The sequence below is a fragment of the Vicugna pacos genome, chromosome 13 (genome assembly GCF_048564905.1).
Source record: "Vicugna pacos chromosome 13, VicPac4, whole genome shotgun sequence".
Classification (NCBI taxonomy): Eukaryota; Metazoa; Chordata; class Mammalia; order Artiodactyla; family Camelidae; genus Vicugna; species Vicugna pacos.
Genome location: NC_132999.1, coordinates 1,242,451 through 1,386,629, shown reverse-complemented (window position 1 = coordinate 1,386,629; position 144,179 = coordinate 1,242,451). Strand labels below are relative to the sequence as shown.

Sequence of the window (144,179 nt, the reverse complement as noted above, 5' to 3'; positions counted from 1 at the left end):
CAATGCTGTCTTGGAAACCATTAGCATATGTGTGTGTCCACTCTGTGCATACACCACATTTTTTTTTCACCATTTATTTTACTTTATTTTAAAAATTGAGTTATAATTACCATCCAGTATTGTATTAGTTTTGGATATATACAACATAATGATTTCGTATTTTAATACATTGTGATTTGATCACCATAGTAACCATCTGTCTCCATTACAATGCACAATTTTTCAGTTATGCATGAATATACATATATTCATTTTCATACTTTTTCCCTGTGAGCTACTACAAGATCTTGAATATATTTCCCTGTGCTGTACAGTATTAACTTGTTCATCTGTTCTGTATATACCTACACATCCCATATTTTTATTTTTAATCACTCGGGTTATCGCCCGACTTATTCCTGGAGTGCCACCGCAGGTAGGAAAGAGGAAAGGCATGGAAGTTCAGTTCCTAGAGCTTCCTGCCTTTTATCCTCATTATGCATTATTCATTCAGGCTGGAAGATCCCATGACAGGTCATCTCATCCAGCCCCCGCCTCTGTGCAAGACCAAAGGAGGCCCTGGGGCTCCTTCTCACAACAGTTCCTAGTACAGCTAAGGCAGGGAGGAGATGCAGGTGAGAGGCTGGTGGGCGGTGCCCACCCTGCAGAAGATCGTTCTCTCGGCATCCCATGGTCAGGGGACAGGGCAGGAAGCCCTCTGGGCTGGTGAGACCCAGCCTAGAGCATTTACCCAGAGACACCATTTTACATGTTATGTGCCGCTTAAAATAAACGTTACCTTGTCTCCTTGCTTTGACCTCAATTTAACCTCATTCCTTTTACCCTCTTGGTAATAAAGCAGATTGAAGTGTGTGGTTGAAGAAGCTTGCTTTCCTTTTTTTTTTTTTTTTCATTTTTGCTTATATCCTGCTTAGGTTTAAAAAAAAAGAGGCCCTCAGAGAATATTACAAATCCTCACAAGGCTCCCCGTCTTACAGATGGAGAGATGCTCGAAACACTCTCTTGTTCATTTGGTTATTTGAAGCCCAGATCATGTTTTCTAGAAGTAGAGGCTTTATTAATGGTGGTTCCCAGAACAACATCGGGTGAGGTGATGCGGGGGTCGGAAAGTTTAACCTTGAGCTTGCCCTGGGGGTCATCAGAGGATGACCAGGAAAGCAAGGGAGTCACCACACTGGTAGACTCTTCACCAAGAAGTCTTGGACCTATACAACCAAGAAGGGGAAGCCAGCTAGGCCATCCTCAGGACACCTCTGCTAGATGGGGACACCTGCGTGCATCCCCCAGCTGACCTTTGCAGTACCTCAGCATGGCCAAGTCCTGGCCAAAGTGCAAAGGATAGGGAGGACCTGCTCTTGGTCACCAGGGAGGATGAAGCTGTCAGGTCTGCCTGGAGACCCTGGGTCCTCTTAGCCTCAGCCACACTTCATTCAGCCTGGTTCTCCATGTGACGTGAGTCATTGCATCTGTGTCTCCAGAATCTAGCTGCTCGCTCTTGCCTGAAATAGCCCGAGAGCCTCGTGGTTGGCTATTCCTAGGAACCAGAACGAGAGAGAAGTGTTCCTAAGATGGGTGTATCTCAGTGGACCCTCTTTTGCATGTTTCCAAACTGCCAACCCCCAGATTCCTCCTCCAGGAACCCGTCTTCTCCCCAGGTCAGAGTGGCCCCATGCAAACCCCCCAGAGGCTGAAACCGGGCTAGCTCCAGTCACTACTGTATTAGTCAGCATAGGCCAGATTTTGCTACACCAACGAAAAATTTCAAAATCTCAGTGGTGTAACACAGCACACATGCCTTAGGCCCATAATAGGGTTCTGCTGAGATTCGGCACTCAGGGACCCAGGCTGACGGAGGCTTCGTCTTGACATGTGCTTACCTGGCCACTGAGGACATCTGGCTCCTGAAGCCTTCCACCTGGGGAGGGCACAGCTCATGACTGCCCATATTTTATTGGCCAAAGTAAATCACACAGGACACACAGAAGCCCTCAAAGAAGGACAGAAGTGTGGTCCTATTATGTGCTCAGAAGGTGGACAGCGAGCTGGAAATACCTGGTGAACGACTGTAACCAGCAGCCCACGGAGCGGACAGCGCACCCTCCCAAGCACGATGAGCCTGTAGGCCCCTCCTGTACTGTGTGCCGGGAACTCCGCAGACCGTGCGGCGACGCCTCTACATACAAACCCAGCCTGTCCAGAGCCCGTGTGCTCGCCCATCCCTCTTAGGGGAGCTGTCATTATAGCAGACAGCCCTGCCGTCTCTGCCACAGGATCCCAGGACATCAGGGAGAATGGCAGGGATCTGCGTCACACAGAGCTCTCTGCGACCTCCTCGAAGTAGATACACACTTTTTGGGAAAATTCTAAAAAGAAGGAAAATTCCAGAGCCTCCTCCCCTCATCCATTCTAGTGCCAAACGTTACATCCTTCTCACTCCTCCTTTTCCAGCTGTAGAAAGCACTTGGAAATCAAAATAGTGAAAGGCAAAAACAAAAAACCAGTTCATAAATATTAAATATTGAAAGGAGACATCACAGTGCGTGTGTGGGGGAGAGTGAATAAAACAGATCTGCCCCCACCACGTGCTCACCTTCAGAAAGGCTGGAAGAGACGAACCCAGTTGGGGTGCAGGTAATTAGAACGGTATCGCCCAGTTGCAAAGCCATGTGCCTGTTTGCATGAAATGGGAGCATCTGCTGAAATTATTTGAGGTGTCCCATCACTAATTAAAACAGCTTTCACTTATACAGGATGCACCATAAGGATGCTGTTGATTCTTGGGTTGCTGGATGTGAATGAGTCCTGGGGGAGCTGTTGGGGCAGGTGGATGGCAAGGAATATCTGGGAAATTATGATTCAGCCTTCCAGAATGCCTCCTTACAAAGAGGTCTGGGGGGGGGAGGTGCTGCGGGAAGTTGTTTGAGTGAGGCACGGAAACGCGGTGCTCCACCCCGAATGGTACCCAGCTGGGCCTGTGACCACTGAGGCGCTTTGCCCCGGGGCCTTACTATACCCTTTTGACTTGTCAAATCACGACCTTGCCTTCAAGGGACTTTCCAGGTAAACAGGATCAGCTACAGAATTTGCACAGCTCTCTGCAAAATAAAAACGTGGGACCCCTGGATAAAAATTATTAAGACTTTCAAGACAGTGACAGCCGAGCGGTAAACCACATGCAGGCATTCTGAGTGTGGGGTCCTGTGCAACGGGACAGAGCACATACTGATGAAGCCAGCCCTGAAGGTAAGAAAAAAGCAAGAGCTGTTGGAGAAACGGGCTGAGAGGCGGCGAGGTCGGAGCAGAAAGCAAAGCTGGACAGTAGTCACCCCGGCATATTCTAGCCCGTATGGGACTTTCACGTCCACACCCCGCTCTGCGGGCCACACCGCCCATGCTCCTGGCAGGACAGACTCAGAGTGAAGAAAGGACTTGTTCCCACATCTTACTATGCAGAGTTGTGATAAAACCCAGGTGCTGACTTCTGGCCCCGTATGTTTTCTCTTTCTGCATATCTTACCCATTCGGCAGGTTCTGCCCCCTGTGGAGTCTACTTTGCATCACCCTCTCCCAGTTCATCCCTACTCTAGGCACCCGTTTGCAACTCCCTCAGCACAGGGAACTAGTCCCCAGAGAGGCACCCGGAAAAGCATAGTGGTCCCACGTGAGCTGGAAACATGTGCGTTCAGAAGCTGAGCCTTATCACTCTCCCCGCTTAGAAGAGAGCCGACAGATTAATCCAAGTGCTTTCCAACCAGCTTGGGCTCAGAAGTTCAATAACTAAAGGCTACTTGAAACAATTATAGAATTCTTTCTGTCACAAAAGCTTTTGGGGGAAGGAAATAATAGCCACTGACCTAAGGCTTCTAGTCTAGGTCTAGTGTTCTTTTTCAAGTTCAAGGCAGTGGTCCCATTCTGAAGTCACTTTAGAGCGCAGCAATATCCTTGTTTCAAAAGCCAGTTTTTAAGAAGTGTCTTAAGGAGACAGAAGACCCACAGCATCCAATGGATACAGTGATCTTTTTGGAAAAAAAAACAAACAACAAAAAATGGAAAAGCAGCACATAAAAATCTGTCCCACGTAGTAAAGCTGTATTTGGGGAGAAAGACTTAACATCGGTTCCCAAGAGTTTCAACTTAAGAAACTAGAAAAAGAGCAAAGTAAACTCAAAGTTAATAGAAGGAAGGGAATAAAGACTTGGAGTAGAAATTAATTAAATAAAATGCAGGAAGAAAGAAAATTGACATAGCAAAAAGCTGGTTCTTTTAAAAGTTCAGAAAAGTTCAAAAAACTCTAAATAGATCAAGCAAAAAAGAGAAAGAACTCATATTACCAATTTAGTAATGAAAAGAATTTATCACCATAGATCCTACGTACGTCAAAAGAATATCAAGAGAATATTAGGAACAAATTTAGGCCAGTAAATCTGACAATTCAGGTGAAACAGAATTTTTTGAAAAATAACAACTTGCCAAAATTGACAAAAGAAAAAACAGAAAAACTGAATAATGCTATAACTATTGAAGAAATTGAAAAAAAAAAGTTAAATCCATCTCACAAAGAAAACTCCAGGCTGAGATGGTGATGGCAGGAAGAACGGCTTTCCAGAGATGTCCACATCCTAATCTCTGGAATTATGAATATTTGAATATGTTGCAGCAAAAGGGATTAATACCAGATAGAATGAATGTTTCTAATCAGCCTACCTTAAGGTTGGCAGAGAGCGTAGCCTGGATTAGCCAGGTGGGCCCGATGTAACCACAGGGTCTCAATCAAAATTCCAGAAGACGTTTTTATAGAATACCTTTGGCAAGCTAAAAGCTGTATGTAAATGGTATATAAATTCATATGAACTCTAAAATTTGTATGGAAATGCAGAATGCCTAGAATAACAAATAATTTTTTAAAAGAACAACTTTGGAGGACTTAGTTGATTTCAGTAATCAAGCTTCAATAATCAAGACAGTTTGATATTGGTGAAAAGACAGACATAGATCAAAGGAACGGAATAGATAGTCAGAAAAATACTATACGTATTTGATCACTTGATTTAAGACAAAGATGCGAAGGCAATTCAACAGGGAAAGGGAAGTGTTCAGGGAATGTCCGGATAGCTATGTGGTAAACAGTAATAATAAACATTGATTCTTCCTTCACACCATACAAAATAATTAATTCTAAATGAATCACGGATCTAAACACAAAGTGCAAAAGCACAAAATTTCTAGAAGAAAATTATAGGATATCCGTGTGATCTTGGGATATGCAAAGAATTCCTAAAGGACAAAAATTCATAAAAGAAGAAACGATAAATTGGACTGCATCATTAAGAGAACAAAAGGGCAAGCCACATACTGGGACAAAATACTCACAACATGTAAGACAAAGAACTTGCATCTGGATTAGCTAAAGAACTCTTACAAACCAGTAAGAAAAAGGGCAAATTTGTGAAGTCACTTCACCAAAGATTTCCAGGTGGCCAGTAAGCACCTGAAAAGATACTCAACATCATTAGTCACTAGGGAAATGTGAATGCGATGAAAAACCACTTGATACCAACTAGAAGGGCTAAAATTGAGAGACTGACCATGCCAGTGTTGGACAGGATGTGGGGGGACTGAAACTCTCATGTGCTGAGTGGGAGTAAAATAGTTTGGCAGTTTCTTAAAAAGTTAAATGTACACCTACCATATGACGCAGCCATTCTACCCCTAGCTACTTACCCAAGAGAAATGAAAACATACATAAACTTATACACAGAAGTTCACAGCAGCTTTATTTGAAATAACCCAAAAACCTAGAAACAACACAAATGTCTATTCACAGATAAGTGGTTAAATAAATGTAGTACAGCCACACAATGGATACTATTCAGCAATAAAAACAAATAAATTGTTGACACACACAAACATGGATGAATCTCAAAAGAATTACGCTGAATGAAAAAGCTAGATTAAAGGAAGTATATAATGTATGATTCCATTTATATAAAATCCTAGAAAATGCAAAATTATCTACATATAGTGATATGAAACAGATTTGTGGTTGCCTGGGCATGAGAGTAGAGGGAGAAACAGATTACAAAGAGGGAGAAGGTAACTTTTTGGGGTGATGCAAAGTTTGTTATTTTAATTGTGGTGATGGATTAACAGGTGAAGGCAGTTGGAGCTCAGAGAAATGCAGCTGCCAGGAAAGGGTACCCAGGGCTCCAAAGCTGAGCTGTCTCCCAGCTCCCACTCTACACCCCTTTTTCTGTACCACACCTCTGAAAAGGGGCTTCTAAAGCCCATGTGCATGGGTATCCCTAAGACACATTAACACACTGAAGCATGCCTTTGTGAAGCTTGTTCAAAAAGATCTGAAGTGGTTTCACACGAGTAACAGGAAAACCAGTTTCTGCATGCTAGCAGATTGGCTCCCAGTTACCTTCTGCAAGGGGGACCTTCCGGCAATAATTTCTATCTTTTGGGTTCTCTGTGCACAGCACCATTTTTTGATTGCTTACTAGGAAGTGAAGGAATGTATAAAAACATTGCCAACTGCACTCTGAAAACCCATGGCAGATCAGGCTTCAAACACCTGCAGCCTGACCTCAGGGTCACCCTGCCTCCCTTCCTCTGCTTGGGACAGTCTCGTCCCTGGAGCCCCCAGCTATGTCTCCTTGGCACCTTCTACAGGTATCAGTGCTGGCCTTCCAAGGTGATAGATTTGTGGAGTCCCACCCTGTCATCCATTTATACAAAGACAGTAACAACATAATTACAACAAAGCAGATAGTCATTGTATTCGCTGGCCATGGTGGCTCAATATATAGAACCAGTCTCCTTGGATTGAGTTCCTTCAACAAGGACTATTTCCCACTAGTGTAAATGTCAGTGAATACATGACCGCATCTTTTGAGTTCCTTGATGGGATAGAGCTTCTGGGACCTCAAGAAGTTTGTAAGTGGGTTGGAGCAACACGATTAACATATAGGAAAAGTGAGAGCCAATACAGGAAGAGTAGCTGAAAATGCTTGCAGAGGCTCAGGTAGAATTCAGGTGATGGGAAACTGGGTTGGGGAGGTGTCAGAGGCCATGAGGAGAAAATGGCAGTCAGAAAACTTCAGGCTTGATAAACAAAAGGCCAACTTTGGATGCATCCACATCTTCTTCCTGGATCCTCTGCTCGTCTGGAAGATGGTTTCTGATCATTCTTTCAGTGGTTCTTCAAAGGATTTGCCAGAAAGGTCTACCTCGGACTTCTTCTAACTCTTTGGCCCTGAAATTCTAGACAGAAACAGAATAGCACCATTTGTGTGCCTTGAGTCTGAAAAAGAAGCAAGTCGAGCAGCTGGGAGATGCAGATTTTGCTCAATAACCACCTACAAAGAAGAGAACAAAAAAATCCTATAATCTTTTTAAATGCAAGATAGGAAAACGATTGTTTTAACCGATGTAACTTTGTATATTTCTGAATTGAAATAATTACGTTTCTAAAGTAATCAAAATTTCCAATATATTCGACCTCCTTGATAAAATTGCTTTTAAAAGAAAACATGGAGCACTTCCCTCTTTCAATTTAAAAGTATCAGGAATCAATTTCCAATCTGCCCTCAAGGAGGCTTTCCCAGCTGGCCCAAGCCACTCTCTAGTGTATCAGCACTTCCTTGGAGCCCTCTGTCTCATGAGCAGATACAAAAGCTTAGGACCAGCCAGCATCTGCCTTCCCTCCCTGTGAGCCCACTGTTCCCCCAGCACACATGCTCTCTCTGCCCACAGACGGAGGTTAGAAGCTAAGATCAAAGGGGCAGATGCTAAGAGGGTTTTCAGCCACAGGGGATGTGCTCACTGATCAAGAGTTGTGCAGAGCACCAGTCTGGGAGATGGGCAGCCCCGAGGATGGGGAGCGCACACACCCACACACACACACACACCAGAAATTGTTGCAAAAGAATCAGCAGGACCAACCATTTGTACAGAGAAAGTGAAAGGCAGAGACAGATTCAAAATGACAAGCAGTGTCCTTCCTAAAGGATGGGAGAGGTGATTGTTCAACCACCACAGTGGTGAATCCGGATCAGGAGGAGGACAGCTGAGCAGCCCTGCTGTCCTGTGTTGGCGTGGGGACCTCAGTGTGAGCATCAGTGGCATGGCCGCCAGGCCCAGCTAGCCCCCAGGGAAACCAGTGAGAAAGAGCAATGCCCGGTGCCGAGTCTGGGCTAGGCACATTCCCCTGCAGCAGGAGGCGTTGTCCTGCCGGGTCTTTGTACAACAAAGGGAATTTTTAAGGACAGCAGACTGCCAGAGGGCCTCTGTGGTCTGCAGCATAAAGCAGTTTCCCCAGGCTGGCTCTCGCGATCCTCTGTATGCTGACAACTGGGGTGATCTTCCACCGCCCAGTCAAAACTGGGCACTGCAAATGCTGGAGAGGCTGTGGAGAAAAGGGAACCCTCCTTCACTGCTGGTGGGAATGCAGTTTGGTGCAGCTACTGTGGAAAAACAGTGTGGAGATTCCTCAAAAGACTAGGAATAGACTTACCATATGACCCAGGAATCCTACTCCTGGGCATATATCCAGAAGGAACCCTACTTCAGGATGACATCTGCACCCCAGTGTTCACAGCAGCACTATTTACGATAGCCAAGACATGGAGACAGCCTAAATGTCCATCAACAGGTGACTGGATAAAGAAGACATGCTTTAGACATGCTCTTACCTGGAATGCCCTTGCGTCGGCCTGGATTGTTGCTTAGAGCAGAGGGTACATCCAGCCCCTGCATCCTCCTTGCCCAAGCTGCGCACTGCCGAGTGTCTGTCAGGTCAGGACACTCTGCATATAAAGGGTCTTCTTTCAGGCGGAGACTTCCCTGGAGGGGGAATGACGTCTGATACTCCTCTCTCTTCCTTCTGGGTCCTCTGCAGAACCTTGCACGCTGCTACCTGCTCAGCTGGCCATCAGTGAATGCTTTCTGCAAGGAACTGAACCAACAAAGGGGGACGTTATTAGAATGACGAGAGAGATCAGAGATGAAAAAGCGAGAATCCCCATCCCCGCCTCTCCCACCCCTACCCCCGTGGGGCTACCCTTGGGCCTACTGCATTTGCTCCATGTGTTAGCAGTAACATCTGCTGAGCATGTAGCATTTATTAGCTTCTCAGTGCATTCTAGGTACATATATTTAATCTTCACAACAAACCCGTGTATTACATATTATAATTACCCCCATTTCACAAATGAGGTATCTGAGGCAGAGTAAAGCAGGATGACTTGCCCACAGTGCCTCCAGCATACAATCACCTTGCTCTGTCTGCTCCCTCAGATGAGTGAGGCTCTCTCCAGCAGAACTTGTTTCTTAAGTTTCCTTTACAGCTATTTTGGGGTTGGTTCTTCTGTAACTCTTCCATCCCAAGGTGATGCTGGTTTCTTCCTGGCAACATTGTAATGGAAGACAAGCCAGCACTCACATAAGGTCAATTTCAGAGCCAACAGAATGTATCTAAATTTGCTGTGGATCCATCCACTCCTGTTCTGCAAGCCCATGAGGAAAACAGAATGCAGTTCAAACCCTCTTGCTGGACCAGACCATTATCCATACACTTTTTGGCTGTGCTGGTCACACCATACTGATTGTGCTGATGCCCTTGATGACCTGTTGGAAGAGGCTGCCTGTTGCAACTTAGCAATGCTCTGATACTCATATTAATGGGTAATTTTTAGACACTTACTATGGATCAAGCATTGCCCTAGGAGAGGTATGTACATTCTGCCATTTTAATCCTCCCAAGAAGCTGATTGTCTACCTCAGCTGATAACATGGTACATGGTACACAGTATAGGTATACCTCGGAGATACTGCAGTATAGGTATACCTCGGAGATACTGCAGGTTTGGTTCCAGACCACTGCAACAAAGTGACTAATGCAACAAAGTGTGTCACAAATTTTTCAGTTTCCCAAGGCATCTAAGAACTCTGTTTACACTATACTGTAGTCTGTTAGGTTTGCGATAGCATTACGTCTTAAAAAAAATGTATACACCTTAATTTGAAAAATGCTTTATTGCCAAAAGAAAATGTTAACCTTCACCCGATCCTGCAGTGAGTTGTAACCTTTTTGCTGATGGAGGGTCTTGTCTTGATGTTGATGTCTGCAGACCCCTGGTCGGTGGCTGTGGGAATTTCTTAAAATGAGACAGCAATGAAGTTTGCCACATTGATCAACATTTTCTTTCATGAACAATTTTTCTGTAGCATACAGTGCTGCTTGATCCATATTACCCACAGTAGAATTTCTTTCAATATTGGGGTCAATCCTTTCAACTTCGGCTGCTCCTTTATCAACTAAGTTTATGTCATAGTCTAAATCCTTTGTTGTCATTTCCACAGTCTTCACAGCATCTTCACCAGGAGTGGATTCCCTCTCATGAAACTCTCACACGGCGCCTCGCCGCCTCTCTCTCTCTCCGTTTGGAGCTGGCCTGCACTCTGTCTATGGAGTGTGTACCTACTTTTAATCTGAGCACCCAGCCTCCACACCTCGTGGCCTTTCTCTTGCCTTTCAATGTATCTGTCTGAATAAAGAAAAGAAAGAAAGAAAGAAAGAAACTACTCTCTTTGCTCATTCGTGAGAAGTAACTCCTCAACCATTGAAGATTTATCATGAGATTTCAGCAATTCACTCATATCTTCAGGCAGTTCTAATTCTAGTTGTCTTGCCATTTCTACCACGTCTGCAGTTACTTCCTTCACTGAAGTCTTAAGCCCCTCAAAGTCATCCATGATGGTTAGAATCAACTTCTTTCAAATTCCTGTTTATGTTGACATTCTTTTTTTTCCCCACTTTTTCCGTATTTTGTCATTCAGTAGAGATGCAAAGTAATAGCTCACAGGCTCTGTATAATAGCGTTCCTGAGATTGATGACATCCATCACCTCACCAAGCAACTTCTCCAGACTAGAGCAGCCTTTCAAGAGTTTTGTTCACTCTCTTTCCTTGGCCCTTCCCCTCCTCTCCATTGGTCCAATTCCTTTAATTTTTCATTCCCCTTGAAGTTATGGTCATTCAGTTTCATGGCCAAAGCTGGTCCCTGTATCACAGTCCATGATCTAGCCAGGCTCTAAGGATGCTCCGCTTCTGTTCTTGCTCATTCCTCAAGGAGCCCATTTGGCCAGAAGAGGGATGCGTTATACCACAGAACACATCCACCTTCTGGAACCTGCTCTGGAAGGCCAGATCCTCAGATGCCGCACAGTTGAAAATCTGGCCAAGTCTGGGGTTTTCTTCATACTTGGGGCTCAGAGCTCTGGGTTCAAGAAAAATGGCATAGTGGAAGGAGTCAGAGTCAGAGTCAGAGGCCCCCTTGGGGATCTTTGGAACCTTTGGTACATTTGTCACACCAGAGTATATTTCCTAGTGTTCAGACCTAGCTTCACTGAGGGGCAGTTCAGGGAATCAGGGCCTCAGGACAAGACTCTCAGCTGCCTTATTCCCCTCCTCTTTCCCTGGTGACCCCACTACTTCTTCCCAGGTTTCTATATGCGAAGCTGCTGGGCCTGTTGGCTGAGCTCCGGAGCATTAACAACGCATATGGGTACCAAATCCAGCACATCCAGGGACTGTCCACCATGATGCCACTGCTCCAGGAGATCTGCAGCTGAGGCCCAGTTCACCTCCTTTCGCAGCCCACCTGGACACGTTGGACTGGAAAGGGGAAAATGCTGGAACCATAGGTTGGGGCCACTGGAAAGGGAGCCTCCTGGTTGCAATGAAAGATTAAAGCAGTAACTGCCTTTTCATGCGGTAATGGGGAGAGTGAGGGGTTGCCACAGGGACAGAGTTGTTCTCTGGAAGCACAGAAGATAGGGAAAGAGGAAGCCCCAGGGCTAAGAGGTAAAGAAGCTCCTTCTGGGAATAGGTGGGCCCCACTTCTGAGGTCAAAGATTTGGCCCTTCAGCCCTTCCTTCCCAGCCTTGGGAGACTCGGGGATGGAAAAGAGGATGGGGAGCTAATCCCATGCAGATTTTTTCTGCTCTGAAGAGGAAGAGGCTAGGAGCTTTAGTCCACAGGGAAATGAAGGAAATGGGAGTGAGGGGAGGAAAACCAGCCAGACACACACCTTAATCCTTCTCCCTTAGTCCAGAGCCACAGGAGCATGGGAAGATGATTCTGGGGCTGATGGCAGAGTGGGGAGCCTCAAAAGTGCTGCCTCGGCAGCTGCCCCTGTGGCAGCTCCGGTTCTGAGGAGGGCATGGTCCTTTCCCCACTCTGGCTCCTGGGCCCAGGAGACCACCCAGCAAGGTGGGCTCTGGGGAAAGGCCTAGTCTCTGGCCCTTGAGCACCTGACTCAGAGGTTCCAGATGCTGTGGGAGCTGGCTCTGGGACAACCTCAGCCCACAGTGATGCTGAAGCCACAATGGAATCTGTTGCGCCAGTTATTAAGGAAGGCTCCAAGGGCTAGGGTGACAGGCAGGGGGGGCATCTTCCTCTCCAGCACAGCACCCACACACCAGTTACTATCCACCAAGCCTCTAAACACCATGTTGGCCTGGGGCAGAGTCAGGCGGTAACCAAAGGAGAAGGTTGTGTCTTGTAGCCTTGTGTTTGCCTCAAACTCCACTCCAACCTGAACCTGTTCATTTGCCCTGTGGTAATACCTTGCATGGGCCCCACCTGATCCCACATTGAATGTAGCCACGCAGTGTACAGCCGAGTACTTCCCAGCCAGTGTCAAGATGGCCTCTCTTCGCCTGGCCACCGGTGATAAACTAGCTGTCCTCCTAGCACCAGTCAATGAGTGAGGCTCTGCAGGAAGGGAGCGACCATGATCACCGGTTCCCCAGTCAGATCAGGATTTCCCAGGGTCAGAGTGGCTGCGTAGTCATCTCCCCGATTCTCGCCACCAAAATGCCATGTCAGAAACTTGGCTTGCTGTGTCTCAGTGGGGCTAAGTTGCCAATCCCCTGCATAGGCTGCATGGAGGTGGTAGCTGGGCAAGCCCAGAGCACTCATGTGCACAGTGTGAGCCCCCTTTGCATAGCCGGTGCAGCCCATCGAAGCTCCCAGGGTTGGGAAGGGGTTCCTCTCAATGGGGGCTCCAGCGGGGCAGAGCACCCATGGGTGCTAGGCCCAGTGTGTTCCCCGTTTCATTCCAGAGGACAAGGGAGGAGCCTTCTCAGACCATCATGCTGCCCCCTTCCCCCCAGCACACCCTGGTCATCTTGATCTATGTTGACATTCTGACCTCTCCCATGAGTCACCAATGTTCTTAACGGCATCTAGAATGCCAAATCCTTTCCAGGCGGTTTTTAATAGACTGCCCAGATCAGTCAGAGGAATCACTGTCTATGACAGCTATAGCCCAAAACATATTTCTTACATGAGACTTGAAAGTCAAAATGAGTCCTTGATCCATGATCTGCAGAATGGGTGTTGTGTTGGCAGGCACGAAAACAACATGAATCTTGTTGTCAGTATCTGTCAGAGCTCTTGGGTGACCATGTGCATTGTCAACAAATGACAATTTGAAAGAATTTTTTTTTTCTCAGCGGTTGATCTCAACAGTGAACTTAAAATACCATGTTTTAAACAGATGTGCTGTCATCCAGGCTTTGTCATTCCATTTCCAGAGCACAGACAGACAGATGTAGCACAATTCTAAAGGGCCCTAGGATTTGGGGAATGGTAAACAGGGCAGTGGCTTCAACTTAAAAAAGTCACCAGTTGCATTAGCCCCTAACAGGAGAGTCAGCTGTCCTTGGAAGCTCTGAGGCCAAGCATTGACTTTCCCTCTCTTGCTGTGAAAGTCTTAGACAGCATCTTCTTCCAATAGAAGGTTATTTGTATACATTACAAATCTGTTGTTCAGTGTAGCCACTTTCGTTAATGATCTTGGCTAGATCTTCTGGACAGCCTGCTGCAGCTTCTACATCCACACCTGCCGCTTCACCTTGCACTCTGATGTTATGGAGACAGCCTTTTTCCTTAAATGGCATAAACCAACCTCTGCTAGCTTCAAACTTTTCTTCTGCAGCTCCTCCTCACCTCTTTCAACCGTCACAGAGTTGAAGAGTTAGGGCCTTGCTCCGGATTAAGCTTTGGCTCAGGGAATTCTGTGGCTGGTTTTATTTTCTGTCCAGACCACTAAAACTTTCTCCATGTCAGCAATAAATGTGCTTCACGTTCTTAGCACTTGTGCGTCCCCTGGAGTAGCACTTTTAGTTTCCTTCAAGAACTTTTCCTTTGCATTCACAACTCTAGCTAACTATCCGGTACAAGAGGCCTACCTTGTGGTCTGTCTTGGCTTTCAACATGCTTTCCTCACCGAGCTTGATCATTTCTAACTTTTGATTTAAAGTGAGAGACATGACTCTTCTTATATCTTCAACACGTTGAGGCTACCATATGGTTACTGACTGGCCTAATTTCAATATTGTTATATCTCAGGGAAAAGGGAGGACTGAGAAGAGGGAGAGAGAGCAGTGAAAACACACACAATATTAGTGGATTAAACTTACCATCTTAAATGGGCATGGTTTGTGACGTCCCAGAACAATTACAATAGTAACATTAAAGACCACTGATCACAGATCACAGTAAAATTATAATAATAAGTAAAAAATTTGAAATATCACAAAAATTACCTAAATGTGACACAGAAACCCAAAGTGAGCAAATGCTGTTGGATAAATGGCGCTCATAGACTTGCTCCATGCAGGGTTGCCCCAAACCTTTTATTTGTTTAAAAAAAATTGCAATATCTGCAAAGTGCAGAAAACTGAGGTATGCTGGTACTTTCTTTTCCTCAATATGTTTCTGAGAATTATGTATTTGTTTGTACGTACTAGTAACTTAAAAACCTTGCCAAGTAGTATTCTTTTCGTGAGTATAGTACAATTTATTTATTTTCCTATTCTTGGTAATATTCTCAGCACACTCCAAAATGAAGGGAACGTCTTTTATCTGATAAAGCATACTTATAGAAAAGCTAGAACTAAAATATGCTTCCTCACCTGGCCTTTAGGTTATGTCTTGGTTTAGGCTGCTATCAAAATACCATGAACTGAGTACCTTCAACAACTCAGTTCTGAAGGCTCGGAATTCCCACAGTCTGGGTATTGTCCGGTTCAGTTCCTGGTGGGCAGATCGTCATCCTCTTGCTGTGTCCACACATGGTGGAGACAGAGAGAGCTAGCTCCCTGGTTTCGTCTTACAAGGGCACTAACCCCATCATGAGGACCCCACCCTCATGGCCTCATCTACACTGGATTACCCACCAAAGTCCTTGCCTCCTAACATCCTAACATTGGGGGTAGGGCTTCAACATATGAATTTGGGAGAGATATAAACATTCAATCTGTAACATTTTGCTCCTGGTCTTCCCAAATGCATGTCTTTCTTGAATGCAAAATACATTTCTTTCATCAAAAGTCTTAACTCATTCCAGCATCAATTCCAAAATCTAAAGTCCAAAGTTCCAACTAAGTATCATTAAAACCAGACACGGGTGTGACCTGGGGTACAGTTCATCCCGAGGCAAAATTCTTCTCCAGCAAAATCAGGTCAGTTATCTATTTCCAGATCACAAAGGTGAGACAGGCATAGGGCAGGCACTCTCATTCCAAGAGGGCAACATCGGGAAGAGAAAGGGAGCGATGTATTCCAGGCCAAGTCCTAAACTTAGCAAGGCAGATTCCATGAGCTCTCACGGCTCGGTGATAACCCTCTTTGGTCTGATGCTCGGCCCTCCGGGCTCACAGGGGTGACAGCATCACCTCCACAGCTTGGCAAGGCGGTCCTGTCCCTTCAGCTCTGTGGGCTGCTGGACACATGGCTCTCTGGGATGGCTCTGCCCCTGACGTACTGACCCTCCAAACCCGAGAGGTAGCCCCACTCTCTTAAACCAAGGAGGAACTACCCGCCAATCCCCCAGCAGGGGCAGGAGTGGCAGCTCTGTCTCCGAATCATGTCGGGTGTCATTCTTCCCTTTTCTTGAGAAAGCGCACACGTTTGCAGGCTTTATTCCTCCTGTCCTGTTGTCCCTGTTGCTTTTCGTCCCAGCTTGCAGTATTTCTGTGGGTATAATTCCATCTCTATTCCTGGCTTCCACTGAAATGGCTGATTAGGTCATTGGTTTACACCCACACTAATCTCATTGGTTAGCCACACACTTAGAGTTCTCTTCCAAACTGGATTTCTCATTTTTGTTTTGTTTTGAATATGGATAGGCTGAGAATTTTCCAAATTTACATCCTGGTTCCTTTTTGTTTAATCATCCCTTCTTCAATTCATTTCCCTCTTCTCGCGTTTTACTGAAGCACTCAGGAGGGGACAGGCCCCTCCTTCAACACTTCGTTTAGAAATCGCCTCAGCTTAATATTCGATTTCATTGCTCACAAGTTCTACCTTCTGCAAAACACGAGAATGCAAACACAGTTCAGCCAAGTTGTTTTTTTCCCACTTTATAATAAGGATTATCTTTCCCCCATTGTTCAGTAACATGTTCCTCATTTCCGTTTGAGACCTCATCACAGTGACCTTCGGGGTCTGTATTTTTATCAACATTCTGTACGTGATTGCTAATGTATTCTCTAAGAAGATGGAAACTCTCTCTACAGCTCTCCTCTTTTTTTTCTTCCTGAGATCTCGCCAGGATCACCTTTAAAATCCCTTCTAGAAAATACTGCATTTTTTTAGCATGCACCTTAACGCCCTTCCAGTTTCTACCCATTACCTACTTCCACAGTTGCTTCCACATTGCAGGGAATTTGCTACAGGAGCACCCCACTTCTCAATCCAAGTATTGTCTTAATCTGCGCGGGCTGCTAAAGCAAAATACCATAGACTGGGTGGCGCAGAAAGCACAAATGTTTATTTCTCACAGTGCGGAGTCTGGGAAGCCCAAGATGAAGGTGGCAGTGTATTTGGCTTCTGATGAGAGCTTGCTTCCTGGCTTGTAAAACAGCTACCTTCTCTGTGCTCACATAGGTTTTCCTTAGTGTGTGTGGATGGGTGTGTGTAGGGGGGAGAAAGGCTGAGAGAGGGAAATCCATTCCTCTTCTTCAGAGCGCACTAATGCCATCAAGATGGTCCCACTCACATGGCGTCATCTAAACCTATGACCTCCGAAAGGCCTCACTTCCAAACACCCTCACATTGGGAAGCAGAGGTTTAATTTTGAGGGGATACAAACATTGAGTTCCTATCAGTTTCCGTACGCCGGTTCCTTATGCCCTTGCCCTGTGCACCACAGATCGTGTCATTTGCAGGAGGCTATTATCAGTCATCTTTTGCTACAATGAGGTTGCGACACACAGAACCTTAAAATTTTAGAGGCTTATGTGGACTGAAACTGCATAACGTGAGAGCTGTGAGTAAAATTTCATTTGGGGCCAAATGAGGGCTATGGCCTGAGATAGTTTGGAGAAACTGCTCCGAATAGGTAGAGAGGGAGGTGAGTATACATGTGATCTTGGTGAAGGGGGAATACGTGCAATCAAGCATGCATTTTGGCAGAGAGTTGCTGCTCGTCTCCAGGAGCAGATGTCTCTGTTAATTATTTTAGTGCTTTTCTAGAAATGAGAAAGTGCAAGAAATTAGGCTCACAGAATCTCCTAAAAATATCTCACTACCTGGAGGCCTGTTCTGCCAGCTTTCCCAGGGTGCACTGGACTCCTTTCAGGGTGTGCTTAAGGTCCGAGACGGCAGAGGCTCGTGACTTCACCCTTGCAGAAGCAGACGGCGAGCAACAATTTTTAGCTGGCACTTACAACAATTTGTGTATTTCTTGAGCTGTATGTTACTGGCTGTGGTCACGTGTTGTGGCTGTGTCCCATGTCTTCTCATTCTAGGACCCAGACTGCAGGGCACGCCCATAATCAGAATATAATGTTCTTAAGGCAGAAAAAACAGCCTGGCAATCCCTCGAAAGGGCTTTGTTTAGAACTTGCGCAGTGAGACGTCTGTTCGTATTCTGTCCAAAGCTGGGCATCTGGGAAGGTCCGGCGTTAATGGGCTGGGGAAGTAACCTCCTCCCAAGGTGGGGTGTGGGGTGGGGGCTGGGGGCTGGGGAAGGAAATGTACACTGCGCGCTGCACAGTGACACGCTGCCGCTGGGGTGGAACTCACGAGCAGAAGCACCAGCCATCCAAGCCCCTGGCTGCACAGGGAGTTGTCTGCGAAGGCCAGTTTCTAGCACTCCACTACCCAAACGGAGGTTAGAGTCGGCGGAGGAGGAAGTGATGCCCGCAGCCCCGTGGGAAGCCTTCATCCCAGCCAGCTCATTGCCAGGAAACACGAGGCTCCATAGTGGCTCTCTCTTTTTTTTTTAAATTTAAAAGTTTATTTGATCACGTATCAATCTGAATCAGGCAGCATCCAATCTAGCAGATAAAAAGGAACTCCAAGGAGCTATATAAAATAGAAAATTTTATAGGCAGAAGGGAGAAGGCACAAGGACATACTAGGCAAAAAGCAGCTTGGTGATTGCAAAGTTACCTCCCTTGAGGGCATGGCAGGGGTCTTTCAAGCAGATTACCTAATGAGTGCTGATCAGGAGATGCCTTTTTTTTAAAACCATTTTAAAATTCACTTGTATGTACTGTTCACTGTTTCTAAGAACAGTGGCCCTCTTCAGCAGGACCCGCACCTGCTCCCTTCCTCAGACCAACCTCCAGCTGGGAGATTCTCACTCTCATCCCATCATCACTTGGCTGGCAGCTGACTCTGGAGCTCTCTCTCCACTGCCCTGTCCTTAGCTCTCAGCTGGCCCTTCTCTTCAGGCCCATCCAGTCCCAGGGTTTCCCCCACTCTTGGGGACACAGGACAGGCTCTCTGAGTGGCTCATCTAATGCTCCATCTCTGAGGTTAAAGGGAGAGAAAGACACTGTATCCTTTCACAGACAGGGGTGGGACATGCCACACACTCCAGCCACTCCTTGCAAAGAAAATTCTCCCTTCCGACCTCCCCAACATCACCTTATCCTAGAAGCTGGACGTGGGCAACCAGCTAATATCATCACCTTGCTTTAAAATATGAGGCTACTTGGCACTTATCTTATTGGTATTTGGGTCAAAACTGAGTCACAGAGATCTTCATTTGAATAAACTCCTACGTACATTAGGCTTTGATAAACCTGGCTGGTGGTATCAGTCTATTATTTCCTGTAAATTTTTTTGTTTTTAACATTTCCTAATGTAATGTTTTTTGGTGACCAATATTTCAAATAGTTTATTTTATATAGAATTTATCCAAGTATTTAACTATTATCCATTAATTAATCCAATGTAATTTTTTTTTTAATGAAGGGTATTTGGGTGGTCAAACAAGGCTTCTCTAAGGAGGCAGAGAATTGAATGAGAGAAAGGCGAGGTGGGAAGTTTGTCACAGGCCAAGGGGACAGCAAGTGCAAAGGCCCTGAGGTAGCTGTAACTCCAGCATGTTCTGGGGACAGAAAGACCTGTGGGGCTGGAGTGCAGTGAAAGGCAGAGCAATAGGAGGTGAGAGCAGACAGAGAGGCCATGCTGGGAGTCTACATTTGAAGGGTTTTGCATGGGAACATATGACATAGTTCACACTTTTAAAAGACCCCTCTGGCTACTGAGAGGAGACAGCCGATATGGGAGTAAGAGTAGGCTCAGGGGGGCATTTGCAGTGCTCTGATGGAGAAAGAGGGGGCAGCACAGGCTGCCTGGGCCTTCCCTTCCTCGCTTCACAAGGAGATTGCATTTCCCAGCCTCCTCTGCCGTTAAGCCTGCCATTGACTTTTTTTTGCCAGTGAAATATACATAGCAGTGGTGTGTTTTGTTTCAGGGCAAGGCAGGTAGGGAGCCGTGTGCTGTCTCCTTCTCCTTGCTTGTCTGCTGTAAGCCGCAAAGACTCAGGGGATGGTGGGGCCACAGGATGGAGGTCGTGTGGATCCCTGAAGCCTCCATGGGGGAAAGCCTCTTGCCAATCAGGATCGTCTGTGTCAAACTCTAATATGAGGAGGAAATAAGCTTTCATTGTATAAAGCGAAATCAACAGGTGTGTTTGTTGCAGCAGCTAATATTCACATACCTAGCAAGGACGGTGCCATGAGGTCATGAGAAGTGATCTGTTTTAGAACATACAGCACTGTGAAAGCAGATACTATCCAAAGAGCATCCAGAGGCCAGACCAGGCAATGCGAGCATCTTGGCTCTAATCCTCACAGGACTCCAGAAAGGGAGGTATTACTGCCCTAATTTTACCACTGATGAAACGCGGCTCAGCAAAGTTAAATAATTCACGTGGGGTCACACAGTGGCAGGCCCAGGATCAGAATTCCAGGACTGTCTGTCTCTCATTTTGCTCCACCGCCCAGTGCGTTATCATAAGGGTTGGGTATAGGGTGAGAACAAAATACGGGGACTAGAGGTCTCCAGACATGCCTGTTCTTATTATTATTGAAGAGAAGACAAGGCAGCTGGGGAAGTGAAACTTCTTGTCTGCACCAGCCTGGGCGATGCTCATGCATCTCTGCTGGGCCGCTGCTGGTGTGCAAGGCTGGGTTCATGCGTCTACCTCGTGCTGCAGAGTATGAGCTCTTCAGGTCAGGACCTGGGGCTTGTGCATCGCCACACCCTCAGACATGGGCCCAGCCCACAGGAAGCACTCAACATGTGTCCTTGGAATGGTAATAACGGGTAAGGGATAAAGGTTTGTTCATCCGCAACAGCCCAGTGACGATGGAGACCAGCGAAGAGATCACACAGCCACTGGAAGGGTGACGCTGGTTACAGAACACCGAGCCTCCGTGACGTCTCAGTGTGCTCTGGACCTGCGGGACTGTGTCCCTGAAACAGTGGGCAGGAGAACTCATGCTAACGACATTTTTCTTTCTTTCATGGAAATCCTTGCAAGTTTCTGGAATCCTGCAAGTTCCCTTAATTACACTGGTTTCTCTGTGAGGTACTGAATGCTGTTCCCCTTTCTTCTGTCTGTGGTCTCTCATCTTGCAGGGGCCCTCCTTGCAGGAGAGAGGCATGAGTGCATTTGCCCGGGCCACACAGATGGATAGGCGTGCCAGGCCCTCAAGGTGCCCCTGAGATTTCCAGCCTCCTCTCTGCATTTATAGCGCATGGTCCCTGGAGCGAGAGCCTTGCCTCTGAGACTTGAGCTCTGCTGGGGCAGAAAACAGAAGAGAAGGGTCTGCAAGAGACATAGAGACAGAGGAAGCCGCAAAAGTGCCAGAGTGGAACTGAGGCCACTCAGACTAAAAGACAGTCACCCGACCAGACAACGGAGAGCTTGATTCAACCGCTGGAGCTGAGGCTCCTGAGTTCTGTGACCGTGGGCAGCATGATAAGACCCCTCTGCTGAACTGTACTGTGTGTTGACAACCATTCACGCCTCCTCCACCCAGGCTGTGGTTCCCTGCCGGCGGAGTATGTAATTCCCCACTCCAATGATTTCACGGTTGGGCAGGAGATTTGTTAATTAAATGAGACTGTGGATGTGATGGAGGCCATGTCTGAGCAGAAGTTGTAAATATACTCTGGGGATTTAGCTCTGCCCTTTTCATTCTCACCCTTCCACCCTGAGAACAGCCTGTCCCAGAGAGTGGCTGCCCCTTTAATGTGTATGGGGAGCCCAGCTCGGTCCAACCCAGCAGAGGCCAGCTGAGCTACTCCAAACCCACAGCCCTTCATGTGAAGTCAGGAAGAGAAAAGTGGTTGATGGTTCTAAGGCCCTGACAGCCTGGGGCTGTTTGTTACCACCATGGAAACTAACCAACACAACCCACCATGTCCATGACGAGGGCTTTCCCACACAGTACCTTCTCAGCTAGTTCCATGTTTAGGGGGAAGGGCTAGTCCATGTTTCCTTTTCCTCATGATCAAGTGAAGAGACTGAGTCTGAGAGTGAGTAGAGGGTGAATGTAGCAGAAAAACAATGTGCTTCCCATCCCACCCACTTCTTAACCACACCGCGCCTGTCCCAGCCTCTGGATAACATACACCTGGGCCCCCTAGACCTGGGGTGTGTCAGAATCCCCTGGGGCTCCAGTTGACCAGCTAGATTCCCACCCCCCAGTCCTGACGCCACGTGCCCCTTCACCACAGGGTGGGTCAGTCCCAGACATCCATGTTCTTGAGAGATGATGAAAAGCTCCAGGGAGGGTCCTGGTCTGTCAATCAGAAGCAGCCACGTGCAGCCTCACCTCTGCTCCTCATTAGCTGTGACCAGAAGGCAAGTCACTTAACCTTTTATCAAAAATTGCAAGAAGAATATTTGAACTCTCTTCTCTTTAGAGCTCTTGGAAGAACCAAATGAAGTAGTTAAAAGGTGTGAATGTGCATCGCCTGTGGCAAAGTGATGGGAAAAAGTGGTGCGACTGTGTGCACCTTGTGCCTTTCAAGGGGATCGGCTCTTCCTTTAAGGGCCGTGCCCCAGGGAGACTCACTTCTCTGCTGTTTGCAGCAGGGGTGGCAGCAGCAGCATCTCCAAACAGCCTCCAGCGCCACCCCCGCAGGCCAGGCGGTGAAAACGGGGGACGGGCACCCTGCCAAGGGGAATTATTTGGATTCTTGGAAAAGACTGGCAAAAAGCCAACCTGAATAACAGGTCTGAAGGTGCCAGACCAGCTCAGCAGGTTACAAAACTGTTAACTGGGAAGGCTCAGCTGGGTTCATTTCTGTTCGCTCAGTAATCATTTCAGCATCTTCTTTGGATGCCGAGAAGCCCTCGGTGCAGGAGCAGTGGGAACACACCTTGAGGAAGAGCAGTTCTCCTCTGCCTGCGCTGGGACTGGGAGCCAACTCCAGCATCATGTGGTCCCCATCCCTAATTTTCCAGGTAGGGGAGTCGAGGCTCCGACGGGGTAAAGGGTCTGCCAAGATCACACAGCTGACCAAACCTTTCCATGGCTGGCCAAGAGTCCCCTCCACTCCATTCTACTTGAGAATCACACTTGGAGAAGGTTCGTGTGTGTGTGTGTGTGTGTGTGTGTGTGTGTGTATGAGTGAGTGTACCTCTGTGTACGTGATTGTGAGTGGGTGTGAGAAGGCTTTACGTATGTGAGAGGGGGTGTGTGTGATGGGGAAAGCACTGATGAAGGAGAGTCTGAAGGGAGACTAAGCACAGGGCAGTGGTGCCTCTCCCCTTCCACGGCTGCACATCTCCTTCCGTGCACAGCCCTGAAAAGGTACTGCCTCCCTGTCCTCTCAGTTTCCTTTATCTGCCACCATCCTTCTTTCATGGATGAGAAGTAACGTCCAATTTTAGTCCGTGGCTTCATGTTCTTCCCACATTCAGTTCTCTCTGACTCCAAGACTTTACTAAAATCGTGCAGACTGCCCTGAGCGTGTCCTGGGCCCCCTCCACCCTCCAGTGAATGGACAGAGGGCAGTAACCCAGGGAAGGAAAGAGAAGTAGCCCGGGAACCAGGGCGTCTACCCCGAGGTGATCCACACCCAAGGCCCAGATGGAAAGTGGAAAGTGTTGACATAGTTTCAAATTATCCTTTTTTAATCTCACAAGCCTAAAATGGAAATGTTGGCAGATCCCAGAAAATTAGTAACTTGGAGATACGAAAACTACTATATAGCTCGGTTTAACATGTGCTTGGGCATATTTAAGATACATTTAAAATTTTGGAAAGGCCAAAAGAGTTCGGCTTCTTTAAGGAAAGGGCTGGCAGAAGACTGTACCATCCTGCACGCTGCGGGCTCCGAGGCTGAGGCTTTACGTGTGTCGGAGGGGTCTGTTCATCAGAAAAGGCAGGGGAGGCGAGCGGAGAGAGCCAGGAGGGGGGCGGAGGGCACAGCCGGCCGGTGGCAGTGACCTCGTCATCAGGTAACCACAGCCTGATTAGAAGGAAACCAGACTGGGAGCCACGGGAGTTTTCACTTTCTTTGCACTCTGACCACAAAAGAGCAGAAACAAGAAATCAGTTGTCTCTTAAAGGGGCTCGGAGGGAATCGAGGAAGCGGAGACTATCCCGCCTAGCAAAGGCCAAGCCAGAAGGAATGTGGACCAGAGGTTCCCAGACAGGCAGGGGCTGGAAAGTGTTACAAAGATTCCCGGAGGAGAAGAGAACCTTAGGTCAAGCAGCAATTAACGACAGCTCCCGTCCAAAGGCACCAGCCTGCGCCTCACCGCTCTGCGTCTCTCTACACCCCAGCGAAACCTCAAACTTAGTCTCCTATGGAGTAGAGTAAATTAATGCATAGTATTTGTTTGTCTTTTTAATCCTTTCTTTTTATAAAAGAATCCTGACTGACCGGATCTTATGCGCTATCATTGAGATGTCAACTGTTTACACCTGGAGAAGCAGTGGCACCTTACCATCCAACCCCAACGGAGCCTTCCCTGTGTGATCCGTGACAGTTAGTGGCTCAGTGGCGATGGTCCTCATGGTAGGAGAGATGTGATAGAAATAAGATAGGTGGCAGGCCATGCAGAATTTCCTTCCAGAGCGGCACACCGATCCCCTTCTCTGCCACTGGGAGAAGACTCAAATATGAATAACAGTTGTACTGCTATAGAAACAGTTTTGAAACTATTATGGGGGCCATATGAGTCATATTTAGTTGTTACAGGTGTGGCCTCGCATCCTTATGCTGTGACATCAAGTTGAAAACCATGGTTATAGATGAATGAAAGAGAAAAGAGGTGCAGGTGGGAAAGCTTCCAGGGCTCCAGGCCGTGTTGAGGTCCCAGGCTTCTTGACCCAAAGACAGAGAACGCAGGGCTCTCTGGGCTCCCTTCCCTACCAGCCTCAGCGACACTCAGACAAGCTCCCAAGCATGAGGCACATCCCAGTTCTATGATTTTGCTTGCATTCTCTTCTTTGTACAGGCATTCTAACTCTCAAAATACTTCTGCTATTCACTTGGGATATTCTTCATCTCAAAACCACAGCAAAACACATCATATTCATACCAACATCAGGACAATTGTCTAAATGCTATGATCTTCTGAAACCTTCTTCAACTTTTGGGAATTTTAGAAAGCACATATGAGAAGGCACTTATCTTTCACCCAAAAAGGCACTGACTATTTTAGGACATTTGTGGGAAATGTTTTAGTTTGCCTGTATCCTGATTGAGAACAAAAAAAAAATGTATACAAAGCTAGTTACTTCTTCTGCTATGTCCCCTGGTTTTTTTGTTCAACTCACCATGATGGAATTTTCAAATAGCATTTTAATTATCTGTCTAACTTCTCTTGGTCTCCCTTGCCCAGATGATCATCTCTGGGAATGGGATCACATCTTATTCATGTCTTTGCACAGCCCTCATCAAAAGGTCTGTGTATAGAAACTGATTAACAAATGTTTGGTTTTGGATGTATGGATGGAAATAGAAGTACAATATGATCTGCTTCCTAAAATACACGAATGTGATCTGCTTCCCATAATGAGAAAGGACCTATAATTTAATAACCAAGTTTGTACACCCCTCCCTTTCCACTTAGAAAGTCTACAGCTATGGGGTTAGTAGTCAGCAGCCTAGAAATGGTCTTTATTAAGGCAAACTGTGGTCCCCTTGAGTTGTCCAAGGTCCTGATTTCTGCCAGGATCTCATTCAAACTAGTCCAGCCAGGGTGTTGAAAAGCCTTGAGGCAAGTCTCATGGTGCCCCCTGCTTGCCCACAAGGGCTGATGTGAGCTGATGCAACTCCACCTGCTGATCACACCTCTCCTGGTACGCCGAGCCAGTTGCCCCATGTTGGTTCCTGGGATTGACTTGTGATGACATTTTCTAGGCTTAGCCGTTTCCTCTCACTACATATGCCTTTTTAGTTCTCCTGGCCAAAAAGGATTCTCTGTAAACTAGTGAGAAACTCATTTATTCCAAACAGTAAATGATTTGCAAGGTTTGGTGTATTACTCTTCCTTAAAACCTCTGCACCTTAAAGGGAATGCAATCTTAAGTCAAAAAAGGAACTGTGGCATTTCAGGCATAAGCAGACACTCAATTCTTTGCTCCTGGGAACACAGTCCCTGTCCAGAGCTACTGGCTACCCAGCCTTCTTCCCCTGCTCAGTAATGCCATCTTCCTACCATTCTCACTCATAGATGACTTTGGCCCCTGCATCATGTGCTTCATGGTCCACATGGATGACCATCCAACATTGGGATGACCATCATGTCCTCTTTTTTTTAAATTTTATTTTATTGAGTTTTAGTCAGTTTACAATGTTGTGTCAATTTCCAGTGTAGAGCACAATTCCTCAGGCACACATGAACACACGCACATTCATTGTCGCACTCCCTTCCACCGTGAGCTACCACAAGATCCTGTATATATTTCCCTGTGCTACACAGCACAGTCTTGTCTATCCATTCCACATGTATCTGTCAGCATCTACAGATTTCGAACTCCCAGTCTGTCCCTTCCCACCCCCCTCCCCCCGGCAACCACAGGTTTGTATTCTGTCTATGAGTCTGTTTCTGTTTTGTATTTAGACCATCAAGTCCTCTTAATCATTTGATCTTCTCAATCCCAGCGACCATCTTCCCTATTTCACATTGGTCACTACTCCCCAAGCCACCTAAATCTTTTCATCATGTTTCATTTTATGCATAAGTCTTAACTTTCTCTCCAGCTAGCTTGGTCAACTTCTGCCCAAATGGTTTTTGAGCCTCCTGGGAACCTCCAGTCAATGAACCCTTCACTCTCTGCCAACCCATCACCTAGCTTCTTTCTTTATTGACCTCTTTATCCAACTTAGATCTCATGGCCCATCACTCCACAGCACTTTTTCCAGAATTCCAAACTCCTCTGTCGCTCTGTCCTTTTATCACACCCACCTGGCAAAAAGTCAGCTCCGAAAGGACCCACCGCCCCTCTTGCTCTGAAGCAGAGCACATGTTGAGTCCTACTGAGAAAGTAACACGCAACATCTCACCATGTACTCACGGTAACGATTCTCATGTGTCTCTCAACCCTGCCCAGTACGCATGCCACTTTTCTCTCGTCAACTCTGCAAAGCACTTCTGGTCTAATCTGCCCTCACAAACCTCTGACTCCCTCACTTCTTAAGTCTCGGCTTACAACCCTGCCTCTTTTTTCTCAGGGAACACTGAGTCTGTTACGAGGATCTCTCTCACCCACCCACCACCGAGTGCTCAAGCCCCTTCCGTCCCACGTGTTCCCTGGCCTTTTCTCCCTCCCACAAGCCAGGGATGGTTCGTCCAGATGGCTTAAGATCCAACTTCTGCCGCTGTCAGTAAATGTACATTGGCCACCAACCCTCCTTTCTCTCATTTCCTCTCTAATGGATTTCTCCCAAAGGCACTGAAATGCCCATAAGTCTTTTCCACTTAAAAACTGCCATCTCTCAACCTTGCATACCCTCTAGCTGTTGCCTTATCTTTCTTTACCATTTAAGCCAAACTCCCTAAGAAGGTTGTTTCATTTACAGTTCCTCACTCTTCTCACTCCTCAGCCTACTCCTGGCTGGCTTTAGTCCCCATCATTACCCCAAAACAGCTCCTGCTTGGGTCACCAGAGATCTCCATGCAGACAGGCAGCAGAGGCAGTGGCGGCTTGGGATGGGGGCTGCCCTGGGACAGCCTCTGCTGCCCCAGCTTCCTGTAAAGCACTTCTCTCAGCCTGCTCCTGAGAGGTGGGCAGGGTGTGGTCATGGGGGCGCGGTGGAGACTAAGGCAGGATTGGGGCTGCCCCAGGCTAGAGCTGGGATTTGCTCCCATTTCCCACTGTCGCTGTGGACACACACACACACACACACACCCCCGCACACTGACTGCATTGCGTCTACCTCTCAGGAGCAGGCTGATCTGACGACACGCCTCCAGTGAACCTGGGGCAGCAGAGGCCTCCCCAAGTCCAGGCAGCGGGGGAGATGGGCACAAATCCACCAGGCATCCCCCCTTCTCCTGCCCTGGCACCTGAGACACGGCACAAGGCATGGGCAGCAGGGCACCTGGGCGGGAACTGGAACGGCCTCCAGCCCAGCCCACTGCGCCCAGGAGCCTTGGACACAGTGCTGTGCAGACACAATATGCCAGATCCTCCTCTGGCGGCTGTCGCCATGGTGACCAGAGCCTAGACCGCCTCGCCCCCAGCAGGGTGGAGATGAGGGGGTCAGCTCCAGATAGGGGTGCACTCAGAGAGTCAGGGGATCCCGCGGTGATGGGGGACAGGCTGAAGGGTGAGGGGCCACTTGGATTGGAAGTGTCCCCACTGAAGGGTGAGGGGCACTCGGAGTTAAGGGGATCCAGCTGGGGGTGGGAGATAATCCTGGGGAGAGGGGTGAAGGGATGATCTTGGGATGCTGGGGGAACCCTGGGTAAGGCATGAGGGGTCAGCTTGGGGTGTGGAGGCCATAGGGTAGGACCAAGCTGGGCAGAGTGTGGGGGCTGGGACCTCGATGTGAGGTAAGGAGCCCTGTATTGGGGGTTTGGCTGGGGACAGGCCTGGCCGGCATGGGGGGAAGGCAGGCAGGGGTGGGAAGGCTAGCAGGGGGAGTGGGGCTGGGGGGTGTGGCCTGTCTCAATGCATGAAGTGGATCTAGTTGGCTGCCAGGACTGTTAGTGACAGGGTGGAGGCATTGCGGATGGGGTCCCTGCCCAGCCCAGGCCCAGCCCCTGGGTGGGCTGCCCCACCACCCAGACCCGCCTGGCCCCTCTCGGGCCCGTTCGCCAAGTCCCCGCACTGCATCAGAACCAGGCCGAGGTTCCCCGCTGCGGGCGGTAGGAGGAGGGGAGTGTGCGGACGCGGGAGCGCGCCCGGAGCGCGGGGAAGCTGGGCGGGAGCCGGGCGCTCCTGGACCAGCTCCCTGAGGAGGAACGCGGCCTGGGGTCTGAGCCGCCGCGTGCCGTCGCCTCCGCTGCTGTGGCTTGGCAGGTAACAGGGCGCTGGTGGGGGCGCGCAGGTCGGGGAGCCCCCCGGTGAGATCTGGGCTGCGTTGGGGAGGTGCACAGGGCGGGGTGCGGAGGTGAGGTCTGGGCCACACAGCCCGTTTGGACGCGGAGGCGGTTCCAGTCCGCCGCCCTGGTTTGCGGTACACCCCCCCCCCGCCCCGCACATCAGTAGTCAGTGAACCCCCTTGTTGCCGCCGCCGCCGCTCATAGGCGGGTTTGGGAAAGCGGGAGCAGGAGCAGCTCCAGGAGATGGGAGGGCGCCAGATGTGCCCGGAGCACCTCCGACCGGCCCTCAGGCCATGGCCTTCCTGCACAGGTGGACCTGCCTGGGGAGTGCTGGCTGCCCTGGACCCTCCGGGGCACAGGCGACCTGGGGCAGAATAACGGGTGAGGCCTGGGCCCTTGGGAGCTGGTCGCCCTGCCCCTGAGATCAAAAGCTTCAGGCAAGTCTAGTTTTAGTCTTTTGAGGAATCTGCCTACTGTTTTCCACAACGGCTGCACCAAACTACATTCCCACTGGCAGTGCAGGGGGGTTGCCTTTTCTCTACAGCCTCTCCAGCATTTTCTCCTTTGTGGACTTTTGAATGTTGGGCATTCTGATCCGTGTCAGGTGATGCCGCATTGGAGTTTTGATTTGCACTTCTCTGTTAATGAGCGACTTTGAGCCTTTTTTCATGTGCCTGCGGCCCATTTGTATGTCTTCATGGGATAAATGCTGATTTAGATATTCTGCCCAGTTTTGGATTGGCTTGCTTGTTTGTTTGTTGTTGTTAAGTTGTATGAGCTGCTTTTATATGCTGGAAATTAAACCTTTGTCAGTCTCATCTTTTGCAAATATTTCCTGCCATCCTGTAGGGTGTCATTTTGTTCTTCTTATGGTTTCCTTTGCTGTGCAAAAGCTTATGAGTTCAGTTTCATCCCGTTTGTCTGTTTATTTTTGCTTTTATTTGTATTGCTTGTGTAGACTGCCTTAGGAAAACATTGCTGAGATGTACGTCATATCGTGTTTTGCCTGTGTTTTCTTCTGAGAGGTTTATAGTGTCTTGTTTTATGTTAAGTCTTTAAGCCAGTTTGCGTTTATTTTTGTGTGTGGTGTGAGGGAGCATTCTGACTTCATTGATTTGCATGCGGCTGTCCAGTTTTGCCTACACCATTTGCTGAAGAGATGGTCTTGACTGCATTGTATGTTCTTGCCTCCCTTTGTCCAAGATGAATTGACCGAACGTTTGTGGGTTTATGTCTGGGCTCTCTATCCTGTTCCATTGATGTGTAGGTTTGTGTTTGTACCAATGTCATGCTGGTTTGATTGTGGCTCTAGTAGTGTGTGAAGTCTGGGAGGGTTATTCCTCCTGCTTTGTTCTTTTTCTTCAGTAATGCTTTGGAAATTCTGGGTCTTTAGTGATTCTGTATAAATTGTAGGATGATTTGTTCTAGTTCTGTGAAAAATGTCCTGGGTATTATGATAGGGATCGCATTATATCTGTAGATTGCTCTGGACAGTGTGGCCATTTTCACAATATTAATTTTTACAATGCTTGAACATGGGCTATGTTTCATTTCGTTTAAGTCCTCTTTAATTGCCTTGCTCAGTGTTTTGTAGGTCTCCGCATGTAAGTCTTTCACTTCCTGGGTCAGATTTATTCCTGAGTCTTTTTTTTTGGATTCAATATTGAAAAGGATTATTACTTTCGTGTAAAGAAATGCCACTGATTTCTGTATGTTGATGTTGTGTCCTGCTACCTTGCTGAATTCTTTTAATTAGCTCTAGTTGTTTTATGTGTGGAGCTTTTAGAGTTTTCCATATATAGTATTATGTCACCCAAATAGTGAGAAATTTACCTCGTGTATTCCGATTTGGATCTGTTTTATTTCTTTTTCTTGTTTATTGCTCTACTAGGATTTCCAACACTATACTGAATAGGAGTGGTAAGAGTGGGCATCCTTGTCTTCTTCCAGATGTTAGTAGACAGGCTTTCAGCTTTTCAGTGTAGAGTATGATGCTGGCTGTAGGTTTGTCATAAATAGCTTTTATTATGTTGAGATATGTTTCCTCTCCGTACATATCCACTTTAGTAAGACCCGGGGCTCAGTGTGCTCAGGGGGCTGGGAGGATGGCAGCAGCAGTAGTGGTGGCGGGAGGAGAGGTGCTACCCCTTGCCAGCCAGTCATTTGCTCCTGTCTCCCCCTGTGGCCTGGCCTTGTGTTGGCCTAGCTGCCCCAGGATCATTGGATCCAAGTCTATAGGTCATTCTGCTCCGAGGAGGCTGGCATAGTGTGGTCAGGGGGCAGGGGCGGCGAGGGCGGGAGCGAGGCTGCCCTGTGCAAGCTCTTGCATTTATCCCCATCTCCCCAGGGGCCTGGTCTTGTGGCAGCCTCTGCTGCCACAGGGTTGCAGGACTCACCTGTTTAGGTCAGCCTGTTTCCTGGAGGCCTGTACGATTTGATCAGGGAGAGGGGAAGACTGCAGTGGTGGCAGCTGTGAGGGTGGGAGAAGAGCGGCTGCCCTGTGCCAGCCTGTGGATTTGCTCCCATCTCCCCCATGGCCTGGACTGGGGGCGGCCTCTGCTGCCCCAGCTTCCCTGGAGGCACGTCCTCAGGTCAGCCTGCTCCTTAGAGGAGGGTGCAGTGCCCTCAGCGGGCACTGTTTTGGCACGAGCAAGGACTGGGTTCTAGCCTAGGGTAACTGGCTCTCCTTCCCTTTCTTGTCTTGCTCCCTAAGGCGGTGGCTGTAGTGGTGTTTCCGTTATAGAATATTACTAGATATTGAACTTAGGTAGGTCTCTGTGCTACACAGAAGAAAAAAATTCTTTAGTTTCTCTCTCTCTCTCTCTCTCTCTATTATATATATAGCGTCTACCATATGTAAATCTCAAATTCCTAAATGTATCCCTTCCCACCCCCTTTGCCTGGTAACCATGAGATTGTTTACTATGTGTACAAGACTGTTTCTGTATTGTAGATGAGTTCATAGCGTCCTTTTTCTTTCTTTTTCCTTTTTCTCCTTTTTTTTTGTTTAGTTTCCACATATGAGTGATATCATATGGTATTTTTCTCTTTTTGGCTTGCTTCATTTAGAATGATGTCCTCTAGGTTCATCCACATTGCTGCAAATAGCATTTTATTCTTTTTCATGGTAGCGTAGTATTCCACTGTATAAAAATACCCCAATTTCTTTATCCAGTCATCTGTTGCTATATTTAGGTTGGTTCCATGTCTTGGCTGTTGTATAGTGTGGTGCTGTGAACATCAGGGTGGAGGTGTGTTTTCACACTGGAGTTCCCTCCAGATATATACCCAGAAGTGGCATTGCTGGTTCATGTGGTAAGTCTGTTTTTAGTTTTTAGAGGAATTTGCATACTGTTTTCCATCATGGCTTCACCAAACTACATTTCCTAGCAACAGTGTTGGAGGCTTCCTTTTTCTCCACACTCTCTCTAGCGTTTATCATTTATGATGGCCATTCTGGCTGGCTTGAGGTGATACCTCATTAGAGGTTTGATTTGCATTTCTCTGATAATTAGAGATATTGAGCATTTTTCCATGTGCCTACTGACCATTTGTATGTCTTCATTGGAGCAATGCATGTTTAGATCTTCTGCCCATTTTTGAATTGGGTTCTTTGTGTTTTGTTATTATATCATGTGAGCTGTTTCTATATTCGGGAAAATCAGCCTTTGTCAAATATTTTCTCCCATCCTGTAGGTTGTCATTTAATTTTGCTTGTGGTTTCATTTGCTGTGGAGAAGCTTGTAAATTCAGTTAGGTCCCGTTAGTTTATTTTTACTTTTACTTCTATTGCTTGGGTAGAGTGCTGTAGGAAAATATTGCTGAGAAGTATGTGAAATAATGTTTTGCTTATATTTTCTTCTAAGAGACTTGTGTTGTCTTCTACTTTAGTCTTTAAACCATTTTGCATTTATTTTTGCGTATGATGTGCGGGAGTATTCTAACTTTATTGATATGCATGCAGCTGTCCAGTTTTGCCTACACCATTCGCTGAAGCTGAAGTCTTCACTCCATGGCATGTTCTTGCCTCCTTTGTCCAAGATGAATTGACCGAATGTTTGTGGGTTTATTTCTGGGCTCTCTATTCTGTTCCATTGATCTGTAGGTCTGTTTTTGTACCAATATCATGCTGGTTTGATCGTAGCTCTGTAGTAGTGTCTCAAGTCTGGGAGGTTATTCCTTCTGCTTCATTCTTTTTCTTTAGTAATGCTTTGGTCATTCTGGGTCTTTAGTGATCCTGTATAAATTTTAAGATGATATGTTCTAGTTTTGTGAAAAATGTCCTGGGTGATTTGATAAGAATCTGTAGTTCGGTCTGGGTAGTATGGCCATTTTCATAATATTAATTCTTCCAATGCAAGAACCTGGGCTATCTTTGCATTTCTTTAAGTCATCTTTTAATTTCCTTAGTCAGTGTTTTGTAGGTCTCCACATATAAGCCTTTCACCTCCTAGGTCAGATTTATTTCTGAGTCTTAATTTTTTGGATGCAATTTTAAAAGGGATTATTACTTTCATTTATCAAAAAGCCACAGATTTCTGAATGTTGATGTTGTATTCTGCTATGTTGCTGCATCCTTTTATTAGCTCTAGTCATTTTTGTGTGGCCCCTCTAGGATTTTCCATATATAGTATTATGTCATGCACATATAGTGACAGTTTTACCTCTTGTCTTCCAACTTAGATGTCTTTTATATCTTTTTCTTGTCTAATTGCTCTACTAGGACTTACAAAGTATATTGAATGCATAGAAGTGGTGAGAGTGGGCAGCCTTGTGTTGTTGCAGATGTTAGCAGACAGGCTTTCAGCTTTTCATTGTAGGTTATTTTGGTGGCTGTAGGGATGTATAAATAGTTTTTATTATGTTAAGATATTTTCCCTCAATTTGACTTTGGTAAGACCAAGGGCTCAGTGTGGTCAGGGTGGCAGCCGCAGTAGCGGTGGCGGGAGGAGGGGGGCTACCCCTTGCCAGCCAGTCATTTGCTCACATCTCACCTGCAGTTTGACCTGGGGGCGGCCTCTGCTGCCCCAGGTTCATCTTTAGGTCTGACTGCTCCCTGGAGCCCTGGCTGGTCCAGTGAGGGAGCTGGGGTGTAGGCAGTTGTGGCAGCTGTGGAAGCGGGATAAGGGAGATACCCTGTGTGAGCCTGTGAATTTGCTCCCAACTCCTTGTGCCCTGCCCTGGGGGTGGTGTCTGCTTCCCCAGGTTGAATGGAGGCACATCCCCAGGTCAGCGATCTCGGGATCCTTTTGCAGTTTGGCCAGGGAGTGGTGGCTGCCGAGGTGGAAGGGGGACTGCCAGGTGTGAGCCCCTGGATTTGTTCCCATGTCCCCTTAGCCCTGGCTGGACTGGGGCATCTTCTTCCCTTCCCATTAGAGGGACACACATTTAGTGGTTAGCTTGCTCCTGGGAGGCCTGCGGGGTGCAGTCAGCGGTCGAGTCATTGGTGGTGGCCCAGCAGTTGTGAGGAAAGAAGGCCTTGCCCCAGATGCTCTTGCTGGACTTACTCCCACCTCTCCTGCAGCCTGGCCTGGTGATGCCCTCTACTGCCCCAGGTTCCTGGGATGCAGGGTAGGGGTCAATCTGCTCCTGGGAGGCGGGCTTCTTGAAGTGTGAGTAGGGACAGCAGGAAATGGAAGCGAATCCCTGCTGTAGGGTGGGGCAGCCCCAGTCCAGCCGTCGGATCTGCCCCTATGGCCACCGCCGCTGCCTCTTCGCCTCCCTGACCGCACCGCCCCTGCCTCCCAGGAGCAGGCTGACAGGGAGGAATTCTTTCCAGGAGGCTGGGGTAGCAGAGGCTGCTCCATGCCAGGCAGCGGGGGAGATGGTAGCAGGTCGACTGGCTCTCCCAGGGCAGCCTCCTTTGCCCGCTGCCGTCATTGCTGCTTCCTGCTGTGCATCCCAGGGTTGGGCTGCACCCTCCCACCCGGCAGCACCATCAACCACCCAGAGCCCACTGGCGAGCGGTGTGCAGTCCAGGACCACCCTGACCCATGGGCTCCCGACGAGATACTGGACGTGGGGGTTAGAGGGGACGGGAGTGGGGCAGGGCGCCCAGGCAGGATTTGGAACGGCCTCCAGGCCCCACCCGCCCAGGCCCGGGAGCCTGGGACACGAGGCTGTGTGCCTACAAGCTGCCTGGGATCCCTGTCTGGCGGTTGACGCCCTGGGGATCAGAGACCGGACGGCCCCGCCCCCGTTAGGTGAAAGGTGAGGGGTGAGGGGGTCAGCTGGGTTAGGGGTGCACTACAGTTGTTGGGGATCCCGCGGTGAAGGGGGACAGGCTGAGGGGTGAGGGGGTCACTAGGAGTGGAAGTGACCCAGTTGAGGGCCGCTTGGAGCGGGGGGACCCGGCTGAGGGATGGGGGTAATCCTGGGGTGAAGGGTGAGGGGACTACCTTTGTAAGGTGGGGGACCTGGGGTGAGGCATGAGAGGCCAGCTTGATTTGTGGGGGCTGTAGCTTAGGACCTAGTGGGGCACAGTCTGGGGGCGGGGACTTCGGTGTGAGGAGAAGGAGCCTTGTCTTTGTGCAATCAATTGGGGACCAGGCCTGGCCGGGGGTGGGGAGCGGGGGGTGTGGGCCTTGGGGGGTGGGCCTTGGGGTGTGTGGCCTGGCCTGAACCTGTGGTGATTCTACTTGGGTGCCGGGACCCTGTGAGTGGCAGGGTGGGGGCGTTGGGGTTGGGGGCCTGGCTGGCCCTGTCCGCGAGGTGGGCCCGCCCCATTGCCCCACTGCCCCACCGCCCCACCGCCAGGCCTCAGTCGCAGGGACCCTACTGCAGGAGCCCAAGACTAGTGTCCACGCGGAGGGCGGGAGGGGGAGGGGAGCGCACCAACGCGCATGTGCGCGGACGCGGGAGCGCGCCCAGAGCGTGCGGACGCGGGCGGGAGCCCGGTGCTCCTGAACCGGCTCCCGAAGGAGGAGTGCACCTGGGGCCTGGGCCACCGGCCTCTTGCTGTCGCTTCTGCTGCTGTCGCCAAGCAGGTAAGGGGGCGCTGGTCAGGGCGAGCAGGTCGAGGAGTCGGCAGGTGAGGCCTGGACTGTGCAGCTGGGGAGGCGCACAGGGAGGGGTGCGTGGGTGAGGCCCAGGCCGCGCGTCCCGTTAGGGCCCTAAGGCAGGTCCCAGGCCTGCCGCCCCAGTTGTTCAGCAGTCACTGAACCCCACGTCTTTCTTGGCCGCCACTGACAGAGGGGTTTGGGAAAGTCGGAGCAGCCCTGGGAGATGGGAGGGCGCTGAACTGGCCCTCAGGCCGTGGCCTTCCTGCGTAGGTGGACCTGTCCTGGGAGCGGAGGCCGCCCCAGACCCTGTGCGAGCTGGGGCGTAATACCGGGCGCGGCCTGGGCCTTTGGGAGCTTGTTAGCCTGCCCCTAAGATCAAAAGCTTTTGACAAGTGTCTTTTTAGTCTTTTGAGGAATCTCCCTCCTGTTTTCCACAGTGGCTGCACAAAGCTCCATTTCCACCAACAGTGTAGGAGGGTTTCCTTTTCTCCGCAGCCTCTCCAGCATTTATCCTTTGTGGACTTTGGAATGAAGGCCTTTCTGACTGGTGTGACATGATACCTCATTGTAGTTTTGACTTGTATTTCTTTGATAATTAGCAACATTGAGCCTTTTTTCATGTGCTTGGTGGCCATTTGTATGTCTTCATTGGAGAAATGCTGGTTTAGATTTTCTGTCCATTTTTGGATTGAGTTGTTTTTTGGTTATTCAGTTGTATGAGCTGTTTCTGTATTCTGGAAATTAACCCCTTGTCAGTCTCATCTTTTGCAAATGTTTTCTCCCATCTCGTAGGTTGTCCTTCTGTTTTGCTTATGGTTTTCTTTGCTGTGCAAAAGCTGATAAATTCAGCTTGGTCCCATTTGTTTGTTTATTTGTGCTTTTATTTCTATTGCTGGAGTAGACTGCCCTAGGACAGAACTGCTGAGATGTATGTAAGATTAAGTTTTCGCCGAAGAGGTGTATAGTGTCTTGTCTTATGTTTAAGTCTTGAAGCCATTTTGAATTCGTTTCTGTGCAGGGTATGAGGGAGTATTCTGACTTCATTGATTTACATGCAGCTGTCCAGTTTTCCCTGCATGCTTTGCTGAAGAGACTGTCTTTACTCCACTGTATGTTCTTGCCTTCTTTGTCGAAGATGAATTGACTGAATGTTTGTGGGTTTATGTCTGGGCTCTCTATTCTGTTTCATTGATCCGTATGTCTGGTTTGTTTTTTCTTCCCTCCTTTTCCAGTTTTATTAGGTAGAGTTACTACAGTTCGACTGCACATACAGATTATATTGTATGTAGATACATAGATACAGTATACTGTACTTTTTTTTAGTTTACATATATGGACTACTTACTGATTCTGAGAAGAGATTAGGTTTTTAAACTTACATAGTTATTAAAGGAATAAAGCCAACTACAAAATAAGAATCAACAGAATATGGTAATCCAGTCATAAAGGACAGTCAGATGTGCTTACACATATTCAAGAAGTCAAAATGATAATTAGTACATTGGTGGCCTTATTATTATTGATATTTTTTAGATTCCTCATATAAATGATGTTGTATGGCATTTTTCTTTCCCTTTCCGGCCCACTTCACTTAGAATGACAGTTTTCAGGTCCGTCCGTCTGGCTGCAGATGGCATTATTTTCTTTTTGTGTGGCTGAGTAGTGTTCCATTGTATATACGTACCAGATCTTCTTTATCCAGTCATCTGTCAGTGGACATTTGGGGTGTTTCCGTATCTTGGCTATCGTAAATATTGCTGCTGTGAGCACTGGGGTGCATGTGTCTTTTTGAATTTTATTTTTTCCAGATACATGTCCAGCAGTGGGATTGCTGGATCCCATGGTAGGTCTATTTTCATTTTTTTAAGGAACCTCTGTACTGTCCTCCATAGTGGCTGCACCAGTCTAGACTCCACCAACAGTGTGGAAGGGTTCCCTTTTCTCCACACCCTCTGCAGCATCTGTCATCTGTAGACTTCTCAATGGTGGCTATTCTGGCTGGTGTAAAGTGATATCACGTTGTAGTTTTGATCTGCATTTCTCTGAGAATTAGCGATGCTGAGCATTTTTTCATGTGTCTGTTGGCTATTTGTATGTCTTCATTGGAGAATTGCTTGTTTAGGTCTTCTGCCCATTTTTGGATTGGGTTGCTTGTTTCTTTGATATTAAGATGTATGAGCTATTTGTATAGTTTGGAAATTAGTCTCAGTCACATTTGCAAAGAGTTTCTCCCATTTTGTAGGTTGTCTTTTCGTTTTGTTGATGGTGTCCTTAGTTGTGCAAAAGCCTTGAAGCTTAATTAGATCCCATCTGTTTGTTTTTGCTTTTATTTCCAATACTCCAGGAGCTGATTCAGAAAATGTCTTTCTGTAATGTATGTCTGCGAGTGTTGTGCCTATTTTTTGCTCTAGGAGTTTTACAGTATCTGGTGTTACTTTGAGGTCTTTTATCCATTTTGAGTTTATTTTTGTACATGGTGGAAGAGAATGTTCTAATTTCAGTCTTTCACAGGTAGCTGTCCAGTTTTCCCAGCACCACTTATAGAAAAGACTGTCTTTTCTCCATTGTATATTCTTGCCTGCTTTGTCATAGATTAATTGACTAAATAGGCGGGTTTATTTCTGGACTTTTTATCCTGTTTCATTGATCTATGTGTCTGTTTTTGTGCCAGTGCCATACTGTTGATTGCTGTAGCTTTGTAGTATAGTCTGAAGTCAGGGAGCATGATTCCCCCAATTCTGTTCTTCTTTTTCAAGATTGTTTTGACTATTTGGGGTCTTTTGTGTTTCCATACAAAGTTTAACGTTTATTCCAGCTCTGTGAAGAGTGTCGTCGGTAATTTGATGGGGACTGTATTGCATCTGTATGTTGCCTTGGGCAGTATGGCACTGAGGCCATTATTTCTTCAAACATTTCATTTATTACCCCTACTTTCTCCAGGTACTCGAGTTCTACGTGTGTTAGTCTGCTTGGGGTTATCACACAGCTCACTGTTGTGCTGTTACTCAGTTTTCTTTCTTTGCACTTCCTTTTGGGTAGTTTCTATTATGCCATCAAATTTATCAGTATTTTTTCCTGCAGTTTCTAATCTGCTGCTAGTACCATCCTGTGCATTTTTCATCTTAGATACTGTATTTTTCACCTCCAGAAGTTTGCTTTGAATTTTTCTTATATGTTCTGTGTGTTTACTTAGCATGGTTAATATTTTTCCTTCTGCTCCTTTTAGGTGGTTCTTTCTTTGGTTTCTATCAGTAACATATGGAATATGGTTATAATAGCTGTTTAGTGTCCCTTTTGAATAATTTTTTAGTGTAAAGCCATACATGCTATTTGTAGTTCAGTTTCTTTTCTTTAAGTGTAAAGTATTGTGTAACATAGGCAGAATTACTTAAGTCAATACATTTTTTAAGAATTTCACATGTTCTGATTCCTTCCACTGCCCATCACCCCATCACCTTTGCTCCTCCAATGTTTGAGTTGTAATCTTCAGGAAAGCCCTTTAAAAAAGAAGTTTTGCTCAGTCAGCAGTTGTCACGTCAGTCAGTTCATAATTCTTTTAAAAATTGGGCTTCTTTCATCTCCAGTGGAACATGGACACACTTCAAAAACTCCTCACCTGTAATCTTTGGGATCCAGTTTCCTCAACCAGTTTACTTTAGGACTATTAACGTATTTGGGGTCAGGGAAGATAGATCTGCCTGGTTCTGAATTTTAGACAGTCTCTGAACATGCATTAAGTTCAAATCATGTTTACTCCTAAGCTTATCACACCCTGGAGCAGTACTGATTGTTGGGATATGCCAGCACCTAAGATGAAAGAGCTTGTTAGGTTTCTCATAGTTTATTTAGCAGCTCTGCCTTGTAGTTCTTTCCCACAGATCTAAGACGTAGTTCTGTGAGGAAAGGAAACCACATAGTTACCCTATGAGGCATTTCCAACGGTGTAGGTCTACACAAAAAGCCCCATCGAGTGTTCCTTTTTAGAAACTTGAAGTATAGTCAGTTTACAATGTTGCACTAATGTCTGGTGTGCAGCGGAATAGGTCATTCATCTGTATACCCACATAGATTCATATTCATGTTCTCTTTCATTATAGGCCACTACAAGTCATTGAATATAGTTCCCTCTGCTGCACAGTATAAACTTGCTTTTTATCTCTTTTATGTCTAGTAGTATCTGCAAATCTTGAAGTCCCAATTTATTCCTTCCCACTACCGGTAACCATACATTTGTTTTTAGTTCTGTTTCTGTTGATTCATTTTTCTGCTTATTATGGGTACCTTACCTCTAACGGTCCTAATAAAATAATGTTGACTGGGTGGCTTAAACAAGAAATTTATTTTCTCATACTTCTGGATGCTAGAAGTCCAGGTTAAAGTTCTGGAAGAATTTGGTTTCCCGTGGCCTTTCCTCAGTCTGTGCTTGTGGGGAGAGAGACAGAGACAGAGAGAGAGAGACAGAGAGAGAGCGAGCACACAAGCTCTAATGTCTCCTCATCCTCTTAGAAGGATCCCAGTTCCATCAGATTAGGGCCTTACGTTTAGGACCTCATTTAATACTAATTACTTCCCCAAAGGTCCAAATACTATCACATTGGCGATTAAGGCTTTAACAGGAATATTGGGGAGACACAATCATTCAGTCCACAGTATGGGTGCTATTTTTTTTCTTTCTTTGCATTCCTGGTAATTTTTATTAGAAGTCAAACAATACGAACTTTACTTTATTGGGTGCCAGCTATTTTTATGTTCTTCTCAATATCCTTGAGCTTTGTTCTGGGATGCAGTTAAGTCTTTTGGAGACAGCTTGATATTTTTGAAGCTTTCTTTTAAACTCTGTTAGCGCTAGACCAGAGAAACCTTTAGTTCAGGGCTCATTTTGCTCCCCTCCTGGGGGAGTAACCTCCTTAGTGCGTCTTACAATGTTCAGGGGACTGTGAGGTGTTGTACTCTGGCGGGAGGGAATGTTTCTGGCCCTGCGTGAGCTCCAGGAATTGTTCCTTCTGCTCCTTTTAGGTGGTTCTTTCTTTGGTTTCGGTAGTTTCTTCATTCCTGTGCCCTGATTAGTACTGGGTTGCAGATTTTTGAAACTTTTTCTCTGTAGCGCCATCTCCTCTGCAGGACTTTGCTCGGTGTGTTCTGGGTGCCTTGGACTCCAGAGACTCAGAAAACCACCTCCTCAATGAAGGGAGACCACCAGGCTCTATCTGGGTTCCCCCTTCCTGTACTGGGGCTGGGAACACGCTTTAAGCAGTGAGTCAGGGCAGTGGTCAGGCTCATTCTCATTTGTTTCTCATCACTCAGGGTCCTAGTCCTGTGCTGCCTGATGTCCAGTGTCTGAAAAATGGTCATATATATGTATATATATATTTTTAAAATTTTTTGCAGGATTATGTTTTTAGCTTTTTCAAGTGATCCTTGCCTGTTTGAGCATGAAAATTTCTTTTAGAATCCAGGCAAGTTCTTCCCAGTGTTTTCTTCAGCTTAGTCTCTCCCTATAGAAGATGCTTATGACCTTCGAATGCTGAGATGACTGAACTGAATGAAATGCTCCTGCTTATGAGGTCCAATTATGTGTGGAAAAGGGATGTTTGGCTATTTGTGTATTTGGCCACCTGTTTCTGATAGTTATTGAAAGATAACTTAATAAATGGTATGTTTGTATATTAAACATTTTTTACATATAGTGCTTCATAAAGCCACTCATTGTATCCCAGTTCATCTCCAGAGCCCTTGAGATATTTTTCTGTGTCAGAGTTTCCTGTTCCTCTCTGCTGATAGCCTTACATGTTGATGGCAATCACAAAGGATAGAGTGAACTATAGACACTCTGACTAGTCACTTATTCATTGTACCTTTTTCTGAAAAGACTCAAGTAATATTTCTGACCCTGTATTCATAATTTTTAGTATTCCCCACAATATGTTTGCTATCGGAATTCTTTACAAATAGAAATACAATAAAAATTCTGAAGTTTATATCCAGAAATGGGTGTTTTCTTTACTAAAGTCTCTGGAATGCAAATAGTAGGAAATCCTTGCAATGTTTACTTCCATTTTTTAGTTACCAGCCAGATAAAGAGAACTTACTGTGATCTCACTGAGATTAGGCTCACACGCCATCCTGAACTTATGAGAGATCACGACGCTAAGTAACAGAATAGTGTGTACACTTAGGAAACTAGATAGTGTCTTTTCACATAAATGAGGGAGGCGGGCATAAACATTTTCTTTCACCTGGTGTGACATTGTCGTCTTCCTTTTATCTCTCAGTGTTGGAAGATTTGAAAACCTTGAAAGTGGCTGAAGAAACAAAACACAAGAGTCACCTGGAAACCAGCACCTGGGAAAGTCATCAGCTACAGTGTTGTCTATCAGCCCCATGGGGGCAGGAGACAGCTGGTGGGCCAAAGTGCCACCCACAGTCACCTCCACAGTGTTAAAGCGGCTTCAGCCCCAGACCACATACGACATCACAGTTCTCGCAGATTACAAAAGAGGGGAAGCTTAGGCAAGTATCAGGCACGACAGGTACAAACTGATAATTTAGGGGGGAAAGTGTGCAATGTTTTAAAGGACAATTAATGCATCTGCTTCCTTTGTAAATGTCTGAAACTGATTCTGTAATGAATTACATTATAATGTTTAGATAGGATGCCTAAATAGCACATGATTTTTACCTATCTACTTCCTGCTAAAATGATTCTACATATTAATGTTCTCATGCTAACCTAATCTTCTGAACTGTGTACCCTTTATATTTCCACTTGGGTAACACTGTGTTATGATAATTTTCATTGGTTATGAAAATATATGCTTTCTGACTTAACCCTTTTTATAAATACGTATTTTGAACTGTTTTGTTTGTAATGATTCCTGTGTATATCCCTTAGATATTTTGAATTCACCTTACTATTATAGGGCACTTAAATGCTCAGAGAGACAAGAAGAGCTTGCTGCAGGCTGTGGCAAACTTACCTCACAAAGGAGGCAGGGCCCTCACAGGTGAATCAAAGTGTCTGGTGCGCTTGGAGCTCTTGCTTGTGGTCAAAGCTTGTGGCTGAATAACTGTGTGATGGCTTCTCTTTTAAAAATCCCGCTAGACATGGCTTTGAACTTCATTCGCCAACAGAGCTTCAAGACCCAAGCTGGCATGAGGCGTCAAGCTCGAAAAATTGATGTTCTCATCACTGATGACGTTGAGACCCCATCAAAGCAACTCAAGGATGAAGGTGTGGAGCCGTTTGCTGTTGGTAAGCACTGAAGAGACTGGCTGTGCCCCCGGGCGTAGAAGTGTGCTGAGGATAGTTTTGAAGTTAATAACATTTTCTGAAGCATGGACAGACAAGCAAACACATTTTCCCTATTACATAATTTATCAAAATGCTGTGCCAGGACATTAATTCGTTTTCTTCTTTTCTCCTTGTAATGACCTGAAACTCTGGCTTCTTGGAAGAGAGTAATGGGTCAAGAGGACAGATAGGATTCAGGAAAGTTTCTGTTTGACTTTCCACAGCACTGTGATTATTTTTGATGTCTGTTATTTTTAATTTACAGAAAAAACTTTGAAGAGACACTTTTTGGTGGGGAATTGGTGCTAGGAGCATTTAGGAGAATCTAAACAAAATAGACTTTGGTTAATATTATTTTTTGTGTCTATTTTATAACTAGAGATATGTAGTCATCTGATTATTGAGGAACATCATATCTACGTTCTAGTTAATACTGAATACATAGGGGTAGCCCGTGAAATGTTGGCTTTATTCCATTGATTTTTTTCTGAGACTTGTTTTTTGATTTGTATGCATCCATTTTCCCAAGGTATTAAAAATGCTGGTGAAGCTAAGTTAAAAGATGACTGCAGCAGACCCCAATGATCCCCACACATGCAACTGGCAGATTTTGCGTCCCTCTCCAGGATCCTGGATGACCTCACCCTCAACTTGTGTAACAGCGTCAGAAGTCCAGGTAAGGTTAGCCCAGGGTTTGTCACCCTCACCATGTTTGATATTTTGGTCCAGATAATTCTTTTTTGGATGGAGAGAGTGGATTCTTTTGTGCATTGTGAGATGTTTAGCAGCATCCCTGGAGTCTGCCCGCTATATACCAGTAGCATCCCCTGAGTTGTGAAATTTGCTTGCCTACTTATCCTTGACCCGCCTTGAAGACCTTTATGGACTGTTCTTGTACTGTCTCATCACCAGGATGAGCAGGCTGGTGATTAGCTGTGATGTCCCTGCAGGTTTAATGTAACTGACTGTGATCGTACACTTGTTGTTTTGTCTTCTTTAAATCTTTGTCCTTACTGAACATGCTCAGATATTCTTTGTTTTAAATAATAGATTATTATTCATTCCTTTGTTTTGAACATTTGTTGCACAATGTTGGGATGGTAAGATTTTGGTCAAAGTTTGTGAAGATCATGCTGAAATTTCTAGGGAGCAATTTGTTGGTTTTTTCTTGCCACAGATGTTTCCCTGGGATAATTGATAGATAATATGTTGGAGAAATACTCTAATATAATATTTTTAAAAAACAGCTTAATTTGGGTAATCTGGGGCTGACACTTAAATTGTTGATTGATTTTTTTAATTTTAGTGTCACCCAGGATAATTGAGATTAACTCTAGTTTCCATCTGAATTACTTTGAATGTTAATTGTGAGATGGATGCGTATGTGGATTGGGGAGACTGTTAAACGTGGATGGAAATGTTGATTGGAGAAATTGTTCTGTACAAGTAAAGACTCAGGCTTTATTTACCTTAGGTGTATGAAGCAGCTGCCAGAGCTCAAATTCATGCTGTGAGAATTTAATTCCAGTTTAATTTAACTGCACCAATTTCATTTCAGTTATTTCAAGTGTTTTGTTTGTGTCTAGTTTTTTAAGAACGTCAGTTAAGAATTTTTTTTCAGGCTTTTGTGTATTTTTTATTTGAATAATTAACAGATATTTTGGGGGAAGTGTGGATCGCATTTAAACATTATACTTATTGGTTGTAAAAACAATTTTCCAACTCTTGGTTTTTGTTAAATAATCAGAACAGCTGTTGGAGTTTACAGGAGCCTATTTTCTGTTATGTTGGGTTTCTAGCCCTTTAGGCAGAGTATAAACATGTGCCCAGTTTGTTTTTCTTTCCATATCTCCCTAAAAAGACCCACTGATTTTAAAAGAATAGCTTCCCAGCACAGCTGTTAAGTACAACTGTGGTAATTCCCTGCCCCCCCCCCTTTGTGCTTTAGTGCAACCTTTATTATATAACCACAAAAAACTGGGAAGAGAACTGTGCACTGCAGATACTAGACCTGCACTCTATGTGAAGTCTTTGATAATAAGAGCTCCCTAACCCTCTTAATTGTTTTATTTATTTATGGAAGGCGGTGCTTCCTCTAAAATATATATATGCATCTTTTCTTATATTGCATATACTTTGCTGTTGTTTTTGAAAGAATAGTTGTATGGTGTTTACATTTGTGGCTTGATTCATTTCTTTTGAAAATCCTGTTTAACCATGGATTTGCTTACTCAGGTTGTTGGCAAAAGTGTGGAACTGCATCAGATCTTGCTGTATTAAACAGATGGGAATATTAGATGCCAGAATTTTTCATAAGTGATTCATGGCTTTTGTGTTCACTCTCCGTATCATCAGCTTCCTAGGGAGAGTTCTTTTTGAACCAATATTAACTCTTGATAATTTTTCTGTAGTTAATTTGTATCTGGTCATTTAAAGGCCAAAGTGGCCCATTTTGACTCTGATTTAGTCGTGTGTTTTGACTTAAGTAGTTTTAGTCCTTGTCCCCACTACCCTTTCCTCTCATTTGGAGTTCGGGCACAGTTCCAGCATTTAGCGAAGACTGCAGAATAGACAAAGCAGACTAGCCTCACTAGGTGGTTTTCACCAAAGTGGGTCTGAACAGGTCTGAGTTTGTGATAGAATGACTTATTACAAGTGTGTCTAGTGCATTACGGTTTTTGAGACTATGTAGTTTCACATACATTCTTTCTATATTATATTTTCATTTGATGTTGAAAATTGATCTCAGAAATCCATTTCAAAATAGAATAGAATGCTTTAGCCAGTGAGGGGACTGGTCTTATGGGTCAGAATTTGCCTCTCTGTAGGAAGTCAGCCGGAGAAGACGCCCTCTCTTTTCTGGCTCTGTAGGCATCTGGATCTGTTAATATACAGATGACAAATTTTGACCAGCTTTGAAATTACATTCTTTAGCAGAGGAAACATACCATTAGCTCTGCAAGTTAGCCTTGTAGTGTTCAGGGAATGCAGTAGGTGCCTGGCCCCAGATGATAAACTGCTACTGTAATTTTTATTTCATGTAATAGAGTTTAAGCATTTTTTTTAAGATGAAAAAATGGTTTGGGCAACTTCATGAATTGACATGACTGTTACATCAATTTACTTTTTAAAGAATAATTCATGTTTTCAAAAGGTGATATGTATATACAGTTAAATCATAGTATCAAAAGGTTTAAAATAGAACAGCAGTCTCCTTGTCTGCCACCCCCAGTCCTCCTGTCCACAGACAACCGCTTTCAGCTCGATTTAGTTTTCTCTCTCATGTTTACCTACATCCATCTAAGTAATATACTGTTATTGCTTAATTTATCCATTTTAGGTATCATCTCTTGACATCGTGCTATGGTAAATGAGGACATTAGTGTTTGCGTTACCCTCCCCTCTGCCCCTCTCTCCATTTCTCAGTATAATTAGATAACGATTTTTGATAAATATGGTGACTGCTTTTTTTCTTGTCTGGCACTTTATTTTTCCTTGAGTTAATAACTGCCTTTTAAAAAGATTGCACTTTGCCTTCTATACATTCTCTCCCAAATATAACCTATAAATCTGTCAAATGTCTATGAGTATTATTTTCCAAACACTTTAAACACATAATCTCTTAGTTGTTTTTTTTTTTTTTTTTCTGAAGAACTTCCCGGAGCGCTCTTGCTCCCATCTGAGCTGAGTCTTCTCTGGGCCGGCTGGACAGTTTTTATCCTGTGATTCCCTTACTGTTCTCTTGTATTGGATCTCCCATTTCCTGGATCCCAGGTCTGTATTTTCCTTGGTTTATTAGGCCATGTTGCTGGAGTACATCATTTAGCTCTCTTCTCGGGGGAGGCAAATTTTTGCCCCCATGCAAGTCTGACATTGTGATTTTACTTTTACTACTTGATTGCTTGACTGACTATTAGTTTGGAAAGATTTTCCTTTTAGAATTTTGAAAGCAGTGTTCCTTTGTTTTTAGGCTTCCAGTGCTTCTGTTGAGAAACCTGACGCCCTCCTGATTACTGTTCCTTCATATAGGTCTTTCTGCTTTTTTCCTGGAAACGTTTATTAGGCTATTCCCTCCAGCCTTGGTGTTCTGGAACTTCAGAATGATGTGTCTTCACATGGTTAGTTTTTCTCTTGCTGCCATGGGCGCTCAGGGGACTTTTCAGTCTGTACATTGGAGAGTACACTCATCCTCCCATACTTAATCTCCTCGTTACTGCCTTTCTCTTTGTACAACTCCTGTTAATTGAATGTTGAGCGCCCTGGGTGGAACCTGTAATTTTCTTACCTTTTTATTTCTTTGCCTTTTGATTCGAGTTCCTGAGCTACTTCCTTTTTTTCCCCCCTCCACTCTTTCTATTGAATTTTGATGATAATATTGTTTATTTAAGGGCTTTTTCTCCTTTTTCTGACCATTGGTTTTCCATCCATTCTGTTCCTGTTGTTTTGCTGTATCTTTTCTTATTACTTCTGGGTTTTAGAGTTTGTTTTGAAGCTTTTCTGTGCTCCCTACATTGTTTCTGTTTCCTCTGGGTTCCTCTGTTTCTTTTCAAAATGATTCTCTCAGATGAGATGCTTTCTTCAAGTGTCTTGTTTTATCTTTGTCTGTCTTTTCATAGAAGAGTGACGCACTGAACAGCTCTGTAAGTTTGTCTGTAAGGGTGAGGCTTGTCTGCAGTGGGCTTCACTCTGAGGTTAGGGAGCAGGCTGCCTTCATTGGAGGAAGACATCTTTGTGGGGTTTTGTTTTTGTTTTTTTGCAGCATTTAGTTTTTCAGTCTTCCATCTGGGGGCTGTAAACTTGGCCCCTGATGTTCTGACATCAGGATGTAGGAAGCTGTGTGAATCAGTCATTCATCCCAGCCCTTGGACCCCTTGTGTTCAGTCCCATCCGTACCTTTGCTGTCTGCTGTGCTCAGTGTCCCTGAGCCCAGAGCCCCCTCCCGCCTGCACTTCCCTCTGCCGGCACTTAGGTTGTAGCTTCCTTCACGCTACTTAGGTTGTTACTGCTCCTCTAACTTCTTCCTGACTGTCAAAAATGTGTTGAAATCTTTTATCTGCTTTGCTGGCCTCACATGTTCTCTTTATCTTTGGGAGTTAATATCAACTTAATTTCTTTATTGTCCAGTTTAGTGGGAAGTCAGGATGGAGAAGAGAGGGAAGCAAGAAGTTGGTCTGCCATACTTAATTTGGTGTCTATTTTTAAATGAAATATTTTTAATCTAGTTTTTAGGGCAAAATGGTAAGAAGAGGATCTGATTAGTTACCCTCCAGAGAGAGAAATCACTCAAACTGAAATTTCGCAGTACTGTATTTGAGTAAAAGCTCAAACTCAGGTTTACCTTCCCCAATGAACAGAGCAAAGTATTGTTGCTATTACCAGAGTCAGCAGAGAGAGCAGATAAGCCCAAGGGTTTGACTCTGCTTGGGAAGCCAGATCACAAGCCAGATGCTGGGTATGTAACAGAAACCTAGTTGTGAAGCCACTTGGACTACTGCAGTCAATGCGTTGTACTGTGTTCACTGGATCAGTTCACCCTCCGTCAGGGGAAGTTAATGTCAGGTTTGTGGTACTCTTTGGCTCTGCACGACAGTAATTTAACCTTTTCCCTTGTGTTTTATAATGAAAAAAATGTTGTTAATTGGAAATAAAGAATAAAATTTATTTATTCTGAACAAACCTTTTTATTTTGAGACAATTTCATACTTAAAGAAACATTAAGAACAGTACAGAGAACTCCCATCCAGTTGTCAGCATTTTCCCACACTTGTGTTACGTGTGCATCTTCTTTTTATCCACCCTCTTCCCACCCCTAGCCCCTGTCCCCCTTCCCACTGCCCAGTAATTTGCAGACCTAATGCACCTTCATCCATAAATATTTAGGTACCTCGACCCCCACCAAAAACAAAGACTTTATTTTCAGTAAGTACAGGATATTGGTCAAAATAAGAACATTTAATAATATTTAATAACTAGTACAATAGTATTATCTAATGCACATTTCATACTCAGAGTTCTCCAATTGTTTCAGTAATGTCCTTTATAGCTATTTCCCCTTTTTTTGTGCCCCCACCCACCTCCCACAGGTCTAATCTAGGATCATGCTTTTCATTTAGTTGAGATCAATCTTTAGTCTCCTTTAATCTGAAACAGTTCTTTATCCTTTCTTTGTCTTTTACATCTTGGGTATTTTTGAAGAATACAGGCCAATTATTTCACAGAACGAACTTCAATTCGAGTTTTCCTGATGCTGCTTTATGATTAGACTCAGGTTATGCATTGTTTGGGTGGGAGTACTACAGAAGTAATGTGTCTGCTCAGGGCATCGTGTCAAGATGCATGTAATGTTGTTTGTCTCATTCCGGTGATGTTAACTTCTATTATCTTATTAAGGTAGTATTTGCAATGTTATTCCACTGTGAAATTACTCTTTTTCTCTGTATTATTAACAAGTAACTTACAGGAGATGCTTTGAAATTTTATGAATGTCTTGTTCCTCATCAGACTTGCACCCGGTAATTTGGCATCCATTGATGGTTCTTGACTGAATCAGTTATTACTAGGATGATTCCAAGATGTAGGTTTTCTAACTCATTTCTCAGTGTATTTAGGGAAGAGCTTTCCTTTCTCTCCCATTTGTTTATTTATTCATTTTATTAACATGGACTCGTAGATTTTTATTTTATTCTGTGATACTCTGTTACTTATTTTGAGGGTCAAATTGTTTTAGATTTGGCTAATGGGAGCCCCTTTAAGTCATAATTTTTAGATGCCCCCATTGTTCTTGGAGCCCTTTCTTCCTGGCACAGCAAGATGCCCCAGGTTTAGCAAGATGCTCCAGGCTCGGCCTTGGAATCAGTCATTTCTCCAAGTAGCCCTCATTCTTTCTAGTGGGGAGTAAGATTTATAAACTAAGATTTCTCAGCAAATAAGAGCTAAGAAACATAAATAAACAGACATATCTGTATATCTTTGTGTGTGTGTGTGTGTGTGTGTGTGTTGAGCATGAGTTCATACTGTTGCCTGAACTCCAGTTCAGCACTGCAGGTCTAGTCTTGCTCTTTCTGTCCCCATCAGTGGGAATCTGGTTCCCATTATCCTCAACATTCGTACTTGTTTGCTTAGTTTCATAAGCAGAGAAATTAGTTCCAAACTGCTAACCCATACCTTATAACATGAGATCAATATTTGTTTATAGTTCTTTTTGTCTGTATACTGGCAGTATATAAAGTATTATGTTCAAAAGTTGTTTGGGTTAGTTTCCTTCCCTCTTTTAATACACTTATTTACTTGATGTACAGTTAGCTTCATTTGTTCGTGTTTGATTTCCATTTTAGGTTTTTTTCCTCTTTGTCCTTGTATAAAACATGAGTATAGTCCCCAGAGTTAAAACTATAAACTATTGTACCAAGAAGTGTCACTACCTGATCCTTCCCCTCATTGCTACCCATCCCTGTAGACAACCAATTACTTTGATCTATCCTTTCTGTGTTTCTTTTTATTAAAAAAAAAAAAAAAAAGCAGGTACATGAGTATTTTCTTATTTTCTCTCACAAAAGGTAGCAAACTAAGTATAGTCTTTTGGAATTTTCTTCTTTCATTTAATAGTATATTCTGTTTATCACTCCATGTTTGTAGTAATTTTCCTTATTTTTAACAGCTTCATAGTACTCCATTTGTGATGTCACAGTGAATTCAAACATTCTCCTGTGTTTGGGCATTTAGGTTGTTGTTTCCAGGATTTTACAGTTGCAGACAGTGCTGCAGCTAACAGCCTTACACAGACATATATTTGTATCATTAGGTATCATCAGGGAAGAAGAAAAGCTTTCACTTTTTAGCTGAGCAGTAATGAGTAAGTGATTTTATAATAATACTTCAGCTCCTATCTTCCCATCTACTGTGATGTTACAAATGTAGTTAAGGCTGTGGATGTGAAATAATTTATTGTACTTAGATTTCTGTCCGGGAAACCTTGAAATTAGAGAGCTGGAAGTGGCCTTGGAAGCGTTTTTCGTCTAGGTCCAGGTTCATTTTAAGCAACTGGCTATTCCTTTTACATACTGATCAGTGCATTTTACCACCGAGTACTCAGGCCCAGCTGTTCTAGTGCTTTTCTCTTTTAATTTAATTCATGTTGGGTTCCTTCCTGTCCTGCTGTTAACTGGCTGCTCCCTGGGGTTGTAGAATGGCAGTTGGATAAGACAGTTATACACAGGATAGAAACAAGGCTTTGGGCGTCCATTTTCCCTGGTAGGTCTGAGCACGTTATTTAGTAGCATAAACTCAGGGGCGCATCTTGGATTCTTAGATAATGCTGCTGGCCCTCTTAGGTGGTTGATGACTCCCAGTCTTTTGTCCCAGCAAATGGGCTTTGAGGTAGAGGGGGGCCTCCTCCTGCATTGCCGGATAACCAGACCAACACAGCTTCCCATCAGAAGGGCCATGAAAGGATTGTGTATATGTTGAGATAATGATCCCCTCAACCTAGGGTTGCCTGGAGCCTCCAGGCAGGTCACTTCTGGCCCTGAGATGACGCTTCAATTTATGCACATGCTCTATACGGATGTTACCATTTTTTATGCATGTCCTGACATGGAAAAGGTTAGGAAAGTAGGCTAGAGCAACCTCAAATTAGCCTCTAAGAGCCAAGGACAGTGCCTCTTAGAGAAGAATTGACTTATTTAGAGTAGAAGGTTAAACCTACTGTCTGTAAAAATAAGCTGATCACCATATCTTAAATCTGGTGTGATTTGAGATCATTTCTGTTTACTTCTTTGCTAAAACAAAAGTTATAAATTGAAAAAAAAATTTTTTTTAATGTCTTGGCCTGAAACCCTGCTATATGGATGTTGCAATACCCAAGGTATATTTTGATTTTTTAGATCGGTGCGCATGATTTAATCTCTGTTCTGAATACCTCTCAGTTAGCTGTATTTCAGTATAGTTCTGACACTTAAGTTGCTTCTCTACTTACATGTTTTATCTGAGTAGTATCTCATTAAGTTGTCTAAACCTCCTTGCGCATCTCTCAAAATGTGCTTCTGAAGTATTTATTTTACTTAAAATATATAAAATTTAATGATTCTGACATTAAGGTAATTATTATAGTTATCAATTTTGAAATAAGCTTATTAAAATAGACTATTTTATCTCATTCATTTAAATGTTTTAAATATAACTTAATTTAAGGTCAGATAAAAGAGGAGTTTCTGAGGGGTTTTTGCTGACTTTGGCGTAGATAATTGGAATGTTCTCTGAAGAGGAATTGTCAGCTGCAGGTCCTTTTAATGAGTGGAAACTCGGGGGAAAAGTTCTGAGAATTAGTAGTCATGGTATATGTGGACATACGTTAACTGCTTTGTATAGAATCGCAGTCGCCAGAATTAACCCCTGGCAGCCGTTTTACTCTCTTTAGTATATGTTTAAGGGAAGGGAACTGAGCGTCACTGGGTGCTTTCTGTTTGCTAGGCCTCTTGTCGTGTACGTGATACCACTTGTCTCATGAATCCCTTACCGTAGCCGTGCGAGGTGGCGGTGGTGTCTGTCCTCTGTTGACAGATGAGGAAGCAGGCTCTGGAACCACCTCCTTAAGGCCGTAGAGTGAGAGACTGGCGCAGCCAGCAGGTGAGCCTCAGACTGTTAGTTCTGGAGCCCGTGCTTGCTTCATTATGCCGCGTGATCTCTGACGTGTTCCTTTTGGGTCCACAGATTAACAGTTACATCCCTAGTAGGGTAACCAAGTCAGTTTGGTACATTTTTGTATTAAAGAAGGAAGGAGTTTTTTGGCAGGATCAGAGGCCAAGGGCAGGGATCAAGTCTTCGGTGTACTTGAACCAAAATGACATGGAGCATAGTTCTGGTCACCGTGCCCATCTCCTGCTTCCTCCTTTGGGGCTAGCTATGCACCATTTTTCTGAGAACTTTGAAAGTGTAAGTACTTCCTCAGAAATCCCGGGAGTCTGGTTAGGATGTGGGCTCTGAGCCAGCTACGGAGGCCTGGGATCAGACATTGCTGATAGGGTGTGATGGGGATCAAGCCAGGCTGGCTGAGGACCACGTCAGGGCTCATAGTAAAGAGAGAACTGGAAACAGAGATGGAGTAGGGTGTTCTCAACTCAGAATTACCTACAGTCAGTTTTTCAAATCTAACCTTCAATAAATGTGAGGCTTCCCGGAGTGCTTCTTAAAAAGCATAAACCAGAGAGGCAAAAGGAAGGAAGGACAAGGCTCTGGAGCTTTAAATGAAGAGAAAAGGAATTCCTGCAAGTGCCAATGACACTTTTAAAAGAATCTTTATCAAGAATTTGGGAATAGTGTCTTTGAGATTTTTGAAGGTTGTTTTTACAATGTAGGGCAACATTAGGAGTGTGGTTTTGCTCAAGAAAGAATTGGGTTGTCACATGGTACTAAAATCTGGGTTTAAAATATTGATGGGATAAAGAAAGAACCGTTTCAAAGGATGGTGGCAGCTTAGTTGATGATGGGCTGCCATGCTTTACTCTCGTTACCTCTGTTGCAGAGAGGATAGTCTAGTCTTCAGTTTTGATTCCTGTGGGGTAGAACCTCTTGAAGGCTCTCATTCTCACTTCTACTAAACAGCAGCGTCAGTCATTCCAGCGAGTTGTTTGGCAGAGGTGAATGCTGGAAGCTCTATCACTGATGCCCCTCCTTCTCCAGGTGTCCTGTTATCTCTTGCTGCATAACAAACTGTCTTACACCTTAGTGACTTACAGCAACCCTTTTATTTTGCTTATGATCTTAGGATGGGTCAGGAGTTCAGGAGGAACTTGGCTGGTGTGGTATCGGCCGGAGAACCTGAGGCTGGAGCATCCACTTCCAGGATGGCTTCTTAAGTCACATGTCTTGTGCCTGTGTGTCCTGGTCTCCGTTTCTGCCCCTCTCCCTTTCCCACCTACCCCTCCCCTCCCCAGCCTCTGTGGTATATTCTGCAAGGTCTCTCTGTGTCATTTGGTTTCTCATAGGATGTTGGTCTCAGGGTGATTAGGCGTCTCACGTGGTGGCTGGCTTTACGAAGAGCAAGCATTCCAAGCAGTAGAAAGAGGAAGCCATCATTTTCTGAAAACCTAGACCTGCAAACTGACACGCAGTCCCTTCAGCCATACTCAGGTGGTCAGGGCACTGGCAGAGCCTGTCCAGGTTGCATGGAAGAGGACGCAGATGAGCCTCTGATGGGAGGCGTGTCAAGGACTTTGCGGTCATCTTTGATCTATAGTAGGGCCTTTAAACAGAGACGAGAGAGTGTCTATGAGAAATCCTGAACTGTGACTTTACCAGAAAACAATTTACTCATCTAATGATTCAGGAGAGATTAACATTGCTCACCTTGAATAAGAATGGGACAAGAGAAAACTGCCAGAGGAGGAAGGTGGAGAAGATTGCCTTTCCTACAAGATAAGCTTTATTTCACCACTGCCTTCCTGCCCTGGCCCTGGATGCTGGGCTCTGTGAGCTCTGTGAGTCCCAGCCGGCTGCTTCTGACCACTGTGGGTGTGGGGCTCATGCTCAGTCTCCCAGCCCTGCCTTGGCTCCCTTCCTGGGCCCTGGGCACCTCCTGTTGCTCTGTATGGGAGCTCTCCTGTTCCCCTGATCCAGGGAACCCAGCGCCCACTCCCAGAACGAGCAGCCTTGGGTTTGGGTGATTGAGCGATAGGCAGTGGTTCTGGCTGCCCTCGGGCTGCTGTGGCACCTCTGGCATTGCTCAGTGTAGCTGGCTTCCCTGGACTACATTATGGCCGAGTCCCTGCTCTCTCTCTGTGACGTTACCACTCTTTCCCCCTGTGATTTCAGAAGATTCAAGTTGAAGACAGCAGAGACTTCAGAACTTTCAGCATAGAACAGGCTTGTGAACATTTGGTTCAGAGCATCTGTGGTGTAAAGAAGATTACATGCCTTTCTCCCAAACATTTAAAAATATGTCAGTTGGAGTGTAAGCTGGGTTACTTCTGGAATATGTTTCTACTTACGTATGTACTGGAATATTTATAGAATTGTTACGCTAATTCTGCCCTGTCCTCTGATTTCAAGAGGGATAACTGTTTTACTACTGATGTGTTTATGGAGAGAGAGAGAGAGGAAGAGTTTCGAATAACTGCTGCAAACATTTTTTCATTGATCATGTTTTTAAGAACCGATAGAGCTGTAATCTTGGATTTTGGTGGATCTTACCACATGTTTAATAATTTAGAATATATTTATTTCATCAGTATCTTTAAATTTAAGACATTTAAAATTTATTTTTATTATAGAAGTAATGCTTTTTGAAAAAATTCAAAGTGTATAGCTGAAAGTAGGTCCATGTGGCTCTAATCCCCTGTCCCATTGTTTTTACGTGACTGGTAACAGTTACTATACACCCTCCTAGACATTAAACATTTTATATACGGATATATAATACATATACAGAAAAACATAGCATGGAATCTTTTTAAAGCAAAAATGACAACTTTCTGGACTTACTGCTTCGCAGCAGTCCATGCCTTCAGACACCGAGTTTGAATCCCAGTTCCGTCACTTACTAATGTATTAGCAAGGCATATAACCCCTGTGCCTCAGCTTCCTTACCTATAAAACAGACCAAATAATAGTACGCACTTCCTTGGGTTGTAGAGAGTTAAATGAAGTAATAGTTAGAACGATGTGTAGTGGTGGTTGGCACATAGGATGTAAGAGAGAAATACTAACCTTTAAAACAAACTCATGTTACGGATGTTTTCTTAAGAGTTGCTGATCTTTTCGAGTGTTGCACTTTAAAACATTCTCTGTGTTGCGGGTTGGGTAGTGTTCTGAGCCTTACTGTTGTAGCAGCATGTCTGTACTGGGTTTGTACAGCGGTTCCACACGCTTCCCACCCTCGCTGTTGCAGTGAGTTGCTGTTTCTGATGGGCAATGAGATGGGAATGTGTTTGCCTTTAGATTATACTGATTAGCAATTAATCTTTTTGCTAAGCCTTGAAAGAAAGTAAGGAGAGTGGAGTTGGAGGAATTATATCTATAGGGGAATGACGTGATTATTTAATCTACGTTTTGCTTTATCTTCTTTGAATAATTATATAATTAGAGGGGACCTGCTAATTACCTAGTCCTCATTTTATGGTGAAGAAATTGACCCAGAATAGTAGTGAAGTTCTCCGTTGTATCGCTAGTAATGGTGGGCCCAGGACTGGCATCCTGGTCATCAGATCCTCCCTTTCTGCATCTTTAAGAAGCTCAGGAGCCTCTCTACCAGTTGAAGCCGCTGTTGAATAATGGATGCACTAAAAGTGGCTTGCCTGTCACTGCTGTGTGCTTGAACTGTTTTTCTGTAGAGACAGTGACTAAGTTGTGTCATAAGCACTAGTGCGTGGTGTTTTATAAGAAAAAAATTTAGAATTCCAGGAGAATTGTTGTGGGCTTTGACTATCACATGTATTCTGTATTATTTGGTTCTGTGTAGTGAATACTAAGGGTACTGAAGACCAGTGGTTATATGGGGGGAACATTACACTCAGTGAGGGTGCCACTTTGTCTTGTGAACACCACTCGAAAACGTTCGTGCGTAAATAGGCCCCTTTCAGCATGGAGCTCCCTGGTTCTCTGCCCTTCTCTATCTCTTGATGAAGAAGCAGACTGCTGTTCTCTGGAATGTGGATCACTTGGTTGCCTTCCCTCTGCCTCTGTGCCCTGTCAGTTCTCACCCCCTGATTTCCAGGAGAGTTAAAGCTTTGGGCAGGGGCGGGGGGCTTTAGGAAAAGGACATGAGTGTGAGCGCGTTTTGGAGGCTGGGCTGCTGCACCTCCCTCCCCGCTTCTCCTTTGTGGGGAATGGCCCTCGCTCAGGAGAGGATCAGACTCTCCACTCCCTCCCAAGGGGCGCTGCCGCCCACTTGCAGGGCTTGTGATGAGGAGGGGAGGAGAGCAGGGCTGGGGAGGCTCCTGAGGCTGAGGCTGCAGCAGGAGGAGGGGAGAGGAGGGAGCTCAACAGCACCAGCCTCCCAGGCTTCGAGGCCCCGGGGCTGAGAAGGGAGACACCCAGCTGGGGTTGGAAGAATCTAAGCATACGGGAGAGATGGCTGGAGGAGAGTAACTTTGAGGACGTTGTATAATCTGAGCGAAAGAAGACAGGACTGTTCATGAGATCCAGAACCCTGCCGTGGCCACATGTAATGTGGGAGAAATACACTGCCTGGCTTCTTGGCCTTGATGTCAACTTGAAGTGTAATTAGGCATAATAAAAAAAAGCCTTTATAAGTTCTCAGACTTATCTTTTAGAACTTCTACAGGGTTCCATCCTTATTAACCTCTTTCTCTCAAGTACCAGCATTTAAGATTAAAACAATGAAAAGCTTTGATTTAATATTTTTATGTTTTGCTGAATAGATAGTATATGTATAACTTAAAAACATTTTATTGACTATAGTTTTATTATATACACACACATGCACACACAATATAATATTTCAGTTATGCTATGATTCTTGTAGTGTTTTATAGAAGAGCCTGGAAAATTCTAAGGCAGTTTCCATAGGAAATGTGTTCATTCTACAAATAAACTTGAAATTTGTCTGTTATAAGTAGAGACTACCTTTCATAATAAGATATTTCCTCTGGCTCCAAGTCTGGCAACACGGCCTCCCTGACCGTCTCTGGGCTCTGGTCTGAGGACGAGGCTGATTATTACTGCGCCTCATATAGAAGCGGTGGCCCTTTTGTGCAGTGGTCCTAGTTCATGGGGAGGTGAGACCAAAACCCACCCTGAGCTCACTCAGCTCTTCTCTCCCAAACTCAGGCTTTCATATTTTTCTTATTAGTTTGTTCTGAAGTAATTAGAAAATTAAATAAAAATTTAAAGATTTCATGAAGAAAAAAAAAGATATTTCCCGCTAAGGTGATTAAAATAAATGATTTTAAGATTATTTGTAGTATTCTTTTATTCATGCTATGCTCTGTTCTATTCTTAGTTTTTCGAGATTTTAAAGTAAAAAGATAAATTTAAAAATTGAGGGTTTAAAGCCAATATTTTTCATTCTATTCTTGGGTACATCTCTGGATAAGGTGTGTGTACACAGAGTGAAAATTCTCCAAAGCAATGTAATGAATGGCTTCAGAATGCCCCATAATACCCATTGCTGTAGCTTCCTGGCCTTCAAATGTTTCTGGTGGGAAAGTATTAAGCTCTCAGAGAGTACTGTCATTTAAATAGCCAAAATCAGTTGTCCTAACACACGTTGTCTTAATTTTCTTATTGTAAATATTTATGATAGAAGAAAATGGGTTCCTTAACTCAGAAAGTGAGGTCTTTTTTGAGATTTGGTAAAAGGCACACTTATTTCCAATGTTCTAGAAAGTCAGTACTATTTTATTTCCTTTTATTCTTTGTCCTCATCCCTGTCTTAAGTGCCTATTTATTTATTTATTTGAAATGCAATTCACATAATATAAAATTAACCATTTTAAGGTGAATGGTTTGATTCAGTGCATTTAATACATCTCCACCTACCACCTGTCTTGTTCCCAGATATTTTCATCACCCCAAAATAAACCCCATACCTGTTAAGCAGTTACTCCCCATTCTTTCCTCCCCTCAGCCTTAGGGTAACTTTTTAAAATTTGAAATTGAGAAATTAAAAAATTAATAAAACTTTGTGTTATAATTGATATAAGACTAGATTTAGTCTGTTCTAGTGGTTGTAAAATTAGATCACAAAGCTGTATATACTTTGTGTATATTTACAACCATAAGGGGGAAAAAAGGAATGCTTGCTAGGAAACACACCAAAGTAACTGGTTTTGCTCTAGATTTTCTTTTCTTCATTTAAAGGAGGGGGAAAAAATCTTCCCATAATTATACACACACACAAACACAAAATAAAAACTAGGTATTTAAAAGCTTGGGCCTAAACTTACTATTATTATAACATAATTATTTATTGCAGGATAATATTAAACTTCTTTCGGATTGAGTACAAATTTTTATTTTAGTATTTTTTGAATGAAAAAGATTTGCTGGAGGAACAGAACTACATAATATTTGTAGTTTTTCAGCTCTCCAGGTTATCTCAGATTATGAATAGCTGTTTCAAGTAAGCTGTGTTGTAATTTATTTTTCATTTAAGAATGAAGTTCATGGGACTTTGTTTTCAAACTATAAAAACATCATATTCTTGTTGATAGAAATCAAATACCATGGGGGTGTACAAATAAAAAGCTACCAGTCTCCCCTCACAATAGTCTTCTTTTGTATCTGCTTAAAATAATTGTTAGCAGTTTGGCAGTCTTGTTAGCCTTTGTCATGTGGCTTACACGCACATAGAACAAAATCGGACCTAATTGAGTAAAAATCTCAAAATGTCTTTAGGATGGCCCCATCTTTTTTTTTTTTTTTTTTTTTTTAATGGAGGTACTGAGGATTGAACCCAGGACCTCAGGTATGCTTGGCATGCACTGTACCACTGAGCAATCCTCCCCACCTCCCAACCCTGACTCCCGGCCCTCCTCCACTCCCCCTTGCTACCAGTTAATGTAAATGTGCGAATGCACCTGGGAAAGGCAAGGCCCCAGGCTAACTGCAGGGGGAATCTTACCACTGAAAGCTTTCTTATTGAAAAATAGTACCCTGTTCTGGCCAAACAGGCAGTGTATCACTGCACTCTCCTAGTCTTCCTTGCCCTCTCCTCCCTCTCAAATATAGAATGAATGTATGTCAAAAATTGATTCGTCTCCTTAATGAGGGAACCAGCAGGATGGCAAAGCTGATTCCAAGAGCATTTGAGAAATTAAGTGTATGCAGGCACTGAAGAATGAATGTTGAAATAAATTGCTAGACTAGATAGATACAAAATTGGTTAACATCCTGCAGGTAGTAAAACCATAACCTTTGGAGTCTGCTGGACAGAAATTCTACCAAATAAAGTCTACAAGTTTACCTGTAACGTTACGGAATTTGGGTCCTAATCAATAGTAAACAGCAGATCAAACAATGATATTGTAATTAAATATCTTTGGGATATTTATTGTACAGTATGTTTCATTACACACTGAAAGTGCTTGTAGTTCTTGATTCACTTTATTTCCAGGTTTGGCTGACTTTTCTTAATGAGAAAGGCCTCTTGTGATGTATGATTAAGCAAGACCAATATAGTAGAGATCAGATCTTGGAAGAGCTTGGTATCTTAAACTAAGAAATTTAAACCTCCTTTCAACAACTGTTTATTGAGCACATACTGTGTGCCCGGCAGTGGATTTGTCACAATCCCGAGTGTGTGACTGTGCTTTGGTGCCCCTCCTGTGCCCTAGGAGGCCCACTGGTGGTTCTCAAGTGGTTGCATTAGGGTGTCACCTGGGAAGTTGCTTTTCTCAGAATAGACATGTCCTTTGTCCTTCTGTCCCAACCTCAATGTAGATGTCCCTGCTTGAGTGGAGCATACGTGTTTAGAAAAACCTTTACAGGTGATTTTTATATCCTTTTCCTTTAAAAAATTATTGTTGTGTTTATTGGACTTTTTAAAAAAGAAATTGAATGAGTAAACAGCAAGTGAAATGGCAGTCAATATTTTTTAAGTTTCCATACCTCTTAAAAATAATGTCCTGATTGTACCCTCAGCAAGAACTAAATGCCATTGTCATATTAGAATTACATTTAATCCAACTGAGACATTAATTTGGGAAGGACTGGGCTTAGTTTTCCTAACTGTATCCTTAAGTTATGCCTCTCGCTGAAGAAACTTAAAGAGTTGTCATTTATTTGTAGAAGTATATGATCTGCATGGCAAAGACGTGATTGAAAAATTAGACTTTAAAATGTGTTTAGTGAAAAAGAAACTGTCATTAACTTATCGGAGACTGTGGTAAAAGGGAGTAAGTAATAGAGGAGAAAAGTGTGTATGTGTTTAACTTGCGGTGAAACTATTTAAGTCAACAAAATGGGTAGCTGTTATGGACATGAGTTTAAATTCTTTTTGGTGTAACTTTAATAAGGCAGCCACTTTGTGTAAATGCACTCACAAGGCAGGGGTTTGTGATTTCACTACGCCTCAGCAGCCATGGAATTTATAACTTAACCACAGGATGTGATATTACGGATTAGGGGAGAAACTGGGAAATAACATGATAAAATTGGTATATTGTGTATTTTTCTTTTTATTAGTGTGCCGGTCCAGCAAAAGCCCCTGGGTCTGTCTGACTTCTTCAGGTGTCCACTGTGGAAGGTGGGTGACATACTTATTCTTACTTTGCTATCCAACTTGCTTTTTTCAATTTACCTTAAGCTTTATGTCAAAGTTTTACTGATTTGGATTTATTTAGCACCACTGCTTAATCATAGTGTGTACGTAATTCTCTGTAGGGCTTCCCTCTCCTAACAGAATCCCTGTTCGGTGATGGAACTGAGGAAAATCTGGAGGGGGGACCCCTTTTTTGTTGGTACTCAGAAGAATTAATTTGATGATAAAGACAATCTACTAGTAATATGTGACAGTCTGCTAGTAATAAAAGATGAAATAAGGAACTCTGATGTCTTATGGTTGTTTTAAGTACCTTTTATTAGGGTAAATTTAAGCACGCTCAGAAGTAGAGAGTATAATTAATTGAACCCTGTATTTTTACCGCCCAGCTTCAACACTTATAAACATGTGGCCAATTTTGTTTCACCTATTACCTATGCCAGCCTTACCTTTTTGAATCTGAGTTTTGAATCAGATCCTGGATATCACATTATTTTTCTGAAAACAAAACAAAACAAAACACTAGAATATGTACAGATAAAGGAACTCCCTTGAGAACGACCTCACGGTGGGGTTATTAATGCTGTCTCAAATGTACCACATGTTTCATTCCATTAAGGCTTAACACTCCCAACCCCCATTCCAGCCTGAGCATTTCCTCCTAGGTCTTTGCTCCAAAATGACTTTACTTAAATATTAAGTACGTTAGTAACTCTGCTAACAGAAACTCAAGTAAACATCCACCTTTGTGTGCCTGGCAGTAGCACATTTATTTCTGTCTCTCTTTTAGCTTGGAAAATCCACTTTGAATTTACTTTAGAAGTTAATAGCCCAGCAGCAGGGAGATGGGAAATCATACCAAGCGGCACAGGCTGAAATCTGTATTGCATTTATTTGGACTGTTTCCCCACTGTTATTTATAAACCTTCATTGCATGAAGAGAGCATCTTATTTTCAGTCCTGGAACTGAGTATTTTGTTTCATGTACACTTAAAGAGTACCTTTGGAAAATGTTAACTGCATATCTTAATTGTGGTTGTTGTGGTTTTGCAATCTCTAGGATTTGGGGAACCTGAGAATACTTTGTACAGATAACATTTTTTCTTTTTAAAAAAGAAGAAAAGTAGAAGCACTTAAATACTGCACTTTGAAGAGACAGATTCCTCTCCTAGATTTTGAGAGGTGAGAGTTATAATGTAATAAAACTTACATAATTCTATTCTCCATTTGTCTCATAGTGCTCTACAGCCTGAATCTTGAAGGTCATATGTCAACAAAAAGACCTGACAAACTAAAAAATTGGAGAGATGAATGTCCTTGATAGCTAACAACAAGCAGTTCTCTAAGTAGGTTTGGAAAAATAATCAAAATGTGATAATTCTACCTAATAAAACTGAAAAAGGAAAAAAAAAAAAGAAAGTGAAAACTTTCTAGGCTCTGTAGGCAGCATGCTTCCAGTTGTAAGCAATCTTAAATTTAGGAACTTGACATGGTGCAGAGGTACATGATTAAGTAGATTACACAGATGAGGAGAAGAGCCTGTATTTGGACGTTCATTTTACATGGCTGATTGGCTAATGTTCTTGTATCATGTAATCCTGGGTATTGGTTGCCAAGGATTCTGGGCTTTTTTTTTTAGTGATTTAGCCCACTTGTCTGTAGGGAAGTCTTAAATTGAGCATTTTTTCCACTAGGAAACATAGTTTATCCGTAGCGCATTTGAGTTATATATCCTATTAGTCTTCATGACACCATCCCATTTAAGGTATTTTTCCGATTTTTGCTGTTGTTAAAAAATCTGTGATGTGCATATTGACACTTTTCCTTTTTAGACCAAATTGTCTAGCTAAAATCTAAAACTGGATGAGAGAAATATTTATTTTTATGATAGCCTTTTTATACGTGTTGGTTAACTTCTGACTGATGTTTTGAGTATTAGCCAAAACATTGTTACTCTTAGGTCTGCAGTAAAGCAGCCCTACTGTGTCACTGACATTGACATGTGAGCATTTAGTACATTTGGAGACTACAGTATGTGTGTAAATGAACTATATGCAATGTAACCAGTTTTCAAAAATTTGAATGTGGTAATGCCTTTATTATCATTCCCTATTGCCTTTTCTTGGATTCTGAAGGTACTCCTCATTATAAATATTTCTTTGTTTTTCATGGCACAGTATAAATACGTATAAGCCTAGGAAATTAAGCTGTAAATACATACAAGCATAGGAAATTAAGCTGATTAGATATTGAACCTATAGGCTCCCCTGGAGTTTATCTTTTAATTAAATATGGGGTGTTTCCTGACCTGTGCAATGTGTTATCTCAAAGTATGGACTTAATATGATGACTTTCCAAGCAATTATGTTGTTTGGATTCTGAATAAATTGTAGTTAAGCAGGGAGGCAGGGTATATAGCTCAGTGGTAGAGCTTGTGCCTAGCAAGCATGAGGTCCTGGGTTCAATCTCCAGTACCTCGTACCTCCATTAATAAAAAAAACCAAAAAACCTCATTACCTCCCCCTCCACCAAAAAAAAAAAAAAAGTAGTTGTTAAGCATATAAAGGAAAATACGAATAAAAAATTGCTAACACTCATTCATGCATGCATTCTGAGCCGTGGATTGTTTAATCACCTAAGAACCGACAGTGTAAGTGTTGTTACCTCCATTACAGGTAACAGAAGCACAGAGAGGTTAACTCACCCCAGCTCCCCTGGCCAGCATGTGACAAAGCCTACTTTTGAACCCAGGCAGTCTTGTTTTTGAGTTTATACTCTTAATCATTTTTAAAAAATTCATTTTAGTCCACTTTTGTAAACTTAAGACCTTTGTACCCACAAGTGTTGGTTATGTTTATTACAAAGAAAACAAAATGTCGGAAAAAACCATGACCAAAGTCAGAGTTGAGTGGAGGGTGGCAGTGCCTCTCATGCTTCCAGCTTTCCTGGGGCCAGAGGCTGGGCTTGCGGTTGGTCCTCCTCGCTTTCCCTAGCTTTCCCCAAGGTAAGTGTTGCTCCTTGTTCAGTTAAGGCACCTTGTGACAAAAATGTCACCTTAACTCTCTGAGCAGAGTTATTTTGGTGCTGTTAAATCAACATTCGTTTTGACTGTTGTGAGTTTTCCATTAGACCTTGCCTTCTACAAGTTAGCTGCTTTCTAGGAACTGGGGAGTTTTAGTTTTTGTTTTGTAAGGGTCTTCAAGTAGTTGTCGGTTACGGCTTTGTACACTATTTAGGTGAAGATGTAGGTGAATTTGTGCGCACAGCATATGCATGTGAACCCTCAATTCAGTTTTATTTTGCTTTTTGTGATAAAACGATTTATTCAATCTGAATGGGAAAGAGTTAATTTTTATGACTGTAGTCAACCTTTGATTATCTTTGTCCATGTAGAGAAAGAACAGTCTGTATAAGGTTAACATGAGTTGTGTTTTGTTTGGATTTTTTCTAAACAAACCTATTCCATATGAGTGGAGTGATTGTGCAGGCATTCACATAAAAGATTTGCAGCCATGCTGATGAGAGAGAGATGGGAGGTTGTCCTGTTTAACTGTCTGATTGTCATATTTTGTATTAAGTAGAGTGTGTGACCCTGTAGGCAGTGACTGAGTTATTTAATTTACGGAACTCGTCTTTGATAATAGCCTGAGTTTGGGGTTAGCCGTCTGAGAAACACTTTAAAAAAAGGAAAAAGCCGTAGCAGAAGGATCTAGCAAAGGAGTTGACAAGCGATGATATCACTGGTGTTGAAACTGGTTTGCGTAGATGACACCTTCCTTGCCTGGCCCCAGTCTTGTGTGTAACTAAGAGCCGACTGTCATACATGATTGCGAAAGAAGAGCATATTTTAAGTACTCAGCTTAATAAATCACTAAGTGACTGAATGTTCTTACAGGAATGAATGCTCTTATTAGGAAAAATTCTTTCTCATTTCTGATTTGATAACAATCTAATTTTATTATCATCTCCTACTACTTTACCTTCCAAAGCAGTATTTAGATTAAGATAGATTTTCATTTGATTTTTGTAAGGTATGTGAATGTCATGCAAAAAAAAAGTTACGAAGATGCACAAATACCCTTAATCAACCATAAGAAGTCAGAAAAGCAAGAAAAAGCTCAGCACACGGTGTGTACGGATTGCAGTAGCTACAGTACGTACTGGTAAGTGTTACTGTTCCTTTACCGTGAGTGCAAGTGTTTCCTCATCTTCCTCGCTCTTTGCGCTCGCCCCAGCCTCTAAAGCAGTCGAGACGGCCACTGCTGCCTGTGAGTTCTGTGGGGACTCACAGAGGACGGGGCCACCAGGACCACCTGTACGTATTCATTCCGATTTCCCTTTGCTTTGCCCTTTCAGCCTCTCCGCTGCCTCTTCTTTCCCACCCCCCGTAGGCTGCAGGGAAATGAAAAGTAACTATTATTTGTTGTTGCTCACTGTAAGTCCTTTTCTTTTTCTTGTTTTGTTTTTAATTGAAGAATGAAAGGATTAGAAACTCAGTGCCCCACCTGAGATAAAAACCCATGTTCCTATTGTCCAGTTAACATTTTGTTATATAATCTTAAATTTATAACTTCTTTGTTTAAAAAATTATTTTGACATTCTCCCCACTCCCAACACAGTTCCGGTCTCCTCTTCTCTTCGGTAGATACATGTCAAGATTTTTGCTTATAGCTTTTCAGACCAATTTTTGTTTAAAGTATCACATCTTTTAAAAAGATTTTGGGGGCCCTGTTCTCCTTGTAATAATGTCTACATGTCTGTTTCATATAAATGACAATAAAGTAAGTGTCTGTTTTTGTGGCGACTTAGAACTAGGCTGTTTAGATTACAAGTGATGTTTAATAACCCATGTCCATTTGGTCTGCTCAGAAATTCAGTGTGTTTTACAGTTTTAACTTTAGTGTGAAGCAAATTTCTTCCCTTGTCTAGTAAATTATGAACAATTCTTTACTTGTTGTAACCACTTTACTGAATTCAAACGGGTTTTAATATTGAAAGAAGAAAAAAAAAAAACCCAAGCTATTTAAAGGCTCTCTTTGGATGTGTTGTAGCTGCCACACAGCCCTTGAATCAATGTCACACAAATGCCGTAGGTCATACTGGGCAGGGATGGGGATTTAAAGTCCAGACACCGCTTTTGATTCATACTTTCTACTGAAGTTGTGTGCTGGTCCTTTCTGCATCGTCCTTAGTTGGTTATTGTAGAAAGCTGTCCATCAAAAGGAAGGAAAGAAAGGTCGGTGGTTTAACATTGCTGTGATGACTGAGTAAAGCCTCGTGAGGGCTAGCCATCCAGATCACTACCATTTCGGTGATCCTTTGTGCGAAGGTGTCCGGACCTGGGTGAGAGAGAAGCTAGAGGCAGATGGCAATGTCAGTAGAAGTGAAAATCTCAGGATTTTCACACAAGGCCTAGTGCTCAGTTTATTGCCATTTGTTCTCATAAAACACTCCTACGAAAGTTAAGTGTTAGCCAAGCTGTTAGAGTGTTTTCATTAGTTTCCCCCCCCCTTTCCCTCAGGAAACTAGAATGACAGAGCTACCTAATTGACAGAACTGTGTGTTACTATAAGTTTGTAAGTATTTCTCTTTAGACAGCAGAAATTAAGATCGTTCTTGAAGTGTCTGTCTTACAGTCATCAGTGTAGGTCATGGCATCCTGTTTGTACCAGACATTGAAAACATTCAGTCTTCTTGGTTTTCAGTTAGTAATGTGCATGAAACGCTTAATGGGGAAGTTTGGAGATACAGCTAAATCTCTGTGTGCAGTGGGTTTTCTTGCTATTGGTGAGATTATGAGGAAATAGTAACTCTTTGAGGAAACTTAAAGAATTACCTTAGAATTTTCTTAATGGAGTGGAATTCTGTTCATAGGTCTCTTTAAAGATAAAGATTATCTACTTTAATGTCTTTGTATATTGCATTTTGGAGGAATACCTTTATTAACTAGAATTGGAATTTAATTTGTTTTATATTTAATTTAATTTAATTTGTTTTATGTTGGAGTAGCGTGCTAAAGTACAAATCGTTTCACGGCTGAATTGGAATTAAATGGCGGATCTTGAACCTTGGGGAATAGACACCATGGCAGGGGCTTCTTGGCCAGTTCCAGTCTTCTGTGAGTGTGTGGACACCCAGAGCTTCTGAAGTGCAGGGAGCTGCAGCTGGTCACAGAACCATCCCATTTGTGGTTTTAGAACAAAGTGCCAGGGAATTTTGCTCCTGTAGCGTGATACTGACAGCCTATAAGGAACCTGTGAGAGTGGTAGACCCATGAGGCTGCAGGTGAAATTCGTATTTCCCACACCTCACTGTGATGAAGAGACAAACAAAAAAGGCCTTCTTCCGCATGGGGTGTGTGTCTCTGTGTGTATTATTTCCCAGTGTACTTTAGTATTTTCACTCTAGTTTGTAAATTTTCCTTGTGTATACATTTCTTGTGGTAAGACTGAATGGTTTGCTTCTGAGGTAAAATGTTGGTATATTAGGTTAAACCTATTTGATTGTTAATTATTATTTGTAGTCAAAAGACTTTGACTATAGCTAATGTTGAAGCTCTTTTTCCAAGAGCTCTGTGCTCTGAGGAAGTTGAAACATGTTCTGAGGCTGTTTTTCTGTCCTTATCTTCCCTTTTCCAAGAGGCCCTGTGCGTCTGTCTGTGCAGATCCTTTATGAAGTTATCACTGAGCTGTCCACACTGTGCCACCCCCGCCCCAGCTCCAACTGTAGCTGGATGTGATCTCTCCTAAACTCAGAGTTCCTGAGATACTTGTAATTTCCTGCTGCACGTTAGTTATTTGTAAATGTCCCTGGGGCCTGCAGGAGCCATATGTCACATCTTTGTATCGACCACAGTACTCAGTGTCTGGTGCAGAGCAGGGCGTAGATGTTTGAAAGATTGAATTTTGTTAACTATCTTCCAAAAGTGGGGAAGGTTATACCAAATTTATATTACTGTGCCCTCTTGATCCTCTTGGAGGACTGAAGGGCTGCAGAACATTTTTCCTGAAGATCTAAAATCATAGCATGTGTGAGCTATTCCATATACCTCCCAAGAGGGACACCCTTGCAGAGCAGCTCGCTTTACTTGTGATGTAAGGAGGGCATCCAGAAGAGGCACGTATGAACCAAGCAGAACAGCATAAAATAGGCCACTATTTCAAAAGAGGGAAAACGACACCAAAGGGAGTAATTCTGTTCTGACACAGACGCAGTGCTTTGGGAGACAAATGAAGATTTCAGTAAAAATGAAAATCTCAAGATTTTCACACAAGGGCAAGTGTTCAGTTAATTGTGTATTCAGTAATATTTCCTTTCCTCTCACCCCAACTCCCCTCCCCCGGTCAACACAAATGGAATTGTATGTGGTGTGCAGTACTGGATCAAAAAGAAAGACTAAAAATTAGGGGCTTTGATTTCTTACGTAGACAGATATTTAGAGTTAATATATTTTAAAAATACTGAACAGATAATTTTTGACACCTGACATAGCCTTGTCAACGTGTAATAGCTGAATTTCTGAAGATTCAAAAGTATGAGAGGGTTATTAAAACTAACCAGAATTTTTCCTTCTTGGCAGGGTAATGTTTGAAAGTACTCCTTCAAATGGAGAAATATGAAATGTGAGTCAATTGATTTGTCTAGAAAATGGACTTCTAGTTCAGATTTTAAACACCTATAATAAATAGCCATTTTAATTAAAATTAATAAAAATAAAGCTTTTGTTTGTGGGCTTAAATTGATAGTGAATTATTTTCAGAGGCAGTTGTGATTATAAACAGGAAGATCTTTTATTGACTAGCCTTGTAAACTTTTGGACACAAAATTTCAATGTTGTAAAGATTAGATAACAAGAAGAATTTTTTAAATTTAAAAACAGTATTTTGCAATTTTAGTAAAAAGAAACCTTTTAGTGCATGGTCTGAAAACAAAAGTCTCTTTCTTAATAAGCTGGTGCTTGTCTGCTTTTAACAAAGGAAATGGATTTTCTCTGCAGGTATTCTCATTTTCCAGAATTGGCTGATTTGAGGCTGATTTGATGGCAATACATTAGAATTGAATAAAAGAGAATTTAAAAATAAGCTTATATTCTAAAAGAGTTCTTTAGTTTTTACTTTTCTTGGTTTGAAATAGGTGAAGTCATTAGAACATCAGCTTTTTTTTTCTGTATCTGTATCTTGTCATTTATAGTAAAACTAGAGGTCAGAGTTTCCTCTAGATATCCTATTGTGATGATATTATCTATTAAACAGGGAAATGAAAAAGAATTTAAAATGTAATGATCTATTTGCCCTTGTCATTCCTTGAGGGTTACTTTTTACATGAAAGTTTTTTTGTACTAATATTACACAGGACTTAGTGTATAAAGATTGCTTCATAGCCAGCAGATTAAAGGACTTGTTTCCTTACTGTTGCTTAAAATACTAGGTTAATTTGTACATTGATTACTTCTTGTTACAAATGAGTCAAAAATGGTTTGGTCTGAGAATATTTTCTTAGTCCTTCAAGAATCTGATGTGGAGCCTTATGACTTGGGTAGCTTCAGTAGCACTAACAACAGGAATGGAAAAAGCTTCAGAATTTTAAAGCTGAGAAAGAGAGAGAGAGAGTTCTATTTTGGGCATGACATCTGTGCCATACAATTCGGTAGCCATTGAGCAATTAAAAGTCGCTAGTGGACATTTACAACAGCCAAGACATGGAAGCAATCTAAGTTTCTTACCAACACGTGATTGGATAAAGAAGATGTGGTGTAGATGTAGGTACAGTGGAATACTACTCAGCCATAAAAGAATGAAACATGCCATTTGCAGCAACATAGATGGACCTAGAGATGATCATACTAAGTGAGGTAAGTCAGAGAAAGGCAAATATTATATGGCATCATTTATATCTGGAATCTAAAAAAATAATACAAATGAACTTATTTACAAAATAGAAAGAGACTCACAGATACAGAAAACAAACTTACAGGTTACCAAAGGGGGAAAGGGGGGATAAATTAGGAGTATGGAATTAACAGATACACACTACTGTATATAAAATAGATAAAGAACAAGGATTTACTGTATAGCACAGGAAACTATATTCAGTATCTTGTGATAACCTCTAACAGAAAAGAATCTGGAAAAAGAATGTTCATATAAATATGGATACCTGAGTCACCTTGCTGTAAAAGAGAGTGGCTAGTGGGACTGAGGAATTGAATGTTTTTATTTTATTTTAATTATTATGTTTAAATTGCCAATTGATTGGTAGCTACTGTATCAGAGTGTGGCATCAAACTTAATATTTAACATTAAGTATATTACTACTATAAAACTTTCCAAACCTTAAGACAAAAATCGGATAGAAACTCCAAAAAGAAGTCAATTTTGCTAATTAAAATAGTTGTAAGTTTACTTAAAGCAAATCTGATCCAGTAAGATGTGTCAAAAAGACAAATTATATAATTACTGAATTAATTTCATAAGTTTGCATATTCATATTTATTCATATATTCATTTTCAAAGGAAAACTCAGATTATTGTACCATTAGAAGCAAAAGTACGTTTATAAATAAACCATTTCTCATTTTTAAGAAAACGGTAACATTGAAATAAAAGGAAACTATTCAAATATGATAGTCCCCCCTAGAAAGGAAGCAGCTGTCACACACTGGTTGGTGGAATATTAAAGCAAAGCCCTTTCTGTTACATCAGAAACAAGGCAAGTGTTTCTGTCATCGTTTACATCCCTGTCACTATTTTTAAACATCGCTTTGGCCCTTCTAACTGTTGAAATAAGGCAAAGAATAAGTAAACAATTGCTCTAAATATTGGAAAGGAAGAAAAATTATTTCTGCTTTCAAATTATATAATAGAATACCCAGAAAACTCGAGGGCTTTAGTACAGGTAGAATTAATAAGAAATTTTGAAATAGTGCATGATAAATATGCAAAAACTAATAGTTTTTTCTTCATTAGCAGTCATTAAAAACGGAAATGACCAAAGTAACATTCACAGTAATGACAAAAACCATAAACTATATCTAAAAATAAATATAATAAAGACACAAAGCAAAGATACAGATCCTTTATGAAGAAAACTCGGCATTATAAGCAGTTTCTTTCTCTTCCCCCAGATTTTTACCTTCAAAACCTTTATTTGAGACAAGGTCCTCAAACATAATGTGAACAATTCTTAAAATCAGAATAGTATATATTGTTTTTATTCAGTAAATATTCATTGAGAACCTGCTACGTGTTAGGGGCCTGCTTTTTAGAGCAATGGTCTCTAAAATAATGTACTTGGGGGTATGGGAAGAAAATATCAGAATGTCTATTAAATCCTTTTATCTAAAGAAAAGAAAAAAAGGCTTTGCAAATATTTAGTCTGCCTACTGCCACTGGTCGGTAGGTGAGACGGTTACGTGGCGTGAACCAAACGCGGAGGGTCCTGACTCGGAGCTTCACGTGTTGTCCTCACCCTTGCTGCCGTCTGGCCTTGGCCAGTGTGTTACGGTTTCTGTCTGCCTAGTTATGTGGATTCACTTGATATTACCAAATCAGCCCTCATCAGATGGATACATATTTTTAAAGATGTGCAGAAGGAAAAATCCTCCAAGGTAACACTAACAGTAGTAACGCAATTACTGGTGAACAAGGAAGAGGCAAGCTGACATACGTTACTGTGAGCCCATGAGACATACCGCAAAGTAAAGATACTGGCTCTCTAATAAAAACACAGACCAAGCAGATCTGATTAATGGGACAAAAAGTTCGAGAGATCACATGAAGTAGGAAATTACATCCACTGTCATTTATGTCAAATATCACCCTATGTGTATATTGTATTTTGAGATAATAGATTCATAATGCTCTGAAGATATGAATAGCAAGATATTTTAAAATAGTTTATTTCATCTCTAGATGATTCTTCTAAAATTTTTCTTTTTTAACTATACGTGTATTATTTTACACTTACTTGCATATATAATTAATACAATTAATACAAACATATTGGGTGTGGTGGATGCTCAGTTTTGTGGCTTATTTTTTAACTTGATTAGGAGCCATTGACAATAATTTGATTAGGAGCCATTGGTGTTTTGTCTTTTATAATTAGAGGGGGCATGAGGTGCAGGGCAAAAAGAGAAAGGAAGCAAGTGCTTCTAAAATTAGGATTTTTAAAAGGAAGTAAACCTACATTAAATTGTAGGACAAGCAAGTGATTGAGCCGTGCTGCATGTTTTAATTTTTGGAGAATGGGGAAAGAGTACAGATGGGGGTGGCCACGTAGGAAATAGTTTTTACCATTAAAAGAACTAAGTGGTGCTACTTGGAAAATACTGAGGAGGGTAAGGGAGTTGGTGTATGGGACGAAAGCGTATATCTAAACGTAAAGCATTTAATGCTGAAGGGAAAGGGAAGATTTGGGGGGAAAGGTGAGAGAGAAGAAAATTGAGGTGAGGTCGACATTGCGCAGACCATCAAGTACTGTAGCTTAATTCAGATACAGGTATCTGTGGATTTGAAAGTCACTGTATTTGGGGGTTGGGGGGATATCACCCCAAAGGAGGTAACCAAGGTATAGAACAAAATGTTAGTTGAGATTGAGGAGAAAAAAGATGAGTTTGGGGGAGATTATATAAAGAAACATAGAAAGGATTAGGTATGATTAGATGTGAGAAGTTAGAAAAAAATCAAGATTACAGATGTACACATAAAGAATCAATGTAATGAAAAAAATTGGACAGTTTTGCTGTTTATTAGAGTAAGCAGAATTGAAAATAACTTAAGCTGTGGTTTTTATCAATTTTTAACCTAATTATATAATAGTATAAATAACGTGTGTTTCTTATGAAAATTTACCTGCTACCTGGTAGATACTCTTTCAGCACAAGGTGGTCAAATTAATTGTGTGTCTTCTGCCCTTAACAGTATGTAATACTCTACATTTAATTAGTTTGTTAACCTTTGGCTTAAAGTAGTGTAGAATTACTTTAGGATCATATTTGGCTCAAGGAACTTGGTTTGAGGCTAAGTTGTATGTAGCTAAGATGATAGTGTAGTTTGTCTCAAGGTGTTGGGCGTAGAGGAAGTGCCGGTCGTCCTCTGCCTTTTTATATCTGATTGCCTCATCTACCGTCTCTAATATGTTGCCTAATGTGATTTCGAAGTATTTTTTTGTCTTTAGTGTTCAGTTTGCCTAAGTTTTCTTACGCAGTTCTCTCTTCTTACTAAATACAGAAGAAAATGTTTTCCTTATGTGACAAGTGGTCTGTTAGAAGTAGAGCTCATCTTTTCTGGAAGGATCACCTAAAATCATTAAAGTAAAACTTGCCTAAGTGTTAATTTAATAGCCAAAACATTGGTCAGGCGATATAGGTAGTTCCTGACTTTGGTTTGATAGACACATGAAGTCCTGTTTATATGAAGGGGCACCAAAACCTGGACGTCTGCTCCAGTTTCTCAGTGGAAAGAAGAAAAGGGTGGCACTTTTTATATTATTTCAGTTACATTTTCGGAACCAGGTGTATTTTCACCTTACAACATATAACCATACATTATAACTGTTTTTCTTTCAAAATGGGAAAAAGGATTCCACATTTCAGAGGCCAAATCTAGAAGCTTTTGAAACACAACCTGAAAGTTACTATCTTTTTTTGTACTTCTTATTCTGGTGTGACCTTTCTGAAGGGCAAACTAAGAAAAGTGGCTACATTGTTTTCAGGTGTTGGAGGAAAGCATGATTCTGACTTAGCTTCAACACAATGGTAAACCAGGAAGAGACCTTTAGTTTGTTTACTTGAATCAATGTCTCAGCTAAAGACTAAGGCAACAGACAGCATTTAAATTCTTATTTATTTCCTACTTTTGTAACTTATTTTCTTTTGACCTCTGGGTCAGGGAGGAAGAAGAAATCAAAACGGGGGATGGGGGCAGCTAGAGGAGAGGGCTGTAAGGCAGCTCTTGGTTCCGCCATGGAAGGAAGCTCACACGTATCCACCCTCTACCACGTGCCAGGTGCTCTTGGAAGTTTTGACCCTTAGAAGCAGATGCTTTCCTTTCATCATCATCAGCTAACACAGAGCGCAGTAGATTCAGGCAGTGTGCAGTTTATAATCTTAGCAGGAAATGTCCTTCCGAGTGACTGTAAGAAGACCTAAAATTGACTCTTGACAAATAGGGATAATTGTGAAAACTTAAAATGTGTTAAGCCAGTGTCCAGTTAAGTCCAGTTGAAGTTGATTTCTTATAATTCAATAAAGTTATAGTTGTTACCTGTTTATGATGTTGGGCAGGTAGCATCTTAGATATTCTTTAGACTAGCAGTGCTGTCCAACAGAAATAATTTATCCCGTATGTAATTTATAATTTTCAAGTAGCCACATTAAAAAAGCAAAGAGAAATAGGCTAATTAATTTTAATTGTGTATTTTATTTAACCCAGTTATCCAAAGTATTATGTCAACATGGTAATTTATATAGAATTATTAGAGATAGTTTGCGTCTTTTTTTATGAAACCTTCAAAATCCAACGTGTATTTTATACATACAGAATGTCTCCATTCAGATGCTAACTTTTCATCCGAAATGCTTGATCTGTATTTAGTCATTAAAATTGCAGTTAAAAATGTAGATTACAAACACTATTAAGATTTTGCCAATTAATGAGTAAAGTACCAGAAAACCCCATTTTCTTCAGTATTTGCATCTGTATTGACAAGACTGACGCATCTTTTTAGAATAATTGATTTGACTCTGAAGCAAGAGCATATCAGTTTCAAAACTGTATGTAAGTTGAGTAAATCCGCTATTGTAACAACTCATTATTGAATTCAGAGGGCGATTATGTAAACTGAAAATCACCTCTAAATTTACCCATATCACAAAGCATTCTTCATTTTTTTTTTGTAGATTCTGCATCCGACTTAATGCTTTATCATTAAAATCTTGTGCATCTTTGTTCATGCTAAAGTGTGTAAGAATCATTATTGATTTGTATTATGAATAGTATAAATTTTAACAAAAGTTCTAATACCTGTCTGTCTAGGTCACAAACAAGCTTGCTCTCTCCTGGGATTTGTAAACTGAGCTCAGGCGTTTGTGTTGTGATCCAGGTGAGTCGTAAATCCTGCTGTGATGTTTTCTCTCTGCTGAATACAGGCAAGTGTGCCTTTTGTTTCAAGAAAATCTTGAATTAGAGTTAACAGTACAGTGAACCTTTGTTAAATTCTTCCATGACTTCCAGTGAACACTGGGAGAGAACACATCGTCATTAAATTCATCATCTTCTATTTCTTTTAACAGCTCCATAAACTGGTGATGATTCGTAGCATTTGTACATATGTATTATACAATTTCCGTAACTGCTTCCATGATAGTCTGCTTCAGAGCACACGTATTTTCAGTAGGTTAACACTCACTAGAGCAAATAAGGGAAATAATTCCGGTAAATCTGGGCTTTTGATCCCATATGTCTGTCTTAAGTTTTTTTAAATCTAGCTGAAAGTGATGGATATAAAAGATTAAGAAATATTTACAGCATGAGATTGATTGTTTTTAAGGTTGCTAATAGACAAAGGCATTTCAATTTGGAAGTCATTTGAGACAAAATGTCCCTTAAGTATTAATTGGCCACCATTTCTTGTCTTGTAAAAGTCATCTAAAGCTAAAAATAAAAATACGTAAAAATTTCAGATGTTGAACTGATTGATCTTACTAGAAAGGTCTTTTATTCACTGATAGTTGCTTGGTGGATCAATTGAAGATCTTTCACTTTTTATAAAATAGCCTTTTTAATCTTGACCTCAAAATTTTAAACATAATTCCTTTAGCTAAAATAATAATTTATTGTTCCATCTTGCCATCTGAAAATGATTGTCTTTCTTAAGAATTCAAGCTGTTTTATAGCTGGCCAGAATTACAAGTGCAAATCCTTAAAATTACCAAGAAATTTTTTTTATTATACATTTCATTCTGATTTCATTGATTGTGAAAAATTACGTTGATTATATTTTGACTGTAGAGAGCTAACTTCTCAAATTATTATGCACTTGCTGAAGATGACTCTTAATATTGTCTGCTTTATTATCTTACAAGTTTTTTTACACAGCTTGGTAATTTTGCTCTGTTGTAGTAAGTTATAATTGCCGTTCTTTGTAAAATTTGTGATACACCTTCTCGACTTGATTCTGCCTCATTAGTGTGCCTTCATTTGGAAGTGAAAAAATTTTCATTCTTAATTTTTAAGCCGGAAGGATAACTTAATTATATTATAATTAAAATAAGTGTGTGTTTGTTTATTTTTAATGCAGGCACTGGGGACTGAACCCAGAACCATGTACATACGAAGCAGGCACTCTGTCACTGAGCTATACCCACCCCCACCCCAAATAAGTGTTTTAATTTAACTACCAATTACAGTTTACATAGGTGTCCCTGTAACTCATGCTGTCTGCATAAGATACGCAAATAAACACATGGTGCTGCATTATTGTATAGAAAAATAACTTTAATTGAGTCTTTCTGTTGACACAAACTAGACTGGTGATGCGCTTAGATGCGGTCCTAGAAATGGCACGTGCACCCACCATGTGCACTGCAGTACGTCTTACACTGTATAATCATAAAAGTGAAATACAGTATTACCAAAACCATGAAGTTATATTTAATGGAAAAATATTGTATACTGCTTCAGTTGTTAAGTAAAATTTTGTGTCAATTAAAATGTTTAAATTCAGCTTCTCAATTGCATCAGCCACGTTAGCACAGCTCTTGAGCCCAGAGCAACTTGCTTGAATGGTGACCATTAAGAGAGCGGGAGCAGCTAGACCCGGTTAAGCCAGGTTAGTTCAGAATGGAGCAAGCTGTAAATAAGTCTGTATTTCAATGTATGAAAATGTTACTTTAACAAATGTTAAAGCCTGAGTCCATGTCACACCAAAAAGAACTACTTTAATAAAAAAAGAATTAGTTATTTCATATCATGTGAAACAATTCATTTCTTAAAACAAAGCAGCCATTTTTTGGCGGTGGTTAAGGGGTTTACTTTTCAGTTAGCTACTCTAGCAGCATGTCAATACATGAAAGGTGATCTGTGTTTGCTCTTAAACTTCCTTTCCCAGATGAACATTAGCATTTGGTGGTGTTTTTATTTTGAACGCTGAGCACAGTTTTAGCTGAAATACATGCATCTATTTATGCAAACATAAAATAAAAACATGAGCAGGAGTTAGAGTAACAGAGCAGTTTCATTCGTCAGTGATGCCTGGGGTTTCTGGAGGAACCAAGTGCCTTAAGCCCAGGTTTACAGAGCAGACCTTACCCCCTTCACGTTTATGCCGAGAGGAAGCAGGAAATTAAACCTTTTCAGTAATTTAATTCCTCTGTGTATTTGTCATAAAACTGATAAGGGATTATTCTCCTGCCATTGCTGGTATTTGACCATAGAGAAAGGGTCTAGGATATAAGAGGCAGCTTTTGCTACACGTGGAAATGTTAGGGTTCGAGCACAGGCACTGGGAGAGCACGTCAGGGGTTCTTGATTGTCAGTGTAGGTAGTTAATTAATGGGGGGAGGGAGTATTAAATAATCACATACATATTTTAGTTAAAGTTTTTGAAAGCATTCACAGTTTGACTCCTGTGAATAAAAGATGGAAGCCATACTTTGGTGCGTAATTTTTTTAAAATTCCTTTCTCTCATCCTCTTTTCAATTTTTTAATAGACTGGTTTTAGGTATGTAAGAAATGTTTTTTGGATTCTGCTAGAGATGACTTAACTTTTACTAATTGCTATGCATTCAAAGTTTTGTTTGCTCAGAATGGCAGTGTTAGTGTCATTATTCTTTGGTAGTTATAGTAAGTAGTTTTGTTCAAAGCTGCAGTTCAAAAGAATGTATTTGTACTAGCTTGTAAGTTGTTTGTTAAGATTGGCCTTATTTCAGGAAAAAAAATGAATGCTGATGTACAAGTTGAAGTTATGTGTGATTCCTTATATTATTTGCTTATTGTCTTGCACAGATACACACACACACACACAGTATCAGTCTTAAAGAATACCTTAAATGTCTTTCTTCAAAGCGGTTGTGAATTTCATGAAAGATGTATCCACTCTTTTACACTTTTGTCTTCTAACACTTCAGAATGAAAAGATGCATTCTTCTCAGCCATCTGAATTTAATTTATTTAAATTATGTATAAAACGTATAGCTTTTCATTTTTTATCCAGCTATCCCCACAGGTTAATTGTCTTTACCCTGCTTTTCACTTAAACCTCTCCCTCCCCGTAAACTCCCCATTAATTTGAGTTGGGAAGGATCACGTGATGTTAAAGCTTCAGGCTTCATGCTCCAGGAATAGGATTGGAGGTTTGTGTTTCATTTTCCGTGTATTACACACCACTAAAAAGAATATAACACAGGTAGCAGCTTATTTCATTTTTGAAAGAGGAATTGGAGAGCCTTTGAATAAAAATGTGAAAAGAAGTTAGTGTTCATTGCCTACATGGCTTTTTGAAAAGGCTCTGAAAAAACATTCCATTGTGAGTTCCAAGTCCTCTTTCAACTCACCAGCGACAGTAACTGCCTGCAGAGCCATGTGATCGTCTTGACAGCAGCCAGGCCTTTCAGTGATTCCATTACTGTGGTTTCCGTAAGCTCTGTACACGCATTGATTAATGTTTTCCTTGCAGTTATCGCTGTGATGATTTTGTGGTCAGTGACACCAAGCTGGGACTGGTACAGAAAGTCAGAGAACACTTACAGAACTTGGACAAGTAAGTAACAGGCCTTGGGAGAGAAGGGGTGGAATGGGATTGAGGGGTCTTGTAGAATTTCTGAGCAGGATTTTTGTTTATGAGTTCTGTATTTCATCATGTTTTTAGTGTGATTGAAACGTGAATGACTCAAACCTCAGGTATGGGTGTCTGAAAATGCCCATGGTTCCTGATCATAGCTCAGCGTTCATGTCATTTAACGTTTATATCCATATCCGAGGGCTCCAGAGCCCATTTTCTCAGTTATCACCCCACCAACCTGTCAGCTCCCCAGGTTATTTGCAAGGGGAATTTTGGGACTGCACGGGACGGGCAGAAAACAAAATAATCATTATAGAGTTTCCTTTGTTATTAGAAAAACCTTGTGAAATGTACTATGAGGTCTTCGTAGAAGCTCTGAAATTTATAATTTTTAAGGGAGATTAGGATGAATTACATTGTTCTTCACTTTGCATCAGTGTTACAGCACAGGATCCTACTTTCTTTCCCTTTTTTGGTAGGGACAGTATGTATCACTTGAAAGTACAGGCAATTTTGTTGAGCTTTAAAATAATTTGTGCAAAGAGAGAAAGAGAGAGAAAGAAAAACAAAATTTGTATAGAAATATCCCACACTCAGACAAGAAACTGCCACAAGATAGAAATGTTCTAAATCCTGTAAAGGGGGAAAACAAACAACAAAAAAATGCTTAAATTCAGAAATATTTTAAAATCTACACAAACTCCACAATCTGAAATTAAGATTTTTTTCCCCCTAAAATAATAGATTATACCTGAAGTACTTGTTAAAATCCAAGTTTCTGAGCATCAGCCTTGTTTACTTAAGTAAAATCTCCAAAGGTGGGTCTTGGAAGTTTGCATTTTAAAGTTTCCTATGTAATAACTCAAGCCACTAAAATTTGGCAAGCACCCTGTGGAATTCACAGACATGAAAACAAACAACCCTCTTCCAACAAGAATAATTTTCATGATGTCAGGTTCTAAGTCCCGTTAGACTGATTAGCTTGGTTGAAACAGAGGATATTTTCATCGTGGCCAGAAAGCCATCTCATTAATGCTGGTGTTGCCTATAACAGCAAGATAAAGTAAGTAATAGTAAAAGCAATCACCCCAATGCAGAAATCTCCTTGAGGACAGAAACTCTGTGGTTCATGGTTGTGTCCTTAGCATAGACTAGGCACACAAATGTTTGTCAAATGAGTGGGTGAACATGATCAGAAAGTTTGCCTTCACAGCTAAAGGGCAATCAGTTGCCTTATTCAAAACACAGCAGTCTTTTTCAGAATGTATGACCAGCTACAATACCTTGAATAATCCAGCTCCTAAGTACGCTTAAGGCAACGGTGTGTGGGGGAGATTAATGGAAAATTACCAGCCAGGAGTGAAAGCAAGCTGTGTTCTTGACCTTCTCCGTCCTTTTTCTTTTTACTATGCAATTGGCACAAGTATTGTTTTCATCACTGCTGCTTGTGGCATTCTTTATGAGCAATTTATTGGTGTACTATTATTCTTTCTGCATCTTTCTATTGTATTTCTTCCCTTTAAGCTTTCAGTAATTTTTTTTCAGATGAAACATTTTATTTTATTGCAAAAATGGTAAGCAGATACTTAAAATGATGAGAAAGTTTAAATTTTACCTGCTTATCTTAATGCATTGATTTTAAAGCATTAAACTGGGGGCATAAATTGAGTGCTAGTAAAGGGAAAAATCAATATCGAGAGAACATATGAAGCACTCTAGCAAAGGCTGGTAATATTTGGTGGATGAAAGCAAAGAATGCTGTGAATAAGAATTTCAAAGTCTGAAGAATGCATACATACTGAAAGATAAAATTTACATAAAAATATTTTTATGAGATAAAAATTCACCATCCAGCAGTAAGACACAATGAAGGTAAATCATTTCACCTATTTATTACAATTTTGCCTTTCTGAAAACTTGGTAAAATAAAATTCATTATCACTTAGATAAAATATTTCTATTTAAAAAATGAGGAATCAAAACATAATGAGTGGCTTTACAGTGGGATAAATTTTGTAATACCAGAAGTGGTACAAAGATTACCTACCATCATTTCTAATTTAAATTTATATATAGCATACATTTCAAATATTACACATTATTTATAAATAAGGCACTCATGTAAATCTAGCATCACAAATAGCATTAATTAATAAACAATTTATTTGTCCAGAAAAAAATTATCATCTAAATACTAAACATCATGATATAGTCTTTGGAAGGATAAGGATGAAAATATATGCAGTCTTATTGACAAAAAATCTGTAAGAAATACTTTACAAATGTAACACCTACTATTATGTAAGTAAAATATGGAAATATAAATACAAAAATTATACACTGACAAGATGGAAAGATAAATGGAAGATGATTATTGCAGACAATTTCAAAAGCCCTGAGATTTTCAATGAATTATCAACCCAAAATAGCTGGAGTATGGGGGAGAGAGAGAATTGTGGAAACCGAACATACACAGTAACTGCTTTGTTGATGAGGTGTGACAGCTTGAACCATTCTTACTATCCACTTTGTTTCAAACCTGAATCCCCCGTCATCCCAGTAGCATGAACCTTTCCAAGGCTGGGCATACTAGCCAGCAAACTAGCATCCTACTCATACCTTTTGCATATGAAAGAAAATAACACTCTTGCATTAATAACTTTTCTCCTGAATCTCTCTGCTGAGAAAGTATAAAGCAAGATTATTTTTAATGCCTCAGGGTAAAACAACATCATCAATGGTACCTAACTCCAGTTAATTATCAAATCTAAGAACTGGATTTGTTGATGGTCCCCTTTAACTTCTGGTTACGGTAGCAATGAAATACCATGATCTATGCTAACTTTTGTTTGTATGAGACAGTCCAGAAATAGACTATCTTTTGTGCTGAATGAGACAACTATTTGCAAAGTTAATAAAAACAAACAGATTTTAGGAGTTTTAAAATGTTGCACTAATATTTATGCTTCACTATTCCATTTTTATGAAATTTTATAAATTTGAATTTAGACTATATTTGAAATCTCCATTTCTAAATGAATACCTACATTTAATTTAAATTAATACTTACATTCATAATGATGGGTGAAACATTGTTTCTGCTGAGAGAGTTGAACTGGAAAACCTTCAGGCATGCAGTTCCAGGTCGTGAGATAAAGCATACAGCTAATAATCAGTATAAATGGTTCTTTACAGTTTATAGAGTGCTTGAGCATATATTATTTTATATAATCCTCATATCATTTATGTGAGATTTCATTGTCACTGCACACATTTATTTGGAAAGAAACTGAAATCTTCAGATTACTCCTTAAGTTATATAGTGACTAAATTTCAAAACTCTGGCTTGAATTAAATCTTATCACTAATCCATGTGTATTTCACAAAAATAGTGCTCCAGATGACAGAACACATGGATAATGAAGCCAAAATCAAGGGTGACATCACCCCAAAAGGTAATTAGATTTATTTTGATCCAATAATCTATCACTTCAATATTAATTAAAAGTCAGCCCTCTTGTAAATGTTTGTAACAGATACCTAAGAGGAATTAGAAAAGAGATTGCAGATATTTCAGGGGAAATCATCATCAGTAGTGGATAAAATAAATCAATCTCATATAATTCTGATGATTCATCAAAATAATTAAAAATGCACACCTGTCTATCTAGTCTATCTCTATAGTAGATAAGTATAGAAATATAACTCTGCTTTTTCAACATTTGAGCTATAGTATGCTTTCATTAGTACAAATATTTTTCTAATTTATTTTTGAAATACTTCAACAAATATCAAAATAACTCTCTGTGTTTTGCTTTCTCCCTCCCTTTGGTTTTACTTTGAATTTTTATTCTGATTTTTAAACTCCCTCTATCTAAGATGAAAACTATCTCCTTATTCTTTAACTGATTAGTTCTCTATGGTCCTCCAAATCCCATCAATCAGTAAAATGACTTATTAGCAACACAATTTTTTCTTTTAACCAATAGGGATTTGAGATATAAAAAGAGATACGTGGGTTTTCTATAATTTCTGCCTAAAACATTGCCAATGATCCATAGTATAGCACAGTGATTTTTACGTAGTAGATAATCAATAAATGTTTGTAGAATTATGGTGGGGAATGTGGGAGAAGGATTCAGTTCATGCAGGAAAAGTGATATTGAGTAGAGTGATTGCTCTGTATATTTATAGATAGTTGGAATCTTCTAGCATATGTGATTCACAGCCCAGACGAAGTATCCATTGCTCAAAGAAAAATACAAAACAAAAAAAATACCTAATCTACGATATCAATTTTCTTCCTTCATTTACAACAAAAAATGAAATAGGGAGGAAGAAATCAGAAGCAATAATGAGAAAGGATTCATTAAACTTCTAAACTTCATGAAAATTAAAAGTGTGAAGAAATGGAAGTTTGTACTTTAGATGACTCAGAGCATCCGGTTCTGATAACTCTATAATGACAATTTTCTTTGTAAGTGAATCCCTTCTTATGCATGCTGTCTCAGATTGATCACAGAATCCTTTGAAACGTTGACTGTTATTCTTGTCTGGCTTTAATGAACTTGTATATTAGGATAGAATTTTAGGAACAGAAAACCTTATCCAGTCTGTGTGACTTTCTTCATTGAGATCACGTTGAGGACATGATCACAAAACAGTCTCAAAATATGATCACCCAAAGCACATTTTCATGTTGACAAGCCTTCAGATTCTGCTTCACTCTCAGACAGTTTTCCTTCCCTCCCAAAGGGCAGGGATTTCATTCAAACAGCCAACAGAGCAACAAACTGTTCGCTCCTGTGGTAGATTGTTTCTAATGCTTAATTCTTTAAAATATACTAATTCTTCTTTAGTAATTTACTTACTCTTTCTTACAGTCTTTCAAAACATTTTTTTATGTCTGCTAAGTGCACTGCGCTGTGAGAGATGAAATCATCTTAGCTCTGTCTTCAGTCTTGTAGGGGATTCAGACAGGTAAACAAATCATTACTCAATGTACTGGGATGGGAGGTTTAAGAGAAACAAGCACAAAGCACAACAGTGGCATAAAGATAATGGCCTTTTCAGAGAAGGTTATACTTGTGCAGCAATTTTTAGAAAAAGAGTAGACTTAAGAAGGTGTAGAAGTGAGAGGAGAAGTTCTGTCAGCCAGAGGGAATAAAGGGTGAAAAGACAAAACGGTATGAACAACATAAAGTACTGGGGGAACACATGTGATTAGAAATATACTACCTTAGACAAATAAGCATAATGTGCTTCGTTCCTCTAGAATTTTGCAGGATGAGGAAGATAGTAAAGCCAACATGTATCAGTCAGTCAGGATCAGTAACAGCAAAGTTTGAAATAGACAGAAGAAAATATTTGGCAAAGTGAAATTTGAGATATGGAAAGTAACAATGAATAGATATTTTTGACCCATAAAAGCACCAAGTGTTAGGTGTAATTTCTCCTGAACAATATCATGAAATTAATTTTGGCGTTAATTATAGGCCAAATAAAATTTTGAAGTCATTTTTTTGTGTATGTGGAGTGAGTTTTAGGAGAGTATAGCCATGAGGCTAGGGAATCACTTTCACAATTGGGATAAAATCAATCTCATCAGACTCCAAGTTTCTTAAGAATAAAAACTCCTTTTTCTTTTTCTTTTTGCACCAAACTGTAAATAAGTACTACTCGCAAAGAATCTACGTAATCTACATCTTACTTTTTAAAATTTCAGACCCATTCTGTAAAAAACAGCATTTAATAAGATTATTTTTGTAAGGTATTGATACATAGCTCTAAATCTGAAATGTGTCCAGCTTTTCAAAGATCTGGGATAAAATAGTACATATTTATATCATATCCGCAGATACAATCATGTAGTTAATGTACCAAGGGATCCTGAATATTTTTCAAATACAATTTTTTCAACACTTGAAGACTAACAGGAATGTATCTATCTTGAAGTTTCAGTCAAGAAATAACTGGCATTCAAAGAAAGGAAGGCATGGATAAGAGTGTAGAATAATGCCCAGCTTCCTCTAAACTTGAGGCCTCAGGTTTGTTTTGTTTGTTTGTTTGTTTGTTTGCCTTAGTAACATTGCACAGCACTGCTCTCTCCTACAGCTGCTCTCTCCTTTCATGGGACAGGTAAGACTGAGCAGTAAGCAATCTGTCACTGCAGAAAGAGACAGAGCAAGAAAGCCACTCACTAATCTAATGGGTTGGTTCTTATTCCTAAATATCATAATAATATAAACTTCCTTTTTTCAAATTTCCTTCCAACTTTCAAATTAAATAGGGGGAAATAAGTGTCAAATGCCTTTGATATGCTGCCTCAAAAAAAAAATCTATCCTTGTGGAGATATAAAACATGACCTAGAACCAGTAAATCTGAGTTTCTACTGTGACACTAAAATGCACAAAAAATGTTAGAGTGAAATCAAACAAAGAGAAGAGAACATTGAAAACTGCACAGTAACCATCATGTTACCTATTGAAACAAGAGCTAATAAGCAAAAGCACAGTGAGAATATGGACAATTTCAAAATACTTCAAAGCACTCTAGGTAGAATTTCCTAATTTAGAAAAATCAATGCAAGTCTTAAACTAGAGATAATCTAATCCATTAATCATCAATAATCATACAAACCTAACGTGAGAGACCCGTGAAAGCCAAGACAGTTACTAAGTGTTCAATTAATTGGCCACAGTGTCTTCAAAGTGAAATACATGGGAACAAGTTCTCAGAAAGATCAGGAGATGAAAATTAGATATGTCTATTGGTTGGACACACTCAGTGGGAAACAACGCAACCACTATGGAAGGGCTTACTTCTTACCCTTCCTTCCTCTCCTTGCCAACAGATTACAATTCTTGGGAAAAGAAATGACAAACAATATAGAAAAAAGCAAAAGTTTGGACAAACACTGAAGATGGGCATTCTTTCTTTTTATATAACTCTTCACACATATTTTATTTATTATCATATCTTGGCACTCAACCTCCAAAACATACCCTCTATTAGGTCATTTCTCTACTTTTCAAGGGTTACCACCAACCCAAGTCTTGAGCATCTCTGTCTCCACTGCTTAAGAGCCTCCCAACTGGTCTCCTGCTCCTCAGTTCTGCCACCATGACCACCATTTCTTCATTCTCCACCTAATTTCCAAATAATCATTCTGAAATAAAAAACAGATAGATCAGCCCCTTCATAAAAACACTCCAAAGACTTTCCATAGTACTTATTGTATGTATGTATGTATGCATGCATGCATATATGTATGTATGTATACATTTATGATTTAAATACAGTAAAATATACTGTTTGATGTGCACAGTGTATGGGTTTTGTCAAATACATAGAGTCTTACAGCCACAATTATAGTCAATAAAGAGGGATTTTACAAAATTAAAGTAAATAAGTTAAGACTAACTGCTCAGCCCCTGCAAAGCCTAAGAGGACAACTTTAACTAGGGTTCCCATGCAAATCCTCTAAACAATAGACACATGTCTCAGTGGACCCTTGAATGAAAACAAACAGCCATGTGAGGATTTGGAGGCTTAGCATAAGAAATCAAAACTAAGTGATGACAAATTTTAGGATGTCTGAGATCGAGAAAGGTCAGAGTGAACATAGTACTACGAACACAGAGAAGAGTCATATAAGATGAAGCTTGGAGAGCTGGTGGGTGCAGCTCCTGCAGAGATGTCTAGGCACAGTGAAGAGTTTAGTTTTTCTCTAATTGTGATAGCAGGAACGGTATGTTTTGATTTGTGCTTTAAATATGCTCTGCTGAACAGAGAATAAATTAAAAAGAAGAGGAGTAGAATCAGATTGATCAGCAGAAATACTGTAGTAGTTCAAGTGAGTATCCTGGCATTTTGAGCAGGCGTATGTTAAGATGTTGGAAATGTTGAATTGGAGATATATTTTGAGACTTAAGAGATAAGATTTTGGGATTAGATGGGATGATGGAGTGTGGCAGGAAAGAGAACAAAAGTATGAATGGTTGTATAAGTTGCCAAAGCACCTACAGAGGGAATGAAAACATTCTTAGAGATAAATTAAGACCTATTTTAGATTTGTTAAATTTAAAATTCATTTATGACATCTAAGTATTATACAAATGATGATAACATTTAATTATATTACTTTAAAAACATTTTAAAAATTCTCAGCTTAAGTAACAATTTTTGTGGAACTTCTCTGTGATGTCTTCAGAGTTAGGTATGCAGCTCTTCTCTGTTCTCATGTTACTCTGTGTTCACCTCTAATATCCCAGATGACAGCAAACATAGACTTTCTTTCACCAGCTTTAAGAGAATTCCTACTCTAGAATGTACTCAATTAATCGATTTTAAATATGTTCTTTTCTTTCTTATATTTTGATTTTTTGAATCATATTTCCCACAAAGAAGAACTTTCTGTAACATTTTGAAAATCTCAACGTATCAAAAGAAAAGAAAAGACCAGTGTATCAGACCACCACAGTAGATTAAAAGAAACACATACACCAGGGAACAGAAGAGAAACATTGAGAGACAGAGAATTGTATGAGAGACACATTTCCCTAAATGACGTAGTCCAAGTGCTCACAATGCAGATGTTTACCTGATGTCAAGGGGGCTGTCCTGCTTCCAACAACTTCATGATATTTTATTAAATATGTCTCAGAATCTTTTTCTTTAGATAATAATTTATTCTCATTTTTTTGCCTTCAGTTTTATACTTTTGACAGTTTAAAAGATGATCCATTATTCTTTTTATACATTCATGTGACAAAAGTTATTTTTTCATGGCCCTCCTCCTCTGTTCCCATAGAAATTGTTTTCACCTCCCCGGTAGGAGATCTTGCAAGATCTCATTTGAATTAAATTTTGGACGAATGGTCTTTAATTACCAGTTATTGCTGAGCTGACGTATATGTTGTAGATAAAACTATCATTTTTACTGAGGATACTTTGGATCTTTTCTCTGTTTTATAACCCTAACCAAAGTCACAACTACTTTTTTCAAGGTATATCAACGCAAGGAAATCCAAGGATTTTCTAATACTGATCTTTTTAGCTCAATAAACTTTTACTAATAATGTTGATGCAATTAACCTTTCACAAACGGTGGGTATTCAGGCATCCTATCGTATAAGCTATATACATAGAATAATGTTTACTATGGTTATATATTTTTAGTAAGACAACATAGTGTTAAGACAAGGCAGTATAATAAATAAAACATTACCTAGCATAGTAAGATGACGTCATGTTGAAACAATATTTATGACTTATTTTGCTCTTACAGCGATACGAAATTATCAAGGAATTCAAGTACCCACATTTCGATCTACCCCTGCATTTTTAAGTACAGCTTAGTCACAGAAAAAGCCAAGTAGCTCCAGAGAGATGAAGTTTACAGAAGTAAGAAGAATAGCCATCTAGAAAGTCTTCATGAATTATTGAATTCAGAAAACAAATGCCTCAGTATCTGTTCTTTCAAGATTTTTTTAAAGTTTTGGGCATTCATGATCTCCTTTATTTGTAAAGCAGTGGCATTAAACTAAAAATACTTAGAGGACATTTCAGTTAAAGAGAAGGAGGGATGGCAAAAATATGCAGTCTTATCACCACAATGGACCTAAGAAAGGCAATTTACAGAAAACAGAATATTTACAGTCAATCAAGTTGCAATAACACTAAATATACTTTACCCAGCTCAGCAAACTGATGCAGCAGAGGAAGAGAAGATGAACGCAGGGAGGAGCTTGCTTCAACTAGCTGGTATGGATACCGCATAGCAAAAAGCATTTCAAACACAGATTGTACATTAAACTCTAAATTCGATACCATGATACAGAAGAGGCATGACCATTGTCTTCAGGAATTTATAAATTTATTGGGAATAAAGGAAATCATACAACTGAAAACAAACTGATAGCATTACTTACACCTTTTGGTATTTTCATTAAGGCCTCAAATAACAGTACCTTCCTAATTTTTAAATTATTTTTGATTGATTTGATTAACCATACAACTTCTTTGCCACAAAGGTTAAATCAAAATGGCAAAAGTTTAAGGATAATTTAATATGAGGGAATTTTTGCATAATTTAATATACATATTACATGATTTCACATATAAAATTTTTGCTTTATTATAAGATATAGATTATTTCCATTATTCAGTTGTTAGATATATTACTATTTAACTGGGTTAAAATAGTTTCATCACCTTTAATCTCATCATTAAAGTGTAAATCACTATGTCTTTAGTATATTATACTTGGTAATATTTTCACGATTGTTTCAAATTTTAACCCAAGTTTCACATTATTTTCCAAGTGATATATCACATAGTAAATCTGTAGATTCTTGAGCATTAAAATCTCCTTATTTTTGAAGCTGTTTATTGAACCAGAATTGAATCCATTATTCTTTTATCACATCCAAAGAAATTATTATGACAAGGATATTATGCATGTACTACACTTTTTTTAAGTGCACACAATAGTATTAAGAAATTATAACGTTCTCCTGATATACCTCTAGTTCTTTAATGGAAAGGCTAGTTTTTTCACTGATTCATTTATTAAAATAAACTCATTTAACAGCTATAATGAGCCAAGCATGAGCTTCTATTATGAAAAGAAAACAACTGATTGTTCAATAAGAAAGCTTATATTAGAATATATACTAAGCAAATAATTTAATAGCACTTTTCTTAAATTACTATCTATTCTTCAACAATTTCATACAATGAGGCAACCAAAATAAATAACTAACAGAGTTATCAAGGTCAGTATATTGAGGGACCCATGGTTAATTTCTTTATTTTTGTTTCATTGAAAGATTTAGATTAAATATTATATGACACTGTAGCTGAATTTTTTTGCTCCATGCGTTTGAAAATTCATTTTGGTAGTTAAAATTTAGTGGGCTGCATGTGTTTCTGTTTCTATCAGGGGATACTGTGTAAGCTGCTTATCTTTAAAAAATTCAGTGAGCATTACCTTCGGCAGGGCTATTGTGGGACTATAGAGTTGATGGAAGGAGCAATAAATAAAAATAACAGGTATTTTTCATGACATCATGTACTGAACAATAGAAACAGTTCAACCAATGAGAAGTGGGCTCAGTCTTGGTGTGGTACCTTAGCAACAAGTCCCAACTAACACAGACACACACACACACACACACACAATCTGATGATGCACCATCATAAAGAGGGCTCAACCCCTGATACTGTATCCAGGAAAAACACTATTAAAACAGTGAAATCTATAGAGGTCAAAATATTGAGGCTGCTTAATCAGATGATGCTGAGTGAACACATTTGACTCCCTAGTTGCCAGGAAGAAAGAAGTAAAGTGGGAACTTGGCAGCACACAAGTCCTAGTCTAGGAAGCACCACTCCTATCACTATCACATTTATCCCCAGCCAAGGCATCCAGCAGGAACACCATACCCTGGGGACCCGGATGAAACAATTGGGGTATAAGCAGTTAGTTTGCTAATGTCCTATTTTTTCATTCTACCCCCAATAAATATCCTATTCCTCAAAAGTATAGCAAAAATCATTGCTTAATTTATTACTCTTAATGATGAGTCAGGGGGAAATGAGAAATGCTGTTAAAATTCCCCCTCCCCTTCCCAGATTGCCCAGCTAACTCAAGGGCCATCTTAAGTAGAGAATTAGAACAAGTCACTCAAATTCTAATAGCTTAGCTCTGCATGAGCCAGACTTCACCCCCAAACTGTCTCATGTTTAAGCTTGTACTATTTGATGCTGCCTTAACTGAATGTAGCCTAATTTTTTTCTTGTTAGTGAGTTGCTGGAAGATTTACCAGAGAGATTGAATTCTCATTGCCAAGATGCTTGGAAGGGGAATAAAGATGGGTAGAAATATATACTACTGCAGTTTTATTAATTCCTTCTCCTTGCAACAATCTAACGTCTAACTGTAAGTGGACAGTAAATGAATTTCCACTTTTTCACAGTCCATAGCTAAAATCATCATAAAGCTTCAGTAAAACCCTGCTCTAGTAAAATCAAAAGACAGCCATGGAGACATTTCCCAACACATTCTGCAATCAGATATAAGAAAATGCAAGAAAAAGAAGAAATTGTGAACTTATGCTTTCATTTTGCTACCGGAATTAATACATGAAAATGGCTGCCAATGAATATAATACTGTTATCATTAGTAGCTATTAGAAGTTGTTTCTCTGTAAAATAATCTATGGAGGAATTACATTAGCTAGAAGGCATAAAATGAATAGCACAAAGCAATTTGGGAAATTTTTATTAGTGAATTAGGGAAGGATAGAATTTGGAATTAATTATTAAAGAAGAAAACTTACTATAAAATTCAAAAATAATTAAAACTTTGATGATAAGATAAACTTTGCAATTTTTCCAGACCCTTGGCTGCTCTTCCTAATTTACACAAAGGCCCAGGCTCTCAGTGCTGACCCAGGCAGAATAGGCATTCACTCATCATACTACTAAGAACTTCCTAATATTTTAACATTCACAGCTTGCAGAATATAATCCATAATACTTACAGACAGGTTATAAATCAATACAGAAAGTAGTTAAATATATTAACATGAGCTAACAACACGTTTGAAAACTCACAAAAGCAGAAAGTGACTACGGAGTCCATGTATATACATCCGGCCATAAGATTTTTAAACCTGTTTTTAAAACAAATCAAGGAGTTCAGAATTGAGTTAAATACATGATTTGTGACCCAAAGGGGTCCAAGAGAGTTCTGAGTGAGGGTCTTCAGAACAAAGTTCTTTGCTAGGAAAAAAGTTTGGGAAAACTATTGTTTGAAACCATTATATTGTGAAAATAAAACTGCAAAACCTAGATGCTCTGTTTTAAGAGGCATAAAGCAAAGGAAAAAGAGGTTGGATCATGAATATATGTTTATTGTAAAGAAATATTGCCTGAGTAACATTAAATATTAATTCTAGATTTCAAACTAAAAATGTGCCTACACCATTCAGTCAGATACCAAAGTGAGACCTTGAAAAAATAAAATATTTATATATAAATAAAAGTGTCCATAAAGGAATTTAAAGTTTATCCCTGAATCTGCCACTCTAACACTGCACCAGAATGTTGTCAACATGGCATAAATTTACATCTTTGAAAGGAATCATGATTTGAAAAGCACAAGAAATTCTCTGGTAGTAAAACAATACAGCACAGATAAGGTTTTTTTGTGGTGGTGGTGTTAATTTTAAGACCTCTAAAACATTTATAGAGAATTTTAAATTGTGATTCATAATCATTTATCTATTCATTCAATATAATTTATTTAGAATTCTACATGATAGCAATCCAACAGCTAGAAGATGTATAAAGTTCCTATTCCTCTGAAGTTTGCATTCTAGTTGGGATGAAATTGAAATAAAGAAAAAGATTAATGATTAAGAACATGTCAATTAGTGAGAAGTTACACGAAGAAAGTGAATAAAATTAAATAAGAGAAAGTTACTTGCGTACGCTACTTTAGAAATCAGCTAAATGTGCTTTACATGGCAGGGGTGGTATGAGATACACAGCTCCTATACAGAAAGCAAAATTTGATTTGAAATTTTAAGAGCAATTTCAATGAAATATTATATTTACAGCATTGATAAAACTTTTCCAGTTAGTCTTGACTTCAGAGTACAAAAAAAAAGTAAGTTGTTATATAACCCAAACTATAACTGGAACTTTACTAAGAGTCAGAAAACCGGGTTCTAGTTATATACTTATTCATTCATGTCTCAGTGAATTCATTTTTCATTCATTCAATACATATTTATTAAATGCTTACTAAGGGCCAGAAAGTCTTGAATGGAAGCCTTAATACATAGCGATCAGTACTATGTGTAAAGTCTTCATTATGTTTGTCTCCTTCATGGAACTTATAACAATTTAGATTAAGTATGTATTTTAAATCACTGCTTCATTTCCCCTTTCCCCCACTAGAGTGAAATCCCAGAAGATCAAAAACTATGATGTGATGTTGACCACTATATCGCTAACACTGTCATGTAGATGCTCTGTAAATATCTACAAGGTAATAATAAAGTAAAGAGGGAAGGAAGTAGAGACAGAAGGAGGAAGGGAAGAAGAGAAGGCAAGAAAGAGGCAGAGAGAAAGGATGAAAACAAGGAAAGAGAAAAAGGAAGGTAAAGAATGAAGAAGGTGGGGGATGGGGAAGGAGGAGGGACAGAGGGAAATTAACAAGTAGTTATTGTCTACTGTTTGTCTAACCCTGTTAGAGTAACTGTTTTTGTGATCAAAACAAATAACAACCATAACAACAACAAACTACCAGTTTAATGCAAGTAAATAGATATTTCAAGAGCAGAATGATTACTGCTATGATGGAGAAAAACACAAATTGAGCCAATAATCCAGTTGAGGAAAGGAATCAGGAATGAGTGTTGAGAGAGGTAATGCTGGAATCTGTTACAACTGTGTGTCTTTAGATAAGCTGTAAGTCTAACATAAGACTTTTTGCTGAAGTTCAGGCAGACATGTCTAACTGCCTACCAGATCTTCACTAGGGGCCATTTGACAATAATATAAATTCAGTGGGTCCAAACTGATTTTCCCATCCTATTCTCTATAACATGATTTCTTTTGTGAATCATGTGATCATCCACCACATTAATGCCCCTAAAAGCAGAGTGCTTTCCTCTTCTTTATCTACTCTATCCAAGTGGCTTCTAAATCTTAAGTTTTCCCCCAAAATATGTCACTAGTCCTTTCTCTCCATTCATACTTGTCCTGCCTTGTTTCAGATCCACCTTGGTTTTTTGCTAATTACATCGGCTACTTAACTAGGACTGCTTATCCCTTATTTGGAGATTTCATTCTACAGTATAGATGACATTAAGAAAACCCAGATATAATAGTGTCATCTCCTTGATTAAAATTCTTTAGTGACCCTCCTTTAGTAAAGACAAACTTAGCATAAATGAACTTGGTCCTCAGGATTTGGTCCATAAATACTTTCCCTACCTCATGTTCCCTGTGCTCCATTCACACACAAATGCTTGAATTTCCCAAACGCATCCTCTTTTTCTCATCTCCGTAATCTTGCATATGGCTTTTATTCTTCCTGAAGTGTCTACACCCCTTTGTGTATATAACTAATTCCTTCTCATCCTTCACTTTTACCAAACTCTTCCTGGATAATATTACTCACTCTTAGCATCCATGTTTACTTCATAGAGCTTTCAGCACAATGCTATGTAGTAGGTGCTTCATTTTGTCTTCTCTATTTAATTTTGAGCTCCTGGAGAGCAAAAGGTCTTGTCTGATTCATTTATAACAATGAGTGGTAAATGATTAACTCCTGACAAATACTGAGTAAATCAGTGTACAAAGTAACTAATAAATAAGCCATCAAAATTATTTATTATCTCATCCATAACATGTTTTCAGTGGACAAGTTTATTCTAAGTTACTCTCCAATGATAAAACTTCTTATGTTTGTGTGTAACTGAAGCATTATGCTGTACACCAGAAATTGACACAATATTGTAAACTGACTATACTTCAATTAAAAAAAACATAAAAAAGGAAAAAAAAATATTCCAGAATCTTACATCTTATTCTAAGAGGGATTTCATTCTTATTGTTTCCACACAGAACATGTATGCATGCATTCACACCTGCCTATGGCCTTACTATTCAGGATATTGAGTCTTCTTATTAAGAGACATCAGGATTAAATAAGAAATATAAAATTGTACTGTTGATGCAAATTAGCATACCAATGAATGGTTACATCTGGTTAGTAGAACTTTTAAAATTCCAATATATATGAATAAAGCACTTTAAACTATACTGAGTTTTCTTCTCATCATTTTCTTTTCTTAAGAGAATTCAAAAGTCTAAATTACTCCAGGTGTAAGTTTTAAAGAAGTAAATACTACACATCATTTACCACTGGGGACAAACACACACACACACACACACACACACACACACACACACAAACAAACATACACATCTTAAAAATTTGGAGATTAGCAATGAAATGGAAATTGAGTTAAGGTGGATTTTCAGAAAATATTGAATGCTAGCGTCAGCAAGAAAAATAATCAGTACAAATTAGCATCTTCTTTAAAAGGAAAAAATGCAAGACAGAGTCCTAAGAATGAAACAACAGCAACATCAAAAATAACAACATAATCCTTGGACTGACAGTTTAAATCTGTTCATGCACTCCAAATTTTGATTAATTCAAAAACAATAAAAATGATTCAGGAGATGCCATTGACACAATAAGCTAGAACCAAATATTGAGTAAGACAAACTATGCTATTATCAAACATACTCAAGGAGAACCAAATAAACAATATTTTGTAATATAAATGGCAATTATGAGAGGAGAAAATACTCAGACACAGTGTACCAAACAGATGCATCTTTACGAAGGGAAATATGAGACATCCCCACACCACTAATATCGCCTCCTCCCTTGGTGCCCCAAGGTTGAATCTGTAAGGACGCTGATGGGAAGAAGTCAATTACATAGTTAAAACCTTCCATACTTCCGTATTTTGTTTAGCCTTGTAACTTTCTTAGTAACACTTGATAGACTATATTAGAAACATTTTCTAAATGCTAAGACTTGTATCATACTGAAGTGAACTTACTCATTTTCTTATCGTTCTCTATCCTATGCAACATTAAGTTTCTTGAGAATAGAGTGTCCTTTTTTTACAGCATCTTTAAATGCCTAGCATTGTGCAAATACAGAATCGGTGTTCATGATCTTCTGTTTCTGTTGAATAAAGTATCAGTGCCTTCTAATCAAAGACCACCAGTAATGCACTCATGGCTAAACAAGTTGTTTTTATGATTCATGGCAGCCAGGAAAAACACGCATCATAAGGAGCAACAGGGCATCTCAAAAGAGAGTGTTAGAAAGAATTTATCATAGGATTTGGCCCTGTCATAGTTAACTTTGAGGCTCATCAAACACCTTAGTAGGAGTCTACTCATTCAAAAATACGGTACATTTCTTGAAAGTTAGAATAATAAAGAAGAGATCAAAATTTTATCATTTTTATTATGAATAACAAAAAAATGCAAATTTTTCAAGTTCTTTGTTCTACTACTAAATTCTAAGAAATTTTAACCAGGAAAACTTTAATAGATAACTTCAAGTTCCATCTGTGCCCATGAGAAAAATTTTACAACTAATGTGGTAGGAATGTCCATTTTGCTATTTCTATGATAATTCTTGATATGAGTATAATATTAAATAAAAATAAATAAAGATTTCTTAAACTAAGTAATGTACCCTCAATGAACAACCTTACAATCTAACTTTACATAAGAAAGAAGAGTAGAAGTCTTACTTTCTAAGCTGGGGAGTTGACTAACAGACCATTTGTAGCAGTGGTTTTGGATGGAGTGATTCTGTATAAGTGACTGGAGGAAAGATAAGTTTAAGCTTGCCATATCAACAGGTGCTAGTGCTGACATGCTAATAAGAAGATTGGAAAATGCTAGCAGCTTTGTGGTTCAACAAGAAATAATATTTCAACTTAAAATAAAAAGTGTTTGAAGACATGTGCAGATGTAGCTAGAACAATTAAATCCAATCTAGCCCTTGAGCTATAGTTACTTGAAAACCTAGAGTCCCAAACTATAGATTATATTACAGATGCTGTTTTTTCCCAGAGATTCATTTGGCTGGACTCTTGTTCCAAGAATGCATTACCAATTTCTCTCTAACTTGGTTAGAAAGAAACTTGACAAATGCCACTGCGGAGCATCCAATTTCAAGGAGCATGATCTGCAGTGTAACACTTATGTGCTCTATTATTAACAGAAATCATTTTTATTTTGGTAATGATCTCCTAAAAACAATCAATGACAGTATGAAAATAATTATTGCTGAAACTTATTTTCAACAGTAGTTAGAAATTGGAGCCAGTTGTCTACAGGACTAAACTTCGAGGAAGCCTAAAGCCTGGAATAACAAAGAAATGATGCACCTGGGAAACTGAACTTCGAGTCACCTAGTCCCACAACAAATGCCTAGGAACACACGTAAATTGTTAGCAGTTATGTGCCTTTCATTGGCAAACAGGGTACCACTTGAATCTCAGACATATCACATCCCCATAGAAAACAGCAGAGCATGGTTCTGCAAAAGGGGCAGTGGACTACTCACTCTGCACAGGGGTGGCACTGGGTCCCGTTGCAGGGATCTGAAGTCAGAGAAGTTTGTCCTTTTGACTGTGACTACTATTGTTTTCCTGGCTTTGAGTAGCAACTTTGTGTATATTAACGGGCCTTTGTCATCTGACTCTTTGGCCAACTTCCTTTCACCATCCTCAGAATGGAAGCCCTGCAGACTGCTGCCTCAAGTAAATTTAGCACAAGGCGTCACATTCTGGTTGACCGACCTGTGGAGATATTCTTTTTAAAAATGGAAGGATAGGATCCCAGAAAAAACAAACAGGTTCAGAATTTAACCCTTCTGGTGCCAGACAACAAACGCTGTGTAGCTGGAGAACTGGGAAGAACAGTTGTCAAAGCGTGTTCTCCTCCCTTTTGACTCAAGGCTCTTTGGCACTTTGGCCAACTGGTTAAAAACAAACAAACAACAAAACACTAGAATCTGAAGTGAGCAAAACGTGTAAAAAAAATATATGATTTCACTGTGGCTTCTATTGCCTCAATACAAGAGGCCCCTAACGTTTTACAAAAGAAAAGAAACGGAAAGCGACCAGATTAGGTGTCTGGCTGGCAAGGAAGCAGATACTAAAACTGTGGTCCCTGTGGCTGGAAGGAAGACAGCTGTCTGTGATGGTGCTGCTGAGAGTGGCTGAGGTCCTGTGGGCCTTGTAAGCCCCAGCCTAGCAGGCAGCAACTTTCTAAGCATGCTTTTGCAAACTGTTGAGGTATTAGATATGGGAAAGGGTGAAAAAGGAGCTGAGAAGTGCTCTTCCTTATACTGATGCAATTCTAACTAACTACAGGGGGAAAAAAGAGGATGAGGAGATCAGATCACATGAAAGAGATGAAATAAGTTAAAGTATTGGTATCACCCTTGGTTGTGAGTAACTCTGTTCTAAGATGTGTGAGTTAATCTCTCTGCTCTTACAGACAGGCTGAAATGTGAACAGTGACCTTGGAGCACTGTGATTTGCACAAGCTAACTGGGTTACAAATAATGGTATTCAGGAGACCGAGTATTAGAAATAATTTTCTAATTAGAACAGGTGGCCTCCAAGTGCAAAAGTAAAAGTACTTAATTGAGACAGGAAACTTTAATTGGTAAGAGTAGACAAAGCTATTTCATTTTGAAACTTCTGATTAAAATATGGTGCATAATATGCATGGGATCTGGCCAGGAAGAAGGAGTTTTTCGACTGGCATTGTTGCCATTCTGAGTACTGTATTTTGTTATTGTCCAGAACCATCCCACACATTAGAGGAAGATTAAGATCTCTGCCCCCTGCTCACCAGAAAAACACTTCATCTTAGAGTCTACAATCATTGAGCAAAAGCACTTCCACATAATCGGGGGTGGGGGGGAGGGCTAGAGGTGTGCTCCTTAATGTAAATTTAGTAAATGCACACTGACAAATTTTGATTTGTCCAAGATTCCTAGTATTAGTACAAGACCTAGAGTTACTATGGTCTTGTGACCATGCTGATATCTACTCTGACATAATTTTGCTCAGAGGGACATGACTTCTCTGGGCTGAAGCTAACTGAAGTAAGGGAGCAGGGATGGGGAGTAGGGCAGGAAGGATTCACAGTGCCTCTGAATCCTTTCCTGGGTGACAAGTCTTAATTTTGAACATTTTTTCCTGTTTTTATAGATTTTAAAAATTATGGTTTAAAACTACTATCTTTATGGTGGGGTCAATTTGGGTAAATACATATTCCTTCCTTCAATATTATATGGTTCAAATTTAGGTAAAATGCCTCAAAAATGAGACTAACCAAGTAGGAGCTGACAAAAGTAAGCATCTTTCTGTAGACCCCAGGTGAAAAGAGCTCGACTGTGACATGAGAGAAGACGCAGGCTTGCTGCAAACGCTGAGCCCTTGGAAGGGGTCTGCAGCTGAGTCACATTCTAATGCAGCTCAAGTGTGCCTTCTACACAAGAAGCTCGTGCATTTGACGGAGGTGACTGCATCTTCACTGCTACAGCTACACAAATGTTCTGGTATAGTAAGTTTCCTGTGAGAGAGCAGATAGTAATTTGGTACGTGAAGCCAAAACTTTGGTATTATAAGCCATCAGGCAGCTAGTGAATCTGAAGTAGCTAATCCATGGGAGGATTTTGTCAGCAAACACTCATGGCAATCCCATGCAGTTACCCTGTCCACACCAAGGGCAAAATAAGACAACAAATAACTTGAAATTTGACAACATCATAACTACCTTTTCTCCACCATCTTACCCAGATAAAGTGATTTTTGTGTTCCTTTTCTGTTGAAGTCATGCAACTGGCCCTGACAGAATGCAAAATCAAGCATGCAGAGATAGTATGCCTTAATTCATGCAAAATATTGAACATTTGCAATTGGTCTTCCCATAAAAATAATTTACTGAATATGTTATTTTTATGTCTATACTAAAAGCTTTGGAAATAAGTCTAAAGTGACATAAAATTCCATATAAAATCATTGACAGATATGTAAATGTAGCATAAACATAAATATGAGACAAATTTATTAGTGTCCTTTATGAATTAAATCTTATGAAACATCCCAGTATTGTAAAAATGCGGATTTAAGTCATTATTCCACTTAAACTTTGGAGTACTATTTTTTAAATCTTTGATGTTCCTAGATATTAATATAATTGTTCTTTCTAAAATTCTAATTTTTTTAGTTAGACAAAGACAAGAAATATATTTATACTGTTAAAGGAGCTTAGCAATTTGGGTTCAACATTAAGGATACCTGTGATAAAAAAATTGAGTAATGAAACATGAAAATGAAAAAAAAAAAGAGATAAAGGAGTTTTAGACTCAGCTTCAGCTCTTTTACTAGTCTATATTGTTCCTTTTTCTGGCTTTCACTTATTAACTATAGATGATTCTAATTGAGATACTAAATATTATGTATTTAGCAGTGTTAAATAAATTGAAAATTATTAATGTGAATACATAATCTTTCGAAAAAAGTCATTTTCCTGCTCTGTCGCCTTAGGACTCGTTACACTGTGCCACTCTGCTTCTTCTTTTCAACCATAATTGAGTAGTTCAGGCACTTACTGTATTAATACTGCTTATAATTTGTTTAATTTCCTATTTATTATGTATCTACGTATGGAATACATACACACATGCATATATGGCATACATATCTTGGACTGCAAAATTCAATTGTAACTGTTAAGACGTCAGGTTTTCCAAACTTGATCTGCAAATTCAACACAATCTCAATCAAAATTTCAGCGAGCTCTTTGAAGATATCAACAAAATTATCTCAAAGTTTATATGAAAGGCAGAAGATATAGAATAGCCAACGCAATACTAAATAAGAAGAATTAAGCTGAAAACTCACATTACACAATTCCAATACTTATTCTAAAGCTACAGTAATCAAGACAAGCATATTCTGGCAAAAGCCGAGACACACATATCAGTGTAATAGAATATATAACCCATAAAGAGGTTCTCACAAGTTTGGTAAACTGGTCTTTTACAAAGGAGCAAGGGCAACTCTAAAAGATAGTCCTTTCAACAAATGGTGCTGAATAAATGGGTTTCTTATGCAAAAATATAAATCAACTCACAAATCTTAAACTTTTCATAAAAAGTTAATTCAAAATTAACCACAGTCCTATTTGGAAACACAAAATAATAACGTTCCCAGAAGATAACATAGGAGAAAATCCAAATGACCTTGCCTTTGATGACTCTTAGATCCAATGCCAAAAGCACAATCCATGAATGAAAATCATATTAAGTTGTACCACATTAAAATTTAAAACTTGTGCTCTGTGAAAGATTCTGTTAGAAATGAGAACACAAGTCAAAGGCTGGGAGAAAATATTTGCAAAACACATATATTATAAAGGATTTGTATCCAGAATATAAAAAGAACACTTAAATTTCAAAAATAAGAAGTAATCTAATTAAAAACCTGAACAAAAAAAACAAAAAAGACTCATCAAAAAATGTACGGATGGTGAATAAGCATATAAAAAGATGTTCAACATCATTTATCATTATGGAACTGGAAATTAAAACAACAGTGAGTACACAGCTATTATGAATGGCTTAAATTCTAAAAACTAACAATACCAGTTGTTGGTGAGAATATGGATCAACAGTATTTCTCACCCATTTCTGGCAGGAGTGCAAAACTACAGCAACTTTGGAAGATAATTTAGCATTTTGTTACAAAGCTAAAAAAAATCTTATCATATGATCCAGTAACTGTGCTAACAGGTATTTACTTAACTGATTTGAAAATTTATGTCCACATAAAAATCTCCATGGGTATCCTCACAGCAGCTTTATTCAAAATCACTAAAATGTGGAAGCTTAAGATGTCATTCAATAGATGAATGAATAAACAAACTAAGGAACATCTATACATATACACAATAGAATATCATTCCACCATAATAATACATGAACTATCAAACTACAAAAAAAATTAATGAGTCTTAAATACATGTGGCCAAATGGAAGAAGCCCATCTGAAAAAGCTACAAACTATATAATTACCAATTATAAAGCTTAGAAAAGACAAAACTACAGTGATGGTAAAAATTTAGCAGTTTCCAGGGCTTGAGAGCCAGAGGGTAGGGCTGAGTAGGTATCATTTAGGAAGTCAGAAGAATCCCAGGATGGAATGCAAAATGTAACAAAGCAATAGAGCTCTATTACAAATACACAAAATAACGAGAGCTCTTGAATAAATGGCTCATTTTAAAATTGGGGAAGGAAATAAATAAGATGAGTTTAGAACATGTTGTAGTGTCAGAAAGTAAGGAAGTGCTCAAAAAAGAAAAATACACAATGAAAAAGATATGCCAAAGAGACACAGGAGCCAGTTTAAAGAGCTCCAAGTTGCCAAACCTGGAACAATTTCAGCAACAAAATAAACAAACAAACAAATAAATAAATAGCATTGGATTTATAACCAAAAGTATGAAATAAATTTTCATGAGTCCATTCTGATTAAATAAATTATTAAATACATGAAAAATACATAAATAAGTAAGGAAGAATAAACAAATCTACCCACAGGAGAATATCAATTTATGTCAATACTGCTCTCAAAGAGATGGGGCATCAATTCTTCACTGCTTAAGTGTGGCATGCACGGAGTGATTCCTTCCAAAATATGCAATATAGAAGGAGGGGGGGAAAGAGTAATTTTACAGTGCAGAAATCTATTATCAAGGTCCTCATAAAAAATGATGTCATGTTAATAGTATGTACCTTTGATATAATCTGATGAAAATGGTGCTTTATTTCTGTGATCTTTCCACCAAAACCTATATCCCCAGTCTAATCACAAGAAAATAGACAAAATATCAGTTAAGGGATATTCTACAAAATATCTGATCAGTACCCCTCCAAATTGTCAGGATCATTAGCAACAAAGGCAGTCTGAGAAAATGAAATAGCCAAGGGGAGTAAGGGGGACAGAATGACGCGATGTAATCTGGTATCCTTGCTAGAATGCCAAACATAAAAGGGATGTGCATTTGGTAAAAACTAAGAAAATCTTAATGAAATGTGGACTTAATAATGATGCATCAATATTGTTTTCTTAATTGGAACAAATGTGTCATATTAATGTAATATCCTAAGTAACATGGAGAATCGCTACACTTTCTGTGTAATTTTACCAAAAATCTAGAACTGTTCTAAAAATTAAAGGTTTATTTTAAATTAGAATAGATCGGTTTTTTAAAAAGCTACTTTTATTGTTCCTTGAAACATTTTCCAGACACTGTTAATGTATATGATAAGTAATAGCATTCTGAACTATGTAGAATCCTAGAAATACTGCATAGTATATAAGCTTTATTCATTTGACAATGAATATGGAGCATAATGAATGGAATGGAAGGAGGGGTGCAATAAAGACAGTTACTTATTTCATGGTAAATTTTTAATTGTGTCTACATCACTATCACTCCATCCACTCACCTAATGATTATGATAACATTCCTTCATTTTACTGGTGGTGTGGTTCCAAACCTAACATAGCAGCTAGCACTATACTAGGCATTAATTAAAATAATGTTTTAAATTAATGTAATTTACTTGCTTGCAATACAGTGGGCTTCCACTTCCAGCCGTATGGTAGACTAAATATTCTGAAATGCCCTTAGGCACTGCAAAATACACAAATGTTATTTCTGTATATATAACAGAATACTAAACAGTTTAGAAAGTCCAGCCCAAATCTTATTTTATGTAATCCAGACTGTGTAAAACTCATCACTTTTCATCTTTCAACCTTTAAAGATACTAGCTTATAAACAATTTGTAAGAAGACATAAATATTGATTAAAACAATAGTTCAATTCTTTGAATTGTTGGTTGTATAACAAAGGTTATTAAGTCTGTTGTATAGATTTTTTTTTGCTTTCATAACATTCATTTAAACAAATTGATCATGTTGCTTTTCCTACAGAGCTCCAAATGTGTGAAGCAATTCTCCAAAGAAACTGCATTAAAATTTTAAACAGAATTTTACTGGGTTAATTTTTTTTTTCCAGTACACTTGCTTAGAGCCTACTGCTACAAATAATATTTTCAAATGTCGGACACAATTTCTTTCTTTTATGCAAGTGTGTTGGCTAGGTTAAAGTATTAACTAATCTTCCCACAGAGCACAATGATTATGAAAAATTATATATAGAAAAATGTGTTTATATGTTGAATTTAATATACAATCAATATATTAATATACAATCTATATATTTAAATATGTATTAATCTAATTAAGAAGTAGAAAATGTTTAATGGCATTTAAAAATAATTATGGTTGTACAAAAATGTACCTATAGCAAAAATATGTTTTTCTCAAGATTATAGTTATTTTTTAATATTGGAAATGTTGGAAAAAGTACTGTCACAATCTATTTACTATTGTATTATATTATAAGAAGGGTTAGGTTTGACAAAATATTTTCTTAAATTATGAACATTATTCACTTTGGTATTGCAAGAATAATGCCACTGATTGCATTATCAGAGTAGAAAAGTGAAATGTCAACATGAATGTTAATTTTTAAAAGGTAAAGGTATAATCAGAAAAACAATATTACTAGGATTATTCCCCAAAAGAAAGTATATCATAAATGGTAAAACCCAACAACACCCACATCACCAAAAATAACTAAATTAAAATACAATATGGGTGGTGTCTATACAAAAGGAGGAAACCTGGACACAGACTGTCACAGAGGGAAGACCATGTGAAGACACAGGGAGAAGACAGCTGCCTTTAAGCCAAGGAGAGACCGCAGAAGGAATCGATCCTCCTGAAGCCCTGACTTGAGGATGGTAGAACTGCAAGGAAAAAATCCTGCTGTTTAGGGCCTTCAGTCAGTGGTATTTGATTCTGGCAACCCTAGTAAACTAAGCCATCCAACACAAGATCACATTATGTCTAGAATGAATTAATTACATTAACTAAATTATGTTTGACTAATTTAATTATTTGAAATAATAAAAATAGCATAACCTATCAAATGAAATGAAATTTCAAGCTACCTAGAACTTGAAAAAGATTTTTAAAAGTTGTTAGCTCAACAAGGACCTGTGACATAGCACCGGGAACTGGATTCAATTTCTTGTAATAACATATATTGAAAAATAATCTGAAAAGAAAAAATACATATGTATGTATGTGTATAATTGAATTGCTTTGCTGTATACCTGAAACTAACATTGTAAATCAACTAAACATCAATAAAATTTTTTAAAAAAATTATTGGCCCAAATAGGAATTGAAACTGCAATATCAAATAGAACAAAACATGAAAGCTCAACCCATTAAAACTTACCAAATGCAAAGTTGAAACCAGAGAATATTCTCATATTTAAATGTCTCAGAGAAGGTATGACAATAAAATAAAGCATATAACTAAATTTTTTTTAAAAATGATAATAAAAAACTGATAAAATATGATAATAGAGGTACACAGAAATGACAGAAAATCCACAGGTTTTTCTGATAACTACATTCTAGATTTGGCTCATTCAAAAATGCAGTGTAATTCCAAATCAAATGAAGAAAAATAAAAATAAATAAATATTAGAAATGCACACAATTTGTGTGAGAAGTGGACATAACCATAGAAACTAAGTAAATATCTTGTAAAAATTTATTCTTAGACATTGACAAGAGTTGATAAAAACTGACAAATTGAATCAATGAAAAAAATTAGGAAAAGTTGTTTAAGGAGTGAATTTCAAAATCAAAGTGGATAAAGATGGCTTAATAGATTTGGTTTCCAAATTTACAAAGAAAAATATAAATCTCATGTTAAATGTATTATTATAATGTAGAATATACAAATGTACCCCAATTAATATTTCAAATCCCATTAACCCTTATGTCAAAATATTTTAGCATAACTTTTACTCAAATACTAAGTAAGCTTAGGTAAGCATATATCTAAAAATGCAACATATTATAAATAAAATCTAGAAATATGTTAAAACCATGACTAAAATCTATTTTATTTTGGGAATGTAAGTATAGTTTGATACTAGGATTTTTCACTTATATATAATTTTGATTTGATAAATTATTAAATATAAAGTAATATACTTAACATTAAATTTTAGTTTTAACATTTATAATTTAATATTTTATTGAATCAAAAGAAAAAATTACATAAAATGTTATTAAATGCTGCAGTGTCATTTGAGGACATTATATAATGTCATTTGAGAAAATAATAAAAATATCTTTATTAACTTTTTAAAGGATATTCCTTTATATGACAATGACTATGTTTCAAGTAAATGGTGACACATTAGAAGTGTATGTCTTAAAGGTGTGAAAAAAACACAGATGGACTGTATTACCTGGGTAATACAATAGCTAATACAATAGTTAATACAATAATTCAATCTAGCTAATACAATAATTCAATAAGGAAACATGCTGAACACATAGCTGCAAGAAGAACTCAGTATTAAATTATTATAGATGGTATTATCCACCTAGAGAAACTCAGAAAACTTACAAACCTACTAACAATAGTAAAAGAAGTTCAAATGGTCGCAAAATGAAGATTCATTGGTCTCTTATACACCCACATGATAGGGGTGAAACCCTAAGAAAGCCATTCTCAGTAGCAAGTGCAAGTTTTACCACAGAATAGAATAGAATATTGCTTCCCACCAGTAAAAGATTTTCTAGGGGGATTCTACTGGCCTGAGCATGGTCCACTCTTACCTCCAGCACATGATGGAACAAATCAATTTTATTTTTAAAGTTTGACCATACTTGTTTATTTACTTACTCTTATATCACTTTGCTCTTGTTAAGTATGGGAGTTCTGTGACAGTTTTCATTATTTTCTGTGTCAGCCTTCAATATCAATCCTGTCTTTTCCACCTTACATCTCATACATATTTCTAATTCAAAAAGATACATGCACCCTGATGTGCATAGCAGCACTATATACAATAGTCAAGACATGGAAGCAACCTAAATGTCCATTGACAGATGGCCAGATAAAGAATTTGTGGTACACACACACACACACACACACACACACACACACAATGGAATACTACTCAGCCATAAAAAAGAATAAAATCATGCCTTTTGCAGCAAGATGGATGGACCTACAGACCGTCATTCTAAGTGAAGTAAGCCAGAAAAAGAAAGAAAAATACCGTATGACATCACTCATATCTGGAATCTAATTTTAAAAAAAAGACACCATGAACTCATCTACAGAACAGAAACAGACTTGCAGATACAATAAACAATCTATGGTTACCGGGGAAAGGGGTGGGAAGGGATAAATTTGGGAATTTGAGATTTGCAAACTATATATAAAAATAGATTTTAAAAAATGTTTCTTCTGTATAGTACAGGGAAGTATGTTCAATATCTTGTAATAATTTTTAATGAAAAAGAATATGAAAATGAATATATGTATATGTATACATGACTGGGGTATTGTGCTGGGAAACTGACACACTGTAACTGACAACTGCAATTTAAAAAAAAATTGAGGAAAAAAAAGATAAACAGGCAAAGGACAGAAAGAAGGAATATAAAAGAAATATGTGTATTTCATATGGAAGTAAACATGAAAAATGTCCAGTTTTGAAAATGATTGAAGAAATAAAAACTAAAGCCATGATGAGGCAAAAACAAAAAAGAATATTTCTAAATAACTTTTAAGATTGTCTGCTTAATGGTACAGAAAAAGAATTGTAGTGTGTGTGTACATATGTGCATGTGTACCCAATGTGAGTATGTATGTTACCCAATAAAAGTATGTATGTTAAAAGTAAATTTAAGCCATTTATATTTATTTGTATAGCATTTTAATCTAAATTTTGTCATGTTTTCATGCTTTTTCCTTATAAATTTACTTTTTTCGCTAACTTACTACATATTTTTCCTATTTAGTTCCTTTTCCTAACTTTACAAGTTAACTATCATTAGGCTTAAACATATTTTAATCTACATTTCTCTAATTATCACTAGAAATAATATCTCTTTATTCTTTTCCCATCGAAACATATGAAGTCATTTAGTTTTTCTTAATTTTCTTACACCTGATATGATCTCTTATTTTCCATTGATATTATTTTAAAATATTTAACATCATTTAAAATATAAATTTAATATTTGCATGTAGTCTTTTTTGATATGCAAGACATGAATACATAATAAAAACATAAAACTCAAAATAAGGGAAGTTGCAACTACAATAAAATGTTTGTTTTTAAAAGACATTAAATATAAAGTATTAATAAAAAGCATTAGTACAAATATTTGTCTAAGTATTTTTATAAATGTGTTGTAACACTATATATAATAGCAGATAGATATATAGATATCAATTTATCAAAACCAATAGGGTTCAAAACCACAATGAGATACCATTTCACACTTACTAGAATAGCTGAAGTTTGAAAGCATATAAAATTAGTTGTTAAGGATGTGAAAATGGAAACTTCATTCACTGTTAGTGAGGCTGTAAAATGATTCAGCCACTTTGGAAAACAGTCTGGCAGTTCTTCAAAAGATTAAATAGAGTTACAACATGACCCAGCAATTCTCCTCCTAGCTATAGATGCAAGAGAAATGAAAGCACATCTATACGAAAGTTTGTACGTGAATGTTTATAGCATCAGTATTCATAATAGCCCCAAAAATGTGGAAACAGCCAAGTGTCCAGCAGTAGATGAATTGATAAAATTTGGTATATACATATAATGAATATTATTTGGTCACAAAAGGAATGAAATACTTGCACATGCTACAGCCTGGGTGAACCTTGAAAACATCATGCTAAGTGAAAGAAGCCAGTCACAAAAGATCACATGCCATATGCTTCCATACATACAAAAGCCTAAGATAGGAATATCTATATAAATAGAAAGTAGATTAATGTCATTTAGGGTTGAGAGGATAAGGCAGGGGATTAGGGTAGCAATAGCTAAAGGATACAGGAGTTCTTCAGGTAAGGAAAATGTTCTGAAATTGACTGTTGCACATATTTTTGAATATACTAAAAAATATTGTATTGTACATTTTAAATGTATGTTTTATTGTATGTGAGATATAGCTCAATAAAGTTGTTAAAAATCATTTCTTCTTTGAAATTATTTAAATCAAAGGAAAGAAACAAATGATAGTAATAGAATATTCAACCCCTCTCTGATACAAATTTCTTTCCTAAAGACAAAATTCAAAGTGACATTTCACTATTGTTCGTTTCCACATACTGTCTCCTGCTTGTGATACCCTTCCTTTATTCCCACACCAACAAAAAAATCTAATTCTCATTATTCTCTGAGCAGTTCCATGTCACCTCACCTGACTCTTTTCCTCTTCCAGGCAACATAGTCACTAATGTAACCTGTATTTTCTTAGCACTGTGTTCATACTGCACTTCCAAACATTACACTTGATCAAAATCATATACCACAATTTCCGTTTCCTCCACTAAACCAGGAGATTTTAAAAGACAGTCCTCAGTAACCATTTTTTGTTTTAATACACAGCATTCAACACTGTGTGATTTAGACATGAATTTCACTTGAAGAAGCAGATACAAATTCACTTTTGTGGAATATCATTTCAGGGCACCAAGGGGAGAAGAGAAATAGATGTCTATTGATTTTTTTCCTAAATTTCACTCATTGTCATAATTTCTCTTTATAGTCAAGGATGATGCCTCTGCCCATTAATATTATAATGGAAATAAGTTTTCTCCAGGTTATCCAAAAGTATGGAAATACATACTGCAACTATAATATGCTAGTACAATTTACTAAGTATATTAACTCAACTTAATAATTAGTTCAGGGGAACAAGTAATTTTAATAAAAATGATTGTTTTGTCTTATAAATCTATATGTAAACTGAACATATATTTTCATATATTCTTATTTCACATTTTATATATATATATTTTTAATTTACCTTAGAGATACGCACTTTTGGGTTTTGTGGTTATTATTATGTTGGAAGACTTTTCTCTCTCAAAAAAATAAATTTGTTCAATCATGTCACTGTTAAATGAGAAATTTTGAGAAATGATGACATAGTCGCAAAATTAGAATATGCCTTCTAACAACATAGGTATTTAGATGATATTTTAATATTTAATATTTACAGATAAATTTAAAAATTAACATCCTATGTCCAATCAAATTTGGAAATGAAGAAAGCCATTTTTTGACGTACTTAGAATTGTCAGGAATACTTTTGACAGTGCGCATCTTTTAGAAGCAACTTCAAATGAAAAAGCAGAAGAGAAATGAACATTGGCAGGATGAAGCTTGAGGCTCTTTAAGCTGTCAACTTGTCATTTTTTAGAGAATTACGTTCCACTTAAAATGGTTTTACATTACTTCTAATGCTGCTTTTGCTGTTGTTTCCCATGAGCTGATTTCACTATACATACCAGAGGTAAAATATTTCTTATATGATTTATTTTCCCAGGATGTTAGATATAATATATATTTTTACCCTGTCTGTATTTTCCCCATTATACACCACAGTTTTCTTAAGGGAGTGCTTATCTATGCTTATCTATGGTGGGACTTAACGTTTAAGGGTTAACTGAAAAGTTTTTTTATGTCATAAAATAAAATATCTTGTTGGACTTCACTTCATCATTTTGAAGAAATACAAAATGGCCTTGGTGAATCCAGAAAAATTTGGATCCCACAAGAAGATGCACTGCCTTAAGTAACTTTCATCGTATAATGAGAAAAATTGAAGCAGAGAAAATATATTTTCCTTTCTAGCTTATTATAGTAATAAATCATATAATTAACAAATGGGTGGATTCTTTTACAACAGCAAATTAGATAGGAATAGAGCAACATGATTTTGTATAGAAAAAAGAAATACAGAAAGCTTTGCTTCATTCTATACTCATTCTATTTGGGGAATACTAAAGAGGAATTTTTAAATCGATGACATTCATACATAAAGAGAAATGAAGGTATTTAACTGTTGTCTAGTGAGTGGATAATGTAGTCAATGTAGTCGGTATGGGTCAATATGAATTATATCACCTGACTTAAAGAGAAAAGGCCTGGGTTCAAATCATACATCCTTCATTCACAAGTTGTGGGATCCTGAGCAAATGGTTTAGCCTCAGAGTATCAGATGAAGTATCAGAAGTCTGCTGTAAATAGATTATTTTGAAATTTAAGATATATATTGGAAAGTTCTCGGCAGAGAGCCTGGCTCAAAATTGGTCCTGAATAAAATGCTAGCTTACTCTATATTTAATAGGATGATGTTTAAAATGCATCAGCCCATGCTGCATTTTTGCCAGATAGACAGTGAGGAAGAGGAAAGGGCAAGAATAATTATGACTATAAGCGGCTTAATCTTCAACATTCATTACCTTAGAAGAGAAATGGTATCAGTGCTGGAGGAGGTCACTGGGTGGATGTGATGACCAGTTGACTCTTGAGCTGGATCCGGGCAATTGGAGGCTCCTCACCCCCTCCCCTGTCCTTGGAGTGCAGGCTCTTCCCACCACTCCCACAGTGAGAGTAATTTTCAAGGACGCAGCCTTGAGTGAGCAACGTGTTTTAGAAACCATCTGGACAGTGTACTTGACTGTCATTTAAGTCCTCTATATAAACTTTTAAGAGCCTGGTGGGGGCACAGATCTGTCTGTCTTTTGGCCACCCGAGACAAGACTTATATGTAAGTTCCCTTGCTTATTAAAACCACCATCTAACTATGTGGAGTAATCTGCCTCTTTCTTAGGTCTCCCCTTGCCCTCCGTATGTGGAGGCCAGTTTGCGACCCACATACAGCCAAACACAGACATCAATTCTTCTTTTTTAATTTTAAAAACATTTTCCTTAGGAGAATCATTTAGAAGAAAAAGTGGAATAGTTAAAGAGCCAGGCTAGTCTCCAAATAGGAGGAAATAAAAGTCAGATGAAATTCAGGTGGTCCTTTATCATGTGTTCCACGTGAAATCCATTTGGAGTCCCAGCTCAGTGTGAGAGAAGGCTGGCGGGCTCCACCCAGATTTTCAGCCTCCAGCAGCACAGATGCACCGTGCTCCTATTTGCAGGAAAACCCCATGTGAGGCAAGAACCAGGCCTGTTTATAACTAGCATAGGGCAGAAGCAACAGAATAAAAGCAGCTAAGAATTTTTTTCCCCTGGGCAGAATCCTGATATGGGCTCAGAATTCCCACACTCAGCTTGGATCAGGATAATTAAAATGTTTACTGTGTCACCAAAAATGGCATATAATAGTGAACGGCTTTGAACATAAGGTTTCCCATGGCCACACAGGGGAACTTACAGAGTAGAATGTTTTCCCTGCCCCTGAGAGGGACATATATGAAGCAGAGAGTGAACCAAATAAGCAGAAACTTTGGTTAAGGATCAAGAATGGCACAGAGGCAACTAAAGTGGATAAATATCCTGATGTCAAACAGCATGATAGGACCGCAGGTGTGGATTAGACTCATGAAGCTCAGGAAAAAAAGCCACCACTCCTCTCCAGCCATGGTTTTACCCTTCCTAAGTCCTCCAGAACTTACACAAAGCTTTGGAAAAGTGAGAGAATTCTGAATTTATAGAGATTATGCACATAATATGCGGTAGAACAAGGACTCATACTTGATATGATTCAGTAACAGAAAAATTAAATTACGTTTCTTACACACCTGAGTTTCTAGATGGATATCCATATGTTCTAATAACAAATTTAGATCATTGAAATCTTTATTTTTGGAAATTTGTTTGTTGTTAGCTAGAGGGAACACTGATATGTTTAAAAATAAGTTGGAAGTACTGAGAACACAATACTGCCTGATAAGTTGGCATCTATGAGGAGAAATGTGGTTTAATTGGGGATCAGAATTGAAGGCACCTGTATTATCAATAGTTTGAAAATATCAAGGTGAAATTAAAAAAATGACTGAACCTATTTCTTGACTGATTTTTTTTAATGCTGCTAATTTCTGCCATAAGGATTTTTCTAAACCTCTCATAGATTGGAGTAATTGCATGTTCTTTAATTGAGAGATAATGTATTAATTATATTTTTAAGTATTTTGTCTTAGTTCAAATACATAGAAGTAATAACATTACAATCTTCCAGATATTTAAATATAAGCCTCCAAGTATTCTCTTTCCAAATCTTTTTTTATTAAAATATGCATATATATGAATACCACACGTATAAATCTAAGAACTAGATGCGACTTAAATCTTATCATTTAAAAACTACATGATAATATGTAAAGTATGTGGTAGATGTAGAAAACACAAAGATAAATAAAAAATGGCTGGAGAGCTTATACTCTGGTGGATAAATAAGACACATGCAAAAATATCTAAAATGCAACATATAAAGTGATAAATGTTAAAGCTTGACTGACAAATTATGAAAATTAAGTAATTAGAGCAGTACTCCTGGGCATAGGGATCAGGGAAAATTTCCTGGAGAAGAAAACCAGCAAAATGGATTTAAGCAAAGAGAATAGAAGAAAGGGCATTCTAGGAAGAGAAGCTGGGGAGAAAAATCATTAGGTGAGGAAGGGGAAGAAGCAAAATATTTTACCTCAGTTTTGTGAGAAATGAGAGCAGCACTGTGTAACAGAACTTTCTGAGAGCGAAAATATCCAGGATACGTGCTATCCGGTACAACAGCACTAGCCACGTGGTTACTGACCACTTGAAATGTAGCACTGTGACTAAGGAACTCGGTTTATAAATATATTTAATTTTAATTACTTTAACCTGTCATTTCGATAGCCATGTGTGTCTGGTGAGTACCATACTGACAGAGCAAATTAGCCTGTGTTAATTGTGACCAACAAGGATGAACCCAGTTTGTGGACTGAGTAATAGACTAGTGAGCAATAGGAAACATTTCAAGTTGGCTGGTAGGAGAATATCAAGAACAGAGATGGGAAAAAAACCAAGATGACCAATAACTGATACTCTTGTGAAAGAGCAAACAAGAATAAAACAGAAACAAGAGGAAAGGAATCTTTAGTGAACACTTTTGCGACAGTGTATTCTAGACGCAGTGAGAGCCCCAGTTAGAATAATCTCATTTAAATGAGGCAATGCATAACAAGGAATCTTTCATGGATGCACTTGCCAGTACTTGGCATTACCTTATCCAGGAAGATTTCTTTGACTTCTGCTCAATCTCTTTTTACCTCTCATTTCCTCCAACATCAATTAGGAGTTTCTGGTATATAATATCAAAGCTGCCTTGGATATTTTTATAGTATTATTTTACAGGACTGCAACTTTATGGTTAACTATCTGTCCTAGTAGCCTGAAAATTACAAAATGGCAGAATGTGGTTTATAAGTCATGGTATCTGGCAGTGCTGGGAACGTGAAAGTCATTCACTGTGTGTTAATTGGATTGAATAGGTAAGAAGGAAGGTAGTAATAACAAACACTGAAAGTCTGAATTATTGGAAGGATGGTGATGCCATAAACAAAATGGAGAATGCAGAAGAATGTATTTAGCAGAAGTTGGTAAATCCTTTCAGGCATGTTACATTTATGATTTCTGGCAACATTAAAGTAGTGCTAGAGGTAAAAAAGAATTTAGCTGGGGGAGAGCTGTTAATAAGAAAGGTGTAAGTATGAGCAAAGCAAGCCACAGAAGTGATAACTAAAGCTGCAACTACCCAGGAGACTGGGAAAATGTGCACATATGAAAGGAAACTGGATTAATTAGCACAAATAAATTTTATGTTTAATGAAATAAATAGGAGTTTTGATTATTTAAATACAGTGATATGAAAAAGTAATTGAAGACTTAGTTTTCTATTTTGTTCTCTGAAACAAGAATAATTTTTTTTAACTTCCTTCCATTTATTTGGGTGTTAGTGTCACCAATACTGAGTTCAAGTAAATTGCTGAGGCATTAACAGGTCAATATCCTAAGGTTTGCTTGTGGTATGTGAGATATACTACACACAGGTCTATTCACAAGTCAAGGTAAAAAAATGTATGAATTATCATTATTTTTCTAGGGTTAATTAATTATATCTTCATACTCTTTCATGTAGTAGACTACTATTATTCTTTAAACTTGTTCAGAACTAGATGTGACTTAGTGGAAATAAAAGGGAAATCAAAAGGTCTGAGTTCTAGACCCGACATAAAATAACTGACTGAATGTTGGCAAATAATGTTTCTCAACATTGGGATTATCACCAATTAATGGCTGAATCAAGATTCTGCCCCCATGACTTAATAACTTCCCAGAGACCCAATCCCCAAATACCATCACATTGAACAGTAGGATTTAACATAGAATTGGGGGGGGGGGAACAAGTATTCAGTCTATAGCTCCCATGTCTTGGTCACATTATATTTTTGTCCTCAATGTAGTGAAAGTACATTTTATTTCTATTATCAATCCTGATACATTTTCTTCCCTCAATAAAGTGAATCATTTTTCTGATCAACATTGTGCAGTATTATCCTTTATGCTATGTTCTTTAATTTCATTATTCAACATAATCCTCATGAAGAAATTACAACTTAAGGATTTTCATATTTCTGCTCCACAGGAACAACTAAGTCACTCCTGACAGTCTTATCAAGAGGTATACAAATACTATTTGCTAAATAAATCAATAATTTAAAAAAATTTGGATTTGGATGTACTGAAATAAAATTACATTTCAAAAGCTTGATATAGTCATAAAATTAAAATATGAAATCACGTCATGATTAGTCTATTAAATCTTCCCAAATTGAAAGCATTTCCTCCACTACAGATTCCTCACAGATGGTACTTCAGTTTCAGCCAGTCCTTCTGAATACAGCCACGATCATATCTTTCTACTTCACAAATCTCCCACAACTTTCATAACTTCTCGAAGCTCCTGTGAAAAGCCCTTCTATTCTGTGGATGCTGTGCATCATTGGCTTATCCCACCTCTGTGTTCACTTTTGTTAACTCACTCTCGACCACAATCTTCCTTTTTCTTTTTTTATGTAAAAGCCATCTTCTCTACTCTAGGTTCTCCATATGTCTGGATGACTCAATGTCTATGTGGACAATCCTTCCAATACCCCGGTTTCTCTGTTTGTAACTTTTTAATCTCTAGGAAAAGCCTTTAGTTTCCTTCCACTTCCACTAACTGTATCCACGGTCACATGTTAGACATTATCATCATCAACCGAACTGCTTCATCTAGTTCAACCCTCTTAGTTCTCCAATTAGTTAACCCCAGTATGTTACATCATTTTTTTTAATACATAAGAAAGAGAGCTAATGAGCCTTACTTCATTGTCCTTTCTACCCTTGTCTTTCCTTTCCCATCCAATTTTGTGGGCCTTCATCTCAAATCTGTATCTGGCAATACCCACTCCATTGTGTGTTTAAATTTTAAGGAGATGAATTAGGAAGTTATTTCATCCAGCTAATGATAATTTGAAGATATAATCTAAAAAAGTCAATGGTCATTTGAATAAATGCTATGAATGACACCATTATGTCAAAATTAAAATAAAATAAAATGCACTGAGATCTCCATTTTCCCTTCCTTTCATTCTTGTGCTCTGTGTAGAATTTTTATTTTCATCAATATTTCTCCTGTCCTCTGCCCATTCAACTTGGCATGGCTAAGTTGTATTCATACTTTAAGTGTCAGAATAATGAAATTTTTCCAACCTTGAAAAATGAACAAAATGTTCTTGAATATGCTCTGTTGAATCCTCATATTCTCCTTAAAAATGATAGGGTCTCCTATCATAGCGATAATGCTATCTTGTAATCTTCTGGGTTTTGTTTTGTTTTGTTTTTCTTCCACTGAATTGTAAATTCTCTGAAGACAAAAACTTTGCTTAACTTTGTTTATTAGTCTCTCAGGTAACAGTACAGTGTCTAACACAGAAGTCATGCAATAAATCATTATTAAGCTAATAAATAAATGAATAAATAAGTGGATTGATTAATTAGTACTGGCTTAGGATTAGATTAAAGTCAAATAAAAGACAACTGAACTCATTTAAAAGAGTCAGTAAGTTAAGATTCCAAGGGTAAGAAATTACTGAAAATCTTAGTTAATAGTATAAAGAAATAAAAGAGCAAGGCTTAGAAGATCTAGACAATTTCCAGTAGAGTCTTCCTGGCTGGTTGAGTTCAGCGTATGGCAAGCCCCATGGCACCACATTCAAATACTGAAACTCCCCGTAGTGGGCTTGGTGAAGCACCCTGCACTTGGCCATCTCCAGCAAACTGTCTTTTGGCTTCCTCTGGACACCGGAAAACTGCAGTCCTCCCACTTAGGAATGGAGTGGATGACAGGAAAAGCTCATGGAGTCTTTTGAGTTTAAAGTGTGTAACTTAATCTGGTATTCCATCCACATGAAATATTTCAAATTCACTTACATTGATTATTTGGTGTCATATGACCATAAAACTAAAATCTTACACATATTTTACTTTATTCTATCAAACTCACTATATGAGTAGACATAGTTCTTGAAAGGTATCTCAAATTCTTCTAGAGTTAGCATTTTTCCTTGTTTTTATTTAGTGACACAAAATCTAAACTACTTTATCTTTTGATTTGATATGGTAGGTTTCATTTTTGTCTAGTTAATATAAATGTAAATGAATTTGTCTTTTTAATGTACCTTGATTTATACAAGGAAATAAAAAGCCATAATTTAACTAACAGCAAATGTTTGCTTGTTTTTGTGTCTAATACTGCCTAAAGTGGTTAAGATTACAGAAGAGCAAATGTTTATTTACAGTGAGATGATTGCTCTGGAAATATAAACAATAAGATATAAGACAATGATGTATTCAACTGTATATAACTAATGGTGTTCATGGGGACAAAAATATAAGTACTGAGTTCCATATTAAGCAAATGCAATTCATGTACATTGTAAAAAAGATGAATTTATTTCTTGTAAGACAACTATATATATGCAATCAAGGCAACTTTAAACAACAGAAGAAGTATTATTTAACAAGGCAAAGTCTAGTGTCATAGAAAAAATACTGGCCAAAAGTCCACAATCTGATTTAATCCAAGTTGGGTTATTCACTATTTTAGATCAGGTTCTCCCAGAACAGACGCTAAGACAAGAATTTGTCTGAGTATTCTAACAATGCCCATTGAGAGAAAACACAGATTTAGGAAACAAATGAGTCATAGTGGAAGTGTTCCCAGTGGAAACAAGAAAAGGGACTGGGGGAAGCAGGGCAGGAAAGCAAGGCCAGGATTAGCGTGGAGGAAGTGAAGCACTAGTCTCAGGTGCCAGAAAGCTCAGCAGTCAAAATAAATTTCATTTTAATGCAATATTATACATAAATCAAAATCAATACAAAAAAGCCATGATGAACAAAACGTCAGTTTTTAAGCAGGCTACTGTGCTGCTCTCTGGTGGTTTTCTAACCCCGTGCTGTTGCACAACAGGAACAGCATTTTGAATCAGCCCGGGGGCTCCTGCCAAGTAAGCTTGTGGCAATACTGTGCAAAGAGACTGAACAACACAGGACTTCATGTATTGTCATTTTTTTAATCATAAAGCTTACAGCGACTAATTCCACTTGGTTTGAAATGTGGGAGACTATTTTGGTAAGTATGCACACGGGCACACATTCTTCCTCTTGCCTCGAGCTCTAACGTGGGGCAGCAAAAGATATAACAAGGAAAGAAAAGAAGCTAAGCAAGGTGTGACTTTAGGTCAAAAGACCCAACCTAATTCATCACCTGAGAAAAACTGGAATAGAACTGACAGTCGGCCCTTTGTATCCACCTGTTCTGCATGCATGGATTCAACAAACCACATTCAAATTCAACCCCATGGATACAGAGAGCCCCACTGCACCAACCATTTTGTATAAGAATCTTGAGCATCCTCACAACTTGGTCTCTGCTGGGGAGTCTTGGAACCAAAACCTTGTGGAGAAAGAGAGATGGTGGTACACATTAAATTTTGTCCATCTTGAGACAGAGGGTCTGGGACTTCAGCCTCCCATATAGGGAAAGCACTGGCAATAAGCCACTTCCAGCAGAGGGTGAAATGGACTCCCAGGCAATTCAAGTTTCCTATTGAGATGCCCAAGGACAATCCTTTTAAGAAGGTTGCAGGTGCAAACAAGCCTTGCCAGCAAAACACACAGACACTGTGAAGAAAAAGACCTGACCAGGGCCACGGTTTCATTTGTTTTAGGTTCCGCTAAGTTTATTTTGTGACTGTCAGCAATCAATTTAAACTCTCTGAAGATAATACTCATATTGATCACCTCACAGATTTGGTATAAATACCAAACATAAGGTAGTAAATTAACCTACCATTCTCAAATTCAGTTCACTATGTCCATTAATAGAGAACACAGACATAAGTGTAATCAAGTGAGCCTAAAAGAGTTCTGAGTAATGAAATAGTATTACAAACAACACACACTGAAACTCATACACTATTCACAGTAGTGGTTCTCATTTTCTCTCTGTGACCCTATTTCTTATTATACTGAAATAATGTTACAGAATTTAGTTGTGTGGGTTTCCAAGCTCCTACATAATTATAGTAAACAAAGAAGAAGGTGAGAGACTGCTCCAGATAGATGTACAGACAAACAGACAGCTTGAAGGGACAGAAATGAGAAGTGACCTGTCAAAAAAGTGTGAGTTACAAAAATGATAAAAATGATATAAATGACCCCCAACTATCAAATCAATGTGTATTCTTTTAATATGGATATACACACAAAAACATGTGTATATGTGTACTCATCATGTATTTTATGAAAAATATTTTATGAAACTTACAAGAAATTATTTTAAATGACGTAGAAAATTCTAAAGAAAGGAAGAAGAGCAGAATTGTCCAGCCAAAGGGCGAGGGAGTAGCAATGATCAGGGGATGGGTTTTGTACAGTAGAGTGGACCTGCGGGATTCTTCTCACCCACATCTTCAGCTCTCATGCCGCCATGCTCTCAGACCACCTGGCCACCTTCCTCATCACCAGATCTAGCTGGGTGTCAAGAAACTCCTGGGAATAAGAGCCAGAGAGTGTATACTATATCCACACCAACGGAGGGTGAATTTATGGTGGTAAAAGCAATAGAAACTGCCGGTTGTGTTAGAGGCAGTGTGTTCCAGTGATAATCAGTGACTCTGAGACAGCTATTGAATAATGGAGATGATAATGAGCAAAATACTACACACTTATAGAAAAAGGAAAGGGCTTAACTGAGTCTCACGTGTTATTTTTCTTCATCTATTCAAGACCTCTGGGTAATACCTAACTTAAGGAAGGGTTTCAGTGAAAGGGAAAAGCCTCTTAATTAAACAGAGAACTCAAACATTTGGCAATTTTGTTTTTGGCTGTCTTAACCTGGTATGCACTATGAGACTGTTCCTATTAGTGGAGCTAAGTAATAGAAATTAATTCTGGCTAGCAGATGCAAAGTGAGAATTCATTATAGAGATCTAGAGACCCTGCGGCTTCTCACAAAATTGAAAAAGAAAAAGATGAAAAATAAACCTAGAAAAGTGAGGAAACAGGGCAAACTGGAAATTCCATGTAGTAGGAAGTAATTTACAGCAGTGTTTGGTTTTCACCACTATACTAAATCAGCTCAAATAATTTTTCAGTCTTTGGACGCTATTAAAGATTCAAAGGATCTAAAGTGAATCACAGCGAACAAAGCTATGTCATGTGCTCATGTATGGTTAGGGATCTTCAGAAACCTTGACAGGCGGCTCTATAAAAACTGCAGACAAGGAGGGTGAGGTAATAACCAGAAAGGAAACCAGAGTGTGATAACTAGAAAAAAGAAAAGTTAAGATTATGTTGTACAAACAGAAAAACAAAAGTAAACAAAAACAAGGAAAATATTATTTAAAATAGGTCCTTAAAAAGCCATCAAGTTCATGTTGGCTGGACAGGGGTCATATGCAGTCCAGAGTAGAGGAGTTTCTGAATAACTTCCAATAACATTGTGTCAGAAACAGGGGCAGGGTGAGAGTGAAAGACAAGCAAGTCAGAAGCCCCTGAACTGTTATGAGAGCTGAGATGCAATTTGAATTCAATCTTCCTGTCAACCAAAGCATAAGAGTCACATCAGAGATCTATATTCCACCATACAGAAGTGGATGTTACACCTGAAACTCACATAATAAAAAAAGAAAAAAACCTGATGTTAATATCTAATTTTTGAGTCATCAAAACATATACATAGGAAGTATGTGCTGCATTTTGAAGCAACATCTATTCAAAATAATTATTCTGAATGATACTTAAATGAGAATGTGCTCAGATATTTGGAAAATTCTGAGATTCAAGTTTTCCCCCAGAGTTATGAACACCTGAAAAAAATTTCATTAGTGACATATGTGTACAATATTGAAAAATTGCCATGTCAAAATCACATGCATGATCTATAAAAATACTAGAGGTTGATAGAACTACTCAACTACACATTTAAATTAAAAAAAAGCCAGTGTACCTTTAGCATTTCACATTCATTACCTTTCTAGTAAATTAATATAATACATTGAGATATTTCCAATGCTACAAATACTAATAGCTTTTGACTGCATACCACTTGAATTAAAAACTGGTTTGCTTGGCAAGGGAAAAAGGAAATAAAAGCTTACAGGTGTATTAAATATTCAGCTTTGCTATGTATATGAAAAGTGTCAGTTTCAGGATTCGTCTGCATGCAGATTATATATCTATCACCAAATAATGGACGCAAAACTGTTTATTTGAGCAGCAGCTTAACTTGCTTATCAACAAGTTAACAGCGTGCTCTTTCTTCCTCTCTGCCCCTTCCTGCTTCAGCTCTCCCAGGGTCTCCCTGTGTGTTAACTGATTAGTGTGATCTCCAGATATTATGACAGCATGTCAGGGATCCAATTTTATAATTTGTATTGAGGAAAAAATAGCTTTTGTATATAACTGGCACAGTTAAATTAGTTATAACAGTAGGTATGTTTTTCTTCTGTTTAATCTTTTTTTTATGCCTGTTTTTCCATTCACTGAATAGCCCATAGCACCCAAAAGTTTGCTTGGGTGGACCTACAAGGATGCCTATTCTCTTTCCTGGGAAAATTGATCCTTGGGAAATTCAGTATCCTCTTTTAACCTCTACTATAAAGAAGCATGTTAAAAATGCAGGGGCCTTGCTCCATCCCTTTGATTCAGTAGAATGTCAGGTCATTTTGATGGATACTAAAATCTTAAAAATTCACCTGTTTCTGGCAAAGAAAAATTCCAATTGCTACTTACAGAGAGAAAGCTGTTCAACATTATCAGAATTTGACTAATGCAAAATCATTATCTGCCAGAAAATAGTGATACTATCATAATATCTCTCTCTAGTATTTTGCAGAATGATCAGCAAGCATCTCAAAGCCATAAATAGGAAGGTTTTTGACATGAATTCCACAATACCAGAAAACTTGCTGTATTTTCCTGAATATTTTCTTACATGTTTCAACTTCTTAAATACTCAGAACAATTATACAATTTAGTGCCCAGATCAGGCTTCCCCATATTTTTTTTCTGCATTTAAGCAGGATGCCCTGAGCTAAATAGATCTTATCCATGCCAGATCAGACAAATGTCAGACTAAAGGAAAAGCTAGTTGGTTGCCTCTGTGCAAAGTGAAGACAACCAATCAGCATGAATTTGGTCAATACTAAACTAAATTTACACCCAGGCAGCCATGTAGCTGCCTTAACTGTCTTTATTTCCATTGATTAAAGGTGTTAAAGACCTTAGATTAGGGTCATATTACTTGAGAATAACTTCAAAACACAATGAGAAAAAAGGCTGTTTTTAATATGTATTCATGTTTATATTATGATATGAAATTTAACTTTCTTGCCTTCATTTATAACTGATCTCTACTTATGCACTATGAATTTAATTCTTTCCTGCCAATTTCACTATGGGTCTCATTTTTCAATCATTTATTTATCCATTCAATAATTTATCAAATGTCTAGTATTGAAGGGCACTGGACTAGTATTTGAAGTATTGAAAAAAAAAAGACATTGTGCATTGGGACCACAAACTTTCATACAAAGGCTAAACAGATTAAAATGACAATATATTATGATAAAGGTTCCAACAGGATTATGCACTAGTTCCTACCAGAATATAGAAGGTCATTTTACTCAAACCAAGGAGAAAAAGAACTTAATTCTGCAAAAAGGAAAAAAAGAAATCACTTGATTTTGGTTTGAAGCCTATTCTGGAGTTTTCCAGGCAAAATGGGAATAGAAGTGAGGGAAGAAGTCAGGAAAAGGGATCAGCAGTGATTGGTAGAAATGCATGTATTTTTCAAATAATTTGAAGGAAATATTTAGACATTGGGGAGTTTTATGTACAAGACTATAATGATCAGAGTTATGTATCAGAAGGATCACTCTGAGTCTGCAGGGGAGAATGCGTTGAATTGGGCTGGGAAGTGACATGCTGAGGGCCTACACAAAGTCAGTGATAATGAGATTCCAAGGATGACATTGATTTGAGAGATATTAAGAAAACAGAGTAAGAAAGAGTTGAAGGAAAGAGAGGAAACAGGTACAACTTCTAAGTTTCTGATTTTGTCTACTGGCTAGGAAATTTTGATTCAAAAGTTATAGACTTCAATTGTAAAGTTAAGTAAAAAAAAAAGAAATGAAATAAAAATGGTACAAAATAGGGAAAATAGTTGAAATATTACTATCATCACAATACATAACCTTAAGAATGTAATCTATTTGACTACCTAAAACCAACCTTGGTTGTAAATAAAAAAACAGTCTGGTCATGGGTAAAGCTAGGTAGATACTTAGTGATATTGATCAACCAGTGTCCACTATGGCTTACTAATCAAGAACCAGAAATGCATCTAATAAACAATATCAAGACCCCAATAGGTCTTCCTCATTCTCCAAAAATGAATTATGAATAAAACAAAACCGAAAGCTGTTTAAGAGATAACAAGAATTAAAGAATTTACAACAGATGGTACCAGCTGTGCACATTTAATTCCAGCTCAAACAATCTGCCAAACAGTTAGACAGAACTGCTTTTGCATGGGAAATTGGAGTGTCTCGGCGTCAAGGAGGAAATCAGAGAGTAGTCTTTCTGGCATTAGTTATCAAACCTTTTATTATAATTAATGTTAGTGGACACAAACCTTCTTTCCTTTCCCTGCTTTCTTTGTACTATGCATATTCCCTCTCCTCCCTCTCGCCCTCCCTTTCTCTCTTTTCCTCCCTGTATTTCTCATAAGCATATATACACCTACACACATATACACATAAACACACCTATGTTTCCATCAATTAAATAAAGAATAAACTCAAAGAGTTAAGTAGTCAAAATGTCATAATCTAGGCATTCAGCAAATATGTATTAAAACGTATAGTATAAAAAGTGTTCACTGTGGACATTTTAAAGATATGTTCTAAATAAATCCTAACATGCGTCAATATATTTATAAAGACATAAACTGTAAATAACAAAACAAAAATAAAGCAGTATAAATGTCATAAGATAATCTATATGGACTTGATACATATACGCTGAAAGTCATTGAAATAGATAAATGTAACACATTTGAAGAAAATAAGACCTGAACTCGGCATTGAAATTTGGAATTTGGATAGGCTAATAAAAAATAAGCAAGTATTAAAGGCCAAGGGAGCAACATCCGCTGAGGCTCAGATGCAGAATGCAAACACATTCAGAGTTTGCATTGATCAGAATCAACTCACTAGAAGGAGGAAATATCCATGAGTGGGCTTGACTGTGAGATTTAAGACCATCAGTTTACCCTGAAGATAATGTTAACAGAGTGCTGTGAAAGCTGTTTGAGAAGGTAAGAGCCATGATGAAGTGGTCATACTCAGTGCATGACAGAATGGAGCAGAAGCTGTAAGCCTGAAGGCCCGTGAGTAATTAGAAGGTAGATGCAATAATAAATGCACGAGATAATTAGTACCTGAGTTCCCATGATGGCAGCAGAGTGGAAAGGAAGGTAGCGGAGTCTAACATAAAGGAGGCACTTTCAGAAATTAGTGTTTGATTCTAGCACAAATGTAAGGAAGGGAGAGGTATAAAAACAAGGTTTTGACTCTGAGTAGTTGAGATGAAAAAGAGAGTGATTACAGAGAAGTTCAATCAGAAGAAGCAAATTTAGGGAGGGAGGAGAACATGGAAGAGGATGAGTACAATATTAGCCACGTTGTCTCTGAGATGTTAGGAAGAGAACAAAATGGACACGGTTAGGGCTCAAGCTGGGGCCTCAGCATTCTAGACAGTCATAAGAATACATCAGTATTTTGAAATGAAAGAGTATTAGTGAAAACTTAAGGAGATCTCAGAATGTTCCAGTAAAGAATACTCCCATTTAGGGTGGGGGTAGGAAGAAGAGCCCATGGGTTAGTGGGGGGAGGGGGCAGGGGTGGGAGAAGAGAGATCAGAGATCAAACTGGAATCTAGTAACCACGTTCCTAAAACCAATGTCATTGGCAGTCTTGGATACTATATTCATTTCCTAGGGCTGAGACAACAAATTACTAGAAATTTGTTGCCTTAAAACAACTCTTACAGTTTGAAATCAAGACGTCAGCAGGACTGATTCCTTCTGGATGCTCTGAGGGAGAAGCTATTCTGTGCCTCTCTCCTAGTTTCTGGTGACTGCCAGCACTCTTTGGCATGTAAACCCATCATTCCAATTTCTGCTTCTTTTTTGAACAGATTTCTGTGTCTCTGCATCTTAGATCTCTCTCTCTTTTTTTAAAGGACATTTGCTGTTGAAATTAGGGTCCACCTTCAATCTAGGATGATGATATCTCAAGATCTTTATCTTAGTTACATCTGCAAAGACTCTTTTTAAAAATAAAATTACATTCACAGATTCCAGGAGTCAGGATTTGGAAATATCGTTTTGTGGGGTGCATTATTCAACCCATTAGAGGTCCTATAAAAAGGTATGCAGTGTTAAGGATATATATAGGAACATAACTTCTATAATCACATCTCTTGAGAATGTTAATAAAAACTCTGTGCAGTAAGCAGTTATTCCCATTCTACAGATGAAAAATTAAGGCTCATTCTGTTATCACAAAGTGTAGCTTTCTTACCCTAAAGGTATTTTCAATCCCAGTTTTTTATCTGAAAATGCATTACTGTATACTGCTCCATAAAAGAGTGTGCAAGATTTTTTAACGAGGTAGAAGTGTTTGTTTGTTAATTGTTTTGTCACTGTTGTTTGTTTTGACTGTGTTTTGCTTACTTGTTTTGATTTAGAAAAGGGCAAAGCTAATTGGGAAAAACAAGGATCAATATTCTTTTTCTTCCCAGAGAAGCAAAAATATTGAAATGGACAAACCGAATGATAACCACATTGTAACTGTTGGATGGCTTAACCTTCTAGGAGATGCTATTGTTATTGTATCTATATAGAAATCTTATGCCATGCTCTAGATTCATTGTCCATTTTAGACATGTGAAATCTCCCAAAATTCAGATTGGTATTCATATTCTGGGTAATGAGGTAAATTCTCTACATATTTGCAAATACAGTATTTGTTCAGTGTTACTATAAATAAACAAAGACAAAAAATTCCAGATCTATCTACTGATTTATACTATGTATTTATTAACACTAATATTATATAGTATGTATTTTATTTACTATATTCTATATTAATATTAAATAATATATTAATGATTATTAAACCTTATTTACTATGTTAATAATAAATGCCTGATGACTTCAATCAACTTAAAAGGTTAAATTGATTCTGTTTATAAACCACTGCATACGAAATAACAAAACAAATTGATTTGTGTATTCAGTGAAACAATCCATTGGTTGAGTTGTTTTAAAAATGTGCCCCTGGAAATTTACTTGAGTTGACCAATCATTAGGGTCTACTAAAGAGAGAGAAAGTGTAGAAAATATTTGCCAGGAACACTTATTGTCTCCCAATCCCCACTTCTCCCTGGCTAATTTTACTTCTCTGGCCTCATCTGCCATGTCTGAAACAAACTGATCAAATCCTAAATATGCTTATAGAGTTTCTAGCTTTACTTAAAATATTTCTGGAAAATAACCTCTCCACCAAGATGTTTTTCTGCCAAACATCCCCAGATGATTCTAGAATGGCTCAAATGTATACCTCTACCTTGAAGTTTTCTCCATTACCCCCAACTATAAATAATCTCCCACCATCTTGGTGTTTTACAGGCATCTCTCTTAAAATGGTTATACTATTGACATTCACTATTGTTACTTAAGAGTATATTCTATCCCTTCTATTACATCGAAAGCTCCTTCAGAATACTGTGTAGATCTTGATTTCGTTTCCTTGTAATAGGAGCTCAAAATGATTTCTTAAACAAATGAACACAGAGGTGAAAATGATACTTGCTACACAAAGAGTAAAAATGAAATCGATCCCTGTCCAGATGGGGCAGCTATTTGTACTTATAATCCAAATTGGATTATGTGTAACGAGACCAAAATCAACTGCATTGATTTCATTTCCTTTGGTGGCCAAAATGATCCTTCTAAGCCAAGGTCACTGTTAGCTTCCTCTGAAGAAAGGACATTTATATTTTTTGGCTTACTGTACTTTCATTCTGAGAAATATTTCAACATTTGTTAAATTTAGATACATTTGAAAAGCCAAGGAAGTAACAGAGTTGTTAGTGATCATTTGAGAAGTTTAAACACTGGGTCAAATTATGCAGTAATGAATATTTATACTTTTAATATGGTTCAGACACTGGCATATGTATCCATATACATGGATTATAGAGTCATATTTCTGAAACCTCCAACAGTTCTATTATTAATAATTCCTCTACTTTAAGTTTACAAATATTTAGGAAAGAATAATTATATTCTTTCACAATTATATTTATAAAAAGTTAATAAATTCTGCTTTATCACCAACAAAATCACTTCACCATCTTGTAGAAGGAAAGTCCAAGCACAGGTGGCATGTACTTGCCTTCGACCTGCAGGTCGCGTTTTGCTTGGCTGGGGCTTGTGGGATTATGATCAAGTATAATTTAAAGCTTGTGCCTTTCCAGAATTCACTTTCAGTTGTAGAACTGTTTATTTTTAAATTTAGATTTCTCAGCAAAACTTCATAAAGCTGATATTTTAAGCAGATAAATGAAAGAAAATGTAAAGAAGGTCTCACACATGTTACCTAATCTATGATAGACTGCCAAATTGCAAAATAAAATGCATAGTGATTTTACTGAACTCTGAATATTTGAACATATGCATTTATCTCAAGATATTATAATCAATTTTGAAGATTAGCAGTCGATAAAAAGGATTAGCAGATTAGTAGATGATAAAAAAAGTAGAAAAAATGAGTTTATTGGCAGATAACTTCAGGGCATGAAATCAAATATGCATTGCATTTTGATAATAATGTTGATAGATTTGGTATCTTTTGAAATCCACGCATTTGATTTGTGTTCTCTAAATATTTGTGTATCCTCAAGTGTATCTGAGGCTGATACCACATAACTATATTAAAGAAATGATGATAAGAAGATCTGCCACACTGGGAATTGAGATTTATTCAGATCATGTCAGCAAAACAACTTTATTACTTATGAAAAGGAGAGATTTGGATTATCCTGATTGTTTAGCAAAGCTATCTTTTGTGTAACTTTTTATTTCTATTTTTCTATGCAGAGACAAGTTAAGTGGTAGAAGGCCCAGGGTTAGCAGGAGGGTGAAATATACTTCAGAACAAACAGAATAGCCTTTAAAGATTCTTTTCATTTTTGTCTCCTTTCTTTTAGCATCATTACCACATGCTCCCCAACTATTTACCATGGTTCTCTTCTTTCAGGGAAACGTGCTCATATAGCTTATACTAAATTATCATGTATTTTATATTACATTGTCTATTTTTAAGAAGGCAGCAGCTAAAAGTCTTGGAATGTTAATGTTCTAAATTTATTACATATGTGGCTCATGTCAAAAATAAGTTTTTTTGGCATCCAAGTAGGTAAAATAAGTAAGTAAAATAAGTTTGTTTGTGTGGATACAGCAATAGATACTGCTTTCAGTTTTTAAAAAAGTTTTTATTTTTATACAACTTTCAATGGTTACTTTCCATTTACAGTTATTACAAAATAGTGACTATATTTCCCGTGTTGTACAATACATCCTTGAGTCTGTCTTACACCCAACAGTGCGGCCTTCCCTCACCCCTTTATTGTCCCTCCCTGCTCCTCACTGGTAGCTACTAGTTTGTTCTGTATATCTGTGAGTCTACTTCTTTTTTGTTATATTCACTAGATTGCTGTATTTTTAGGTTCCACATATACGTACATCATATCATCCACATATAAGTGATATCACACATTATTTATCTTTCTCTGTCTGACATATTTCACTTAGCATAATGCCCTCCAGGTCTGTCCATGTGCTGCAAATCTGCCTTCAGTTTTAAGGCTTTTATGTTCTCTCACTGTTTAAAATACACTATTATTACCCTTATGTGGCATAGAAACTTCAATTTCTGACTTTCTTAATGTGGTTAAAACTTAAAAAGACTGAAATGCCTGTTAAGCCTCACTATTAATGAAACTGAAAGAGGAGTCAGGGCATAAGAGGAATGAGTGCCTAGGAGAGCACACTTAGTAACACTTTCAAGAGGCTCATCTCCAGTCTCAACAATGCTTCTTGATTAACAGCAGGACAGACACTTTTATCCACCTGATAATTTATCTTCTTAAATAAGATTGTTTAAAGAAAAGCTACTTTATCATGAATATTAGATCTCTTTCTTTTCTCCTCAAGCAAATAGGGGCTACTGCAAATCAAGGCAATGTATAGATTTGCTTTAGAATTCCTACATTATTCTAGATTCAACATTTAAATTTGAATGCTCTATTTCCCAAGAGTTGGAGAGGTTAGAGAGATGGACCCAAGAATGGGCATTTACAGAAAAATGAGAAAATGAATTCCTCTTTTTCTCCTACTCTCCTGGCAACAAATTCTAAATAAAAACTGGGAACAAACAGGAAAATGCCTGTTTCATTACTTGTAAATCAACGTTTTATTTTACTATGTATTTGAACAATAATCCTTGTGTAAATCTGTCTATCTGTGACACGAATTAAGAAAAACACTTTTTAAGTTGATAAATATCAAAAGTACATACAAGTCTTTTCAAAATTAAATGTAACCTCTTCCCAAGTCTTCATGTTGGCTTTTTTCTCAGTGTACTCATTCTGTTTCATTCATTTTTCTGTGGGATATTGCCCTTGTGATGCTAAAGCAGAATAAATACGTATCAACGACCTGGTTTAATATGGAGCAATTTTGGAAATGGTGCTTATTTTCTCCCTTTTAAGTGACAACTAAGCCTATTTTAAGATCACATTTTATTGTATTCAATAGGTATTTGGGGAGCCACTGAAACGGAATGGGAATCTGGTACTTCCGGTTTAAAGCAGCTGTATGTTTCTGATCTAAACTCTTGTTAAGAACTCTCTGAGGTACTTCATCACTGTGATTGGCTTGATGATCCTTACCAAGCCACTTTTCCCCTTGACCTGTATGTGAGCAGATCAGTAGGTTGCAAGGAGAAAGAAGAGAGAAAGAAAGAAAGAAAGAAAGAAAGAAAGAAAGAAAGAAAGAAAGAAAGAAAGAAAGAAAGAAAGAAAGAAAGAAAGAAAGAAAGAAAGAAAGAAAGAAAGAAAGAAAGACAAAGAAAGAAAGACAAAGAAAGAAAGACAAAGAAAGAAAGAAAGGGGAATTTTAGTAACTGACAAGTTTAAGAAGAAAAAAATGTTTTTCTTTGTGTGTGTGTAGCACATATGTGTAACACACATGTGTGTGTAGCACATATGTGTAACACACATGTGTGTGTGTCTGTGTGTGTGTATATATATATATAAAATTTGATCACCTGTAAATTTTTTTAAATCTTTGCTTATCTAAAATTATTCAGGTGCATTTACTATAAAAATCATTTCTCTGTTACTAGACTATTTTAAAACAAGCATCTTTGAGAGCTAGCATAGGACAGTACAGTGCGCAAGCATATTGACCCCAAAATTAGACACCATAGATTCATATTTCCTCTTAAGTATATTCCCTCAGGCAAAGCAGATAGTTAAAAGCAGTTCCTTGTGTATCAATTTGTTCACCTATAAAATGAGGCTAATTGCAGTACTTGTCTCAGCAAGTTGTAAACAGATTGAATATGATATATCATGTAAATACAATACAATGTCAGACATACAGTAAGCACTCAATGTTTGCTATTATGGTCACTATTTTTTAATCTTCTTTTTCTAACAGTCTTTTTTTTTCTTCTAACAGTCTTAAATAAATCTATGTACAACTGTGCTGCTATCCTACAGATCAGCTGAGATAAATGATTTCTCCCACCCAAATTTAGACACTATTTTTCTTTCAAGAGAAATTGAGGACTTTCTCATTCAGGATTTTGGCTGATAATATTATGTTTCTGGAATACCTTTGGAAATGCTCCCTTGAAGAGGAGGCTGTTTGGCATGAAAGACAACGAGTGAGACCCAGCACTAAATGTACTGGACTAAATGTCAGTGCTTCTGATGACCTTGGATAAAGCACTTCATTTCCCCAAAGCCTTAACTTTTCCCATCTGTGAAATATAATTTTTCCATCCTGTCTCAGAAGCTGGAAGATGCAAGTAAAAAAAATAGCTTGTGATTTACTATGAGCTGTAGAAAGTAGAAACTATAGTATTGCTCAATGTATTATGAGCTACCAGATAAATCTTTTAACAACTTCACATTGAAATGATAGGCAGGATTCATTTAGGGAGAGAGAATTGGATTATAGGATTAGTATGTCTGACAATAAATATTAGTAATTGGTATCTTAGTAGTCATGATGGTCCCATAGTCAAAGTTTATTTCTGCACAATAATTACCAAAATATTTCTCACTTATGAGAAATAAAGTTTTGGGATGTAAAGTCCTCCTGCTGGGATAAATACCCACGTGTTCAAATAGATTACATACACTCAATATTTTTGTTTTGTTTTTTTAATGAAAAGTAAAATCAGTTGAGGTGACTAACCTCTGCACACTTGGTAAGGAGGACTTTGTTGAGTGTCCTCATTAAGTCCAAGGACCTGTTTGCATCTAACTCCTTGTCTGATCGCGAAAAGGCAGCAGCAGCAGCAACACACCCTGACATCTTGACTGAAATCACTGCCAGAGCTGCCACCAAGGTGGCTGAGCAGGCTAATGATGTTTTCAGTGTTGATCCTCCCAGTCTCGGTCTAGTCCCAACCTTGTCGCCCACTCCCTTGGAATCTGCATATACAGACAATAAAAGAAAGCAGTGGCAAGAACAAACAGTATTCTGCTGAAGGAAACTTAGCATAGAAACTGTGGGTGTGCCTGCACACGGGACATTTCACAGAAGTGGTCGGACTTGTCTGCAAACAGAAAGTCCTGCCGAGCGACTCTGCCTGTTCCCTGGGGGAACATTGCTTGCAAACAAGAATGTTTACCAGTTCCTCAAAAGCAACGGGCTGGGGAACAGGAAGGTCTGGGTGTAGTTAAGATACTTAGATAAGGAAAAGAATAGAAGAATGCTTTAGGGGTAGTGCGCTTGCGCCAATTCGAAAAATGCTTATTCACTGTGATTTGGCAACAATTGCTCCTTTTGTCTGTTGGGTCTAAAAATAAAGGACCCCGACCCTCGGGAGACATTTTGGCAACGCAGCAGGTGTGTGTTTCATTTCGTCGGCAACATTCTGCCACATCTCATGTGAAAGTACCTCTCCGAATTTAATGAGGTCAGCTGGGCGTCTGCAGCTTCTGCCACTTGCTAATGCTCCCTACCCAGGAAAAGAAATCTCTCTCTCTCTCTCTCTCTCATACACACGCATATATACTGCACAAACACACTTGGGAAAACACCCATGCATAGAAAATCATACTCTCCATCACTTCCATAAACACACACTTACCCTTCACTATACTGCGTGTGTGTATACACACACACACACACTCCCTGGGAGAATCACAGACCCACACAAAATGCCACGTACCCGGAGATCTCAGAATCCTTCCTATGCCTGCAGATTGAACCCACACACCACACACGCTTATAGACGCTCGCACTGTGCTCACTTCCCAGAGCAGAATTCCCTCCAGATGCAATAGCCTTGCTCTCCTGAGCGGGCAGCTCCAAGTTGAGCCCTGAGACAAAAGGTGATCAGGGTAATCGTGTGGTGTACGGGAAGGGAGCCATCGTTTGTGGGCAATGTGGAGAGCTGCAGACTCAAATTGGGCAGTCCTCTGAACCAAGCCCTGTAGATAAATACTAATCCCCCTGACAGCATTCAGCATGCAAATAAAGACAGAAGCCTTTGCAAAGATCTATTCCAGGACCAGTGCTGCTGCCCTCCCCTTCCTGAGATGGTATCAGATTCCCGAAAAGGTTAGATCTCCAATCTGGCACCTAGTCTAAGGAACTTGTGAGTTGTAAGATCTGAGCCAAGTCCAGCCAAAAAAAGATTAGGAAATCAAAAACACGCTGGTCTCCGGAAGAAGCTCCCCTACACCTTGGGATGAGGGAAGTAGGGTACCTTAATAGATGTGAAAGAGAAGCGGGAGGCTTAGCCATGGCCAGTAGATGGCGCGAGAACTCTTCTCTTGTACGACGTTAACCCTTGAGTGGTGTGTGGCGTTGCCAGTTCCAGATGTATAGATACATATGTTACCCGTTTTGAAAGAAACATCCCATTTAAATATTTGGGAACGATTCAGAATTAAGACAAATGGGTCTGTTCCAGATAAGTACCACAGATAAAGTAGTTTAACTGTGGCACACATCAACTGAAAATGGGGTAGGGAGGATGAAAGGGCGAACTCTTTGGGGGGATGACTGACTCCCTCCCCATCTCACCTCCGCTCTGGTCACGGATGAAATCGGTTTGCCTAATGTATCAAAAAAAAAAAAGGTTATGCATTTACATGTAGGCACTTGAATATGTAAATACACTTGTGCAAATAAATTTTCCCTGTGATCTCCCATTTTTAGATTAAATCACAGGATGGTGAATGTGAGACGCCTCCCTGAAATACACTGCAACTACAGTAGTGACACATGTCTTATTATAACGACGTGGACATCGATGGAGTCCGATTCATTATCATCACGGTTTCCCCCAAAGCAACACAGATTCTCCGATTAAAATACTCCTTTAACGTGCTTCTGTATTCACAGGCTGCAAAGGAGAGCTCACTAATATAATATTTCTTGAGCTTCTTTTACAGGCAGAATCCATCTATTCGGGGGGAAAAAAATCAAGCCCCTTAATTTCAAATATTGTGGGGAGTTTGTCTAAGAGAGGAGCCGGGCTCTAAGACGCTCACTAGTGGTTTCTATAACGAGCTAGAATTGGGGTAGATTTTGGTGGAGGGGAAAAACGCACAAGAAAAGACAGACTCCAGAGTAGCGGAGACTTTGTGCCCCCGTTGGAGAGAGATGGTTGAGTCCTCGTCAAGGTTGCTGAGGTATCCCAGGAACCCCATTCACTCCGAGCTGTGACCGCGCACCAACAACAGCAACTCCACTGCGCCTAGCTGAGGAGCAGGAATTAGGAGCTCGCCAATAATATGAAAGGGATCCGCTAAGGGGAAAGCCGAGCAAAGGAATCCAAACCCCCGAAGCCTGGCACGAGAAAATGCGCTAAATGTGGCCGCCTAGACTTCATCCTGATGAAGAAAATGGGGATTAAAAGTGGATTTACATTTTGGAGCCTCGTCTTTTTATTGACGGTGTCTTGTGTGAAAGGTAGGTTTGCTTTCGGGGGTCCCCTCTGCTTTGGATGGAGGTGAGCTGACTTGTCGCTGGAGAGAGGTCGCTTACTTTGCAATTTGCACCGATAAAATAATCTTGTTAATACTGAAGAAGGAGTTGATTCACAGCTCCTTTTCCCCCCTCAGATAGGAAATGCATTTTGCTTGCCAGATTTGGCGTTCAATGCAGTGATTGAGCTTGTGCTCAATAAATATTCTTGCAGTATGCTCAACCGAATACGTGAGTTGGTTCCTATAGCCTCTAACTAGTGGATATCCAGGCAGAATTCCTCTGCAAGACTTTCTTGGTGGTGAGGATTACCTTGATTTCTAGTCAAACCAGTGAGGTTAGATGCTTTGGCTGGAATATTTATATTAAAGACGCTTGTTTAAATGCTTTTTAACCCTTTCAGATAGGAAAGTTACCGGCATGTTAAGAATGTGCTTATTTTAAATGCTTTGGAGCACAGAGGTCTTCCAAGCATCTCCCTCCCCCCAACATGAATGTGTGCATGCATATATGAATTATTTCTACGTGGCCTCTTGTGTGTTGATAAATGATAGGGGAGCTTCCCTAGGTCCTGTGGTAGAGGTTTGGGTTTAAATGGGGGCTTTTAAAAGGTCTGAGATGCCACGAAGTGTAAAGAGCCACCTTTGGGGATGAATGAAGGTAGGAGGAAAGTCATTAGCTGACGACCAAAAAGAAAATCCCCAGCAAGTCTCGGCGTTCAGACAAGTAGAGAGTGAGTGTCACATGCACAGACAAGGAGGGGAGGGGAATGGGTGGGATGTAAAATTTATTCCTAAGCCGGAAGGCAAGGGACAGTCAGGATCATTGGAAGGAGAGCTGTCCTCGGGAGAAAACAGATCCCCAGTTCTGTTCTACAACTTCTCCTGCACCCTGCTGCCCATTAATTGCTGCAAAGAATCCTCAGGCGGTGTTTATGACTCATGCCATCATTTTTGAACAATCACCTCCCCATACTCATGGCAGCTCACATCGACGCGACGGATGTCGTCTTCAGTGGAGCTAGTTTCAAACCCCGGGTGTCTGTGTGTCGGGGGTGGGCGGTGTGTGTGCGTTGGCGGGTGGAAGGGGAGCGAGTTTGGCCCAGGCGCGCCACCGCTGTCAACACAAACTGGACGCTTCTTCCTTTGTAAAGGAGTGCCTCTGAACCGCAGTTTATGAAACAGTTTATTGTCCAGCTTGCAGCTGGCTGTCCCCCCACAGAAGGGAGCCCATTTGCATTCAGTGGAAATGATAATCCATGTTTTGGGTGGAGGGAGCTGGAGGGGTTACCTCTTCCTCTAATAGGACCAGTGATGGGTGGCATGTCTCGAATTTTAATTTATATCCCTAAATGCCAAGAAGTCGTCCCTGATCTCTGTGGCAGCAACTGCCTTGTAATCCCAACCTGCTCCTTAAAGCTTGATTTCTCCCCTTAGAGCCTTCGCGCAGCTCTAAGCCAAAACGCTTGTCCTAAATGGGGTAACTACACCGCCGAGTAGTTGCTTACAAGGGGTTTTCGTCGCCGGCTCGACGTGTGAGGAGCCTCACATTTATGCTTAGTTCGCCTACTAGCGGGAGTCGGTGGTTAATGGATGGCCCTGGGGCTGCCTGCTAGACGCGCGTTCCGCGTGGGGGAGGCGCAGGGAGCCAGCAACAGCTCGTGGCAAGAAAAACGTTGAGGTGGCCCTGCTAGAAGATGACCGAGGGTTAAGTGGGAGTTTTCATGTGATACCAGTTGAGTCAAAACACATTCGGGGGGGCAGATGGAGAGAGGGAGTCTCCGAAGCAGGGAGAGCACGCCAGCCTGACAAACACCAGCTGCGCCCCCTGCAATTACAACCCGGCTGCCCGCACCTACCGTATTTTCTAGATAAGACGCGTCGATAGAAAAGAATGGCATGTTGGTTTGCTTTGAATGGCACTGGAAATGGGATTCCTCTCCTGTACTTTGGACAGAGATAATCGGTCCACTGAGTATATTCCAGTTTCGAGGACATTGGGAAGAAGGAGTATTTCACACTCTGCTTTGATCCCATCCAAAATCAATTTTCTACAGACCACTAAAATTTTTTTAATGGTAAATAAGGTTCTTCATTGCCACTTATCTGCCACTTGAAAGCCATCTCCTATATTTTACAACTTGGAGCGCTGTCCTCAAATTCTGAGACACAAACTTACAGAGGCTCTTTGCTATAGACCTGCTCCTGGTCAACCAGTGGTGCCAATGTTGATAGTTGTTTCTTCTTCTCTTTCCCTTTCTCCTTACTTTGTTTTAATTTCACCTGAGTCTCAAGACTTTTCCTAAAACTGAAATTGCTGCAATGGCTCCAATATTGTTTCCCCCAATGTCTATGACCTCTTTTGTCTTCCACACTGTTTTTCTTCCGGTCTTTCAGGCCCATGGGGAAGCTCAGGATGGGGAGTCCTTCTAAGGGCTCTGCAGGTTCTAATCCAGACTAGTGCCGGGTTCAGGAAGTTGGAGGTACGCGCTTTTCCAGGTGAACAGCTCCGGCCCGAGAATTCCACCTTCTGTCCACATTTTTCATCCCTCCACCATTTCGCCTCTGCCTGCGACAGCAATGACAAAAAGGCTCAATGGGAGGAAACGCCTCAGAGTAGAAGACAAAGTGGCTTTCAGTAGTAGGCCTGAACAACTCCAGTGGGGTTGAAAAGAGACGCAGCCCTATCTGGGCATTTTTATCTCCACTGTCACCATCTGAAATAAAAGGCCATAGAGGGCACCAAATTAGGGGGTGGGGAGAGGCAGGGCAGGGGATGCTTAGACTTGACGCATACCTATTTCAGGCTGAAATTACACACACACACACACACACACACACACACAGCAAGCGGAGGTTTGCTGCAGCGTCTGTTTTAGGTTTCAATCAGATAGAAACTGAATCTCCAAGTCTTGCTTAAAAGTCCCGCCCAAGTAAACAGACACCCGCGGGGTGCTTTCCCACGCTCCTTCTCCGGAGCTCCCGGGGGAGTGCACAAATCGTGCAGGGAAGGTACAGAAGGCACCGACCCCGGGGCACAGCTGGAGGGAGCCTGTGGGCAGCCTCTCCCACCCTGTGCCAGAGCTGCTTTCAGGGCTTCTCGTAGGACCCCGGACTTCGAGAAGGACCTACGTTTCCTTGTGCTCTGGGTATTACTCTTGCCACAGAGCTCTTGTGGAAGAGCGGAGCTCGCACCCTCTCCCGCGGTTAATTACTACTGGAAAGGCTCTCGGTGTCTATGAGGCGGGAATGCTGCCAGCAACGTTCATTAGCTCCATTCACTCACCCCAAGGTGGTCGCGCCAGAGGTTTCAGCCCCGTGCTTGTCCACTTGACTGATAACCCTCACTCCCCAACCTGAAGCCGACCGTCTGATCTGACAGCAACGTTAGGAAATTTTCTGTCCTGTCTTGAGGGAGTTTTTCAAAGGTTGGTAGGTTGGGTTAATGTCTTTACAAAACAGTAACAACAGCAAACACAAAGCCACCCACTGCCACCGCCACCATCAAAACCCTTCCCCTGAGGTTAGCAAGACTGAGACAGATGCTGAGAGAGAACCTTCATGTTTGAGTCGGGGGTCCCTGTCCTGCTACAGTACGGACAGGTATCCCTCCCACCTGTTTCCTCTGGGACTACTTTATGCTTCTAGGAAGTCGGACTCCCTGAAATTTTCATGGATCACCTGGGGTTGAAACTGAGCGCTGGTCGTGGCCTTTGACTCGAGAGTGAGGGAGTGCGCGCGCGCGCGCGTGTGTGTGTGTGTATGTGTGTGTTGCTGGGAGAAGGAGGTCCACATGGATTGAAACCAAGGAGCCTTTGGAGCCCTTGAGAGAGAGAGAGGATGTGGGTGTGTGTCCGAGGCGGAAACGGGTGGCTGTTACAAACAGTACGTTTCTGTTCCCGGGACTCTAGATGGTCGGTGGTGCTGTGGCCACTTATGTCGCGCGATCAGGTGGAGGCTCCGAGAAAGCTCCCTTTCCCTAAGCTGACCTCAGCACTGCCCTCACTGAAACAACTTCTCTAACAGGCTCCCGGGGCGTTCGAAAACTCACTGGGGAGCACGTAATGGGGATTGCTGCTCTGCTAGCATCCCCCTCATCCCCAGCCCAGCTGTGTCGCTAGAAGGAAAGCAAGCTGGGGGTGGGAGGGGCAGTCCCAGGGTTGAATCGCCACAAGGGCTTTGTTGGACCCTAGGGGAAAAGGCGGAAGAAATGAAACAGTACCAGGTCCTCCCGGTTGCCGTGTGGTCCTCTCCCAGCCTCGCTAGAGAGGCCAGCTGGGGGCTGAAAGCGGGACACGCGCGAGGATTGCAGTGCAATGCAGAATAATAATGAAGCAGGACGACCAAAGAAAAAAAGATAGACTCGGACAGCAGGCAGATTCCCTTCTTGAACACGGAGCCTTTGGGGAGGCTTTGCACCACTGAGTTGCTAAGCCAGCCCAATTTACTGCCCTGTAAATGCTTGAACAGCTCCCAGAATTCTGAGCTGAAGTTCCCCTGGATAGTTTTCTTCTTGAAATCCCTGGGAAGTGTCATTTTGCAGCACTGTATTTTCCGCAATCTTCTGATTGTTGAGGGGGTTGGGGAAGGGGGGAGACGTAGGGGCTGCATCAAGCCCCTGTAGGAAGAGTGTGTGAGCAGAATTAAGGAGCAGGTTTCAGGTTCTTGAAAACATGATGCCAGCTCCTTTGAGATCCTTCAAGGAGAAAAGGGGTAGAATTACTCAATGGTTAAGTACTCTAGGAGCCTAGGTTTAGTTGCAGTAGTTGTTATAAATGTTCATGATTTTAATTCGCATTGCAATTTGCAGGGTAGTTAAATGGATGTTGGGTACACGTCTTTTCCCTGAACACACAACTTGGTGTCTACAGAGAGTGAAATATTAAAGCAGTAGCAAATGGCATCTATACAGGATTCTAAATACAGTAAAACTCTATCATGAGTGAGATCTAATAAAAAAATAAGGGAGTTAGAGCAATTAATAATGTGCTTGTACTCATGTGGAAAAAAAAAACCTCTAAAGCTAAAATGCTTGTCTAATCTCAAATACAAGTAAGTGAAAGCTACTAAAGTTCACGTCCTTACAGCCACAAAAATACCCCTTGTGTCCCGCGATGTGACTTTCTTCTAAACATCAGGGTCTCCAGAAAGAGCTTTAGGATGTTAAATACTTTCAATATTTTGTCCAGATTGCAAAACAACTTTGAAGCACCAAGCAACATGTCTGGTGAGGAACCTGTTAGTTTAGGCAACATGACTGAGAAAATATGTCACCCTTTACTCTGAATTCCCATGTTTGAGAGATTAGAAGTAAAATGACTGCAAATGAAAAGATTAGGGAAAAATTCCCAAGACACCAATAAAACTTAAAGGCCACTTTATCGTAACATTAATACATAGCTTCTCTTTCTGTCTCTTTCATCTGTTCCCCATACTCATAATCCAAAGAAGTGTGTAGTTTAGGGATAAACTGGCAGTTCTGATTTGGATTTCACATGAGATCTGGTAAGGATGACAGAACAGACATTGTCATTACCAATTCATCTTTTCTCTCTCGGAGGGAACAGGTAGGGTGACTCATGGTACTTCCAGGAAGATCAATCTCCACATCTACAAGATTTTCTCAGAATTAGACCCTTTGTGAGGCTGTCCTTCTCATCAAGAATAGCACTTTGACATGAACGTCACTGAGAAAAATCAATCTGTTGAATATTTTCCAGTATTCTTGTCTCAGATTCTTGTGCTGATGGTCATCTTTCTTTCTCTCAAGCCCCCAGTCTTGCAGGCATCAAATGCATTTCATGTCATCCTGCCTTTGCTAAGCTACTGCTTGATGCTGGCTGAGGATTCCTAAGGATTAATACCTTCTATATAATCATGGCCCATTGCCCACAACTCAATTTGAAATTTCCAGAAAGTCAGCATTTACAAAATTAGCATATGCATCATATACCTTGTAACTGGATAATAAGATATCAGTGGTAATCATGTGGCATTAGATATCAAAATATTATTCTATTGACTCATAAATGTTTGCATTGCAGTGATTTCAAAGTGAACATAAACAAGTAGCATCAGCATCCTCTGGAAACTTGTTAAGAATATGAATCCTCAGGTCCCCACCACAGGCCTGTTGAAACAGATGCCCTGGTCTTTGGGCACCAACACTGGTGTTTTTAACAAGTCATCCGGGTAATTCTGATGTGCTTTAAAATATGAGAACCACTACAGTAAAGTAGAAAGGGCAAGGGCTCTGGAGCCACAAGACCTGAAGTCAAATAATGATTCTGCCAGCAACCATCTTTGTACTAGCTATTCCATTTTCCTAAGCTTCAGTTTCATTAGCTATTAAAAGGGAAATTAGAATTTCAGTAGGAAGATTATACATTTAACATATATAGTGCCTGAAACTAGTAGCTATCATCAGTATTATTAAAATACACTTCCATGCACAAAGCCAGTATGAACTCCTACATACTTCATCCCTAACACCACCAGCCCTAACTTGTCCACAGCAGTAAATAAAAAGTGTAGCATCTTCTCACTAGCTATTATCTCACTCTGGCTAAGTTCCCAGGCTATTATACATTGGAGAAACACTCTGAAATCTCAGCTTATCACCTTTACACAGTTGCTTCAGCTGTTGGCTCTGTGAACATGGGCAGACCCATAGCTTAAAAATGTTACCCCTACTCCTGGGCTAATATCATCCATTGCAACCCAATATTGATTTATTTTCATATTGATTGATTAATGTACTTACATGAATCTGTTAACTCTCTTGTCACAAATCCAGGGTATTTTTTGGGCTGGAAAAATTCTTAAATACCAGCTAGTTGGCTGCTGATATTTTATACAGTAAATGCACATGCCTAGAAAGGATAAGTGATTTCTCACTAAGTTACAAAGGTAGTTATCTCCAGAACTGAGACTATACCACTGGGCATTCAAGTTCATGTTCAATTCACTTTTTACTATACCGTATCAATTTGACTACAGAGTTTGCTCAGATAGCACCAATGAAAACAGTCACAAAAGTTAATATCTAAGTACCATGTATCAATTAGTACTATGTAAGAATATTAGTGATTATATGTTTTGTGGTAATTTTTTTTAATGTTAACTACTTATTTGGTAAAAGACAAAAAACAATTATGGATTGAACATGTATCTAAGACTATTACAATACGTACATCAACTAACTAATCATATCTTCAATAAAGTCTATTTCTTGATGCCATAAGCCTATACAAATAAAACCAGTGTATTGACTGTTTTTTAATGTCTTATAAGGAACTTTGAGGGCTAGTACTTAAAAATCAAATTCCTATTTCTTCTCTTAATCTGGACACAATTTCTTATTTGAAAGCTTTTAAATTTAAGCAAATCTGTTCCTAATTTATTTTCTCCATGTTTATAATATGTTTGGGCCACATTAACATATGATGTATGCATTCTCTCTCATCTGCATTTACATCTACACATATCTCTCACATGATCTATATAAGATGATGGTCTCATGGATAACTCTACCATAAAAGTAATAGCACATGTTATAAACATTAATCATGTAAGAATAATCAATAATGTTAAGGGGTTATCTTCAATTTTAATGATGTGTGAAGTATTTTTAAAATCTTGTCAAGATATGGGAGTAAAATTTCCAAAATAATGCTGCTAAACTTGAAGTGTTTAAAAATTTAGAAAGTGATTGAAATACATAAAATGTAATGAGTGATTCTCTTCAAAGCTGAGTTTGTAATGTTCAAGATTATAAAGTCCTTCCTTCCTTTGCTTTATGTTAGCAAATTTTAGAGGAATGTTTATGATTATATAGTTTAAAGTAATAATGAGGGTTTCTTTTTAACTATGACAATTTAAAAAATATGGTTGGATATCACTTTAAAAGGAAATTTATAAATGGAACTAGACTCTGCAAAGTGGATTTTTAAAATCTTAAATAACTTTGAAAAAGCAACAGTTATGCTACAGTTTTCCATTATACAAGTCCATTATGCAAGGCTGACTCCAGACTGCTCAGAGGTGCTTCATATATAGACAGGATATAAGACATTATTATATTTGGGGAAGTGGTACCAAAATAGGCATGTGCATTTACTGTATAAAATATGAGCAGTGGGGAGTTCTATACAGAGTGTGTTATCTCAAACAATGGTTCTCTCTCTCATTTTCTTGCTTTTGAATTCTAACAAGCATTTTGTGAGATAGCTGTTATCTCTTATGTACAGATTCTTATCTCCATTTATAAATTATCCACATTTCCTGGAGCCAAAGAGGTGCAGTGACTTTCCAGGATCATATGGTTAGCTAGTATTTGGGTGAAATCTGAAATGATAATAGATTCATTAGTTCATAGACTCATCAAAAGCTAAAACTATAAATGACTAAGCTACTAATTAAAACTCTTCATTTTTAAGAGAAAAACTGAGATCTTGAGAATGTATTTAAAAGAGAGCCTAAAGTTAATATTCTTGTGCAGTATATATATGTGTGTGTATATAGATACCTTATGGCTACAATAATACATAACTTCTCAGCTTTATAATTTTCAACATCTTTTACTTAACTTGCCGAACTTTATTCTCTTAGTGATTCTGTAAGATAGATATGAATAATATTTTCCAGTTATATGAGCAATAAAAAGTGAAGTAAATGCACAATAATACATAAGTTAAATATGTCTCTATAAGATATAAAACTATTTAGTGCAATAAGGGCAAAACAACAGAATCAAAACTTATAACCCTTAGATTCTAAACCACTGCTCCTGAGAAAAATTTAAAATTTATGACTGCAGATGAATTTATGAACTTCACATATGAAATAACATGCTGGTATAAAAATCATTTATGAGTTGTATTATAAGCCTTGGCAAATAAATTTGTTCCGTTTGGTACTTTAATCTTCCATTTGCTTGTACAGAATTTTAAGAATAGGAAAGCCCTTATAACATATTTATCTAGTGTCTATTAGTCAGAAAATGTACATTAGATTTATTTGTGGGGGCAAGGGAAGGTGCTTTTTAAAAAGCATTCATATTTCAGCTTCATCCACTTGGTCTACTTCTTTCATACTTCTTTCCACCTTAGTTAAAAGTACAGATGTAGCTGTGCATCTTCACGTAAAGGAGAGGTGGTTCAGAGAGATGAAGAGACTTGCCAAGTAAGAGAGTGCAAAATAGTCTTTCAATTCTTTGCTCAGTGCATGTTTCTCTTGGGTACTGCGTTATGAACTTCTATTTAATCCTAACTGGTTTATGGGGGTAAAGCTCCTTGAAAATAGAGACAATGGTCCTTATCCACAAATCCTGACCAGACTCAAAACAATACTTTCTGAAGACATAGATGCATGAGTGTAGTAATATTGGTAAATAAGAAACTTAATCACAGAGAAAAAAATGTGACAATGAGTGTGTATATGTCCATGTATGACTGAAAAATTGTACTGAACACTGGAATTTGACACAACACTGTAAAATGATTATGAATCAATAAAAATGTAAAACAA

General features: G+C 39.5%; 2 protein-coding genes and 1 non-coding gene across 19 annotated transcripts; 1 reads left to right on the top strand and 2 right to left on the bottom strand.

Annotated features, from left to right (window-relative positions):
• Positions 1-12,357: 12,357 nt before the first annotated feature.
• Positions 12,358-13,029, bottom strand: LOC140700856 (mitochondrial import receptor subunit TOM40B-like). The gene is made up of 2 exons (XM_072975744.1): positions 12,850-13,029; positions 12,358-12,715 (listed from the first exon to the last, which is right to left on the bottom strand). The coding sequence occupies exons 1-2, from the start codon at positions 13,027-13,029 to the stop codon at positions 12,365-12,367; spliced, it is 531 nt and encodes a 176-aa protein (XP_072831845.1). The 3' UTR covers positions 12,358-12,364.
• Positions 13,030-39,687: 26,658 nt separating this feature from the next.
• Positions 39,688-39,817, bottom strand: LOC140701015 (small nucleolar RNA SNORA18). Its single transcript, XR_012079788.1, has one exon. It is a non-coding gene; the product is annotated as a small nucleolar RNA SNORA18 (small nucleolar RNA).
• A 3,123-nt stretch (positions 39,818-42,940) lies between these two features.
• LOC116277794 (ubiquitin carboxyl-terminal hydrolase 3-like) lies at positions 42,941-103,920 on the top strand. Of its 17 annotated transcripts, XM_072973998.1 has the most exons (11): positions 42,941-43,087; positions 43,656-43,802; positions 61,268-61,328; positions 65,375-65,506; positions 75,380-75,446; positions 77,070-77,174; positions 79,021-79,104; positions 82,518-82,580; positions 84,009-84,105; positions 88,416-88,891; positions 90,935-91,017. In XM_072973998.1, the coding sequence occupies exons 2-6, from the start codon at positions 43,721-43,723 to the stop codon at positions 77,139-77,141; spliced, it is 414 nt and encodes a 137-aa protein (XP_072830099.1). In that variant the 5' UTR covers positions 42,941-43,087; positions 43,656-43,720; the 3' UTR covers positions 77,142-77,174; positions 79,021-79,104; positions 82,518-82,580; positions 84,009-84,105; positions 88,416-88,891; positions 90,935-91,017. The 17 variants fall into 17 exon arrangements, 16 of the variants coding, with proteins under 16 accessions (XP_072830099.1, XP_072830101.1, XP_072830098.1 ...); XM_072974000.1 differs by lacking the exon at positions 84,009-84,105 and having other exon boundaries at positions 88,826-88,891; XM_072973997.1 differs by lacking the exon at positions 90,935-91,017 and having other exon boundaries at positions 83,985-84,105; positions 88,416-89,175.
• The last annotated feature ends 40,259 nt before the right edge of the window (positions 103,921-144,179 follow it).

Bases quoted from the DNA above. Each gene is read 5' to 3' on its own strand.
- LOC140700856 (XM_072975744.1), bottom strand. From the start codon at position 13,029: ATGGGCTGCACCGGCTATGCAAAGGGGGCTCACACTGTGCACATGAGT. The intron at 12,716-12,849 runs GCCACTCTGACC...AGGCGAAGAGAG, and splicing joins ATCGGGGAGATGACTACGCA to GCCATCTTGACACTGGCTGG.
- LOC116277794 (XM_072974003.1), top strand. From the start codon at position 43,721: ATGCAACTGGCAGATTTTGCGTCCCTCTCCAGGATCCTGGATGACCTC. The intron at 43,803-61,267 runs GTAAGGTTAGCC...TCTTTTTATTAG, and splicing joins TAACAGCGTCAGAAGTCCAG to TGTGCCGGTCCAGCAAAAGC. The intron at 75,447-77,069 runs GTGAGTCGTAAA...GTTTAAATTCAG, and splicing joins GCGTTTGTGTTGTGATCCAG to CTTCTCAATTGCATCAGCCA.